This window comes from Lissotriton vulgaris, chromosome 2_1 (genome assembly GCF_964263255.1).
Source record: "Lissotriton vulgaris chromosome 2_1, aLisVul1.2, whole genome shotgun sequence".
NCBI lineage: Eukaryota > Metazoa > Chordata > Amphibia > Caudata > Salamandridae > Lissotriton > Lissotriton vulgaris.
In genome coordinates, this window is record NC_141687.1 from 1,579,653,594 (window position 1) to 1,579,797,772 (window position 144,179).

Below are 144,179 nucleotides of genomic sequence, written 5' to 3' on the forward strand. Positions count from 1 at the left end.
ACCACGGCATTGTGGTGATAGACTTGCCCATGCTCTGTGAAACTGCACTTAGCATCACGCAACGATAACTTGGATGCTCCAGTGGCACTGGTCACTGCCTCACCATTCTTTGTTTATATGTCAGATGCACAATTGTTTAAACATCGCACAACAGGACACTGCTTACTTTCACAAAGCGCTGCCCACATTTTAGTAGATCTGAACCTGATTTTCAAGGTATTGAGGGGCATTCGGATGGCTGCTGTCCTGCATCTATTAGGGGAAAATCTTAAAATACAAAAAAACAAAATGAAAGCAGACAACTCATCTGAATAACCTACTAACACCTGTCTTGTGACAAGTTGAGATCCCTTATAAAACCATTCATTTGATTTGTTGTGATAACATGGCACATCTGCTTATATTCAATTGATGATATTCCTTCCTAAAATGTAAAGATAAGGGCTGTTAGGAACCTCCAAAGTGGATGCCTAGTTCATATTTCCTGGTATTCCTTTTTATGTACAGTTAAATTGATGATGGGGATCTGGTTGTTATCCATATAACTAGTGCTTTTAGTAGTGAGCGAATGAGGGCTGCACAGTATAAATGACGGAAACACCAAGTCCACTTGCAACACTATGGGGCTTATTTACAAGCACAGTGCGCTGTCGGAAGGTTTTTTATGATGTTCCAGCGGTGCACTGGACGTACCTATGTGTACCAGGCCACGTAAAGCTGCCCTGCATGTCTTTTCATGGCCTCGTAGATATGATGTGAGGCAAAGCAGTGAAATACACAGCCTATGGCTGAAAGAAGCTGAAAAGTAAATGAGAGAATATTAGCATAAAACACGTTTTTGGAACTACCTATCCACTTTTATTATCCTGCAGAGAGATTACATTCTTTCTGACAAAGGAAAATGTGGGCAACTTCCTTCTCATCTTAACTTCTATAGCAAAATTAGGAAAACATATTTTAATTACCTCTACATTGTAGTGATACAATGCAACACAGATAGTTCACATGATTGTAAAAGTCCAACAGTTGCTGTAATTGCAGTAAAAGCGCATTTTCATCAAAAGGTGCGCCCGTGACATCAATGAAAATGTATCCTATATACAAGTTTGTGGCAGCCACAAACTTGTGGTTCCCTGGGGACAGCGCATTCAGGCAAAAAAGTGATCTGCTGCTTTAAAGCAGCTCTGTGATTTCACAATGCAGGCGGCAGCCCACTTGCATATTAAAGGGAAATGTCTGGGGGTCCATAGGACCCCTTTTACACCCTGCAGACGACTGCTAACAGGGGGCACTCCCCCATGCGAATGAGAGACCGGCCCCTGCAGATAGCGCTGAGGCTTTATGTGCGCCAGTGCTATTGGTATTATCGAAGGGGACATACGAGCCTCTGCAGCCCCGTCTGTAAGGCCAAAAGAAATGCCGATTGTGCCACAGGGCACTCTCTGTAATACGGCCCCTTGAGTTTTCATTTTTTATTAATGTTTGAGTGCTGTATAGATACTTGACACATAAAGTCTAAGTTAAGCTTTACTACTTTTTTTTTAGCAAGCTCCTCAAGGTAAAGCACAGGTCAATTTATTGACTTTTTGTGGTTCACCTTACTAGGGATTGTGACTGTTGTCTAGCACAGAGTTCCATCAGGATTGAGGTGATCTATTCAGATTTCTTCAAGCCCTGCATGAGATGTGCTGCAGCATGTTGGATTCCCTTAAGGGGTACCAGTGTAGAATACGGGAGGCCATGTAGCAGAGCATTACAATCCTCCACATGAAAATTGTTGAAACTTGCAGAGGGTCTGCCTTTTTTAGGATTGGAGGGCAACAAGGAAGGTTAGGGTCCTGTTTCTGACCGGCTTGGACCACTCAAATAAACCAAACGAAACAGATAGCCAGTCAGGTTTTACTTTTTTCTCATTTGATCCCACCCAGCCTGTAAGTACTGAGAGATCAATGTTTTTTTTTTTTATCTTCTTGTACTTTTTTGTTTCTTTTTTTGTATGTCGTCAAAAGAACGGTTATCAAACAATAAAGAATGCATTCAGAAAACAATGTGCGCAATATATACAAGTGTTCAATATGTACACCATCAATACTGAATTTCAAAAACACCAAAAATACATTACAACAAATAAATTAATACAATGCCTAAAAACAATTTTATAAATAGGCACCAGTCCTTCAAATTATATAACAGAAGACAGGCAGACAACAAAGTTCATAGATACTGCCTGCCTGCCTTGCTGAGCCAGTGATTAGATATTTTTATGGTTGCACTTCTAGGGGCAGGAAGCGTGGTATTGTTTATATCCCTAGTTGCATCCTTCTTCTTTATCCCTGGCTCGGGGTCAACGCGTTTCGAACCACAAAGAGGACACGGACTGGATAGAGCCGTAACTGTAAACAATCATAATGGAGTTTGGTGTAAGTATTGGTAGCAATCACATTATGATGGACTCAGAGACTCTAAAACCGGTATGTATAAATACCTGGATGTAGCATTCATGGTCAATTTAGATGGGGGCAGCAGCCTCACTGAGGACACATTTTCTGCAGAGAAACAGGTATGCCAATGAGTGTGAGCCTGTGACTACAATGAGCACTATGGCATTACAAGCGTACATGGCTGGATGAACAGCCGTCCTACCTGACTGGATGGGAGCGGGAGCCTCACAAGAGAAGAAATTTCTGCAGAGAAACGGATGTAAATGAGTGAGGGTCTGTCTCTACAGGCCATAACGAGTAAGTACACACGCCCCAGAGTGCGCGACCCTTATGGCCTGTTCGCGCTTGCTCGCGCTAGATTCTGAATCCTAATGCTCCCCCTTGCATTCTTTAAACAGCCGCAATCGAACGAATTAGATCGTAAGAATACCCGGACCGAACGGCCCAATCTTCAAAACGCTCCGCCTGAAGATCAGGTAGGATGTTTACGGATCAGTACCGTTCTGTTCTAACAGTACAGCACTCGCTGCAGAGACAGACCCTCACTCATTTACATCTGTTTCTCTGCAGACATTTCTTCTCTTGTGAGGCTCCCGCACCCATCCCAACAAACTATGAGTGTTCTATCCAGTCAGTTAGGACGGCTGTTCATCCAGCCCTGTTCGCTTGTAATGTCATAGTGCTCATTGTATTCACAGGCTCACACTCATTGACATACCTGTTTCTCTGCAGAAAATGTGTCCTCAGTGAGGCTGCTATCCCCATCAAAATTGACCATGAATGCTACATCCAGGTATTTATACATACCGGTTTTAGAGTCTCCGAGTCCATAATAATGTGATTGCTTTCAATACTTACACCAAACTCCATTATGATTGTTTACAGTTACAGCTCTATCCAGTCCGTGTCCTGAGGAGAACCCCCAATCTCTTTGTGGTTCAAAACGCTTTGACTCCGAGCCAGGGATAAAGAAGAAGGGTGCAACTAGGGATATAAACAATACCACGCTTCCTGTCCCTAGAAGTGCAACCATAAAAATATCTAATCACTGGCTCAGCAAGGCAGGCAGGCAGTATCTATGAACTTTGTTGTCCGCCTGTCTTCTGTTATATAATCTGAAGGACTGGTGCCTATTTCTAAAATTGTTTTTAGGCATTGAATTCATTTATTTGTTGTAATGTATTTTTGGTGTTTTTGAAATTCAGTATTGATGGTGTACATATTGATTACTTGTATATATTGCACACATTGTTTTCTGAATGCATTCTTTATTGTTTGATAACCGTTCTTTTGATGACATACAAAAAAAGAAACAAAAAAGTACAAGAAGATAAAAAAACATAAATAAAGCATTGATTGCTCAGTACTTACAGGCTGGGTGGGATCAAATGAGAAAAAAGTAAAACCTGACTGGCTATCTGTTTCGTTTGGTATTTTTTAGGATTGGTACATTTGCTCTTCTTTTTCTGGCAATGGAGTATGGTGTTCACTATTCTTTGAGTTTTCTGGTATGGATATGTCTGGGGCAGTGGTGAGATGCACGTGTCTTGCTGGGAAGCTCTATGTGGGCTTGGCTTCTATTGGTAGTTGTAGTTGATCACTATTGGGCTTGTGGTGTATCAGTTGATTCCCTGTTTTCCCTTTGAAGCATCCCATTTTGGGTGGCTCCCAGCTTCACTGCTATGGGAAGATGTTCTGCTTTCTTCCTTGGGTTTCAGACACACACAATCCCTTATTTGGCCTTGATTTTTCTTAGGTTGCCCTGGTCCCTCATTCATTTTGCTGCTTCTTTGATGAAAGTTGAGATTTGCTTCAGGTACCAAGTGGGTCTAGCTTTTTATGTGGTTTTCTTTGCTCCTACCTGGTCTCAAGTGGTTGTGCTCCCCTCAGTCAAAGTTGGACTTGGGATTTGAAGTTGCTGGCCCTGTGTTCCTTGTTCCCTCATTCTGATCCCTTGCCCAAGCTTTGCATTTATATCTGGGTAGTGTTCCTTCTCTTCCAGTTGGTTTGCAGCTTTTAATGAACACGTGTTAACAGGCCATTTTAAAATGAAGACTGGTGATGTACTGTTCTTTTTGCATTATTTTGTGACTATTTGTGTTCCCCATATACTCCCTGTTGCGGTTGTCTTGGGTAATATACTTGCACATCTGGTGCCGCATTATGCAAAATTCCAAAGTGGCACAACAGGAGTGTGAGCCCAGTTTGTATTTCCACTGGGCAGTTTGGAATTACAGAAGGGGCGTAGAAGCTTGTGCGGCTCATTCTGTAATACTGATAGTGCTAATGTATATGTAGCACCAGCGCTATCTTATAAGATGTCCCTCATTTGCATGGTGGTGTGGCCAGATGCAATTGAAGAAATCATTTTGCCTCTAAGCAGAGGCCATATTATGAAGCAGAGCAAAGAGGCAAACATGTCTGTAGTAGGTGCGTTGACAGTGTGCCACAAAAAGGAGGTACATTGTTAGTTCACCACATTAGGGCATCCTTCTTGAGGGGAGATAGTGGGGTCACATGGACCCCCTGTAGTACCCCTTGCAGGTAAGTGCACTCTTTATATTGTAGGCAAGTTCCCTTCTGCACAGAGAAACGCGAAGTTGCTTGAAAGCAGCCACTCTGTTATTTATCTATATGTGCTACCCCCACAGCAGCATGAATTTACAACTATTCTTGGGGCAGTGCAGTCATTATAACAGAGTGCACTATTCCGGTCTGCACCAGGCACTCCTTTTGAAAGTTGCAGAATGGCACAAACATGGACAGTGTGCCCTATGTATAATATGGGCCTCGGACACTTTCTGTGTCTGAGTTGTGTGGTTCATGGCCTGCATTGCTCCCTATAAACCTATGAATGAGTGTCTCTCATCCTTCGATTGGGCAATTGTATCTATTGTATGTTGGTTCTTGCCAGTCTTTTGCCTTACTGAAATTGCACTTTTATTCCGTCGCTGACCTGAATGGTTTTTTGTTTTTTTTGCATTTTAAATAGGGCTACCGTGGCCTGAGGTCATCAAAGTGCTTAGCAAGTGAAAAAGACATTCACATTTTTAGGTATGGGATATCAATTGAATTGCCCAGAATCACTGGAGGTTTAGCCATGGCTGGGATTTGAATCTGGTTCTCAGGCGCCTACATTGGCAACTCTAGTCTTTTGGCCCCATGTCCTTCCTTAATAGATGTTTCCTTGTGCCTTCTCTCTCATTTCTGTTTGTTTAGGGGTGTTTTGGGTCAATTTAGGGTGGCTTTCAACTTTAAGAGATGGTGCAACAGAATGGCTATGGTTTCCCTTGATTGAAGCATTGTACCTATTCCAGGCAGGTTATTGTGCCAACCTTGAACTGGGAGTTATGTCCTGTGTCCTTCTTAAGTGGCACTGACTTTCTGACTCAGCTTATTGTTGCTGTAGGCTGTGACTTCATCTGTTGGTCCACCCAATTGTTCATCTGACCCTACATTTTGGGCAGTGGCGGCCCTTGTTGAGTTCTTTGGTCCTGGGTGCTTATGGAACCTTGAAGTATGAGTTGTAGATTATGGCTCCTTTGGTTGATACACCTTTTATTTGTGGGTATTATGTGGATTTAGGTTGTGGCCCTCCATTTGTTTCTCTCTATGGTCACAGTGCTGCCTGACCTATGCATACTTTTTGCTCTGTTGCATACCTTCTTGTTGTAGCTTTGTACTCTTTCTCTCCTTACCTTTCTTTAATATGGGGTCTGATCCAGTGTTCTTCCCTGGGCTTTGGTTTGGCAAAAGCAAGGTATTTTTGAATGGATTTTTTGTTCCATCACTCTTTGTTCCCTTGTGATTCTCTGCTGACTTGCAATGTTTTCTGGGGACCCAGCACATGGCTACCCTTAGCTCTGAACTGATGTGGGTAGGAGTGTTTTGGTGTGTAACATATGTGGCTGTCCTCATCTGGTCTTGTCTACTTCCATGACTTACTCTCTTTTTCCTGCTCTTGGAGAGTTTTTTTTCCAATAGTTCTACTTGATTTCTTTTAAGGAGCTGGATCTCTGTGTATTTGAGTCTCAACACTTGTTCTGGTTTCACATTTGGTATGCTTTTTATACTTACCTCATGTTGGCATGCTCATGTTCTCTGCTTTGAGTTTGGCCTAGACGTATTTTGTCATTCAAAAATCTGGCCTACACCGCAAAGTAGGGGTAAAGAAGGTCAGTGTTGATCTTTCTGCCATTTCTTTATGATGCTTTCTGTCTTTCTTTGTCTTGCCTCTAACAGTGCATGATGGGTTTATTTCCTAAGCCCTCCTATTACCTTGTGTGGATAGGCTTCTGCTTAGGACCCCTGCTCATCTGGGTGCACTGCTTTTGTTCCTTTGGTATTTAAATACTTGTGAGTGGGATTTGGCACTTGTAGCTTTGTTTGCCTTTTGATGAAGGTACTTTATACTTTGGGTCTGGCCTGGGACCTTTCACAATATATTCCACGATAGGTGATCACTGCCAGTTGCATGTGTTCTGGAGATAGTAATGATAAGGACAGTCTTTCATTACTTCCATGTAATCTATTAGATTAAAAACATATCATTCCTGTTGAAAGGAATTTAGGTATTAATGGGGCATATGAACCAGTGAAGTTACTAATTATACATGAGCTCAATGTCACGATAGCTATGGCACAGAGCAGATTGGCTTAACTTAATGGCAGTGTTTAAACTATTATGTACTAAAGAACAAAAACAGCACAAGAAAAATACTAAACCCATTTAGGAAAATAGAGAATATTTTAATGAATAAAATAACACTCAAATAGCAAAAATCCAATAAGGAAATCCAAAGATATTTAAGTTTAAATATAAATTCTCACTAAAATTTTTTACGGTCCAACCACATTTGTCAATTCGTGCCTGACTGTTACCAAGATGCAAGTTAAAGCTGATTGCAAGGCCAATTGTAGAAACCAGATTGGGCCCAGTGTGAGCTTGTACCTTCTGACTCAGTCTCTGAAATGGAAGTAGAAAAACCTTCAATGGTACAAAGTAGTTGGCTGTGGCCAAAGAGGGTTCCACGATATAAGATAGCCACTAGACAATGTCTTGGTGAAGCTGCTGTCCTTTGAAAGGAAAGATCTGGGATGGAGAATTGTAAATGTTATGCCCAAGGAAGGTCACTTGCTGGCTGGATACTTCACCTAGTGAAGATTTCTACCTTCAGACAGAGGGCATGATTTAGAGTTTGGTGGAAGAATTTCTCTGGATTTCTCCATCACAACATTGACAAAAATCCTGTCCGCTGTATCACAAGTGCCATAGCATATAATGGACTCATAATTCAGCAACCAAGATATCCATTGGGTTTGTGAGGGAGTAACCCAGTCTGCCAAACTCTAAACCAGTTCCCTAGTCACTTTTTTGGAGCTCAGAATTATCCAGATGGGCAAGGCTGCCGGCTGTAGCTGAGGAGGGCTCTACAAGGCCTGATACTTGGTCTGTGAGGCCTTGCAGAATCAAATTTGCTGCTTTGAAAAAGCTTTGAGAGGGAACAAACTGAACCTTTAGCCCAGTGACGGAGCCCCTTCATTGGATCAGCTGGTTGGTCCTGGTCCAGTTGAGGTCTTTGGAGCCAAAACGTTTCTAAGCCTCATGTTTCAGGATATGGTAGGAGCAGTACACTTTAACACCAGCCAATTTTTCAGGACCGTGTGGACAGCACTTGATGCTCAAGGGTCACTCCACAGAGGTCAGCAGAAGGGTCCAGGTCAGGTCCAGTTGGAACTGGCCTGCTTAGAAGTTACAGAAAAAGCCTCTGACAGCTTGTCGTATCACCGTAGCTTGAACTGGTGGTCAGCCTTATGACCCTTGGAGTCCACGTCTTTAGCCTGGTTATAGAAGGAGGGCATATCCTGTCTTCTAGGCACTTCTGGAATCATAGACAGCAGGTCCAGTCTTCGTTTGCTTTGCACAGGTCCGAAAGTGTTCTGAAGAGGGTACTAGGGATTTCACATTCCTGCCTGGCACCAGCCTGTGGGTGGGGGAAATTGTTAGCCACTCTCTAACCTATGGGGTAAAAGTTCCCATGGATAACCCTACACACTTTTTCAGCATTGCCTGTGTGCCCTACAACAAACAAACACACAGTACCCCTCTCAGCCTAAAACCAACTTGGTAGAACCTTTCTTCCACAGAGCAGCTCTTCTATGTGTCCCCTCCCCACCCCCGAGACAGAAATTGTTGTGGAAATCAGCAATGCCTTCTCAGTGGTCACTCTAAGCTAATGTTGGGTGAAGCTTCTCTCTCATTGGGGTCACTTCGTGTCTCACTGGGGGAACATAGGAAAGGCCTGTCCAGGTGTCAGATAACATTTGCCTGAAATATGGTATGACCCTTTGAAGTTAATCAAGTCCTGGGCATAGCGTACCACTAGCTACCCTGTCAAGGGAAAAGCATCACCTCCCAACACCCCACATCCCAGGCCCTTTGTCCCTGATCTGGGAGCATGTTGATACCACATCAAGGGGACAACTCAGCTGCCAGGTGACAGTTGTTGCTCATACAAAAAATGGACCTCTAGGTGCTTTAGGCAGGAAAGAGGTAGCTTTCTAAAAGTACCTTTTCCAAAATATTTAACTGAAATCTGACTTCACAACTGAATGAGGCTTGCAATGCATATTTCAAAAAGTCCATGAATAATATTTTTATCTTATTCCTAGCCTGAAATAACATTATTAAATGTGATCTTGTTTCCCAATGCTTTCCTATGGAATAAGAACCCTGCTAGAGTCAACATAGCTTTGGAGGCCTTTTACTGTGAGGACATGTTTAACTTTAAAGTTTTACATGTCCTACACTTAAATATCATGCACCCTGCCTCATGGGCAATAAGTCATCCTTAAAGTTGATTTGTTATTAATTAAAAGTAAGATTTAGGCCTTTTAAAAGGGGTTATTTTGACAGTTTAATTTGGAGTTTTAAAACTGCACAGTCAGACCACAAATGATAGGCCTGCAATCATGTTTACACTGTTGCTGTTGGAGATGACACAAAGCGTGCTGCAGTCCACTTGTGATATTTAACTTATGGCTTCTGTGTACACTTCTGCACCATATACGACAGGTGTGTGGGTAAGTTAAATGTGCCATTTAGGACTATGCCAATTTCATCATGCTGAGAAGGCGAGGACAGACACTTTACCACTGGTTAACATGGGTAAAAAACACAGGTTTTTACAGCCAGCAAAAAGGTCAAAGCAAAAAGATTTGGAGTACACTATGTAAATGATGGTCTTTTTTCATACCAGTCTTTAAGACCATCTTGCCCTCCCTCTGGATTCTGGATAGAGGTGGGCATTTATAATCACTACTGGATGGTGAGGAGTTTAAACATTTTTCTTTTAGGTAGTCAGTTGGGTGCCTGTCTTTTAGTAGTAGACACATCTAGTGATGTAAGTGCTGAGATGGGGAGTAAGAATTGGAGCAATGAGATTACCAGTAAGTATCAAAGCATTATGAAACGTAGTGTCATTCTATAATAAGATATCATTTAGTGGCCAATGTGTTTATTCATACTAAAAAACAAACGTTTTGACAGGATCTCTATGAGTATTTCTTAGTGGAGCTGGGCTGAAGACTAGATGGTGTGCAGTGCTTTTGATTTGAAGCAGTAGGACATACCTAAACTAAGCACTCCCAAAAGGAGGCAAATCTACCACTGCACCTTTAAATTGCACACGTACAAAAAGGACTCAGCACTTTCAAAGGAGCATATCATCAAGGAGAGGCAATAAAATTATTGCAGCTTTAGCGTCTGTTTTTGGGTGAAAAGCGGCGATAATTTTATCACCTTATCAGAAAAGACATGCTATTGCGTGTTATGCTGATTTTATGCCAGTTACATCAACGCCCAGCTTTGCATCGCTAATGAGATGCAAAGTGGGTGTAACACACAGAAATTACTAGGAAAATATCACTGAGCGACATTACTCCTATTATCAATCTGCACACTAACATGTGCAGCGATGATAAAAGGAGCGCTAACCGCGGTCATCGCAGGTTTCTATATGCCTGCTTTTCTTTTGACTAAACATGTTAGTCCATGTGTGGTGGATTATAGAGCCAGCCCTATCAACAAGGTATCGCCTGTCACTGTGCATTTATCGCTGAATTTCCAGCGATAAACGTACCTTTTTGTAACTATTGCTGGTTAATATATCGCATCTGAGATAAGGGTTGCTGATAGCACGCTATCCCGACGATTAAAAACAGCGGTACCCGGCGATAATTATCCTTGCGCTAAACGCGCTTGGCGATAATTATCACCGGCTGTTGCTGATATGCCCCAAGATGAGGCAAGAAAACAGATTCAGGTGCATTTAAAATTAAAAGTGTGCATTTATTAACTCAACACTTTTAGAAGGAAGGCAACATATATCAGTTAATGCAAACATCGGCACAAAAACAAAATAACATATGGTATATATACATGGAGCAGAGAAGCATATAGCTTACATACATGAAGTAAGTCAAAAGAATAAATCACTGATCATTCACTCAACAATCTTGCCAACTCTTCTGAAGAAGCCCTTGACAGCCAGGCAGAAGTATCGATCGGGACCCTCAAAATTTTCTGCGGCAACACGTCTTTCCCACAGCGAGCTCATGTCTGAACGCAAACTTTTTCCGCCTTTTAATACCTTTTATGAAACCTGAGTTGAAGTTTCTAGAAATCTCGCCCACTTTCTTCTGTTATAAAAACCGAGCTGACCGTACTAGTCTGTGTCGGGATCAAGACAGAAGCTGGCCTGGTCCCTATATTTTGACTCTGAGACAGAATTGTACATTGTGTACATTTCCCTGGCAACAACAATCTCTGCCCTGAAAGGTACAAAGTGTGCATTCCACACAACACGTTCCAGCTTACTCTGCACGGTGACGGGCAAAAACAAGTGAAGAGCGAAAACACATCCTCCCCACCCTGCAACTGCATGAGAGCACAGGAGATAGAGTCAGTTACTTAAGATGGAGTCGGCACAGAAAGCTGAGTCAGTTACACAAGATGGAGTCAATGATCAATATATTGTTCTTAATAACATCACATTGTGTTGGTTGGTGCACAGTGGGAATTTGACATTTTTAGAAGACAAGGGATACGTTAATTCAACCCTTAGTGTCAAAGACAATGTCTGAGGAGGTTATGCAATTTAGCTTCACCATAAACTGTAATACAGTTTACTAATCCTATTGTGACGAGAAAGTTCTACTTGAGAGAAGACATTCACTCAAGCAGGAGCAGCAGAACTACCCTTGGATCAACCTGATTGGTACCCACAGTATCTCTTGCAGAGATAAATTACTGGAGTGATGTTTCCGTCAAGTGGAAGCTAGTTGTTGGCCATGTCTGAAGAATGTTCTATGGTATAGGACTAGAAAGCTCACTGCTAAAATAAAATAAAATTGAAAGTAAAGAACATTCTTCACCCTTCAGCAAGTCAAGATGCAAAAGCAAAAGAGAGGTGAGATTCTTAGATCTACACAATATATACTGTCAGTTCTTTTGTGATCACTGAATGAGTGTTGGATTGAAATGATTACAGAAGGTATGTCTTGGATCATGATAATGGTTTCCACTGGCATTTCTTTCAGAGATTAACTTCTGGAGCAATGTTTTACGAAGCAGGTAGCTATTCAAAAGTGAAGACACTTACATTCCAGTGTGATGAAATGTATATCTTCTCTGACTTCACTGATCGTTGCTCAGGCAAGACAAAATTGAAGGTTACAAAAATACTATAGGCTATTTCTTTAAGCATTCAAGCATTTTCATTTTCATCTTGTTTTTTTGACATCATTGTCACTGAAAAAGATAGCCTCATTTACAAGGTTTTTTTCACAGAGCACGACTGCAAGGAATCTTACTGCGCTGCATTATGTATAAATAAAAGGGCTGCAAAGCTCCATATCTGTAAGATAAAGTGCATTCCCGCCCTTTTACCCTGCGCTAGCACACAATGGGCTGCCATGCGCCAATGCAGGCACCCTTGCACCATAGTGCAAGGGTGCCTGCATTATGGGGCTGATTGATTTTGTGCACAAAATCAATCAGTTCAGGCAATTGCTCTTCCCTAATGCCACCCATTGGGTGGCTATAAATTCTGAGGCAGTCCCAAGTCTAAGATTTCTTGCAAATCGGGGACTTCTTCAGATTCCATGGCATTTGCATGGGAATACCCACAGCAACACCAATGGAATGCCCCATTTAAGCAGTGTTATGCGTGAAAGGGGCACATATTTACAAGGCCATAAAAACCCATGTAAAGTGGCTTTACTTGACCTTCTAAACCTGCGGTGGCACATTGTGCCAAGGAACATCAAAAAAGTGATGTTCCGGTGACGCAAAAGTGTGCAAGGGGCCTCATAAATAGGGACCACAGTACTTTCCAAGTGCCAGTGTAACTGGTGCCATCATTCAGCAACCCGATGCAGTAAACCATCGTGGAGCAACTGCTCTGGATTTTTTGAGCTTTTTTGCTGATTTCAATCTGACACCTCTTGTCCGGACCCGGCATTGCATTTATTTGTACACTGTGGAGATGGAGAAGCCAAGCACAATATTTAAGGATTCAAAGGTTTCAGAATGAAGCAGGCAAGACAGTTCCACAGGTACATGAATGAGGTAAAAGTGCCCCGCTGGTCACAGAACAAATATCCTTATCAAGGGTAAATAACCACACAATGAGGAAGCCTAGATCAGTGTTGTCCTATGTATGTAGCTCTTTTCCACTTTGTCAGTGTTTCAAAACACAATACATTTACAAACAGTGACTATAAATTCAGGTAATATACACAGATAATAGTTTCATGAAAATGTGATATGAACACTGCCTTCCCAGACTTACATTGGTCACTGTTGGACAAGGTCCTTTCTGCAGAGTCACACCAGATTTTTGCCTACCTTTTCTGCAACCATTTTTGTTAGCTTGTAGGACTTTGCACTTTACTGTTGCGAAACAGTGGTAAAGTGCTTGAGCTCTCCCTTGAAAATATGCTAAAATTGATATACACCTGATTTGTTTATTTCATTTTCTTAAACATCCCTCGAAAAGGTACTACATTTTCCCCGGGCCTGTACATTCCCAGCTATTAGTAGGCTGCAACATTCATTGTGCCACTGACTAAGGTAGATTTGTAAAACATTCCTCAGGCCTGCCACTGCAACATGTAGTGCTGCTTTAAACTGTCATTTCGATCTGCAAAATAAACCTTGTGCCAGGCCTAAATCTTTCTTTTTAATACTTGCAAGTCGTTCATAAAGTAGGCCTTAAAGGCCTAGAGGGCAGGGGTGCATGATATGTATTATATTGGAAATTTTTGTTATTTATCCTGACTGCGAAAAACTCCTAAAGACATTTTCATCTCACCTATGGACTAATACTGGGTTACCTTATTACACTTAATAAATTATAGCTTTAGTTTGGGAACAGATGGAGAAATACTTGTTCCACTCATTTGAATTATAATTTAAAATCCTCTTTTATGTTAAAGTTGCATTTTACGATGCTTTTCCGAAAATTACACATTTAGAAAGTTTGCATTTTTCTGCCTAAACCAAATGTGCCTTTCTGCCAGCATCCAAGGCACATGATTATGAATGGCTTTCCTGTGGTTTATTGTGTATTTCTTCCAGACAGGGGGACAAAACATGCCTAGATGTGAAGGGAGATGGTCTTCCTGGCAGAATTGCTGAGGAGGGGTAGTGCCATGCCCATTTTACACTTCAAAGGACAATGCCTTCAGCACAGACAAAGGAACCTGACACCAGGACTGACCTTGCCTTTGTCACCCTTGACAGTTTGGAGCCAAACTCAGGAGAAGGTCATGAACTACCAAAAGCCCGTTTGGTTTTTCCCCCCTCACAAAGGCTAGCAATAGGTATAAATGTGGCACCTAACCTTCAGAACTTCTCATCAGAACACTCCTGTACCTGTGGATGATTTAGAAGAAGGACTGTCTGATGTCTGAAGAAGGGTGACTGGACTTGCTTGTCTTGAACCTAGGATCCCCAGATATGACTCCAGGGGTCAGTTGGCTGACCCCTTATAGCAGCAGGGGCACAGTAAACTTCCAGAGGCCTTCTCTACAATTGCCCACCTGAGCAGCACCAAATGGACCTACCTGAGACCTGCTGTTCGCCTCTGAATTGGAGTGAGTTCTGATTCCCAAGTGATGCTCCCCAGGTCCTGGGACTAAGGTGTCATCAGAATTCGTACTCTTCCTGCCTCAAAACCAAAAAAAAAGTGAAAACCCAGAAGTTTGGGGTTCTTCACGATTGCAAGTGTGCCTCTCCCAACAGCACAGTGACCATCTCGCTCGTCAATGTGAACTTCCGACGGCGACCTGCTTTTTGTGCCGGACAGAGACAATCGATGTGAACAGACAATGCCAACAACAACTGCTCCCTTCACTGACATCGGCCTCATCTTGTCCGCACCAATACCCTGTATCTGACCTGCGCTCTAGCATGGTTGGCCTGAACTTGTGACTTTGACCCAGTCCAGCGCAACCAGATAACTGTGAGCTGCGCTTTGAACCTCTAGGTGCTATTTTTACCTAAAACTTTAAAAATTCATAATTCCAGTTATACTGATTGGATTTTTGTCATTTTGATTATTAAAATATATTCAATGTTTTCAATGCTTTTTTTTTGTTTGTTGTGTTTTAACTTTATTATTGTTTGAGTGCTGCTTAAATACTATACAAGTTGCCTCTAAATTAAGCTGACCTGCTTCATGCCAACCTATCAGAGGGTAAGAGCCGGTTTATATAGTAACTTTTGTGGTTCACCCTGAAAAGGGTAGTGTTCATTATTTTTAGTGGGACTTCCACATCTCAACTAATAGCCCATTTTCTTACAGTCACTACTGTCTACGGCATGGCTTTAAAAAGGTAAAAATCAGATTTTTTCTGGTGAAACTGCTAGGACCCACTGTTAGCCTAAAATAACAAGTCTATCTCAAGACCATGTTGATTAAATAGTTTGGCAGTATTTGACCTTCCTTGTTTAATAGCGTAAGTATTATTGGCACTTGTGTACTAGGTTTGAGTCAGCGTCTCTTTTCCCCCTTCGCTCTCGTCAGTCAGCAACAGTCATCAATTCATCTGACGGGAAATGACATACTGACCTACCAGACAATCATAATATGTATGGATCACCTAACTGCATTAGCCCAGTTCAATGTTCATGCCTTAGAGTAGTCTTAATTGAAATAAAAAGTTGTATTAAAATGCCGAACTCTTTATTAGCTTTGACACATTTATCACAGCAGCTGTCTTATACAATTAAAAGTCAGATTTAATGATGTCTGTGTCTAAACGCACATATTTGTTGAAGGTTTAGTTTCTTGTGGATTGGTTTTCACACATTCACCCCAGCAGCTGCCATATGCATTCAAAATTTGCATTTAATTGTGCATGTCACTAAGCACACCCATTAGATAAATATTAAATGTATTATGTACATTAATAATTTCACATGTTGTATTTCAAGATGTATTCTTTATGCTTAACTTGTAGCAGATAGGATCTGTGCAGACAGATATTGACCTACTGGCCTTAGGGGTATTTTGTTTTTCCTTGCTGATTCTATAACAGGGTGGAATGCCTGGATCCAGCCTTGAATGCACTTAACCCATGCATTTGAAGAATTATATTGCAATAGCTGTGTTTAGTTAATCTAATTTTTACTAATGAGTTAGGAGATTTACCCGCGACCCTCTGGAGAAGTCAGGCTCCCTTGCTCCCCTCACTTGGAGGGTCCAATGCACTGAATGCAGCTCTGATTTGAAAACTGTACAGGAGACTGAATTATTGCTAAACTTACTAGGGTGCACATATTAGCGAACGAAAACATTCCAGTCTCTTTGGTAGCCCATAAATCTTCTGCTCATTTAAATAAAAATATGTTTTAGTTACACAAGTTAATTAAACCACGTAAGCACCTGCCCAACGAGTTTAGCTATCTTAACAGTCCATAACGTTTACAACTACATTTTTATTTTATTATATCCGACAAATTGTGACAAGGTCTTCATGGAAAAGGTATCAAGAAATGCTAAAGTTTGTAATAAATGAGTGGGTGTTGATCACATTTCACCCTGAACGTTACAGCGTGTGGCCTACAAACTGAAACACTTTTCATCCACCAGTGATTTTAAACGAATTGCATAAAGTGAATTGCTATACATGTGTCAGAGAACTATTAGAAAGAGATTGCAAGGATTATGGGTGTGACTTAGATTTTGACGGATGGGATACTCTGTCACAAACATTACATATCACAAGTGCCAATGGGAAAATGTACTTTAATAAGGCAGATGGAATGTCCCTATGGATCTCATTTAGAGTTAGGTGGACAAGGTACTCTATTGCAAAAGCAACAGAGTATCTTGTCAGCCAAACTCTTGGTCGACCACCTCATTTAGAAAAGGGCGGGCCTGCCCCCGTTTGTTCCTGTGATTGAAAACATCTTCTGATGTGCTAGGGGCTGTTGGAGGAAGGCCACCACACTGCCCGTCCAATTTAGGTGGCTGGTGTAATAATTGTTTTTCCTGTCTGTCACTACATAAAAATCTCAGGGTGTGGAGGTCATTAGCTTTTTGCTTTTCTGAAACAAACTTCTACATTGGGAGTTTGTTTCAGAAAAACAAAATCGTTTAAAATGTTTGGCGTATGCACAGCTGTCAAAACTGGCAGTAGCTGTCAACTGAACTTTTTGTATATTGAAAGGAACTACTGTGAATGTGGTTCCTTTCAATGTTTAGAGATGACTGCCGGGCCATCTGTAAATGTGATGGGTGGTAGGCTATCAGGATGACTGAAGTAATGTCCTCAACCAGCCTCATTGATGGAGTATCATCTGTCAAATGATAAATCGCACCCTAAGCTTCTGCATCTGATTAAGATTTGAATTGAAGGTTAACAGCAAAGAACTATTATGTTACTCAGCACCTTTAATTTGATATATGTACAGTTGAACAATAAGCTGCAGACTTTATAGTGCGGTAATTTCAGATGGTAAACCAAACTGATACTCTGCATGAGGCCTATGCAAATTAGTTCAGGAAAACTCAAATTGTCTAAATTTCGGTGAAATTAAGCCTATATCACCCAAGATTTTCAGGGGCTCCAGCGATGTTGGTTGGGGCAAGCCATTGACATATACGCATTGTTTCAAACCCCCTTGAAGGTGAGAGCTGTAGGGATGCATAGACACACACACTGTATTCCAGGTTTTGTGGGAAAAGGCAGGCCTCTGTGGACGAGTGTGAACTTTTTTATGAGTGGGGTCAGATCCACATAAGGCAAACAAATTTAAAGAGAAAAGGTGACTTTCTTTGGATTCATCAACTTTTCCTTATTTCAACAAAGCAAAAGGGGCTACCTTCGGAGACTATTTAATAAAACACCATCAAGGGAATGTGATGTTCCCTTTCCTGCCCTGTTGTTGCCTGATCTCCTACAGAAGGGCAAATAGAAAATCACCAAACAGTTGCACTGCTCTATGGTGGCCTGCCCTTTCTTCAAACCATCAGTCCAAAGCTGATTTCTGAGGGGCGGTCATCTAAATTCAAGGTATGCAGAATCGCGGGACATGTTAAAATGAGCAACAACAAAAAATTCTCCTAATACATAGTGAATTTGGCCTCCGACAAAACTCCAGCATTATTAACTGTTTTTTCCGGATTTCACTAACTGCTGTATTTATTTCGGTCTAATTTGGAAAGAATACAGTTTGACCAAGTCAGTATATGTGTGAAGAATCTAGGTTGCCAGAATTTCTGTTATTTTCCAGTACCTTCGCACATATATCCATGTAGGACGAGTTAAACCCCTGGATGGAGTTATCACTATTTGGACCAGGATATCACATACAGAATTCTACGTGCAATTAAGAGATCCATGGAGTTTTAAACAGCCAATTACCACATTCTCCCAGGTAGTGATAAATTGTGAGGAAGCTGGTGCGGGCCTGAGGAGGGGAGTTAGGATGGTAGGCAAGGAAAGAGGAGAAAGTTGCCAGAATTTCTGGCTAGTAAAGTCTGGCCCTGTGCCAGGTGTAGAAAACTGGACCTGGCACAATTAAATTCCACCTGGGAATTCCACTCTTCTGCACTCAGTGCCAGAAATTTGAGACAAGTTGACATACGAATTTGTCTTTCTGCTTAATTGTACCAAAACAAACAAATATTTAAATCTGCGATAGGATAAACTGGAAATGGATAACTTTATTACAACTTTGAAGGTGATCTGCAGACAAGACTCTGGGTTATGTGACCCCTGTCACATTGATGGGTATCAGTCCTTCGCTGTTCCGGGTTATGCTATGTGCCGACAGAGTCTTTCAGGTCCTTCAGGTAGCCTAATGACCTTAATCTCCCTTATTTGTTTTTTCCATTGAATACAATTTTAGATAATTTATGGCGATTGAACTGAGATCATAGTTTAATCTGCAACTGATGAGTGTTAATAGCAACCATTTTAGGTACATGTTCGCACTCAGTGGGGTGCCTGACATTCTAGATGAAACCTTCTAAACAAGATGGTCGGTTTATACCCTATTTACAAGTTTTATGATCATGGATGATTTTAAGACCACACTGGGCACTTTCTTATTGTATCGGTCAATTTAGCACTGAATCTTTTTCCAGGATAAATTGTCCCTAATTGAGTACTTTAGAAAATAACAGATGCTCAGGGTAGTTGTTTGCTGGATTTAGTAAGCACTTATGGTATGTTTAGTATCTTGTGAGTGGCTGCATGGTACGACATACTTATAAAGGGAAATTCACCCCTTGCAATATTGATTATATGATGGTACCAGGGGACCTTCGAGAGACTGTAGAGGCCTGTGAAGTGATTGAGTGACATGAAAGGGGCTATGTATCTGTAGCATTAGTCTTTTGTTCACCTTTGATATTAAAATGACTTAGTATGGATGAATCTAGAAATAATGAGAGGAGGCTGTGCTTGGCCATGTTTGAACCAGAATCAACAACCAAACATTTTAGAGAGGGTCCAAGGGATATTTAATTTAAAGACCCCTACCAGATTATTATCCCCAGCTACTTACATATGTATAACACAAAAAGAGGGGGGTCTACCAGCTCTGTCTAATATGGGCCTGTTATTAGACAGATATTTGTTGACTGTCCTTTTTTTGAACTGTTCTATGTTTTTAATTAGGAGGTGTGGTTCGTCCGTAGAATAAAGTTAGAAATAGGAGGATACTCCATCCTATTTTAAAGTAACTATTTTTTCTGTTGCACGGTTTCTCACTTTACCATCAAAGATCAGCCATCATTGTTGGTCTGTTTGTATGGGTGGACCAAATCCTTGACCAGCAACTAATGGTGCGGCGCTTGAAGTCCCAATGATTAGGGGACTAGCCTGATTTGCACCGGGGTTTGGCCATATGATAGGACTGATCATTGAGTCAATTTGATGGTAACCCTTTGCTAATTGTTTTGGATTTGTCAACCATGTATGAATGATCTGTACCGTGTTGGTCTTTCCTATACATATAGTGTTCACCTTGTTTCTAAATAAGCTGTCTTGATGTGACTTATCCACCCCGAGATTCTGTTAACTCGGATTGACAGCGCAGCCACATAACTAAGCTGGTAGACCCCGCTGTTTTTTGTGTTATACATATGTTTGAACCAGCCCATAATGAGATTGTTAGTCTATTTATGCCTAGATAAGAAACACCTCTGTAAAATAAGTTGGATGCCTGGTTCAAATGTAAATTATGGAACAATAGAATGGAATTATTGGTTGCTGTTAAAAACTCTTCAATGGCAATGGAGTAGAAGCCATCAAGACAACATGACAATCAGTTCTAGGCAGGCTATTTAAGCGGGAAAAAATCAAGCAAGGACGAAAGCATAAGACAAGCCATTCAATATGTGTTTGGACTGAGATGGTAGGCTTTTCTGAAGTAAAGCAGCTGAGGAGAAGCTGGAACATGTAATGGATGCACTCTCTTGCACCAGCCATGCCGTGAGGGGAACGGCTTTTCCAACCTGCCTTCATTCCCACAAGCCGTGAGGGAAACGGCCCGAGATCCACCTGCTCTGCTCGAGAGCGGAACAGCCAAGCAGCCAAGCAGGAACATCAAGCCCTAGCAGGTTTTTCCGGATGCCTGCAGTGGGTGTCATCACAGGGAACCAGGAGACACGGTTAAGTTTGGAGCGGACCTCCCGCAGCACGGGACACGCCCAGGCAAAGCCCGGGCCAAGGGTGGGCCCATCTGTGCCCGTCAGAGGCCAGAGAAGGCCGGGGTGGGCCACCCCCTAAATCCCTGAAGGAGACCAGGACTTAACCTGTACATTTTTAACAAGCTCAGTGACTTAATGCCTAATGCCTATTTCCACCTGGAGATCTAATTGAGCTATAAGCAATCATGGGTAGGCGAGTTGGGGTGGGAAAGCCGAATGTTGGCCCTGTGCAGCCAGCCTCTTCCATACAACAGACGTCAGTATGCTACAGAGAGCCATTGGCGTAGTCACAAATGAGACTGAGTTAACGGAAAGGCGGCTATCACTTACACCTAGTCTTGCTGCACCTTTAAGCCCCCTTGATGTAACAGATTCCCCCCTCTCTATGGACAAGGAACTTGCCTCAAGTGACGCAGGACCTTCTGCAGAAAGCAGGATGGACGTTATACATCCAGGAGAGGCCCGCCCAAAAACAGGGAAAGCAAAAGCTATTAGATCAAGAGGGCCCCCCCCCCAAAAAAAGCTCCAGCTCCCGTCTCTCACAAGGGCTAATGGCAATAGTCCCATAATGAATGGAGGTCTAGAACAGCCAGAATGGGTCATGGACATGGTTGTAGATTTGCAGGTTCAAGTAAGTACCATTTTCAGGGATGAACTGAAAAACCTTTGGGACCTGGTTTATAATCTCGCAAAACTATTTGAACACTGCGTTGACAGGGTTGAGGTGATTTTGAAAGAAAAGCTACTAGCCATCACATTAACACACTCAAGTTCCGACCCCCAAGCGCAGAAGCCAATACCGTCCTTCCCAATAAAACAATGCAATCTAATCAGGAGAAGGAGGGAAGGCAACATTGTAGCCCCAAAGAGGCAAAGAAAGGCAATGCCATTCAGGGAGAAGAACCTAGAAAAGGAGCACTGAAAGAAAAGACCACTGCTGGAGGGGTGGTATCGCCCTCAGAAAATCCCTCTACTGGTACAAGGGGCAGACCTATAAGTAGGCAAGAGGGGGGACCCCACCAGGTAGGGACAGCCCTCCCATGTATCAATCTACCCCCAGGCTCAATCCCTTACATTGTTATTTTAGCTGGAGTCCCAGAATTAAAGAAAGGCACTAGGGAAACCTCTTTCGAGCTGAAAAATAAATGTTTTCATTAACTAATCACCAACAAGCAGTTCTCGAATAGAGACATAAAGGAAATTATCATGACCCGCAGGGTGGGATGGGTAGGCTGGAGACCCAAAGATATTTCTGGTGACTGCGTCATCATCAATTTTTGGAATAGGGGGATTGTTAATTATCTCTTAGTCCATCACTTTGCTATACCTGGGAGTTCTTTCAACTTATTGCCTGTAGGCTATTTCTACCCCTGGTACCAACACCAACATAAGTATTAGAGGAGCTTGCCACCCAAAGTGGGCAATGAATCAGAACACTCAACCCCCTACACCCCTGCAGGCACAAACAAATCCATTATTCTTTGGCATCCCAGTGAACAATAGGTACAGCCCCCTCGAGGCAGTTGACTGACTAATGATAGTGGCAGCCCCCATACAAGACAAAGCTCAACCCTGTATGTGTACTATTAAGACAAATTGGATTGTCCATAGGAGTTACCTTTTGACACCCCGCAAGGCCATAATGCAACCTATAGAGACTGGGAAAAGCAACCCACCCAAGGATAAACTGAACCAGGTTGATGAAGGCACACTGAATAAAGATAATTCCCTTGTAGGCACAGACCTAAATAAAATAGTTTTAAGTGATGGTAAATCCTCTTTTGCAAATAGAAACATACTTAAACCAAACCCTAACCCAAATCCTCTACCGCAAGAAGAACTTGTCTTAGACAGAATAACCTCCCATCCGCTATAGAGGCAGCTACAGGGCATACCTCAAGTTTGAAAATACTTTCCTGGAACATAGCAGGTATAAAATCTAAATTGAAGAACCCAGAATGGGGACTCTTCATCAAACAGCATGAAATCTGCATGTTCCAGGAAACATGGTCCAGAAATGACTTGAAAAGGCAGGCGTTTGCCGCTTTTAACATTCCAGCGACACATGCGGGGAGAGGCAGGCCCTCAGGTGGACTGACAACATGGGTTGCTGTCCATTTAGGTTGTAAGGCCAAACACATAGAGAGCTCCTCTCGTGATATCCCTCGTGTACTTATAACAACTCAGTCAAATCAAAGCAACATGCTCATAAATCTTTACTCTCACCGACCTCCCAGGGCCAGGAGTCCACTACCATGGAACAACTCAATACCTTCCTTCCAACCCTTCCACTGTACTGGTGTAAAATTATTGGTGGTGACTTTAATAGCCAATTTGAGCCGCTTGTCAGTCTGTCTGGGGCTCAATTTGAGGAGGAGGACCAATATTGGTCAGTTCCTGAAACCTAATATCCCGCCAGTAAGGGCCTGGACCTCATTAGTACTTCAGATCCAAGCTCTAACCCTGAACTTTTCTTTAAGAGCATGTAATGGACACACTCGATCAGAAAGCCAGAGAAACCACATATATAATAGACCAGGTCGTACCTCAATAATCGATTATATGATGCTAGACATGCAGTCCTGGCATAAAGTGGGGGATGGGAGCACACTGCTTCACCTCCCAGCACAGTTCGCCCCTTTGCATCCTGGTAAATGCAGTTCAATTTACATGCTTACTTGAAGTTTTGCAGAGTGTTTCACCGAAGTTGGTGCAGGTTAGTGCTGTTAATCTCTAGACACATGTTTCTGGATTTCATCCTTTATCAGTAGAGATAAAATGAAATTCATCTGGGGTTTGCTGAGAAAGCTGCCACATTCCTCTCAGGTCTCCGTACCTCTCCCTGGCTCACAGGTGCATCTCCAAGAGCTCGTCAGCTCAGAGGCTCAAGGGGGCCTTTTTAAACAGCAGGGGGATGGGAGCACACTGCTTCACCTCCCAGCACAGTTCTCCCCTTTGCATCCTGGTAAATGCAGTTCAATGTACATGCTTACTTGAAGTTTTGCAGAGTGTTTCACGAAAGTTGGTGCAGGTTAGTGCTGTTAATCTCTAAACACATGTGTTTCTGGATTTTATCCTTCCTCAGTAGAGATAAAACGAAATTCATCTGGGGTTTGCTGAGAAAGCTGCCACATTCCTCTCAGGTCTCTCTACCTCTCCCTGGCGCACAGGTGTATCTCCAAGAGCTCGTCAGCTCAGAGGCTCCAGGGAGCCTTTTTTAACAGATGGGGGATGGGAGCACACTGCTTCACCTCCCAGCACAGTTCACCCCTTTGCATCCTGGTAAATGCAGTGCAATGTACATGCTTACTTGAAGTTGTGCAGAGTGTTTCACCAAAGTTGTTGCAGGTTAGTGCCGTTAATCTCTAGGCACAGGTGTTTCTGGATTTTATCCTTCATCAGTAGAGATAAAACGAAATTCATCTGGGGTTTGCTGAGAAAGCTGCCACATTCCTCTCAGGTCTCTGTACCTCTCGCTGGCGCACAGGTGCATCTCCAAGAGCTCGTCAGCTCAGAGGCTCAAGGGAGCTCCCTTGAGCCAGCAAGCTGACAATCTTTGGAGATGCACCTGTGTGCCTGTGAGTGGTACTGTGACCTGAGAGGAACTTGGCAGCATTTCCAGCAAACCCAGATGATTTTTCTTTGCCCTCTAAAACTGCAGCTCTCTACTGATGAAGGTCTCAACCCAGAAACACGTGTCTAGAGATGTACAGCAATTTCTGCACCAACTTTGGTGACAAATTCCAGCTAACTTTGAAGTAAGTTTGAACTGTGTACTGCATTAACCAGGATGCAAAGGGGCAAACTGTGCTGGGACTGTGAGGCAGTGTGATCTCAACCCCCATCCTGGCAAAAGGTGCTAGACTTTAAAATCACCCCGCGTCACGACAGTGATCATAAATCTCTTATTTTAGAAATAGTATCACCATGCACTATTACGATCCAGGTTGATCACCACTTACCAGTGCAAAGCCTGACACAGACCAATAGTGGGAGAAGAGTTTGTTGGGCCGAGTTTTCCCAATCACAAGGTAAAATGGCCAAACTCTACCATCAAGTAGTCCCTTATCTTTTAATCACTTCCCAAATGATAGAGGAACACGGAACTCTAAACTCTCTACTCAAGGTCTCACAAAATCACCATGATCTGGTTGGCATTTTGGCCACTTTTTTTACCAAAATAAAACCAAGAGAGCGCCTAAAATGCCCAAACACAAATTGTTGAACGCCAACTGTCGAGCTGCTAAAACACAACTAATAACTGCCATTAAAAGTAGCGATAATGCTAAAATCAAGAAAGCTAGAGCCGCATATAAAAGTGTTACAACTAAAGTTAAACAACACTGGGAAGCCCAAAAATGGGAAGACCTCAGAGCTGCATTAAGCACTCATGATCTGAGGTCCTTCTGGAACATTTTAAATAATGATCACAAGGGTGGCAAAGCGGCTATTGAACCAAACATCGATGAAACTGTTTAGAGGGCACACTTTGAAACTCTCTATAGAAGAGACAAGGGAGGGGAAGAAAGAAAGGCTAGGCTCCCGAGGTATCCAGGCTCAAATCAGGAACCCGCCCCTACAATTTCGATAAGAGAAACCTCTGATGCACTAGGGAAGATCCTACCTGCAAAAGCAGCAGGTCTGGAATGGTTCCCCCGTGATCTCTACCAATCAGAACCCACCATCTGGGCACCGTGCCTGACTATACTGTTAAACACTGTACTACAAGGCATGGAAATTCCCACCAGCTGGGCGGGAGTCAAAATAATACCAATTTTTTAAAAAGGGCTCCCTGCTCTTACCCGTTAATTACTGCCCGATCAGCCTTATTGGCGTTGGGCAGAAAATCTTTGCCCGAGTCCTATTGGGGCCACTACAAAGCTGGATGGAGGATCATAATATTCTAACCCCTCTCCAAGTTGGGTATCGGACCAGGACATCTACGGTAGGTGCGTCAGGCTCTTTCCAGAGGGCAGCCAGTATGATTCGGAGCACTGCCGATAAACACAGACATTACTTCCTCCCTGCTGTACCCCAGAGATTCATCATGACCTAGAACATACACAGTCAATGAAGTTCTTAATTCGTGCCCAAAAATTTCCGTCCAATATTCAGAGATCATCTTTTTAATTAGGTCTAATTTAGGGCACTCAGCAAACATATGTGTAAGATTCGCTGGGGGACGAGCACATCTTGGACAATCATCATCAGGCAGTAAGCCCCATGTGAATAATTTTGAAGGTGTATAATAGAGATCGTATATCATTCTATAATACTGAGCTTTGAGGTTAGACGCTAAAAACAGTTTGGAGGACAATATCAATGAGGTGTCAACATCTATATTTGGGTTATCTAATTTTGTTGCCCATCCTCTCTCAACATGCTCCAGATAGTCACTAAGGTTTTTCATCAGTATTTCATATATAGTCCCTATCCTAGTGGTCCGCCTATCAATTTCAAAGAAAGGAATACTTTCTAATTTAATTCTTGGTGAGCAGTGCCGAATACTAGTATAAACTTGGATATATTTTAGGTAATCAGTAGGGGGATCGAGAATTTTTGCTGTAAGCCCTCAAATGTCGCTGTAAGTCCATGGCCAAAGAAATTACTCAGAATGACAATCCCTGAGTTCTCCCATTTTCTAGAGGTGCTATCATTGAGATATGCTGGTAAAATCGAACTATGCCAGAGAGGAGTGTATTTAGTGTATTTTGGTATTGCTAGGTATTTTGATGTATGTTTCCAGATCTTCCATGCATCAATAATGACTTTAAATTTGTTTTTTTTTAATACGACAGTTCTACCTGCCTTAATAGCAAACCTCTGGCTTTGTACCCTAATATCAATTCATAGATCGAGGGTATATACTGATCTGCTACGGGAACAATATTAGGTTTGGTATTAAACAAGGGGGCCATTTGCTGAAGAAGAGTTGCCCATAAATGTAGAGTCAAATTTGGTATGGCTAGCCCTCCCCTGTCATGTGGTAATGTCAGAAATGGCAACGGTCTCCTGATTGTCCCATAATTCCATATGAATTTAGACATACAAAAGTCTAAAACTTTAATATTATTGTCCTCAATCATTAGCGGAATCGCTCTAAATAAATATAGTATTTTTGGAAAAACATTCATTTTGAGATAATTCCCCTTACCTAATATTGACAAATGAAGGTTATTTACTCTAATGAGGTCCTTTTTAATTTTCTTAACCAGCGGATCATAATTAAGTTGGTTGATTTCCTTAACATTAGGAGATATAGACACCCCTAGATATGTAGCCTGGTTGACTCTATAAGAGCTCTCAAATGAGGTATTTCCTGTGCATAGCACCATTGTTTTATCCCTATTCAGGGAATACCCTGAGTAAGAGCCAAAGGTCTGGGGGATTTGCTCTATCTCCTGAATTGCCTCAGTGGGGTTAGGTGTTAATACCACCACGTCATCGGCGTAGGCTAGAATTTTAGTGTTAAATATACCAACTTTCACCGGTTCTATTAAGGTGGAGGTAAGTAGTTTTGATATTAGTGGGTTAATGTAAAGGGAGAATAAGATTGGGGAGCACGGGCACCCCTGTCTCGTGCCCCTTTGGATATTAATAAACTCTGACTCGATACCGCCGATGGTGAGTTTGGCCTTAGGCTCTGCATAAAAGGCTTTGATAGATTTATTAAGACCCTCTCCGAAGTTGTTTAGTTCCAAAACTCCCCACAGGAACTGCCAAGACACTCGGTCAAAGTCCTTCTCGGCGTCGAGCAGGATCATTGACATCCGGCCCCCCGTTGCTCCCATGATGTCAAAAAGGGAAATGGCTCTCCGGGTATGATCTGTTGTACCATTGCCGGGAATGAAGCCATGCTGCCACGTGGAGACCAGATGCTCAATAACCCTGCTGAGCCGGTTAGCGAGAATCTTGGCATAAAGTTTCGAATCAGAGTTTATAAGCGATATAGGACGGTATGAAGTTGGCAGCTCAGGAGACTTTCCTTTTTTGGAAACATGGCTATACTTGTGCATTTCCAGGATTCAGGTGGAATGCCACCGTATTGCACTCCAAGAAACAAATCTAATAAATAGGGCATAATCGGCTTCCCAAGTATTTTATAGAGGTCCAACGGGATTTTATCTGGACCTGCGGCTTTTCCATTAGCTAGCTCTAAAAGTGCCATTTCAAGCTCGGTAATTGAGATTTCCTTTTCAAGATCTTCCCTAGTTAAATCATCAATCGTCCTAGTTAACTCCGAGTGTAAAAGCCAGTTACTTCGAAAGTTTTTTATATCTGCTACCATCTGTTAATCTTCATTTTGATAGAGTGTTTGGTAGTAACTTTGGAAGGCCCCTGCAATGTCAACAGATGAAGTATATTTCTGCTCCTCAAAGTCAATAGTTTGTATAGCATTATGAGATTGTTTGTGGCGTGTTCAGAAGGGCAAGTTGTTTTCCCACATTTTCCCCATTCTCATAGATGTTTCTTTGATTTGCCTGGAAAGTTTTGGCTGCTTTTTGTGTTCGGCCATTATTGATCTCTGTCTTGAGGACTAAAATTTTTTGCAAAGTACTCTGACTTTCTTCCCCACGATGTATCTGAGTGGCGTGCTGCGCCTTTAAGCTTGCTAATTCCAAATTAAGTTGTAGATTTATGCTGTCCTGGTTCGTTTTACGTTTAGCCACGTAGGCGATAGTCTCTCCTCTTAGCAGTCCCAGACCACAAATCTAGAGGTGCTGTACTGATTATAATCAAAAAATTCCTGTGCCCAAAGTGTTATGTGAGTTATATTCTCCCTGTTCACCAGAAGCTTTCGATCGAATGACCACTGATAGTAAGGTCTCTTATACTTGGTGATATCAAGAGTAAGGGTAAGCGCATTGTGGTCTGATAGTGTTTTAGGGGACTAGCCATCATCGAATTTGCAGCATTTTCTGTAGATGCCATTTTATAATCGATCCTGACATACTTATTGTGGGGAAAAGAAAAATATGTATATCCAGGATCATCTACGTTAGATCAACTATTTAGGCTGCAGTTAATACACTGGAAAACAGTTACCATCGAGAGAGGCAGCCTTATTTTTGTAGATATAAAATCTGCCTTCGACCTCGTGCCGAGGGATAAACTTTAGCGGTACAAAAGGGGGTGGTGATGGACGGAGCATTAGAATCAATCAAACACTCACACCCAGTCAAAAGATCAGGGTTTAATCCATCACCGTTCTATAGCCCACTCTGCCACCCCAGTTCAGACATGGCTATATGCAAATCAGTCTGACCCTGTGCCTCATGGGAACAGTCCAGGCCGAACTGCCAAGCCATGTCTTCCATGGACCGGAAACAATCTTCCGAGGACAGGTTTCTGGCATTCCAGCCGTCTTCAGCCCGGCTTGCTTGAATCCAGTGGAAAAGTGAGCAAGGGACTCACGTCTGAGTATACCCTGCCACACTTATGGCGGCAAAAAAGCGGTACAAAAGGGGGTGGTGATGGACGGAGCATTTGAATCAATCAAACACTCACACCCAGTCAAAAGATCAGGGTTTAATCCATCACCGTTCTTTAGCCCACTCTGCCACCCCAGTTCAGACATGGCTATATGCAATCAGTCTGACCCTGTGCCTCATGGGAACAGTCCAGCCCGAACTGCCAAGCCAAAGTGAGCAAGGGATTCACGTCTGAGTATACCCTGCCACACTTATGGCAGCCAAAAGCGGTACAGTCAAAAGATCAGGGTTTAATCCATCACCGTTCTTTAGCCCACTCTGCCACCCCAGTTCAGACATGGCCTTATTTTTGTAGATTTAAAATCTGCCTTCATCCTCGTCCCGAGGGATAAACTTTAGGCAATCTTAAGAGACATGGGGGTACCAGAATACCTGTGCTATCAGATAGAATTTCTCCATGAGGGCAAATATGCCTGTATTAGATATGGAAAGAATGGAGAACTCTCAGCCCATTTGCCCATGGAAAGAGGGGTTTGACACTCTTTTTTTCCCTTTACATCAATAGATTACCTGAGCAAAGGGAAGATTATCGATGCCCCCAGGTTAGTGCAGTGAAAGATGCCGCCCCTGATTTTTGCGGACGACACGCATCTCCTCGCAAAATCCCTGACGGGAATACAGAGGACTCTTGACAACTTTAGCGATTTCTGCAAGAATCGGGGCCTGGAAATTAACCTGCAAAAAACAAAGTATATGGCCTTTAACGTAGGCATATCTACCCGCCCTCAACCCCTGCCTGGACGGCAGACCCCTTGAGAGAGTTTTTTTAATTATGTAGGTCTGACTTTGACCGAGAAAATGGAATGGGGTGCCCAATCAATAAAGCAGGGCTGAAATTTACCCACACAACGGGAGTATTCTAAAACTATAAAGGGACTGCTAAAAATAACCACTTAGCCCAGTTCTAGAAATTTAGAAGGTCCAGGCCAGGTCTGCCGCCCTCTATGGAGCAGAACTCTGGGGCCACTGTGCAGTGAATCCGCTAACCCGAATAGAGAACACTTTCATCAGACAGCTTTTGAGCCTCCCCATCAGTACTCCATTAACACCCCTCCATCTAGATCTTGGCGTTAGGCCGATATCGGAAGAGGTGGCCCTAAGGCCCCTCCTCTATTGGCGTCACCTCTGGAGTACCCCTGAGCTAGATGTATATAGGGATGAACTAATTGATGTCATGGGCATGCGAGGCTCAGGGAGGATAACCTGGTTGACCAACATTAGGAGTATCTTTGGGAACCTGGGGAGGGGCGACCTATAGAACAATGCAGAGGCTACATCTCTCTATATCTCTATCATTAGCTAGAAAGACCCTGATGGAGAGCTACAGAGCGGACAAGCTCAACGAACTTGAACGTAGAACTACCACTGGCTGTCTAACAGTGGAATTCGTGGCTATAAAAAATAGGTATAAACTTGAACCAGTGCTGGATGATATTCAGCCCTTACTCTCTGAAAAACTTTATGTCCAGTTAAGGCATGGCGACCTCCCGCTACGCACCTTTACCCAAAATAAGAATTTGCAATGGAATAGGTCTCACATTTACGTGAGTTTAAGCTTTTGGCATTGTAACTGACAATGTATTTTATTTATGTTTTAAAAATGAAAACAAAAATAAAAGGCATTATCATTTGCAATGTCAATAGCTCAAATTGTCATAAATGCGAGATCTATGGCATTGATAGGAGGCTTCCTAAAACTGCTATAGGAAACAACATGGGGAAAACTTGTTTTGGGACCCCAGCCCTTTTTCTCAGCCTTTGCGTGACTGATCACCAGAAACTTTCGAGGACGGAGCTGTAGTTGATGAACTCCTTTTTGGAAAGTTTATTGAACGTTTGTGAAACTGTGCCACAGTTATTAGCAAAACAAAAAACAATCTTCTAAATTACATATGCTGATGCGTTGAAATGGCATATGAAAAAAATCGGATGGCCAGTTCAAGATTCGTAAAAGTCACGATATTGAGAGTATGTCTAAAAGGGGTTTCACAAAGAAAGTTGACTTTCAGGGAACGCGATAGAGGAATAATGTTAAGCTCATTGTTGGATGCATCAGTGAATGATTTGGAGTCCAATTTGGAACTGACCTATGAGTACAAAGCAAGCCGTAAGAACCAGAGTGCATCCCTGTAAGGTATGGAATGGGAAAGAATAGAGTGAATTCAATCTAAAATTTACTTCTGGAATTGAGTCCAGAAGTTTGGGCAAGGAAATTATAAGTGCATTGTAACAATGCTCAGCTGTCATCAAGAACCAGACTTCTTTGTCTCACTTTATGCTGCCCCCATGCATATCCTATTTTTTCCCCACATACTTTAGGTTACATGGGTAAGAAAGTGCATAGATGAGGTATTATGCACTACACTTTGGCAAACGAACTTTGGGGCATATTATCAAGGGGGTTTATCTCCGCTTTTTTGGCTTTAAAAGCCAAGAAAGCGGAGATAAAATTATCTCCCTATTACCAAGCTGTCGCTAACACCAGTTAGCGACAGCTAATAGGAGATAGCGACCATCTTGGGCCCCGCTTTGCATGTCAGTGATATTTATCACTAATGACATGCAAAGTGGGCGTGCCAAGATGTTAGCGACTGGAAACAGTCGCTAACATCGCTATCTCCTATTACCAACTTTTGGAGATATTTGCGCTAAGAGCGAATATCTCCAAAAGCTAACACCTGCCCTGAGCAGTTCTTAGCCATGTTATCCAATGGGAGGTGGATAACATGGCTAAGAGCATTTGCTCGATAATGCATGAATATCGCTGACTTTTCAGCGATATTCATGCATTGCGGCCGTTTTTTATCGCATTTGCGATAAACCTTGCTAATAGCAAGGTTTATCTGCGATAAAAATCGCCGATGTGCGGCGATAATTTTTGTCTCTAAACAAGTTAGAGACAAAAATTATCGCTAGTTGTTGGTAATATGCCCCTTTGTTTCACAGCGTATCTATGAATAAAATCCTCGCTGTTGATTGTGTATTGATGTATAGTGCAATTACCACATCTGAAACAGCATTTGATTGGTGGGTGAACCATTACAAACGCTTTGTATAACTACCACTCCTTTGGATCTGAATGCACCAATAAGAACATTTTTAATGTTCTGGTATTTCTACACAAACATTGATTCGCTCATTGCTTTATATTCTGTGCTTAAAATATGTTGGTTGTCCAAAATGAGCTTGTTAAATCCCACATTCTTGAAGGTAAAGATAGCAACGCTCACTAATGCTACCGTCAAGAGATTAGCCAAGTTGGGGACACAAGATGTCCCCATGGAGGCATCCTTTCCCCAGTTATAAATAAAGCAGTTTTGATATCGAAAACATCATTTTGTAAATAAGTCTGGCTAAATTTCTGGGGATGTTGGTTGATAACCGAAGGGACCTAGGATGTTTGTTAAAAAGTGACTCAACACAAGTCGGTCCTCCCTCTTTTGAACGTTGGTGTATGGAACTTTGATATCAAAAGTCGCAGAGACATTGGTAGAATTGGTGCTTGGATCTTGCATAACGTTGCCCACATATATAGTGTCCTGTGTGTTACCTTTTGTTTCCAAATAATTTGATAAAAAAGGAACTCAACAAACCATGTGAGCATTTCTATTGAGAAGCCACAGCTAGACCCTGTAATGTATCTTTGATTACATATAGATAGATGATGATGTACAATTGCTACAATTAAGGGAGTGTTGCTCCTTGGAGCTACTCCTCGTACCCTTTATGGACTTTTAATTTCTCCAGTGACTTGTGTTCTACAGCAGTTGTCTAGTTTCCTGTGATGTTAGCCTGGCTACTTCACCTCATGTACCAAGGAAACTCTGTCCACTCCTGGGGTATGAACCTGCAAGTCATTCCTATCAGGTGTTTATGTCTTAGTTTAATGGAACCAAGCCAATAATAACTACACCATCCAGAATGCACCAGTTTGTCAGATGAAAGCCCAGTACTGGAAACCTGTCCCAGATTATATGAAGTGATTGGGGCTCCCTGTGAAGTGATGTTTAATCATAAACTTAATGATATATATTTCCCTCAAAGACCATTATACTTTCTCATTAGACAATGTTCATATACGTTTCAATAAAAATCAAGGAAGCTAAATATCTGGAAAGGTCCTGAGGAAGGTGATCCTTACATCTCTTAACCACGAAACACGCGTCGACCTAGTGCTGAGTCTCGTGCTCTGCATTGAGATTCCGGTGTTGGCAGCGGCTCTCTCTTGTCATAGATAACTCAACGGTGTACAGATATTGTATGAGTGTAGCTGGTGTGAGATTGGATGAGTTGGTATGATTGAAGTATGATTGTATGTATCAAATTTTATCCAGGAGAGTTTGGTTGTATGTATTTTTCTTAAAATTGGTTCTATATCATGTTTGATTTTTAATAATCACTGCTCAAAAATAAATGTATTTGTAATTTTACAAGTCAAGAATGATATTTTTTCCAGAAAAATATAAGAAAAATAATAATTTGTAAAAAATAAGCCTTTTGATAAAATAAAGTAATGAGATAAAAAAATAAAAGAAATGCTTTGATAAAATAAAAAAGGAATGAGATGATTTGAGCTTATCACCGTTGTATCCTTGATGTTTATTGAAACGTATATGAACAATGTCCAACGAGAAAGTATAATGGTCTGTGAGGGAAATACATATCATTGTATTCATTTCAATCCCCTCTTTTCCCTGACCTAGAATATTTGTAGAGGGGGTCCCTTAATTCTTGCCTAATCATAAACTCATGCCTTATGTAATATGATATTTATTTATTTATTTTATCTTATTTATTTATTTGAAAGGATTTATATAGAGCTGGCTAGACCCGGAGGTATCAAAGCGCTTTACATGAGTATCAGACCATATTTGCAGGTTACATCGTTACAAAGGTTACACAGTTATTAGAGCATGGGGACATAGTTACATGTAAGGTCGAGACAAACAAAAAGGACATATACGTAAGGGAAAAAGGAGACAAGGGGAGAGATTCAGGAGAGGGGGTAGGAGCAGGGGAAGTAGACAGAGCATGAAGGAGGGAAAGAGGAGGGGATGGTGAAAGACACAGCATGGAAAGAGAAAGGGGAGGGTAACGGGGACACAAACCTGTAGAGGAGTCAAAGCTGCGTCCAAAGTCCAGTAAGCTGTGATCCCAGGGAAAGTGGTACAATTTCCCCATCTCTGTTGCGAGAGGCTCCCTATACGCAGTGGACTCTCTCAAAGGGTCCTCTGAGACTCCAAGGCATGCATACTGGATCCTTCCCCAAATAGAGGAGAGGGAGTGCTTTGGCAAGGGGTGCCATACCATACCGTATCTGTGAATGGCTCCCTTGGTGCTGTAGACTCTCTCCGCGGATTCGCTGAGGCTCCAGAGTATAAATATTGGATCTTTCCCTAAAAAGGGGAGAAGGAGTGCTCAGTCAAAGGGCATAAAGGGACAGGGAGTTAGGCGGTGTAGCATGCAATAGGAGAAATTCAGGGGAGAGGGGATAGGAGCAAAATAAGTAGACAATGAAAGAAAGAGTACTAAATGGGAACAAACAGCATCAGACTGTTTTCTCTCTGTGGCCGTGAACTTGCCCCATCTCTAAAAGCCTAGCACAGGCCATTCCAGAGGCTTTGCCATCCAGTATAAGAAGCACATCGTTAGTAATTTTAATTATTTTTTTACAATTCACAGAAGTTTATAGTACGCTGCACATCAGCAATCCAGATGCTTTCATATTAAGCTCTTGGGTGCAGAGGATAACGCTCAGAACTAACAGTGTTTAACCCAGTCATCATCCAGGGAAGATAGATTCAGAATCATGAGGCTGAGGGAGAAGATCATAAACCCAATGAAGGCCAACTTGTGGACTGCAAGGTTCACTGTAGAGGACAAGTATGTCATGTATGCCATCTTGGGGTCAGGCAAGAGAAATTCTGCCTCTAATTGTTCCATTTGGCCAGATCGCCAGTCACAGTATTGCAAAACTCCCTCAATACTATGGGTGGGCGGAATTTGCTGAGTTGCTCTATGCAAAATTCCGCGAAATGGCAAGAAATCTCCACGAGCAGACGGAATTTTGCGTGCTCGCAGAGATTTCTTGTTGCGCCCGTTATGCAGTGTCTCACTCTCAACAAGACACACAGATGCATGCTCACATGGACACACACATCCATGAGAAAACAAACACACTGTTGAGGATGTTGCTTGTTGAAAGGAAATGAACAAACAGGTTAATGCAATTGACTGACATTACGTGTGTGACCGAGAACAGTGTCTCAGGCATTTTGGTACACTACTAGCTTACACAATACTAGTCAACCAAATTAAAATTTCTGTGTGTTTTGTTCCTTCGTGCTTAGTTATAAAAGCATGTTTCTTGAGATGCATGCATTAAACTTTCACATTTCGAAAACTCTAAAATACAGACATTAAAAAGGACAGATTTGCACACTAGCTGCACATTCTTCTTTATTGGTTGTTTACTGTGTTCATGAAATTTCTGGAAAGTACTGTGAAAGCGCAAGCTAAATATAATGTTTAACACAAAGGCCACCTTGTTCCTCAGAGATGGTGTAGGCTGAATACAGATAACCTTCGGGAGCTACAGGCACATTTTAGGAGTAAAGGAACAGACAAAAGTTGTGCGCTCGACATTTGCCAAGCGTATCTTTCAATGACGCTCTGAGTCCAGCTTTCCATGCCCACTGCTGAATCGTTGTGTTTACGATGTGATACTTGTCATATATCACAATGCAGGCCTTTAGGACACAAAGGAGACGTCACACAACTGTTAGATCTACCGAAGGGCGACACAAGCTCTGAGGAGCCTCGCTCACCCCCTGGAGGAACAAGTTTATTAGTACAGTGGTCATCAGAAGTTGTGCTCCCGTTTCAATGGACACTTCCAGAATAGCCAGAAGAGTTCCTGCCACCGGCACCGCTCAGACCATGCGTGAGCGGGTCCACTTCCTCTGTGATCGTGCCCCTGGTGCACTGCCCTAACCGTCGACTGTTCCCTGGCTGGGAGCCTCCTATCTTCGCCCCAGTCCCAGAATCTATCCACGTCACCTGCCGGATTCCTCTGTAAGTGCTTCCTGGTGCCCCCGAATTCCGTTCTGCCGCGGATTACGGAGGTTTCGACATTTCCACGTTCCGCACGGAATGCGGAAATGCCGAAATTTCGCAAGTTCTTGGAGCGGAATGTAATTTGCCGCCCACCCCTACTCAATACCCCAGTAACATCTACGTGATATAGGGTTGGAGTCTCAGCCCCTCATCTAGGTAGTATGGGAGGCTTTTTATGAGGAGTGAGCTAAAAAGACGGCCATCATAGCGTCAGGCAAACTGTTATTGATCCTGTTATTTAGTGGTGTGGGTTGCTTTCACTGTCTGTTCTTCACAATGTGATCTCCAGATGCCCCACTGGTTCTTTTGTTAGTGTCAGACCTATGTAACACGTTATCCTTTCAAAGGGATGCCACTTTGGGCCCCATCGCCGCCATTTTGGGGTCAGGCGGGGCGGGAATGGATCCACCCCCGTCCAGAAGGTGCCCCGTGTGTCCCCCAATGCATCCCCCCAGCCAGTGTGGGGTCCCAAAGACTGTGTCTCATGGCAGGGGACGTTATGTTGAATACTTTCGGCAAGCGCTGGAAATCCCAAAGGCAGCAGAATATTGGCAGAGCCCAGCGCGGCAACGTGAGCTCTCTTTAAACTTCCCCGGCCTTACGTTGTGGTGAGAGGTGTGTGTGGGTGGATCCAGTGCCATGCATCTGATGCACTAGAAACCGCTTTAGCTGGTGTGGTAGGGGTGAGACAGTGCAGATGGGCCACCACTGTGAGTGGCACCAGTAACTCTCTTCCACTTCCCTGGCCTGGCGCTGCGGTGAAAGGTGTTTATTTTTATTTTGGTATCCCGCTGATGTGGCAGGGGTGAGAAAGTGCAAGTGAACCCAGCGTTGGGCAGAGCAGCCAGAAGGGCTTTACCTGAGCTGGCTCCCCTCGACGGGCACACGGGTCTCTCCTGATGTTCCGTTCCGAAACAGTTTTTCCAATTGTGCCCTTGCAGGCTCAGGAATGCAGTATTAAACAAAGCTTACCCCGCGCTGAGTGCTGCCATGTCAGTTGTTACAGGTGTGTTTTGGAAAGAGAAGATCGGTATGTGCAACTGGTTTATCTGTTGGTAAACTGTCTGTGGCTTCTGTTTATGCGTGTATTGTCTTGTTGGCATTTGTAAGCAGATGGGGTAAATTTAGCAGGACTTCCGAGGACTGGTTTGACTTTGTTTCACTCTCTGTACATGAGACAGGGCAGGTGGAGCTGAACTCAGCTGACTCTTTGTCGGCTTTATCCCCTTGTGCCATATCCCCACATGTGAGTGTGCCCAGCCCTATCGTGCACAGCTTGGATGCCCGTGAAACTTGCCCGCATGCACAATAGTTATGTCCATCCTTGTTTATGCACAGAGGACCTAAGGTGACGAAGCTTCAATCTAGTGCCACGAAAAAGTCTCAGATTCAAGGGGTTCAACTCGTTATTACACAAACGCTTTACTCTTGTTTACTTGTTTCACCAGCTGACGTCCACGCTTCGGTAACTTTGCTCTTTTATCAAGAGACCTAACCAATTCCACGAGTTTAAAAATCACTGTGCTACTGTGATTCCATTCCACTTCCAATGATCCCCCAGTGGTTGCTTCTCCAATAATGTACTTCAGCGAAACTGTTCCATCTTCCTCTCATCGCCTGCAGTCTCACCGCCCCCACAACAAACACCAAATGTTCTTTCAGCCCAGGTCTCTGTCCTGGTCAATCTGATTTAGGCCTGGCCCTGCCCTTAAGCATAAACTGCTTTTTGGTAATGTACAAAGCATTGTAATTATTCAAAATAGCAGTAAATGGGAAGGTACTCTCCGGTACTAAATACCTGCAATTTAATTTGAAGTGAAGTACCTACACTCATCGGCGCTGCTTCAATACATTTAATGGGCGAGCACTGGCATTGTTTAGGAGCGGACGCCACACTGTTTTGTACCAGATGCGCAACAAGAGACAAATTTCAGGGGGAGGCTAAGAAAAAGTTCGAGGAGGGGCTAATTCTTCCAGCAATAGGCAGAGTGGAGATTCAGGGGCTTTAGCAGGGGTGAAAAAACAACAAAGCCTCATTAACAAGAAAATGGTATTTTAAAGACCTGTGAAGTACTCCGGTACGGCTGTGTGTATGCCCAGTAAACTGTCTCAGCCCGGGCTGCCCCACACGACGGGGCTGAAAATCTTTGAGCCCAATAGGCGCTGTACGCCTGTTCTGTACCTATTAGTATCCAACACCGGAGATGTGTCCCACACTACCAATGTCTACATATATTTACTAGTGACCATTCCAACTTTACCAGTAATTCTCTGTGTCATATAGCAGAGACCTGTCTCATCACCAGCACATTTAAGGAGCTAGTACTGGAGACCTGTTCAGCATAACCTGTACCTATCATACTAGAATCTCCCAGTGGAGATTCCCGGTACCTGCTGGTTTCTTGATTCTATCTCCAAGTGTCATCTGATGAGGCCATTGCTTCCTAGTCACCAGCACTTGTGACGGGTCAGTACCAGTACCAGTGGGACCAGTACTGGGGATCTATCTTTACCAGTACCTGGGCATGTATTTGATATCCAGTGGCACACATCCCTGTCGCTGAATCCTCATTCCTGACCCAAACATTCTTCCCTAGGGTGGGAGTGCTGATGTCACAGGTGCTAGGCCAGCGGCAGAGCGTGTGTAACTGGTACCACCTGTTTTTACTCCAGCGTGAGTCTGGAAAAGCCACGCCCCCTTGTCCTTGTTACGGTTTTCGGTGAGATGCTCGCCCATCCTCTCATTGGTCTGTGACCAGGTGAGGCACACGGGGGAGGTAAGTTGGTGTAGGCACTACTGTTAAGGCAGACTTGGTCTATAGCAACTGAGGGACCCTGCAGCATTTGCAAGACCCCAAAGAAGCTAATCCCAGCGTCCTGGTAGGTAATGTGCAGATTTTTAACCTGTTGAAGCTGTGTACGTTTGATAATTGATTGATAACTTTCTAGAGCTTTGGTTTGGTACTCCCCTGTCCTCCCCAAGACTGGTGTTCGATAGAAACACACATTGCATTATTGAATGTGTCCCAACCAGTCTGTTTGGCTTCTGCCACCGATCCTTTCGAGTCTCTGTTGTGTCCTTCCCTGCCCGTCCCTCTCCCATCTTGTTACTGTGACAGAAACCAAACTCTAGTGGCTTGAGGCCTTCACCACTAAAGGAAAACGCAGCTCCCCGAGGAGCCCACAGTGCCCACGATGCACAGGTTTCAGAGGTGAAGATGACAGCACTGCACAGGGACGCAAAGTACCCTACCGTTGTAATTTGTTAAACGAATAAGACATGATGCATTAGTGCAGTGGTGCAGTCGGGGCACCATGGCCCTGAAGGCATCAAGGGCAGTGCTCCGGGCGCCCCTTGTTTGGTAGCAAAAGCCATAATTTGAGTGTTAGGGTCCCTCGCAACCCTCAGTACGGTGCTACTGCACCTGCTGCATTTCCACCACTGATAACTACTCCATCTATCATTTGCAATGCAATAGGACACGCATTTACGCAAGACCTATTGCATTGGAAACAGGACGGCTGGCGGGCAAAAAGACACAAACAGGAGTGTGTGGGGGGAGTGGGGGGCCAAGTACTCACAGTCTGCAGGAAAGGAGGGGGGAGACACAGGAAGAAAATCGTGTTGAAAGTAAAGGGGCCAGTAGCCATGGAAGGATTCAAATGACGAAATGGTCGCCATAACAAGGGACTTACAAGCCTAAAACCAATCTGAAGGCAGCATTTGGGACCTAAGCCAATCAAAAAGGAGAGTGGGTGGAGCTTCCACAAAGCTTCCACGCTATACTGAATACTGCATGCCTTGCAAAGCGAGCAGCGCATATGCTGCAACACTAAGCTCAACCTAAAAAGGGGGTATTCTTCTAGAATTTATTGACCAATCAACTGTGTTCGACTTTGGTGACAGATCTAAACTGTGGCAGGTATTAATATTGATGGGAGTGAAAGTTGGGTTGATGATTTTTCTTCATAAATTTCATCATTCTTTATGTTCATCAGTGTGCTATGGCAGAAAGGGATAATGCTCCAGACTTGGGGAAGATTTTAGTTAAGCATGTTAACACCAATTGTTGGAATTTCTGGAGACGAATGAGTCAGCTCTTTTGGCAGTGGTCAAGGATCTCAAAATTACATTGTAGCAAGGTGGTACCGCAGCTGTGATCCTGTTAGATCTCAGTGCCGCTTTCAGTACAGTATCTCACGAAATCTTGCTTGAAAGACTACATAATTCAGGGGTGCCTCAGCTGGCCTGGAAATAGCTTGCATTCAGACTACTTATCTCCTATGTGTGGAGTAGTTCAAGAATCCTCTTTGAATGCCACATTGTTAGATGTTTATGTTCATCCACTAGCATATATTGTTCAATCTTTTGGTCTACACTTGACATTTCATGCATATGACCCACAGTTGGTCATCTCTTTGGGCCCCAGAACAGCATTCAAAAGTATGTCTTACAGCTTTACTTAAGTGGACGACTAAATGGTATTTAAAACTCAATGGCCATAAAAATGGTTGTCGAAATAATGTAAATTGATCCAAATTGATTTCCAGAAACCACAGGACCTCAGTCCCAACCCAAAACCTTTGCTAAAAGTTTAGGAACTTGGTTGGTTAACAAGTTGTCATTTGAGAAGCAGGTGAAAAAATGAGCTGCAGACTACTTTAGCACTTGGAGAACTATAATAATGAAAGTTCTGGAAATATTAACAAAATCTACCTAGAGGACTGGTATCCGGGCCTAAGTAGCATCCTTCCTTGATTACAGAAACATACTATATTTGGGCATTTCTCAATCCGTACTGGACAGATTGCAGATTGTTTAAAATGCTGCAGCGCCTCCTATTGAGGTTGCCTAAATATTAGTCTGTCTATACATCTTTGTTTAGACCTTATTGTCCACCCGTTAAACAAAACGATCAATTTTAAAGCCTTTAACAAAAGAGGTCCTTGTCTGTTGTGCCATTTTGTAGAACCTTATCGCCCAATAAGATCTTTGAGATCCTCAACCTCTCATTAGGCAGTGATTCCCAGAGTCCTCAAGAGGAGAAATGGTGGTCGGTAATTTAAGATTACGAAATCTCAATTTTTAATTTGTCTTCTCTTTATCGAATTGGCTCTGAGATTCCTGATAGGGATGGACTAGAAATTTTGGACAACTCCATTTCTGGCATTTCGAGATAATTCAGATTAATTTGGTTTTGAAAGTAAACATCAAAACTGTTGGAATGTACACGTGCTAAGCACTACTATTCTTCTAAAACACTGCAATGTGCCCATTTATATTAGGAGGTTACTTCAGCATTGCAAGATTAAGAAAGTCTCCCTTTGTAAAAACAACTTCGAAGGGGAACCTCCATTTTTGTAGGCAAGACCACTTGAAGGCTGACAACATCCATGCATACTTAATATTCATGTATTAAGTGACTCGACCTACATAAACTTGGTGCGCACATAGGGGTTGCCCAAAAATAACATTTGTCCAAAAAGGTGCTGGGTCAGATCTCCCTAATCTATAGGCAAGAAGAAAATAGATTTTTGGCTATTTTTTCAGCAGATATATTACATGCTACATGCATTATTTTCCCACTTTTTCAACGTACAGACAATAAACTAGTGGCCCCCGCAGCCCCCATGGTGACAAAGGCCCCCACACTCCAGGGGGCTCCCGCAGCACAGTGCCCTAGCCTGAGAGCACCTGACGGAGTCGGAGGGGCTCCTCTCCATGTAGCTTGCAGCCCCCCCCCTCAAGTTTCGTTACGCTAGTGCAAAAACTATGGGGCAGATTTACAAGCCCCTGCGCCACTTTTGCGTCATTTTTCCCATGGTAAAAATGACGAAAAAGTGGCTCAAGAGGCTTGTAAATCTGAACCTATGACTCCAGACTGTGCTTTTGGAGTTCATAGCTTAGATTTGCAAGCTTTTGGTCGCTATATGTTAAAGAAAAAAATATTTTTGTGTAAAAGCACCCCTGGATTTTTTTAAATTAAATTCATGAAGCTTTGCACGCACTGAATTACATGAAAACACCTTACGTTTTGCTTATAGCTATGAGATAGGTGTTGACATTTTCCAGTTCACCTTTCCGTTGGTGAGCAGCTTCAGACTGAGAACATGAAACTATGAAAGCCCCTATAAGGGAACTTAAAAACCTTTTTCTATGTAAGCACTTTCACTTCTCTGAAAAATACGGCTGACATTTGCTAATGCTTTCCTCCGGATTTGAGTTACTTTTGTAATGCAAATCCAGCACAAAATGTTAAGCTGGAATTTACTATACAACACAAATCAGGATATGCATTGGAGGATTTCCCAAAGTGATGCAAAGGAACGCTATGTGCTGCTTTATGTTACTTTACATCACTGCAATTCCATAGGTGGTGAAAGGGCGGGATTTTACTTCTAGATTCTGCTTACCTTTCTCCAGAATCCCGGACACTGGTCGACTAGACCTTTTTATCTGTCATAGAGTGAAGTAGGAAATCTATTTAAACAATAATTAGACAATTTCAACCAATTCCCCTTCTTCCCCCAAAGAACCACTGACTAGGAACTAAGTTCAAAAATTTATTACAAAGCCAAAAACAACTGGATGTACAAACATCTCAGCAAAAGATTCAAAAGATAAACAAGCACTAATACAAACATAATCCTACGGAAAAATCTGAGACGACTCAGAAATAATACCAGAATCAATTCAAGAATCATCAGGCTAACAAGAATTGCTATAACCTGAGTTTTAGTAATCATTTATAAAAGGAATAAATCCAGGTTAGGCTGTCCCTACACTATCCTAAATGACATCCCTACTCAACAATATCCCATTCCTGATAAAGGTGTCAGCAGTGGTGACTCTTAAAAGAGTTCACTCACTTTCCTTCAATCTCAATCTTCAGGCTACTCAGTCCTAGCTAAGCTCTCTGCCTGACCAACCTCTCTCTCTGACTGCTCAGCCCATCTGCTCTACCTCCACCTTCGGGGTGCTGTCCCTAATACAAAATCCCACAATGCGGACGACACGCCTTCAGGTACGCCCCTCTAGAATGTGTTGGTTTTCAGATTTTTCCATTATAGCACCTCTCCATCCTTGTCCGTTAAAACGTCCTTGGGTCCCAGGCTCTTCTTCGATTCAAGTTGCTTCCTTGAATTCTTCGACTACTCCTTCATGTCTGAGCCTAACTCTCATACACAATGGGCCCTTCTACTCCACTATCTACTTTGTCCTGCACCTGCAAAGGAACGCATGTGAATCGGCTCACAAATTCTAAATGTTGCAATTGACTTTAGCTGAAGCAGTTTTCTCCAAAAACATTTCTACGATTTAATGCTAATCAAGGCATTTCAAATCAGGCCTACACGATTTCCATGAAATGGGCCTCTTGCACGTTTATGTGCACCAACATCCTGACATAAGCAATACATTTACGTTCTTTAACATCAATCTTTAATGCAAAGTACAATTCTCTACCTAAGCCACTCAATCACATTTTAAAGTTACAACTGTGAGTTTAATAAGGCGAATCTAAAGGCACAATGGTGATTTATTAAACACATCTCTTATTAGTGAAATACTCCACAGCAAACAACATCTCTATGTTAAAGCAGCATTATTGATTTTTAAAGCACATTACATTAGCTCTTAGTGTAACTCTAATACCAACTACATTAGTTCTCAACCCTACATTATATTTGAACACAATTATTAAGTCCTCTATATATGTGGGTGCTGACTACTCGTGAATATGATGCACCCCTACAATTTTTAACTCTGTTCTGTGCTCTCTCAGTGGTACTTGGGCATCCCCATGCAGCACACAAATTCCTATCTACAAACTTGTTTCAAATTCTTATCCCTCCATGAGGCAGGCATAATAAGGAGAAAAGTTGTATTTTTTCCTAATTGTCTCTACTTTACTTGTGTGTTGCATTGTGCAGCACACACAGAAAGCAGGAACAGTGTTGAAGAACAGTTCTTTTAATCAGTTTCCTTCTAGTACAAAACGATTCCGTATAGAACGCACACACCTTTGCACTATGGCAGAATGGAGTGTGTGTGTGTTGATGCTGGCAGCCAACACAGGAAGAGAGGAAAGCAGTGACATATTTTAGTATATACGGTGCTCTCTCTTTTGCTCGCAATACAGCACAGTGCTGTGCTTTGTGAATTTTTCATATTTACCCGTTCTTTAATGAAAGAAAAATAATGAAGTGCATTATTTCTATTCAAGATTTATCCTGAACTTTAAATAATTCAAAACTAGTACCACGGATTCTAATTCCATTGTTGTGAAAAACGTAGCCTTAAATTAAAACAAGGTGTTAACTTCTCATGTATTTCTCTGCTTTGGGTTTTCATTATTTCTGTAGCATATGTCTTTCCTTTGTCAATGTTGTATAACATATGGCATTGTTTCACTAATTGCTGCTAAGGATTTAGTTTAACACTAGTTTGAAGTTCTGTGCCTCTGCACTGTTGCTGTGCTGTGTTTCGATAAACAATTTCAAATTATTATGCCTTGCATTGCATTTAGATTTGCAAGATTCACTCTAGTCTAGTCAACAAGATTGTATTTTATTGATAGCATTGTTAATTAAAGTGATCTATTAGCTTCATTTATCAAGTACATTTGTGCCTGTGTTTGGTTGTTCTATATTCTTGACGATCACTAAAAGTCCCGACAAGACAGGAGCGCCCTGTAAATATTTAGTACAGTTTCATGCACAACTGAATATCTAATTATTTGAAATTCTACAGTGAGAACAAGTATTCAATGACATCTGTAAACTATATTAATTAATATTGACCATGTGGGACCGAGCAATCTGATTGATTGGCCACAACTTGTACAGATATGTTGTGGCTGCCGTGTCAGGACTTGGAGACTTGTAAAATACACTGGGTGCACTTTTGAGGGGGTCCTAGATGGATCCCTCTGTTGTAAGAATATTTTAAAATTATGCTGCGTTTTGCATCTCACAGTACCATTAATGGTGCTTTAGCTACGGTATTGCAGTACATTAAAAAAATAGGAAAACTAGAAAAAAATTGGGTTAGAGTCCTGAGAGGTGGTTGGCTGCTACCTGGTGTTGGGTTCTGGGCTTGCGAACAAAGTGCTTTGGGTGGATGCACAGCTGTTTGAGTTTATGGGTTTATCTTTTCTTAGGTTCTCCGCAGGTGGCGTTATTACCCCTAAAAACGCCTTTTAGTAACTGTAGTCAAGTCAAGTCAAGTCAGAAAATGTATATAGCGCGCTACATACCCAGAGGGTCTCAAGGCGCTTGAAGAGGGGTGGGGAATTACTGGTCAAATATCCACGTTTTAAGTTCCTTTCTGAATGCTAGGTGGTTCTGAGTAAGGCGTAGGTGAGTGGGAAGTGAGTTCCAGGTTTTAGCTGCCAGGTAGGAAAAGGATCTACCTCCCATGGTGGTTTTGTTGATGCGAGGTACAGTGGCCAGGGCTTGGTTGGATGATCGTAGCTGGCGTGAGGGGGTGTAGAAGGACAGTCGTGTGTTGATGCATTCTGGTCCGATTTCGTAGAGTGCTTTGTGTGCGTGGGTTAGGAGCCGGAAAGTGATCCTCTTATTGACGGGGAGCCAGTGGAGGTTTTTCAGGTGACCAGAGATGTGTTCTTTGCGCGGGATGTCTAATATGAGCCTGGCTGAAGCGTTCTGGATTCGTTGGAGTTTTTTCTGGAGTTTAGCGGTAGTACTGGCGTAGAGGGTGTTTCCGTAGTCCAGTCGGCTCGTGACCAGAGCGTGGGTGATCGTTTTCCTAGTTTCGGTGGGGATCCAACGGAATGTTTTTTTGAGCATGCGAAGAATGTTGAAGCAGGATGAAGAGACGGCGTTGACTTGTCTATTCATTGAAAGTGAGGAATCCAGGATGACGCCCAGGTTCCGTGCGTGGTCCTTCGGGATGGGTGCTTTTCCAAGGGCTTCTGGCCACCAAGAGTCGTCCCAGGCAGAGGGGGAGGTGCCTAAGATAAGGACTTCTGTTTTATCTGAGTTCAGTTTCAGACGGCTGTGTTTCATCCATTCGGCTACTTCTGTCATTCCTTCGTGTAGGTTAGTTTTGGCGGTTCTAGGGTCATTGGTGAGTGAGAGGATCAGTTGAGTGTCATCCGCGTAGGAGATGATGTTGAGGTTGTGTTGGCGAGCGATGGCCGCGAGGGGGCTCATGTATACGTTGAAGAGGGTGGGACTGAGTGAGGATCCTTGGGGTACGCCGCAGATGACTTCAGTGGCCTCTGAGATGAATGGTGGGAGGCGGACTCTCTGGGTTCTTCCGGTGAGGAATGAGGTGATCCATTCCAATACTTTTCCTTGTATTCCGATGTTTTTGAGGCGCTGTAGAAGGGTGCTATGGCAGACTGTGTCGAAGGCTGCGGAGAGGTCAAGGAGGATGAGGGCGACTGTGTCTCCATTGTCCAGGAGAGTACGGATGTCGTCTGTTGCTGCGATGAGGGCGGTTTCAGTGCTGTGTTTGGCTCGGAAGCCGGATTGTGAGGAGTCGAGGGATTTGTTAGTTTCAAGGAAGGCGGCGAGCTGGTTGTTGACCGCTTTCTTGATGACTTTGGCCGAGAATGGAAGGAGCGAGATGGGGCGGTAGTTTTTGAGTTCGGTGGGGTCAGCTGTGGGTTTCTTCAGGAGGGCGCTGAGTTCGGCATGTTTCCAGCTTTCCGGGAAGGTGGCGGAGTTGAAGGAGCAGTTGATGACATCTCGGAGGTGTGGTGCTATGATGGAGTCAGCTTTGTTGAAGATGTGGTGAGGGTATGGGTCAGTTGGGGATCCTGAGTGGATGGAGTTCATCAGGCGGATGGTGTCCTCAGTGGAGATAGGGTTCCAGTCGTTGAGGGTGTTCAAGGGAGGTGGGGGTCCTGCTAGGGGTTGGGTGGGTTGGTCTTCGGGTTGGTTGTCGAAGCTGTTGTGGATGTCTGCGATTTTGTTGTGGAAGAATGAGGCTAGGGAGTCGCAGAGGGCTTGGGAGGGGGTGATGTCGTTGGAGTTGGCCGTGGGATTGGTGAATTCCTTGACGATATTGAATAGTTCTTTGCTGTTGTGGGCGTTGTTATGTAGTCGGTCCTTGAAAGCGGCTTTCTTGGCTTTTCGGATCAGTTGGTGGTGTAAGCGGGTGGCGTTCTTGAAGGCTTCCTTGGTGCTGGTGGTTGGATCTTTTTTCCAGGCCTTCTCAAGGGAGCGGCAGAGTTTCTTGGATTTCTTAAGATCATCGTTGAACCAGGAGGCCTTCTTGCTGCCGAGTTTGTTTTGTCGTTTTTTCAGTGGTGCTAGGATGTTGGCGCTGTTGGATAGCCATAGGGTGAGGTTGGTGGCGGCTTGGTCGGGATTTGAGGAGTGGGCTGGGGGGTTTAGAAGAAGCGATGAGGAGATCTGGTCGATGGTGATTTTGTTCCAGTTTCTTTGCAGAGTTGATTGGGGGTGGTTGTTGGGTTTGGGCTTGTTGTAGGTGAAGTGAACGCAGCTATGGTCAGTCCAAAGGAGAGCCGTGGTGTGGCTGAAGGAGACATGATTGCTGGAGGTGAAGATAGGGTCGAGTGTGTGACCTGCGATGTGGGTGGGAGAAGTGACCAGTTGTTTAAGTCCGAGGTTGGCGAGGTTGTCCAAAAGGGTGGTGGAGTTGCGGTCGTTGTTCTTTTCAAGGTGAAAGTTGAGGTCTCCCAGAAGGATGTAATCTTTGGAGGGGAGCGCGTGTGGAATGATGAAGTTCGTGATGTCCTCACTAAATTGTGTGCGGGGTCCTGGAGGTCTGTAGAGGAGGGTGCCTCTGAGTGTGGTCTTGGGGTCGATGTGGATCTGGAAGTGAAGGTGTTCAGAGTTGGCAAGATTGACGTCTGAGCTGGTTGAGATGCGGATGGATTTCTTATGGACGATAGTGATACCTCCTCCTGTGTGGCCGGTACGGTCCTTGCGTATGATCTTGTAGTCTTCTGGGATGGCAATGGTGATGTCTGGGGCAGAAGAGGCGTTCATCCATGTTTCTGTTAGGAAGGCGACGTCCGGAGAGATGGTGTCTAGTAGATTCCAGAGGTCAATGGCGTGCCTGTGGACCGATCGGGTGTTGAGAAGGATGCAATGTAGGTGGTTGGTGTCAGATATCTGGTTGGTGTTAGTGGATGAGGAGTTGTTCTTGGTGCCGTCGAACTTGCAGGAGTAGCAGGAAAAGGGTCCATGGGTGTGTCCGGGGGCGGCTTGGACGCAGTTGGGGGAACGGCCGGGGTTAAGGGCTAGGAGGGTGGAGGCATCGTAGGTAATGCGGGAGGGGTGGACAATACGAGAACCAGGGGCTCTGGCGCTGGGCGCGGTCCAGGCGCGGACGGGCGTAGACGGGCTTACCTTTGGCGCACCTTCGGCGAGGACGTAGCGCGTGGACGCTGCGCGTGGGACCATCTGACTTAAATGGATGGTGGAGGGGGCGGAGCGTGGGAGGGTCAGCTGGGAGGCGGGATCAGAGAGGCGGGTCAGGGGAGAGGAAAACACAAAATGGAGGGCAAAAATGAAAGTAAAAGCAGGGCACAGCACAATGCTCGTCAACAGGCAGCCCAAGGCTCTCAACTCCTGCAGAATACCTCTACCAAAGCGCCACTAACAAAAGTACTAACGTTTCACACTACAGCAATGAAGTGCAACTAATAAATACACAGAGCGCCAATCAAAATTTTAAAATCAGGTTTCAGAAAGCGCCAAGCGATAATCAGCTTCAAAGCGCTAATGCAGAAGCTGTGATAAACGCGGTTAGCTTCGCTGACAGTGAGGTACAAAGCGTGAAGCAGGCAATTCAGAGTGCAACAAGTACAAAACAATTAAGTGAAATAACGTTCACACAGCGCAGCGCGAGCAAGAGCTTAAAAGCGCGATTAATCTATCTATGTCAACGATACCAGGCGCGGTCAGGAATGCTCGGGTGCAAGGGCTTCAGCTGCGATGCAGGTGTAGTCAATCAGTGAATGTAGCAGGAGAGCGTGGGGGGAGCGACCGTTCAAGATGGGATCCCGGTGTAAAGAACGTGATTCCAGTGGGTCACTGGGACCATCCCTTTGGGAACACTATTTCTCCTCTTATGACCTCAGAGGATTCCACACAATTTTGTTCATGATTTAACTTGATTTATTTGTGAATTTTTTCAAAAAAGGAGATTCATTTGAACATTTCAAATTCATTTATATAGTTTCATTGTTCATCAATAAGGCATCCTCATTGTAAATTGAATCCAATGCATTTCGGGCTAGCTTCGAGCCCTTCATCATGGAATAACACGTGCAGAGCGGCCGAGCGCGAACACTCTTAGCCCCGCAGCACTCTTTTCTCCTCCGATTACGGACGTCTCAGTGAGACTCGCGCTGCAGTCGCTTCTCTTCTTCCGCTCCCGGGGTCTCACGCCGTTCACTGTCGCTTTTTTGTCGGCGCCGACAACAAAGCGACAGTGAACGGCGCGAGAGGAGAAGAAAAGAGTGCTGCGGGGCTAATAGTGTTCGCGCTCGGCCGCTCTGCAAGTGTTATTCCCTGATGAAGGGCTCGAAGCTAGCCCGAAATGCATTAGATTCAATTTACAATGATGATGCCTTATTGATGAACAATGAAACTATATAAATGAATTCGAAATGTTCAAATGAATCTCCTTTTTTGAAAAAATTCACAAATAAATCAAGTTAAATCATGAACAAAATTGTGTGGAATCCTCTGAGGTCATAAGAGGAGAAAGAGTGTTCCCAAAGGGATGGTCCCAGTGACCCACTGGAATCACGCTCTTATGGGTTCTGGGCTTGGCCACCGGCTAAGCCCTATGGTCAACCCCACATAATGCACAGTGGAAGACTATGCACAGTGGGGTGGGGGTTTGTGCCTTCAGGGGGTTGGCTGCAGGACCTTAAATCAGGCCAATTCCTATTGCCACTTCTATGCCACGCATGGCTGAACAGCATGCGCCGCAGGGGTTGGTTGCAAGACTTGGCCGCAGTCTAGCCTCTGGGGATATCCCAGGATGCCCATGGCCAAAGGCCATGCATGGTGGGATTGAGTGCCCGTGGGGATTTGGCGACGTGGCTAAATCTATCCTTGGTGAGGAAGCCTGGTTTATATCATTTAAAAAAAACAGAAATTCACAGATAAAAACAACAGTTAAAGTGACAATATAATTATTGTTCGACTTGGCCTTCCATGTAAGTCACCCTTAAACTTTTTGTCTTTATCTCTCCTATGTTTGCTGAATTCATTTTTGATGGCCTTTGGACTCTGTGCAATTAATGTGCAGCCCGCTTAAGTAACCCCTTAAAGCATGTCCTCAGCTTGCAAACAGTTTTAAACTGCCAATTCGCCTTGGCAATATAACTTTCTTGACAGGCCTGCTTAAACCCCCCTTGTATTCCACAAAACCCTAAGGTAGGCACAAGGTAGCCAACAGGGCAGGGTGCACTGTTAATAAATGGTTGGACATGTGCTTTTAACTTTTACATGTAGTGGTAGTGAAAAACTACTACATTAGTTTTTCACTACTGTGAGCACTGCCTGCCCCATAGGATAATATTGGGTTTCCTTATAACATTTAATAGGTGCTAACCTTTGATCTTTAACACCTTTTGTGCTCATGACTGCTCCCGGCCTTCATGAGTCACGGTAGTCATGTGCTCATGACAGCCGGGAGCCATCCGAACGTTGCTGCTCCGCCCACGCGCGGTTAATGCACCCCCTGTGCGGGAGAATTAATAAGTGGGCAGAGTTCTGACGGCTTCGGGCCGTCATGAGCACATGCCTATTGTGACGCATGTCAGCCGGGAGCCGTCCTCAGTATGGTAGCGCCACACCTAGCCCTGCCCTGCCCCCTCTCACATTATTTTCAGATACTCTCTACTTTGCTGGCTGGGCTACTCATATAGAGGCGACCCTCTGTTATGCTAGAGGTGCATTGATTTTAGACTAATAATCACTATGTGGTGATAGTCACATGGCTGCGTAAAAGTTCACTAACAACACCTCTGAGGATCACGCGATTTCTTTAAGTTTTGTTTCAGTCACGCGTTCACATTTCACTAAACTCCACACTGTTTCATTCAGCATTGTATACTGGCATGATGACACTGAATGTCGTTTTGTCCTGCTCATGTATAAGCCATTAATTCATAGTTTACTTCATTGTACTGCAGTGACTTACTCTAGTGTATTAACTTGCAGATTCCACTGATGAAGGGCTCCTCTTTATAGCCCGAAATCCATTGGGATTTTTAAACCATTGTTTATGCTGAAGAAAAGCAATTTCAATTGTTACTTCATGAATCACATATGCAACGATCAAGAATAAAAGCAGATTTACAGCGACTTCACTATTTGGAGATTGGTCAATTACAATATGGACTAATTGAAAATTGGACTGAGAACTGTTGTTAATAATATTAGTAGTCATTACATATTTTCAAATATTGTAGGAAAACATTGAGTACACTATTTAGTGACACCTTCGTAGTGCACTGGGCTTGCCCAGATAGAGATCTGGGTAATTTCTTTCTTAGTTTGAATCAGGTACTCCGCAGAGCCCCTTACCTTGAGCACATACAATCAGACAAACAGTTTTAGTTGGAAATTTAGTTGAATTGAGTACTTTAGTTTAAACTAGAATCTTGAGTGCAACCCAGCTGCGTATATTTCACTTTTAGAATGTTGGCACTTTCCTGCACTACAGATCTCTGATCAGGAGAGCGGTCTCTAACTACACTGGATAGCTGCCCTATGGTTGACACACTGATATATTCTCTGTGTTCCGTACTGTATGAAATAGAATTGGCTGTCTTGAAAATGTAGTAAGTAATACACTGTAAAGGTTCATATAACCTTACTCTGTGTCTTTTTCTAGTTAGGTTTTGGTTTTCTTTCACTTGGGACTTGACATTCTCTATATATATTCTTGATTTTCATAGTTCTTTTTTCTTTCTCCTCACATAAAATCCCTTATCACGCGTTTGTTTGATAAATGCTTTGGTTGCAAAGCTGTGCTTTAAGTAAATAAGTCTTTGTTTGGTTGAACTGAAGTACACTACAAGCTCCTGGCTCTTCCTCTTTTTTTGAAAATAATGTCTGTATTGATTGAATCAAGAAAATAACTGTTACAGAGTAAGAGATCAAATCACCACAGAAAACTCTCTGCCACTAATTTATTTTACAAATGAGTTCCATGTGAACTGTAACCTAAACTATTTGATACTCATGTTCACATGCACATTTGGGTCACTCTTGTTTTCATTGAATTGAGCTCATGTACATAAAAGGCCCCCACCATTTGTAACTAGCACCTGAACTCAGCTTGAGTGAGACTAAACCCCCAAGTGGGTCCTGTCCAGTCATGGACATATGAGTGTGGTTTTAAAAGTGCCTAGATAGCCAAAATCCAAACCTTTTGACTACAAACTGCTCTGAGAACTGAGGGAAGACCTTGACCAACCTGCTCGCCCAAGGTGCATCGCTGGTTGGCCTGACTTAGTAGAAGCTGCACTATGTTCTCTCCGTAGCAACAAATCATGTTCAGTGGTCCTTCACCAAAGGTGTATCCTACCTCCTGGAACTCTTTTTTGGCTATAACTTCCTGCCTTGTCCTGCTGAAGATTCTATACTTTGAAAAAAGAGACTAAGTCTGAATGTGAAATCTTCATCATGACTTCATCTAGAGGCTACCCAACAACCACGCCTCCTCCTTGGTCATCACCTGCAGGTTTGCACCACTGAACTTTTCTGTGTCAGAACATTTTCTTCAAAATATCGTACAATTCTGAAGGTAAGTGCTGACCAGTCCCAATCCACTGCTTATATAGCAGTTGCCCATATTTGTCAACTGTGACCTGGCCTTGAAGGACTAAATATCACAGGTTTGTCCTTTCATCTTTTAGGTGCTAGATTTTACTAAATATGTTAAGAATTGGTAACTCAAGTTCTATAGATTGGATTCTTGTCATTTGTTGTCAATTAATTTCTTAAAGTATACTCCATATTGCTAAATTGGTAAGTTATGTTTCTAATGTTGAGTTTTTACTTTATTTCTTTTTGTGTGCTGCATAAATACTTTACAAATTGTGACTGTGTTCGGTGTCAAGCTACTAAGGGATAAGCGCAGGTTACTTTAGTGACTTTTGTTGTTCACTCGTACAGGAATTGTAGCTGTTGCTTGAACAGGGGTCACCCTCCCATTCAGAAAACAACCACATTTCTCACAGTTAGGCATGGTAATAAGATTTTATTTTACTTTGAAAAAAACTCAGAATTGCACTGAAATATACAATGGTTAAAGTGAAAGTCTGGTTAGGTAAGGTAATACGATTTTACTTGATGTTAGAAAACACCTCAGACGTTCACTGGAAACATCACAGGGTAAAGTGAAGTTAAAGCTTTTAGCTTATGGTTAAAGGACCTAAAAGCTCACTGAAAAAATGGAAGATTAAAGTAAAATATAAATTCCATAAAAAGCCCAGTGATTTTCACCACTTATACTTAACTATCCTAACTATAACTTGTGCCTCCATAATGCAATGCTTATTGCCTCACATATTACATCATTTATGACATTTTAAATGACATCCTTGATAACATCACTGATTACATCTCAAATTACATAAGTGGAGACATTATTGATGACATCCTCCTCCTACTGTACTAAATGAAACACTACAGCACTTCACGTATGAAAGTAAGTACTAAATGGTGCAGAACCAAGTAAAGCATAAATTAATCTTAAAACATACTGCCTTAGGTGAATCAAGATCTTCTTACACACAGCCTTCACCCGCTACTAAACATTTTGTGGATAGCTGACCTCATGTGATCAGTCAAACAGGTAGGAGTGGAAAAGCCTCTCCTACACACAGAACTCACTGTGTGATCAACTCTTTATGGAAAGCCCACTGCCCGCAGACTCCTAAGCCCCATTAGATGGTCAAGCACCTATTGCACATAGCCCCAGTCCAATACCAAACCCTCTGCAGATAGCCAACCTCTTATGGGCAATGAACCAGACATGTGTAAGAAAGCATCTGCTACAAACAGTCGGTGTCCTCTGCAGGACCCCACCATGGAGAGCTACTTCTGATGGACAGCTAGATGTCCTAGGTGCTGAAAGTCCTATTTTGCATAGTCAGTACCCTATACCAAAAGCTTTGCAGACAGCCAACCTCATGTGGGTAGTCAATCACACATGGGTGAGCTAGTACCTTCTACATACAGTCTTCAAGCTTATGCACAAGTCCATATGTAGATCCACTTCGTCTAGACACTCAAGCTACCTTAGAAGACAAAGCATCTACTAGATACAATATTTGTCCTGTAGCAAAGCTTCTGAAGATAGCCACCCTCTTGAGGGCAATCAATGAGAAACGAGTTGGCAAGCCTTTGCTGTACACATTTTTTCCCTATGCACAACCGTTATTTAGAGCTCATTCTTGTTACATATTTAAGACCCATTAGATGGCCAAGCATGTTACTAAAGCTTACACTCATTAGCTGTAATGAGTCTATATACAATTAGGTCTAGATGAAACCTGCATCTGGGTGATGTAATCCCTAAATTCATCAGTCATGTCATCATTCATGTAATTTGAGATGTCATTAGTAATGTCATTAATGATGTGATTGAACACGTGTTGTAATATGTGAGGTCATAACTACAGTTATAAATCAGGGTTGGCCTTATTCAGAGTTCTCATATCCATGCTCCATCAGATATAACAAAAAACTAACTTGGCATGGAAACTATCTGCAACAAACGAAAAACAATATGGGACTATAGATCTGAAATCCCAAAAGTAATGTACTCAATATACTCTATATAATCACATTGTATATACATTTTCATATCTGGGACACATCTGGTTACAAAACGTCCTTCTTAAAATCTAGCACACATATAAGGCCTGATTCACAAAGGTAATGTTAGACCAAACGTGCAACTAAGACCAAAAGTCTAATTTTATTACTTCTCGTATTCTCAAACAGACTTACAATAAGTATTGTAAGGCCTGTGGATATTCCACACTCGGGCATAGGTTCCGTACTCGGGGTGAAATGTCCGCACTTGGGTAGAAGCTTCACAGTGGGGGTGGAAGGTCCTCACTTTGAGCAGGGAAAGTGTATTTACATACACTTCCACACATTTAATGCCACCTGCAACCCCTGCACCGCAAACTTCATAAAAGCAGCACACACCCAAGGCTCTGTTTTCTCCAAACACATACTACTCCTGGATGCTCTGCACCTTGCCTTCGGCATGTTGAACATCAAGAAGAAGAAAAACTTCACAGAGGATAAGACCCAGATTTTAGTCAAATTTGTAGTGGAAAACTACAAAAGCTGCATGTTTTTCTCTATATTGCAGCGGTGCAACTCAGAAGGGAGCCCTATGGCAATAGTTGACTAATGCAGTCAGTGTGCTGGGGGATTATGTTTAAACCACTTCCGCCATCAAAATGAAGTGGCACAGTGAGAGGAGAAGGGTGAAGGAGAAGTTTACCAGGATAATGGTGACCAGAGCACTCTCTGGTGGACAAACTGGAACCTATTTCCATTTCACACCACTTGAGAAGGATTTCCTCTCCAATATGCATCACCAGCTGCTGCACGGACTGCCTGTGACTGACAACCTTAGTGTGGTGCCAGGTAATATATGATGGTTAAACAATGAGTTTGTTATAAAAATTTCTTATATAAATTGCGACTGTGACTATGGAAGTCACATCAAGTTAGTGCAAATATTCGTGATGAATCATATGTGTTTCATTTTGTCTATCACACTACGAGTCACAGAATCCTAAGTACTTCGAATTTTAACTTCTTTACAAAGAGTTTTCCATCTCTGCTGGTGATTTCAATTACGTTTTATAACTGTTATGAATGAGTAAACATCATAGTTGCCTTTTTAATGCATTTAAGTAACTATGTTTAATGCTGTGCGTAGTTATTGTTTGCTGTATTTGTCTGTTGACTTCTTCATTTAATTTCTTCACACAGCGAGAGTAGATCCACCCACTGGAGCAGTGCTACCCACACTTGCAGGAAGGTTCTATCACAAACTAGTATGTAAATATTTCCAGACGTGGGAACCACTTACTACATTATTATCAGACAACCAATAGATATTTTTCTTAAACTCCATCATTTGTTTCACACATGTGATCTCCACTAGTATATTTTAATTTTAAATGTGTCAACTAGAATCATGAAGTCAACCCATAGTACAGTGACCTTTGCTTAATGAATAGCTGAATGGTCAGGCATCATTCACAGGAAAGATTGTAGACCCTGGTAAGCTCAACTACATATAACGTTATATAAAGCTCAAAGTCTAATATGTTGGATGACAAGTTAGCAATATGCGGTGTGTGTCAATTTTTTTTTTCACAGAGTATATATAGCACAAACTTGACCTGGTATTGGGTATCAGAACGCTTTACATAGCACCAGTTTTGTTACATGAGGACACATTCATTTTTATTAGCCATGGGGAGATTAAGTGATTTGTCCAGAATCACAGGATGTTCAGAGTCATTGCTGAGACTCGAACCCGGTTCCCCAGATTTGAGGTCGACTGCCCTAGTAGTTAGGCCTACTTCTCTTTTGATGTTGTCACCCATCTTCAAATGATCAGGTTCAGAAGTGTATACTACTTCAAAACATGTTGGCTATTGGAAGTATTGTATGCACTTAATTGCTTATGTTGTCTCATTTAAGGAGTAGTAGAACTAACTGTTAAAAGTGTATTCTAAAGATAAATGCATATAAAATAATACTTGTATTGAAATATGGATATCTTTGCTTCATCACAGCTGCTGTCGTGAGTACCTCTGTCAATCAAAGTACCTCTTTCAGAGATTTGAGCGAACGTCTGGCTGCAACAGCAGCCCCACTAGCAGCTGTTCATTAGGTAAGTGCACCATATGGTGTTGTAAACTGTTATTTCCCAAATAGTTCACAATAAACAATTCATTGTGAACATAAATTTGCAGATATAGTCACTTTGACAAAGCATCTAAAGTTGGTGTGTGATATGTTTCCCACATCATCAGTGATATCAGTGTGTATATTGCGTGCTCACTTATCATTCATTCTAAACATTCATCAAGTGGTCATTATCTTCTGAAGCTGCTGAATCAAGAATCATGCCTTCTGCCACACAATCAAGAAGCTAGGTTCCACAGTTGACATCACAGGGGAACTCAAAACCACACAGATCTGTGGCCAGAGCTCGTGTGTGTGATTTTGCATTTGACATCTTCATTGAACCTCAATGCTACAGTGTGAACTGTCACATGTAGGTTTACACAAACCAGAACTCTGGGGGCCAATTTAGTGGGTTGGCTGGCTAATTCCGCTCCCCTGTTTTTCCTCTACTCCGCGTTCTAAGCGGAGCGCGTAGTCGGGAAATCTCTGCTGGCGGAGCGGAGTTCTCCACCAGTGCCTATCCAATATATATACTAAAAAACCCAAAACAGAATGATGGTTTGGAATTCTTTTTATATTGGGTTAAAAATCTTTGTTGGAAAATGATTATGTAAATAGTAAATTATAATAAATACTGTCCCATGAAAAGGGAGAAAGGAAATACAATCTTCAACCAGAATGGGCAAGGGAACTTGGAGAGGGATGGGCATCATAATAAAAACATGTCAGGGGAACCAGTCTGTATACAAGAGTTAAACAAAATGAAGCCCACAGTCAATGCATTGTCCTAACAGAAGAGTCTAAAAAAAATGTCCATCCCCCAAGTCACATGTACTTTCCCTACAAGTGTACAGATTGAACAAAAAATGTCTGCCTTCAACTTACTGTATTTAATTTCCTGTATGTCACTTCCTATGTATTTTCATTTGCTTCCAGCCTGATCGTGGAGTATCCGCCCGAGTGTGGGACCTCAGCCCACGCAAAGGATCTTTGCCCAAGCAGGGTACCTCCAAACTGAGTTCAGGACCTCCACCTTGAGTTCAGAGATAAATCTCTGCACAAGGGGTGGAGACTAGGGGTGGCATCAAGTTCCGTTCTATCAGAAATTGCGATAGTTTGACATTTTCGCATTCCGCAGAGAGCACGAAAATGCCAACATTTCTGCGATTCGCAAAGTAGCCGAGATTTTTTTCATGTTCACGCTTTGGAAATACATTCTCGCGCGCGCGATCGTCTTACCTGGATCCCCACGTTCGGCGACGAGTTTTCCGATCCGTTCTTGTGCTTCACAAGATGTTGGTAGCCGGTTGTGCTATCTCGCGAGAATTCACGATCACATCATTCGCCTTGCCATCCGACACCGCGAGAGTCTGAGATCACAAACATGTCATTCTCCAATGCAAGACAGAGCATGAGGTCACGAACACGTCAATCTCCACCACGACAGAGAGCGTGAGATCGCGAACACGTCATTTTGGGCGTGCCATCGACATCCGGGGGAAGTGTGGTGTAGCTCACGATCTCGAACACGCAAAATTTTGAATCTGGAGAAGAATATTATCTCTAGCAGCATAAAACCTTCTGTAAATGATGATTTGGATGAAAAAAACTACTCAGATTGACATTTGGCTGTTCTTTTTTTCTGTGAAAGGATTCCTTTTTACAAAAAAATCTTTTGGGGGAAGAGGGAGGAAGTGCAACAGTCTCAAACTTCCTGCTCCTGTCCAGCAGGCTCCTCCCAGTGCTTTGACCATCTCCTTTTCATTCTGCCTTTAGATTTTGTGCCTTAAGGATCACTCTTTGTGTCTGATGCATCATTATTATTGGATTTGAGGACATTTGAATTAGATATTTTACACGTAAGTTTGTGTTGTGTCTGTTTGTTTGGGGGCATTGCAGTTGCTGCAACTACAATTTTGGTGCTTATCATTCTCTTTTTTTTATTTCGTGGGTAGCCAGTAGGCCCAGAGCTAGTCACGGGTAGGTGCATGATGAAGCAACTGTTCTTTTGGTGGATGTTGCATCTATTTCAAACATCATTTAGGGCATGGATGGCATTGGATTGAGTTGGAAAATATATTTTTGGGGGGTATTTATGTTTTTGAGTGTATGTTAAAGAAATGTCTTTGTTGTGTGTGTCTAGTGTGTTGGTGTGCACCCTACAGACCTTGTTTTGCCTTGTGGACTTTCGTTTTTGCATTTTATTGTATTAAAAAGGCAAAGCAGTATGGTTTAGCATGCATCCTTTTCCTTCCCTTTATAGCCCTTTTGTCAGTTCATTGTTTCCAAAGACTCCTGCTTGTTGCTTGTGATATGAGAGTGTCCATGTGGCTGTTGGCCTTCTCTGGTGGGGATTATTATTGTGCTGCTTTTGCCATATAGGCCTGCATGGTATTCCTTTATGGCCTTGGCTTCTTTTGTGGGTCTAGCCATGAGGCTGGTGGCCATTTTGAAGGCAGGCAGTGTGCTTTATGCAATAGGCCTGCATTGTCTGTCTTCTGTTTCTTGTAGTTGGGTGGGCCTGGTCATGTGGCTAGTGGCCATTCTTAAGCCTAGGCCTGCAAGCTTGTGCGGCCTTGTCTGCCAACAGGCCTGCTTTTATCCAGTAGGCTCAGAGCAGGTAGCCACAGGTGCATTAAACAAGTGTTTATGTGTGGTCTGTTGATTTTAAACATCATTTAGGGCATGGGTGGCATTGGATTGAGTTGGAAAATGTGTTTTGGGGGTATTTCTGTTTTAGGGTGTGTGTTAAAGAAATGGCTCTGTTGTGTGTGTCTGGTGTGTTGGTGTGCACCCTACAGACCTGGTTTTACCCTGTGGATTTTTGTTTTTGCATTGTATTGTATTAAAAATCAAAGCAGTGTGGTTTAGCATGCATCCTTTGCCTGGCCTGTACAGGCCATTTGCCACTTCATTGTTTCCCAGGCCTCCAGCTTGTTGCTTGTGATATGTGAGTGTCCATGTGGCTGTTGTCCTTTTCTGGTGGGAGTTATTAGTGTGCTGCTTTTGCCACATAGGCCTGCATGGTATTCCTTTGTGGCCTAGGCTTCTTGTTGCGGGCCTGGCCATGAGGCTGGTGGCCATTTTGAAGGCAGGCAGTGTGCTTTATACAATAGGCCTGCATTGTCTGTCTTCTGTTTCTTGTAGTTGGGTGGGCCTGGCCATGTGGCTGGTGGCCTTTTTGTGTTTAAAGTATTTTATTCAGCATGACACACCAAGACAAATACACACTGTCACGGAGCAACCTGTTTCAGCCAGAGAACCCCAACCTTTGCAAAGAGCTATTAGGCATAGTCCACATATGGTAGTCCAGCATGGCAATGGAAAGAGTGCATTGACCCAGTGTGACACGACATTTCAGTACAAACACCCCCCAAACCCCAACTTCCAACTTCCCCAGCCCAACTCCCCCACCCTCCCCTCCCGTCATCCAGTGCACTGTCTTCATCCATTGCGTACATCGAGGCCACGGCTCACGGGGAAAGAGAGTCTCGTACCAATTCACCGGTCAGGTGCTGCCGGGCTCGTAAGCCGCAGGAGGCGGAGATATCTGGGACAAGTAAGTTCTCTGAACTCCGTGAGCAATAAAGAGTGGAACGGTTGCCAGAGTTCATTAAATTGTGCTATGTCCCCAGCCACCATGAGGGACAATTTTTCCATACCCAGCACATGCTACAATCTATGGAGCCAGCCTGTGATGGTAGGCGGTGTGACAGTGCGCCAGTGTATCAAGATGTTCTGGACCGCGGAACCTAGGGAGATGGCTATTTGCCTACCTCTACTGGACTTGAGGGGATACATTAGGTCATTTGGGAGTCCCAACAGGGTATATGCAGGGAAGCGCGGGAGCTCAATACCAAAATGAGAATCTATTTTGTCCAGCACCTCCTTCCAATAGGTGTCCAAAAGAGGGCAATCCCATAAAATATGCGTAAGTGTGCGCTGTGTCTGCATCCCCGCCAACATGTGTCCTCCTTACTGTGGTCGAATTTGTGGATCCGCCTAGGTGTGTAGTACCAATAGATGGAGACCTTGGTCAGTGTGTCAGTAAGGCCCATGTGATATGCTGAGTGATGCGCCCTATAGGAAATGTGTTCCCACTCCTTGGGGCTCAATGTTCTCCCTAGCTCCCGCTCCCATCTCTCCCTCCCCGGGTTGTAGAAATGTGTTGAAGGTAGTTGCAAAAACCAATACAGATCCGTGATTAATTTCGAATCTGACATACAGGACAACAGCCACCTCTCATACGGTGAGAGGAGTCTATCCGCCGTTTCTCTCACTTATGGCTGAAGAGCCCAATTTCGAGCATGCATATAGCGGTGTCTCTCGGTCTCGGGAAGAGAGAATTCCTGACGGAACTGCGTAAATGGGACGACCCCCTCCGGGCCATACATATGACACAGAGCTCTACACCCCGCCTGCCTCCAATGCGTAAAAGCCCCTTTCTCCTTTCCCGGGGTAAAGTCCGGATTGTCTACTAACGGTGAGAGCGGAGACCGAAACCGGGACCAATGCTTGCAAAATTCCTACAGTTCTGCGATGCTCCAGGTGGCTCGGACGGCAGGTCCCTTGCAAGTGGAAAACAGCCAAATCATGATCTTTCAGGATTACGCACGAGCTATCCAACAACAGCGATCCTCCTTCCTCGACGTCAAGAGGCGCCTCCGGACGAACAACATTCAATACTCCCTGCTATACCCGGCGCGCCTCAAGATCTTACACAAAGGCACTGCCATCTTCTTTGCCACCACTGAAGAAGCGCAAGATTGGACGGACCAACATTGTCCCTCACAATCCAGGGCCGAGATCCAACGCAACCCCAGTCCCAAACCAGCAAAATCTGGAAGACGAGGCTCGAGACGATCACGCCAGGGAACTGCCAGCGGGACTGGGTCCTCCCCCTCGGAATCCCCGGACTTGACACAGATCATACGGGAACGCCGAGAAGCCCTACAGGCTGTGATCGATTTACAGGCATCGCCCATCATGTAGGACATTGATCGGCCCCCGCACATCTTCTCATCGGAAGGAGACAACGATAGTGATGGCACAGTGTCCGGCAGTGGTTCCACCACCCCTCCCCTGGTCACCCCACAAACAGCGGACGCTATCCTAGATGGACAATCGGGTGCATCTTTGAAGTGATTGTATTTCATTACCACCCTTGTGGACATCTGGCTCACACAGCTGTGATTTACCCTTAACATAGCTCTCCTGCTACCAATGTACAATGTTGGCTCACACGCGACATTCACCACTCCTTCAAAGGCCTGATCCGCACACAGCCTCGCAAGTACACATGCTGCCACCCCCGCAGATTCTTGTTATACCCGCCCCCTAGCAGGGTATTCATTTAGATATGTCGCCACCGGTGACATGTCCTATGTATTGGGACCGTTTCCCACCCCCAGTTTCATTCCCGGTTTACTATGATCCCACCCCTTTTAAAGCATGGTGCGTGTCAGCGTACACTCACTACCCTGACATTAGTCCTGACCGGTCACATGGGTGCTTTCCCCCTATAGTCCACATGTTAGGTGATGGCGGCATCACAATCGGACATTAACGTCCTCACACTCAATGTCAGGGGCCTGCACACACAACGGAAACGCTACTCCGTGTACTCTTACATTAAACGTCAGGCTGCCGGGATAGCACTCCTACAGGAAACCCACCTTACCAGCACCAAAGTGGGCAGATTACAGGCAAAATGGCTCGGTACAATTTGCACTACAACTTACTCCGCATTTGCATGGGGTGCCCTGATCTGGGTCAAACCAGGGACCACCTTCCGAGAACTTCGCCGGGTGATCGATAGGGAAGGCAGATACTCTCTACTTGAGGGGCTCCTCGATGGCCAAGCAGTCTTTCTGGGAAGCATTTACGCCCCTAGCGTAGAGCAGGATAAATTCTGGGACCACCTCACAGGAATCTTATCCCAGTTCACCTCTACCCCTTGGCTTCTGGGAGGGGATTACAACTGCAAACTCAACATCACCCTAGACCGCACACACCCCTCACCCCAGCGCTCCCCAGCTCATAAGCAAACGGAGAAGTTCTGCGCTTGGGTCCTGCATTGGGCTCTCACAGATGCATGGCAACACCTTCACCCGCACACTCACTAGTACACCTTCCACTCTGTCCACCATAACTTACAGGTACGCCTAGACATGTTACTCCCCAAAGTCATCTCAACGGATTACATGGGTAGGATCGTTTCGGATCATGACGCCCACATCCTGCGACTCAACTGGCACCCCCCACACCCTTCAGTTCCCACCTGGTGGCTACCCCGGGAGTGTTTGACTGACCAGGTCTTTAAACACGCACACACGCAGACCATACAAGACTTTTTTACCCACAATGCAGGCTCAGCTTCGTCCCTGTTGGTAGAGTGGGATGCATTCAAGGTGGTGGCTCGCGGGAAATTCTTCAAGCAAATCACCGGGGTTCGGCAGACACTAGAGCAGGCGCTCACCAAAACGGAACAACATCTCGCCATGGTCACCAAGCTTGCGCTGACCTCCGCAAATACAATTTTAGGGCATATGCTGCCTGAGCACATAAAGATGAGGATAAAACCGGCACAATGCTCACCTGGTTGGCGCGCCAAGACACCGAGATCCGACCGATCACCGACATCATCGCTCCTGATGGTACCCTGGTATGCTCCCAACCACAAAATCCTCCTAGCGTTCCAACATTATTATGCGGCGGTATATAATGCCCCACACATAATCTCACATTCCTCGGCGGACCATTTTCTTGACCCATTGACATTGCCTACGATCGCAGATGCTACCAAACAGACGCTGGACTCCGCGATAACATCTACGGATGTCACCCACGCGATACGCGCCCTATCCCGTACTAAGGCCCCAGGCCTAGACGGGCTCCCGCTAGAATACTATACAACATTCTCCCCACTACTAGTACCGCAACTAACTTTGATGTTTGCGACAGCCCTCGAACAAGGGAAGCTACCCCATTCTGTCATAATGACCTTTCTAAAACCACTTCGGGATCCACAACTTATATAATCGTATCGTCCCATCACACTTCTGTCGCCGACTGTAAAATCCTAGGGAAAATATTGGCCGATAGATATATTCAAATTATATGCCCCTGGTACACCCGGATCAATGTGGGTTCGTCCCCGGCAGGAACACATCCCAAAACATTTGTTGTATTTTTCACGTACAGGATCAAGTGAAAAATCTGTTCCCACACTCTGCCTGCCTCATCCTAGACCTTGAGAAGGCGTTTGACACCCTCACCTGTTCTCCGTCCTGCGCCGCTTAACATCGGCCCTCTCCTCACGGCGTACACGCAGCTTCTGTACACAGATCTTACCTCACGAGTTCGAATAGGGCAACACATCTCTGCGACCTTCGTGGTGCAAAAGGGTACGAGGCAAGGCTGTCCGCTCTCTCCTCTCCTATTCGCCCTCGCGGTCGAACCCCTAGCCATTAGATTGCGTCAGGAGGGTGTCCACTGGGGCATTCCACTCGCAGGTGTCACTCACAGCGTATCCATGTACGCCGATGACCTCTTGATTTATGTAAGAGACATCTCGGACGACCTTACTCCCATATGGTTGGCACTCACAGACTTCGCAAGCGCTTCCGGGCTCCGAGTCAACTGGGACAAGTCCACAGTATACCCATTTCATCCGGACTTGCCCCTTGCGACATATGGATAGGGACACAGAAAGTGTCCTGAACAGCGGAGGCCCCTCGATACCTCGGGATCCGTCTCTACCACTCCTCGACCGATCTATTTGTGGGGAACCATTGCAGGGCGCTAGCCAGCATCCGATCGGCGGTTGGCTTTTGGTCCAAGCTCCCAGTCGCCCCGATTGGTCGTGTAGCCTTAGCTAAAATGATCATGCTCCCCCGACTCCTGTACCACTTCGTGAACCTACCAGTCATCCAACCCAGAACCTTTTTCCGCGACCTTGATTCTCTCCTGAGTACACTCATATGGGGATCGGGCAGGCACAGAATAGCGCTAAGGACACTGCAACTGACTACCACTCAGGGAGGCCTAGGAGCCCCAGCCTTCAAGTCTTATTTCCTGGTGGCCCAACTCCAGTGGTTATCTTACTGGACGGAGGGGCGATACATGAGCGAAACACATATCCCGATGGGCGAGATCCCCATACCGGAACTCACCCGTCTCCTTCTTCCGGGAACAAAACCACGGCGTACATATCCCCTACAGGTGACGGTGGCTCGCCGATGCATGCTCAGGGTACATCGTATATCACCCGGTACACCCCCATATTCCCCACTGCTTCCGTTGATCGGTTGGCCTAGGCTCGAAACATACTTCCCGACCAACATGCTCACTGCATGGACGACATGTGGGATCACGGAAATGGAATCCCTCTTTGAAGAGGGGCAACTCAAATCTTTCCGACAGCTTGTGAACGAGTACGACCTCCCCTCAGGTCAGTTCCTACTATATCGGCAGCTCCTGGAAAGCTTCCGCCCCATCACAACCTCCAGTACGCATCCGGTTATATACGCAGTCCTACGCATGGGGATGGGCCGACACCTAGTTACCTGGCTATACAAGGCGCTACGAGACATTGCACACACACCCCTGACAGCTTTTCGTGCCACATGGGAGGACGAAATTGGACGTCCACTAGACGTCTCTGAATGGGTCAAGGCCCTCGAAACCCCCAAAAAGACATCTAGAAATGCCTGTTTCAAAAATATACAGTACAACATTCTTCATAGGGCATATTTAACGCCAGCACGCCTACAAAAATTCTACCCCGACTCCCAATTCCTTTGACCCAGATGTCAGTCCCAGGACGCAGACTTCCACCACATTTTCTGGAGCTGCCCTACCCTCCACACTCTATGGCAGACGGTCCATACCACTCTGACAGAACTCACTGGACTTACAACCCTCGCCACATGGGAAGCCAGCGCGCTGGTCATATTCAGGACCCAAAAGCATCTCAAGGCACACAAGCGTTTCATCTAAGCATGGGCAAAATTTACGAATTCGCGTTCCACGAATTCGCGGATTTCCCCGCGAAATCGCCCAAAAAATCCGCGAATTTGCTAATTTTACAGTGAAATCGCAGATTTTTTTTGCGATTTGCCCTTGAGTACTTACTACTGGCTAATCCAGTAAGTGCTCCCATATTGGGTAAATGTATAGTGCTTTTACTACACTGCAACTGCGTAAAGGGCCAGAAGATGTGTCTCCAGTGACCATGTGTGCCTGTAACACAGGCACAGGCACACATGGTCACTGGAGACACATCTTCTGGCCCTTTATGCAGCTACAGTGTAGTAAAAGCACTATGAGGCAGATTTACAAGCCGGTTGCGCCTCTTTTGCGCCGCAGTTGCATCACAAAAGATGCGCCATGGTGCTAGGTATTAACAACGTGACACATCTGAGAGATGTGTTACGTTGTAAAGCCCTGTGCCATCAGGAGGCGTTCCGACACAGGGGAGGGAGTTCCTGCGCAGGAACGCCTCCTAAAAGTGGCTGAGTGAAATCTACAAGATTTCACTCTGTCACTATTAGGCCAATGTTGCGTCAAAACCCTGTGCCTGCTTGAAGCAGGCGCAAGGCTTGAAGCAGCACTGGGGAGATAGGGCCCCTCAGAGCATTGCTGGAGCTGCGTCCAGCAATGCTGAGAGATGCGTCACGTTGTAAAGCCCTGCGCCATCAGGAGGTGTTCCGGTGCAGGGGAGGGCGTTCCTGCGCAGGAACGCCTCCTAAAAGTGGTTGAGTGAAATCTACAATATTTCACTCAGTCACTTTTAGGTCAATGCTGCGTCAAAACCCTGCTCCTGCTTGAAGCAGGCGCAAGGCTTGACGCAGCATTGGAGAGATAGGGCCCCCCAGAGCATTGCTGGAGCTGCGTCGCGCTTGCGTCGCAGCTCCAGCAATGCGCTGCTTTTACGGCACAGATGCAGGATGCATCTGTGCCGTTTTTTCCAAATGGTGCGCCGCATAGTAAATGCGGCGGACCATGGGTGGCGGACCTGCGGTGCACAATAACTGGCGCATCCCTGGGGATGCACCAGTTATTGTAAATCTGTCCCTATACATTTAGCCAACGAGGGAGCACTTACTGATTAGACAGTAGAAAGTACTCCAGTTGATTAGAGGTATTGTACAAAACGGTGGCATCTTCATGGACAAACAGGCAGGGTGGGATTAATTCTACCCCCTGTTAGACTCGTTTTTTGGGCCCTTCTGCCCTCTGTTAGACTCGTTTTTCCCTTGTTTTTTTTCCATTCTGCCCTCTGTTAGACTAGTTTTTCCCTTGTTTTTCTGCCCTTCTGCCCCCTGTTAGACTCGTTTTTTGTGCCCTACTGCCCTCTGTTAGACTCTTTTTTCCTTTATTTTTCTACCCGTCAGCCCTCTGTTAGATTCGTTTTTTGTGCCCTTCTGCCCTCTGTTATTCCCTTGTTTTTCTGCCCTTCTGCCCTCTGTTAGACCCGTTTTTTGTGCCCTTCTGCCCTCTGTCAGACTCGTTTTTGTGCCTTTCTGCCCCTGTTAGGCTCGTTTTTTATGCCCTTCTGCCCTCTGTTAGACTCATTTTTCCCTTGTTTTTCTGCTGTTCTGTCCTCTGTTAGACTGCTTTTTGTGCCTTTCTGCCCTCTGCATCACCACATCATCACTTAACGCTACCCAGCATCACTCAGCACCACCCCAGCATCACTCAGCACCATCTCAGTATCACTCAGCACCACCACAGCACCACTCAGCATCACCACAGCACCACTCAGCACCACCACAGCACCACTCAGCACCACCCCAGCATCAATCTGCGCAACCATTCAACAACAACTGGTTCAAATATGTTCTCTCAATGTTTCAAGCTTTATTACAAATGTCACAAAAAGATGTTAATATTTCACTTCTGTTCCTGGATTTTCGTCACAATAAAATACACTGAACATAATCTTCACAAAAGTTATTTACAATAGTTTAAGCTATTGCCATCATAAATTAAAATCACTTTTATTAAGTTTTAATTATTTAAAAAAATTAAAAGCCATTGTAATTTGTAATATCAATACATCTAAGTCACGTAAATACAAAACATGTTGCATTGCAAATGCTATAGGTGTCTCATTTGCGAAAGTTATAAATATTGGCATTGTAAATGACAAAGCTATTAATTTAGCTATTTTCAAAACCAAGACATAAATAAAAAAAATTGTCAAACTTTCCTAATGCTAGACCTATTGCATTGCAAATACTTGTTTTTATATCTGTCAGTGCTTCCTGTTGAGGTTTAATTTTCGTGACAGGTGCCTCATTGCCTACTTGTAACTATTCTCTGACCCTGCTTCAAGGGTCAGAGCAGGGTCAGAGATAGTTGCAAGTAGGCAACGAGGCGCCAGGAAGCACTTACAGGCTTACAGCAGCAGGTGCCCAAGTTGAAGTTAATTTCTTTGTAACCCTTTTGTAAAAGGTTACAAAAAATTAGCTTCAACTTTTGCACCTGCTGCTGTAACCCTGTAAGTGCTTGGCTGAAAATTCTTCCCCCCTGATTCGCAGATTTTACCGCGATTTCGCGAGATTCGCGGATCGCGAAATTGCGGAAAAACTGCAAATTCCGCAAGCGGAACGAATTTTCAGCCCATGCTTAGTTTCATCTCCCTAGCGCTATTACTGGCAAAGAGGGGCATAGCCATGCACTAGCGATCTCCCGCTGGCCCCCCTTAGCGGCATGGGTGGGAGCAGTATGTAAGTGGGCGGCAGCGGAGGAAGATGCTTTGCGCGAAGAAGAGGTTAAGGGGGTCCGGAAACATCCCATCTTCATGGAATGGGCCATGCTGCTGCATAGCTTTAAACATCTGACACAGGAGAAAGCCCCGGAAACTCCCCCACCCAATTCCGCCACCCCTATCCCCCAGGTGCAGTCATGATCCTAGTCCTTATGCCCCCTCTCTAACAGCACCACGATACAACTAGCCACGTCCATTCTCACCAGACCCGTACCGCCCCTTTCATACGGGCACTCTGCACCTACATGCTTCTTTCCCTAGTTTATACCCCACACGTTTCTTGCTACTGCTGATACACGGACCATACAGACCCGACCCATTTGTCACTGTTCCCCTATTCTAGACTTCCAATGCTGTTTGTACAAATTGCTGTTTATATGTCTCATGATATGGTCTGTATTGTGCAATATCAAAATGCTAATAAAAACAAGTTTAAAAAAATAAAAGTCACAAGTGCCTTCCTCCGGCGATTACGGGACCTATATTAATATATTTTTTTCAACTCTATCACTCATGTGTGGCCTATCGGTGTTCGCTCAATCAAGAAAAACAAAGCAGCTAAAGTCATCCCTTATATAAGCAAATATCATGTGAAGGGATAGATGATCATATTATCTTCTTCATTTTCCTTTTGTAGTAGTCAGGGGCAGGGCAGGGTGAAAGTTAAATTAAATGATCAGTAGCCTTGTAACAGAGTATGGCCAGTGCCACCCGTAATAGAGAAGTAAGATCTTCCCCACCTGCCTGTACTGGTAACAGTAACGCGAGTCTGCGTCATCATGGCTTGAGTCTGTTTTTCTTGGGTCCAAGCTGACTGTGCTGGCATTATGCCGGCTTCCACAAGTTTACGTACTAATTTTACTAAACAAGAGAGAAGAAGAAGACTGGTGTACTGTCTGGGTCAAATGTAGTGAGTCCAAAGTGCTAGTAGAATTCCTGAAATTCCCACTAATGTTAGAGCAGAGGCCGACAAAGTGGGAGGTTAGATAGATACATGCCACAAATGTTATGTACTTTGCTTGCAAGTTGCTAGTGCTACTGTGACACAGCTTTCTGTTGAATTATTTTGTGTTAATCCTAAAAATGTATTGGTTACAGTATTTTTTTCTTTCTTCATATAGATACTCCTTCTAAACTATCAAGTATGGAGTTGGCTATGTTATGTTATGTTATGGGTTTTATAGAGCGCGCAGCTGCTCCAGCAAAGGGGCGTCCCGGCGCTGATCCTAAACAAAACACAACAGACACAGAAAATCGGAATTTTTAAGGAAACAAAAAAGTTTTGATGGCCTTCCTAAATTGGTACAGATCATTAATTTCGGGCCAGGCGACGGAAGCTGGAGGCAATTGTCGCCGAATATCGGCAGCTGGTGGCTCAGGAAGTGGAGGATGACTCTCAGTCAACAACAACAGCTTCATCCTCCTCCACTGCCCCTGGGTCATACAGCCAGCGGAATCCTCCAGCAGTACGGCGCCGTGGTCCAGCAGCCACGACCAGCGAAACCAACAGCTGCCCCCTAAAGTACCTGCAAGGCGCGTGTGCACCGCCTTACCCTGCTAGTGGCCAACCTTGAGCAGGAGGTGGAGAGGCAGAAAGTCCTGCTCAAGGCCCTCTGGAGAGAGCTGCGTGACCACCTGGCCACAGGACAACGCCGGCCAAAGTAGAGACTGTCCCTTTCCCCTTTTTTAAAGACTTTTGGGGGGTGGTAATTGGGCACTGGGGTTTTGGAACTTTTCGGGACATTTCATGGACATTGGTTGGGGTTAGGGAGGGGGTGGGTCGGTCTTGTGGGATAGTTTATTTTTGTTAGGGTCGAAATAAATATTTATTTTCCACTTAAACATAGCATACGCGATTTTACTGTTTTCTGTGGGAGGCAGTGGGGGTTAACTGTACGTTTGTTTTACTGAAACTTAACTGGCAGGTTGATTTAGTGAATTCAATTGTCCTTCTACTTTACTAGTACTACAGTCAGTTTCTCTTCTCCTCCTACTCCATTATTCTTCCTCCCCAAAATGCTTATCTTACCTGTGATTCGTGTTTGAGAATAGGGCTAGGCACAGGGCTGGCTGCATGGCAAATGGCGATTAAGGTTGGCTATGGAATCCTGGACGGATGAAATGGCATTGTTGTGGTGGTAGTAATAGTGGTACACACTGGCAGTAGCAGCATATGAAAAAAAAGGAAATGAGACATTGAGTAGCCTGAGAGGAGCATTAGAACAGTACGATAGTACAGTACACAAGAACAGTGCTATAAATTGTAGCCTAAGCAATGCTAAAGTATTTAATCAAATGTTAACTACTAGTTTCGTGGATTATGGCTACTACAAGAACTAGTACTGAAGGACACAGCAGTGTAAGCTTTCGTCACGTGTAAGAGGATGTTGTTGAATCCACTCAATGGCGGACATGACATTCTGAATTGATTTACAAATACTCATGGGTGTGTGTGTCAAGCAGAATAAGAATATATCCTCAGATTCCTTGACCTGCCTTGAAATTGTTGTCTGTTGCTTTTGACCTTATCCTCCCCAGCAAGCGTGTGGAATTATTGGTGTCATTTAGTCACACCTCAATGAAAACCACACAGCCCGGAGGGAACAGGGTTAGGGTTTGAAAAAAAGATGGGAATGGGGGTTTTTGGGAATGTTTTTTGGAGAGAGAAAAAAAACACAGCATGCATAAACAACAAATGAAGAAAAACAAATCTTTGGATACGAAGATATCCATAAATCTTTTAGGGACATAAAGCACTGCATGCATGAAGTTGTTTGCTAAACGGATGGTTAGGACACTGAAAAGTAATACTTACTACAACTTACTAACGAGTACTAAACAATTAGACAGTATAGGGATGCAGTAATTACGCAATTTTACTTGCCTATCTGCCCTCAGAGAGAATAAACACTTAGTAGTACATTACATTAGATTTAAAAATAGCAAACAAACTTATCAAATAGCTGTAGAGATGAATTTGAAGTAAAGAGCAAAGGCACAGAGTCACACTCATAGAAGTTCACAACAATAACATTATTTAAAAGGTAAGGACAAGTGAAGTGGATACTGTAACTGTATGTTGTAGTTGTCCTTGTCAAATTAGGAAGTTGCATGCATCCAGCCATTCCTCTTATTCGCGGTACTCCTCCATTCCATCGGGCGCTCCGTCGATCAATCTTGGTGACAACACTGTCCACTGCGGATGCGGAATTGCGGATTGCTATGGTAATCCTGAGTTAATGTTTTTCCTATCGCACAGGGTAGGTGCCGGCCTGTATTCGTCGATGGAAAAGCAGAAAGGGATATTAAAACACCCCAGAGGAAAAATATAAGGTACGGTGTGTAGTGCAAAAATAACACTTTGACTTTCAGAGGGGACAGTATTACATTCATGCATCATTTCTAAAGTCCCTACTCTGAGTCTCTGTTTCCAGGATAATAATAAGCACACAGCAGGCCAGGGCCATGCAGACGGTCAAGGCAGGCACCACTGAGTGAACCAACCTCCATGTAGCATACCTCTTTGACACAGACAGACAAAGAGGATCTAATTTTATACAGCAAGCAACATAACGCAATTTTACATGAACCGCCGTCTGGACTCTGGCATAACACTACACTGGCTCGACCACTCCATACCATGACTAGACAGACATGTAGTTCTGCTGTGGTTGTTGTTGACTTGTTTATCTGTTTGCTACTCACGAAATGGCCATAGTTCTTCCGTAAATCGACGATGATGATCCATCTATCCCAGTGAGTGACTGTAAAGATAATATGTAACTTTGGTCATCATGACTCATCATCAATCATCATGGTGTTGGCAAACTCAATGTTGTTCATGCAGTCACAGTCTACACACAGTGAGGCCAAGGACATTTTCCATATTAAAAAATCATGCAACGTAGTGGCCCCTGGAGTAGAAGTACAATTTGCATTAAACAAAGTAAACTCGAGTTACATTTAGTGTGTAAAAGATTAAATAATAATAGAACACATAGGATTCATTTCATGCACAACAAACAAACAGCATTTGCTTTTATCAGAGCCAGACAGCCAGTGCTGTCCACTGCATGCCATCTCATTCATTACTTGTTCCACTTTTTGTCAGCATCTTATTCTTAAGTGAAGGGCCACAGGGCAGCCTCTTGTGTCACTTTCAGAAGTAACAGTCAGCATAGTCAGTCATTCCAGTCCCACTTCTTTTGAGGGGACTCGTCTACAAAACAACAGTTTCTTGATTCTGTGTAATCCGGCCATCTGCCTTGAGGGAAATGGATAGGGGGAGTCTGGAGGAGGAGGATAGAGGAGCATGACTGAGTTGTGAACTTGTGAACTTCAGGCATGCAGACAGCGGCACCTTCAATATGGAAATAAGACAAATACAGTGCTGCTGATGGATTTGTTGTGATTAGAGTTTTGTTGTTCTAAAAGTTGCAAAACAAAGAAAGACACACAGAAATAAAAGTGAATAAGGACGAAAAATAAATAAATAAGTATTTCAAGCCTAGGTGTCAGGGAAGTAGAGCTCATCCTCAAACTCTGTGAATTGAAATAGGAGTAGGTCAGCTAACAGAGAAGAACTTCTGTCAGCTAAGTCAGTGTCCTCTTCTTCCTGCGTGGATTCACATATTTTGTAATCTGGTGGTATGAAGTGCTGATTCATCTTGATCATTGTTAACCTCTCCACATTTCTGGGCGAGAGGCGGGTCCTTTTTGAAGTTACAATGGCACCAGCAGCACTGAAACCACGTTCAGAAGACACGCTTGCGAGAGGGCAAGCCAAATTATTTATAGCCAGCTTGGTGATCAGTGGCCATTGAGACCTTTCCCCATACCAATACACCAATGGGTTCTGATCAAAGAAGACCTCTGTTGGGTCATCCAGATAGGCCTGCACCATCCACTCAAGGTCCTCCAGGGGTGCTCCACTTTGTGTACCATCTGTTGCCTTTGCATCAACACTGGAATGAGCAAACGCTTGATGAGTTATCCAATCCACTTCCGACAATATTCTGGCTGGGCCTGGTGCAGGTGATGATGATACGGTTGCTGGTGTCAGTAACGGCTCTGAGGAAAAGTGACTGCCTTTGGCCACAGAAGTGTACCTTGACCCCAGATGGCCTGCTGCTTCAGTAGTACTTGTGGAGGTTCCTTCAATTTCCTGCTGCTCTTTTTCTAACCGAGTGGCTGATAGAGCTAGCCAAACATTTGCTTCAGAAAAAGGAATGAATGCATTGCTGGCCAGTGTGCCTTTTTGTACCGTGGATCCAGAATAGTGGCACAAATGTAATGTTATTCTGAATGTATTGCTTTAAGCCTTGCATTGTCAACTTGGCGGCTTAATAAACTCTCCGCCAACCGATATGCATCTTGTTTTTCAGCATCAACTCGAAACGTTGAAGACACCGCCTTCAGTTGTACCTCTAGCATGCGCCACAATGGGATAGCTTTGCCCAAAGTACAGTCCTCCCTGCTGACTTCACGCATAAAGACCTCAAAAGGACGAAGCATGTCTGTGAGGCTTTTAACTAGGTCCCATTCTTCCTCCTCTAGCCTCATGTCCTTCATAGAAGCACTCCGTGTGTGAAAGACATACTCATTGATTACCAAGTACTGCTCAAACAGACGCTCAAGCAAGTAGAAGGTTGAGTTCCAACGTGTTGCCACTTCCTGGATGAGTCCTCTGACTGGCACTCTACCGTCAGGTTGAGTGATCCTCAGCTGCTTCCCGGCCTTAAAAGAATGGCTGAAATGTGTGCAGATTCTTTGACAGGGGGTCAGTAACTTGCTGACTATGTTTTCTTTTATCAAGAAATTTTGAACAATAATGTTAATGCTGTGCGCCAAACAAGGCACTCTGAAATAGCCACCATCAGCCATGGCCTTAACTATGTTACTGCCAATATTTATGGAAACATAACCAATAATGCGCCTTCTTGGCTGCAGCCATTGAAAGACCTTACTGTTAAACTCCTCCAGAATGTTTACTGCAGTATGAGATTTCTCCATGGCAAACATGGCTACTGTTGCATATTTCCGAGTAGCTTGAAAAATTATGACTCTGTCAACACCTGCAGTTATCTTCTCTCTAACCCCAGCAAAAGATACCCAGTGTGCAGTGATGCACATGTAATCAACGGCTTGGCAACTGGTCCACATGTCTGTTGTCAGGTAGATAGTGTGAACAGCAGTCTTCTGCAAAGCTGCCCCAATCACACTCATCTTGATGTAGTGCTGGAACAGCAACTCTGGCAAAATAGGACCGGCTAGGAACCTTCCATTTAGGGCAGACTGTTGCCACAAATTCGAGAATACCCACCCCTTCAATGAAAGAAAAAGGGAGAAGGTACAACTCTAACATTTTAGCTAGCATTGCATTATACAGACGTGCCATTGGGTGGTTGCGTTCAAATGGCGCCTCGGACCAAAACATGCTTTTAATGGTGGTCAGGACCGTTTTCATATGTGATGATGATCCAGACTTCTTCAACCCAGTTAGGCTCATTGATGTACTTATTTGCATTGGTGTCTCTACCAAACTCTTACTGTGCCTCCTAGATGTTGCTGGGTTAGAGGGTGTGGGTGCTACCACTGCAGTGCCGCTGCTAGGGGTACTGTGTGTACCAGAAAAAATGTCTCTCACTTCTTCACCTCCCCCCTGCACGATCAGCTCCTCGTCATCAGATGCAATATCGATGGCTACTTTTGGATTTGTACTTTTGGCTTTCCAGATGTTACTTAGGTGCGCCTCCCACTGGATGCTGTGGTGTTTTTGGAGATGACCTCTCTGGCCTCCGGTACCATAGTTGGTACCAAGCTTAACCCGACTAACTACTTGTATACAAATCGAACAAATAACTTGTGTTTTTGCCTTTTTGCTAATACTAAAGAAGTCCCAAACTTGGGAGTTGAGATTTCTGGTGGTGGTGGAGGTGCCACTTTCAATGCCAGATGAAGTGGAGAATGTGACTCTGATGTGCACTTACAGCACCACTACTTGAGGTAATGGAGGTCGAGCTAGATGGAGGTCCCTGCCAGCCCTTCTGAAGAGAAAATATGGAAACTGTAGGTTGTGTTGGTGTAGTAGTTACCTGTGTTGGTGGTGGTACCTGTGCCACACCGCCCACATCCCGCGCAGCATTTCAGGATAGGGTAAAAATGTCTGTGAGCTGCATACCCGCTGGGACTGGAGTGACCACTGTGATGAATGGGTCGTCATCGTCAGACTCTTCATCAGCAGCAGAATACACCACTTCTACTTCTTCGTCAGACTCATCATCACCCATAACTGAAAGCCTTGCGGGAACCTTCCTTTTACCTAGCTTTGTCGGCTCATGGCATGCCTCCCTCTCAGACTGAATTGGTGGGTGCCAATCAAGATGTAGATCATCAGAAGGAGGGGGGCAAGACCACTGACTCATTGTCAGGGAAATTGCTCTCCCACCCTCGCAGCTTCACCATTAAGTGAGGTGCCCCTGCCCCTGCACTCTTGAGTATTGGTGATCGAGGCCCTCCTCCACCCGCAGGTTTCCCTGCGCCTCATCCCTGGTGGTCCAGTGGACCTCTGTCTCCTTTCTTTCTTTCTGCTCCTTGACTCATTTTTCTCCCCTTTCTATCTTTCACCTTTCTGCACCTCTGCTCTTTTGCGCCTTATTTCTGCCCATTTTCCCTTTCTCTCCCTCTGCTCCTTCACTCGTTTTCACTCGTTTTTCTCCCCTTTCTATCTTTCACCTTTCTGCACCTCTGCTCTTTTGTGCCTTATTTCTGCCCATTTTCCCTTTCTCTCCCTCTGCTGCTTCACTCATTTTCACTTGTTTTTCTACCCTTTCTATCTTTCACCTTTCTGCTCTTTTCTGCATCTCTGCTCTTTTCTGCTTTATTTCTGCTTATTTTCCCTTTTTTCTTTATCCCTTCTTTCCTCCCTTTACCTTTCCCCGCTGCTGCTGCCCCCGCGGCCCCTCCCCCCCCCCAGCGCGACCGGCCCAATCTAGCTCCACTCCCCGCTGCTGCCTCCCAGCTGTCCAGGCCTCCCCGACCCCTACTTAATGGCGGCCACTGCACGGCCACGCAGCGGCCGCAGGCTGTGGGCGCGCCGCTGGTGCACCGAAGGCGCGTCAAAGGCAAGCACGTCTGCGCCCGTCTGCGACCCGTCCGCGACCAGCACCAGGAACCCTGGACCTCCGCCCGCCAACGCTACGACCCAGCAGCACTCCACGCACTCAACCCAGGCTGCAACAACTGCAAGCTAGCATCACCAGCCGACACCCATGGACCCTTCAGCTGTCACCGCTGCCGGCACACCTGCAGCACCGCCAAGAACACGGATCCAGCACAACCCGTCCACAAGAACACAACCGAACCGAAGACCCTGCAATGCATCCTCCTCAACGTCCGATCCCTCCACAAACACGCCACAGAAATCTGGGACCTCCTCGACAGCACCACCCCAGATGTAGCATTCTTCACCGAAACCTGGACCAACACCACCTCAGGACCGGACATCGCCATCGCCATCCCCCAAGGATACAAGATCTCCAGGAAGGACCGCCCCATCCACCCAGGAGGAGGAATTGCCATCGTCCACAAATCCAGCCTCCGCCTGAGCACACTCCCTGACGAGTCCACAAAACTGATGGAACACCTTCACTTCAAGATACTGGCCAGCCCCACCGCCACCCTCCGAGGAACCCTCATCTACCGACCCCCTGGACCACGCGGACCCTTCGCCAACTCCATCACGGACATTATCTCCCCGCAGGCCATTGCATCCACCAACTACACCCTGCTGGGAGACCTCAAATTCCACCTCGACAATCAACTGGACCCCAACACCACATGCCTCCTGGACAACCTCCACAACATTGGACTCCGCCAGATCGTGATCGAGCCCACGCACTCAGCAGGACACACCCTCGACCCTCTCTTCACTACAGGAGACTCCATCACCTTCAGCCACACCACCGAACTCCCATGGACTGACCATTGTTGCGTCCACTTCACTTTCAGAACACCCACCATCCACAGACACCAGCACCTGCTTCCACAAAGAAACTGGACCAAAATCACTGATGACCAGCTCACCACCTAACTCAACAACTCCACCCCAACCATCGCAGAAAACGACGACCCCAAAACCGCAGCCCGAACCCTGCATAGATGGATCTCGGACAGCACCAACACAATAGCCCCCCTCAAGAAAAACAACAATACCCGTGCCAAGAAAGCCAGATGGTTTACCACCGAACTTCGAGAGTCCAGGCGCACATGCTGCCGCCTCAAAAAGACCTGGAGAAACACCAAATCCACAGAAGCCCACAACAACTTCAGAGCCACCACCAACACCCACCATCAACTCATCAGAGAAACTAGGAAAAAAGCGATTGAAGACAGAATCTCCACCCACGCACACAACAGCAAGGAACTCTTCAGCATCATCAAGGAGTTCGCCCAACCCACCAGCGAGTCTACCAACATCCCTCCCTCACAAGACCTCAGCGACAAACTCAGCATCTTTTTCCACCACAAAATCAAGAGCATCTACGACAAATTCGACGAAGACAACCAACACACTGAACCCTCACCAACCACCCCCGACACCCGGAAACCAGCGATTGATGACTGGACAGCCCTCACCACCGAAGACACACTGAAGACAATGAAGTCAATCCACTCAGGGGCCCCCACGGACCCCTGCCCCCACCACATCTTCAACAGAGCCGCCAACACCATCGCACCCATGCTCTGCCACACCATCAACCGCTCCCTGGCGACCGCCTCGTTCCCCGACGACTGGAAACACGCCGAGGTCAACCCCCTCCTGAAGAAACCCTCAGCGGACCCCTCCGACCTCAAAAACTACAGACCCATCTCCCTGCTCCCGTTCCCAGCGAAAGTCATTGAGAAAGCCATCACCAGCCAACTCGCCACATTCATTGAAGAACACAACATCCTTGACTCCTCCCAATCCGGTTTCAGAAAAAAACACAGTACGGAAACCGCCCTCCTCGCCGCAACAGACGACATCCGCACCTTACAGGACAAAGGAGAAACAGTAGCCCTCATCCTCCTCGACCTATCAGCGGCGTTCGACACAGTCTCCCACCGCACCCTAATACACAGACTCTACGATGCAGGAATCCAGGAAAAGGCCCTCAACTGGATCTGCTCCTTCCTCTCCAGCAGGACGCAGCGGGTCAGACTCCCCTCTTTCCTCTCGGACCCCACACCTACCACCTGCGGAGTCCCCCAGGGCTCCTCCCTCAGCCCAACGCTCTTTAACGTCTACATGGCTCCACTTGCCCCCATCGTCAGAACCTACGGACTCAACATCGTGTCATACGCAGAAAACACCAAGCTCATCCTCTCCCTATCCAACGAGCCCAACACCGCCAGACGCAACTTTCGAGAAGGCATGGAAGCTGTCGCCAAATGGATGAAAAACAGCTGCCTACAACTAAACACCAACAAAACAGAAGTACTAATCATGGGCCCAAACCCCGACGCCTGGAGCGACACCTGGTGGCCCACCGCCCTCGGAAACCCGCCAACCCCCACAGACCACACACGCAACCTGGGAATCATCCTGGACTCCGAGCTCAAAATGGACTGCCAGATCAACTCTGTCTCATCTTCCTGCTTCCACACCCTCCGCCTCCTTCGTAAGACTTTCAAATTGATCCCCCTCGAACACCAAAAGACAGCATTCACGCCCTGGTCACCAGCAGACTCGACTACGGAAACGCACTCTACGCCGGAATAAACAAAAACCTCATCCGCAAGCTACAGAACATCCAGAACGCTGCTGCAAGACTGGTCCTCAACCTGCCAAAACACTGCCACATCTCCCAGCACATGCGCACACTCCACTGGCTCCCCGTTGAGGCGAGAATCACCTTTAAGATGCTCACCCACGCACACAAGGCCCTCCACGGCATCGGACCAGCATACCTGAACAGCCGACTCAAATTCCACGCACCCCAAAGGACCCTACGATGAGCCCTTCTTTCCTAAGCCGTGGTCCCTCGCACCAGAAAGACCAGATCGGGAGGCCGCTCCTTCTCCTTCCTCGCGGCCAAAGCATGGAACGCCCTTCCGCTCCACCTCAGAAAGACAACATCGCTCCCCATCTTCGCAAGTAACCTCAAAACCTGGATCTTCGACAGACCCCCTCCTTGATGGAATGGAACCTGCACTCCCCCTCCCCCCCACCCCTAGCGCCTTGAGACCCTTACGGGTGAGTAGTCACGCATTAACAAACTCCTGATTGATTGATTGATTGAAGAAGAAGTTGTCCTAGCCCTCTTTTTCCTTTCTGGGGATCTGGAAGACAATGGATCATCAGGAGTGGCTTGCTCGGCTGATACCTCCGCATGAATCTCGATTTCCTGATGTGCCACTACTTCTGGAGGAACAAGTATTGTGGGCAGTTGTGCCTCTCCTTGTGCCTCCCCTTGTGCCTCTCCTTGCGCCTCTCCTTGTGCCTCTCCTTGCGCCTCTTCCTACGCCTCTCCCGGTTTCACCTGTGGTTGCCATTGCGGCTGTGGTTGAACACCTGTCAGATGAGTTACACCCTGCGTTGATTGGATGCTACTTTGCGTTGAGTCAACGCCAACATCACTGGTCGATGGTGAAAGAGCAATTAAAGTGGCTGCCTCTGCGGCACTCATGGGCTGGGGCCTAACTTGGCGTGGTGGCACCGAGACCAATGAATCAGAGGTGCCGGTCCCAGCTTGGTCCCCGGCGGACAGCACTGCTGCAGGCGTAGTTTTTTTACCCCAAAAAAGTGTCGGTCGACATACCAGTCTCCTTGGTAAGTGGCGCCACTTGCTTCTTCTGCTCCTTCTTACTTGCAGTGGCACTTGCAACTTTCTTGGTAGCGGACTTACGGCCACCTTTCTTTGGGCCCATCTTCTTTAGATGTCAGAACAGCAGGACGCAGTTGCACGAGTTGCAGAGTTGTCTGTGGCCACATCTGACGTCATGTGACGTTGTGCACACACTGCAGCAGGACTTCTTCCTGGCACTGCAACAAGTGATGAGGATGAGGATGATTCCTGGTTCTCAGTCTTTGTGTACCTAAAAGCAAAGAAGCCAGAGGAACATCAGTTAAATAAATGTTGCATATGTCGTGCTTCAATTAATACTATTGCAACCAGGTATTTATTATCATTAACACAACACACCCAAAAACGGAAAGACCCAAAATAAAAATTGCAAATCTAATCAAAAATAGATGTTTAAATTACTACAAGAGAGACCACACAGATAGTTGTTTCATACTTCCATTCATAACCCTAGGCCTACTGGCCCGCAAGCTTGCCGGCCTATGGCAAAAACTGCCTGGCCTCAATATGCCCCACCCCCCACCCACATGGCCAGGCCCTGGACCAGGCATCAAAATGGCCCCCACCCACATGGCCAGGCCCTGGACCAGGCCCCAACAACACCCAAAAAATCGGAATACACACAAAAATCACCCCAATCCAATGCCATCCATGCCCTGAATGATGTTTAAATTCAAGAGACCCCAAAGAAAGACTTGGTCCATGCACCACTGAGTACCCCTGGGCATAATTGATCAAAGCAAGGCAGACTGGGTGCAGGCCTATGGCACAAAGCACACTGCCTGGTTTCAAAATGGCCCCTAGACCCCCACCTACATGGCCAGACTCTGGACCAGGCATCAACATGGCCCCCATCCACTTGGCCAGTCCCTGGACCAGACCCCAACAACACCCAAACAGATCGAAATACACACAAAAATCACCCCAATCCAATGCCATCCATGCCCTAAATGATGTTTAAATTCAAGAGACCCCAAAGAAAGACTTGGTCCATGCACCACTGAGTACCCCTGGGCATAATTGATCAAAGCAAGGCAGACTGGGTGCAGGCCTATGGCACAAAGCACACTGCCTGGCTTCAAAATGGCCCCTAGACCCCTACCTACATGGCCAGGCTCTGGACCAGGCATCAAAATGGCCGCAACGCACATGGCCAGGCCCTGGACCAGGCCCCAACAACACCCAAAAAAATCAAAATACACACAAAAATCACACCAATCCAATGCCATCCATGCCCTAAATGATGTTTACATTCAACAAAACTCACAGAAACAGTTGTATCGTGCATCCATGACTAACCCTGGGCCTACTGGATACTGTGGCTACCCACAATATATTTTTTTTAAAGTTGTGAAAAAGTTTATGAATTGTAGTTGCAGCAACTGCAATGCCCCAAACAAACAACACCAACTTACTTGTAAAATCTCAAATCCAAAAGTGATCCAAACAAAAAGTCCTCAAATACAAATATCCAGCAGCACCCACAAAGAGTAATCCTTCCAGCTCCAGATCCAAATGAAAAGTGACCAGGACATGGACAAAGCACTGGGAGGAGCCTGCGGGACAGGAACAGGAAGTTGGAGACTCTGGGGCACTTCCCTCCTCCCACCCCCCCAAAAATGGACTCCTTGCGCAAAAAAGTTCAGCCAAATGTCAACCTGAGGAGTTATTCTGATCCAAATCATCATTTTCTGAAGGTTTATGCTGCCAGCGATAGATTTCTTGTGCAGAATTGCAATTTTTTTGCGACTTCAGGAAAGCGAGCTGTTCAAATCTCCCGCCGGATATCAGCTGCACGTCGCATCTACGTCTTCGCTATTGTTTACTCTAGCGATGCGTGATCACGGGCCCTTATGACGTATTCGTATTCTCAAAGTCTCGCAGTGCAAGATGGCGGGACTCTATCACATACTCCCGGTCGAAAAGTCTTGTGTGATCACGCAGCCAGATGCAAAATGGCGCAGTCACGCAAACCGGGAGAAAACAACTCGGCAAACTCAGAATCACGTTTAGTGAACACCGCGCGCACAAGATTGTATTTTTGAAGCACGACCAAGCAAAAAAAAAAACGCCAACTCGCAAATGTCGAATTGTTTGGCAATTTCGCACGATTCGCGGACCGCAAAAGTGCCAAAAATTCGCAAATTCCTCGAGCTGAACAAATTTTCAGCCCATGCTTAATGTTAATCATTTTAGGACACCTTAAAAAGCACTCGCCCTCCAAAAACTGCGCTGACAAACCAAGCACAGCGTTAATTCAGATGTCCCGTTCCCAGCTAAATAAATATAATCTAACCTTAATACAGGAAGACGTACCAAATTTCGGTAGGAGCATTCCAACATTCAAAAAGTCAAGGCAACTTTCTATTATTGACTATACCATCATTTCAAAGGATCTTTTATCCTCTCTCCTCGATTATAAAGTGATCCTCAGTATAGAAAGTGACCATAATCCACAAAAAATGTCAATGGTATCATCGGTTTATCATTTGCCTGAGTCAAGATCTATGGTAACCGGGTCAATGGCTTACAACCTGAAAAGATTAGTGTGGGACTCGAGAAATGAGAGGGAAATATGGGCATTTATAGAACCTGCAATTGCTACAGTGCTAACCGAGAAAGGATAGTCAATTGTAGAAATCTGGCCCTGTTTTTGTGCTTCCTTTTTGGATCACTTTCCTTCTTCAACGACATCAAGAGGGTCCACTACGAAGCCTAAAAGTTCAGGATTGTATACAACTAGACTACCCCAGCAAACAAGGGAACTTAATAAAGCAACAAGGGCATCATCAGAAAATCGAATTGTGCCCTAAAATCTTCAGAATTGTGCAATTTAAAATGGCTGAGAAGAACATACAAAAATGAAATATGGAAAGCCAAGCATACAAATTATAAAGGAATATGGACTAAGTTGCACTATGCCTGCAAAACGAAAAATCTGAAATTATTCTGGGGTCTAATAAATAATCTTGAAGATGGTAGTAAAAGAGGGAACAGTGCTAATATTCCTGAACCATGCTGGGCATCCTTTATCTTCAACTTATGTGGGGACTCTTCAGACACAGCATTGAGAAATAACATCTACCATCACATGTCCAGTCCGTTGATCGGTAGAAATAGCTGAATGAATAGAAATGATCAACATCATATTGAGGCCAAATCACTAGTTATGGAGACATGGCAAGGAGATCGAGTTAAAATGGCTCTAAGCAGGATTAGATCAAATGGTGCGCCCGGCCCCAAAAGGATCCTGAATACCATTATCAAGGCACAGATAGGTCTTTGGTCAAAAATCCTGACGCTGTTGTGTAATGACGTTAGAAAATCTAAAAAGTTTCCTGAATCATGGCAGGGAAATATTATCCAGCCAATCTATAAAAGTAGCCTCAAGACAATTCGGCTAAATATAGGCTGATTGCCCTAACAGATGTGGAGGCAAAAATCTTCCCAAGCTGTCTGCTTAATGACTTTGAAGAATGGGCGGCCGAAGAAAAATTTATACCAATATTTCAAACTGGTTTTCGAAGGGGCGAGTCAACGTCTACGAACTTGACCTTAATGACTTTATTGGTCAAAAGAGCAAGGTAGAAAAAGCAAAAGTTAGATATTTGTTTTGTCGATTTTAACCCCTTCGCTGCGGCGGCTATTCCGCCGCAGCGCTAAGGGGATGGGGCACCCGTGCGGCGGCTCCATCACGGCTCGCGGGCGAGCTGTGCTTGTGACGGAACGGTTCCGTCACGAACCCGCCCGCCCATTAAAGCGTCAGCGCAGGTGCAAAATCAGCGCAGCGCAGGCGCGGCGAGCGGGCCGTGATGGAACCGTTCCGTCACAAGCATAGCTCACCCGTGGCTTGTGACGGAGAGGTTCCGTCACAAACATGGGAGGGGTTAGGGCTGCTTCTAATTCCATCCCTCCTAATTTACTTTGTGCAAAGTTATATGCATTGGATATCCCAAGCCAACTGCCTGACATGATGATATTGCTATATACCCAAATGTGAGTCCAGGTTGAAGTCGGGGACGGTAGTCATATAACTCATCGATTTGAGACTCATAGTGGTCTTAAAGAAGGTTGTGTTTTGGCACCATGTCTTTTGAGATCTTGTCATGGCCGATTTACCGTCACATTCTTATAATTTGCCTAGCTTTGCAGGACAAAATATAAAATGTATGTAGTTGATACCATACTGCTAAGTAACACTGCTATAGGACTACGAAGACTAATAGACTCATATATCAGCTAATGGTTTATTGATGAACACCCAAAAAAAAAAGAATGACGATCAGTTGCACAAAATCAGAGACAACAGTATGGAATATTAATAGGCTAAATATTACAATGGTAAAATGTTATCAATATTTGGGTATTACATTTGATGACAGATTGTCTTTTAAACAGCATTTTCTTAACTTAAAAAGGAAAGCTGCAGCTTTGTCATTCACTTTTAGAAAATTGAGAGACACGTTGGCATGTCTGAACCACAAGTATTTACTCAAGGTAATGAAAGAAAGCTGATCCTCTCCCTGGCCTACAGTTCAGTGATTTTTCAAGGCAAAGACTCGAGAATTCTATATAACCTCCGAAATAAAAGTCTTTATTAAATCTGTGTTCAGGGTTCCAAGGAATATCGGGCACACTAATGTTAGATTGGAATTTTGTTTGAAAAGACAAACTTTAAAAAGACAATCAGCATTTTTTAAATCTTTATATTCTTTCTTGAGGCACTTTACGTTATTCAGAATTTTAGTTACTGTTACTGCACAATAAACATGGCATTCTGAAAAGTGTGAAAAGATTGACATATTGCGTCATATGTCCAGGTAAGTCTGTATGGCATGCTTGTTGCGTCAGCATGTGGCCTCATTGTAATGCATCAAAGTTCAGTGGCGTCTCCGGGTAGTTGCCCCAGACCTCCTCTCTACCTCCTCCTCCTGATTTTGCCGTGCGGCGGTTGAGGGCCTGCTGCTGCGGCGGGGTGCCACGACTGGTGGTAGGGACTGGCTGCTGTGGCTTGATGTTGCCTCACTGTTGTCGTCTGCCCCCCTGCCTGGCCATGGCCACTGGCCTGCATGCCCTGCATGGCTATTGATATGTTCTCCAGGGCTGTAGCGACGTCCTGGCAGCACTGCACCATTTGACCTGCAAGGCCAGGGATCGTCGCGAGAGCTGGGAGGTGGCGTTACCAATAATGTGATTAGACATCGTGTACGCTGGCAGGCGGGTCAACAGTTGTCGGTGTCTGCGGCGATTGACATCCCGCTGCCTAGACATTGCCTGAGTGTTGGCCTCCACAGCTGCTGTCATTTGTGCCGCGTTACGTGCTGTCTTGTCCAGTTGGAGGTGGATGGCGGCTAGGTGTCGGGCCTGGGTCTGGTGCACACTCAGCATCCTGCGCTCAATATAGAGCCCACCTGCTCAAACAATTCTGCCCCTGCCAGTGCGGGATGTGTTGGTGCGCGGCTCCCTGACCAGACCGCTCGAATGGCTCCTCACAGCCGCAGGGCGGCGGGTTTGTTGGCGACCTGCTGCTGGTGTTGCAGGCCCCACTGGTGGCTGTGTGCTGCGTGGTGCTACAGCAGCGCCTGTTGTCACGGGGGTGGCACGGGCCACTGGGGTGGGTGGTGGGATGACCGCTGTTGTGCTGCCCTGATGGTCCGGGCTGTGGAGTATGGTGTGTATTCCCCTCCGTGTCCTCCGTGTTATCCTCAATCACCAGGGCCTCGCTGTCAGTGCTGAGGACATCAGCGCCACCTGTGATGTAAAGTGGACGTTGATTAGTGGCATGTTCCGTTCACAGTTAACTTGCTACATGCATGCAGTCTACCATTCCCTGTCTCGCTGCAGGATTGACTGTCACTGGACATGTGAGGCTCTATGGTACAGGATGGTAATTGTGGGCAGACTACATGTCCCACAATGTAATTGCGCTATGGAGCTGTACCTTGGCTGCATGATTGGGGTTTGTGATGGGATGCACTGGAGTCGTGGACAATATAAGGGGACAGGGGGTTGCAGTCGCATGGCACTTACCTGGTGTGTCTTGGGTGGGTCGGGAGGAGTCAAGCCGGGTCACACCCACGCAGGCTTGTGGGTTGATGCTCTCCTCCACCTGGTCCTCTAGTGGGGTGTTCGGTGGGACGGTGGGATCCCCTCCACCTGTCGCCAATTGCTCCCCCAGCCTCTCTGCAATCTTTTCTTTTGCCCGCCCTCTCAAGTCATACCAGCGCTTTTTCAGCTCGTCCACCAAGCGCTGGGTCACCCCCACGACGTTCACTTTGGCGCGGATGCGCAGCCATATGCGTCTTTTGTCCGCCTCTGACACCCTTCGGGAGTCTTTGCCAAATAGGCGGTTGTGATCCCTGGACACTCCTTCAATTAGGTGTTCGAGCTCCTGCTCCGAAAACTTTATTTTGCGCTTCCTCCTACTGGTGGAAGCTCCTGCTGCATCCTGTGCCATGCCTGCCACTGTGGTGTCTCCTGCTGTAGTCCTGTGGGAATGCTCTGCAACTGCTGCCTGTACTTCAGCCTCTCACTGCTGAATGAGGGTGGGACCTGCCTACTTCCTGGTTTTGATGTCATCACTGTGCTCAGGATGCGACTTCCCGTTTTTGCGATATCGGTAATTGCAAAATCGCAATTTCTACAGGGGTACCGGCGGATTCTGCGTTTTTTTACCGATTTCTGCCTTCTCGCAATCGGCGATTGCGGCCGCTAGCGAATCACATTTTTTAATCGCGAAACTTCATAAATGCCATTCTGCGATTTCTAAATAGCGATTCGCATTTTCTCGCAATTTAAAAATCGCAGAATTGGACATTGATGAATCTGGCTGTAAGTGTCATATATCTTCCCGTGTTTAGCAAAGTTTATTTCTAAGTTGGGTTTTGTGTGGATATCTGTACTGGAGCTTATGAGAATTCAAATTGTTACTTTTATTTTTCAAAAAGCCAAGTGTTTCTACCTCGTTTCCTCTAGCTTAGTTCTTTTACAGCGGTGACTAAAATGGATTCAGGGGTATATTTATGAAAGAATCATGCAGAGCAGCAAGCCACCTGGCCGTGCTGCATGATAGGGAAGCATCAGGAACTGGCAGTACTTAACATTATAGGACGCATTATTGTCATTTTGCAGCAATGGCGCACAATGCACTGGCTAAAGCCCATGAAGGCACCCTTTAACCATGGTGCAAGGGTGCCTGCGTTGAAAACAGGATTGATTTTCTGCAAGAAGGGAGACCCTCCTGCATAAATACAATCCCCTGAGGCACTTTCTTCTTTCTATGTGATGCAGAATGCAGCACACATAGAAAGAGGAAAAACCGAGGAGAAATACAGATATTTCCCCTCGTTATACCTCTCTTGGGGATGTGTACATGTTGATGCATTCCCTGGTCTACCACGAATGGTAAATCTGGGAAAGCTCCAAAATCCATGAGTGATTTATTGGAACACCCACGCTCCACCCATGGAACGCCTCCCTAGGGCGGAGTAACGCAACACAGTGATTTGTGCTATGTTGTGTTGCTCTAGATTTATGAAGTCACGCAAGGTGGCCTTGTGTGGCTTGATAAGTTTAATTTAAGCCCTGTTTGACTCTTGCACCCCATAGTGTGAGGCAAGGGTTACGCAACTCTTTAGTTTGTGAATACCAATGTTTTGGGTTAGTGAAGGGTATCCTACCATCTGCATGGTTTTATATTGTCATTTATATATCTTTGCAACCAGTTTGACATTCCTAGTTGAAATGTTAAAATTGCACTTAGATCTGGAGCTATTGTGCTTTTTGCCGTCCTGTTCATAGGCTATGATAGTACTATGTTGGTGAGGTTACTTGCCAGGTACTTGCTGGAAATGCACCTGGATGATTATACACCTGGTTCTTTGAAATATTTATTGTGTCATTGTAGATGAGAACTGTGAATCATCCAGCTCTTTCTCTTTTTATATCCATTGTACAATCAGTATAATTATCTTCTTCATTTATTCTTTTCCTTCCGTCATGCACATTTGCTCTTTAGTTTGATTACATGTAGAATTGTCCCACTCTGAGTGCATAACTGGAGAGCTCTTCAAAAAGACCCAGCCAACCCCCAATCACATGAGTTTTAATCTCAAACTGTGAAGGCCTCCTCGTCAGCTTTAATTGAAATTTGTGGCATTAGAAAAAATATAACAAGTTGGTTCTGGCTCTATTGCTATAGCATTGCAAATGAATGTGTTACAAGTATATTTTATAAACAAAGAAAGTCTGCTCTATTTAATAATACTGTTTTTATGTATTGAAACTAATCAAACTATTAAAGTGGAACATTTTATCTGAGTACAATATTCTAAAAATGGACTAACCATGTGCCGATACTAAACTATTGGCATTATCTATCTGTTCAGGCAAAGCAAACATAAAGTGATGGACAGCAGTGTGGCCCAAGGTAAATATTAATTGCTTAGTTGGCTACAAGCAATCCTCAAAACATCTTTTTATCTGAAACGGCCGGATTCTCGGACCAGAGAGGATCAGCTCCTCAGAGCACCTCCAACCCAGCCGGAACGTAATCCCCTCCCTCCTTAGAACGTATTTATAATGGATATATATATATATATATATATATATATATATATATATATATATATATATATATATGTCTTGTACCTAAGGATGGGGAATTAGCAATATACATGCATAGGTTTTCTACAATATCCCACTCATACCAGTTAGTCTCGCGGCAACTTAGGCCCAGACTAATCTACACTAGGGCAGTTCTGATTAGTTACCATTACACACTGACCACAGTCAGTGCTCGCTCGGCAAATCGCAATCCTGCGTGCCTACACACTAGTGTTCCCCCCTAGTGTTCTCTCCCTCACAGCCCGGTCCACAATCCGGCGGACCTATTCACTAGTGTCCTCCCTAGTGTTCTCTCACTCACAGCCCGATCTGCAATCCGGCGGACCTATGCACCAGTTTCCCACCTGGTGTTCTCATTAACGCCGCTTACCAACGACGATCACTTTCCTATGAGTACCTTTGGAAGGAATCTCTCATTGGCTACTCGGGATATGATACTACAATATTAGAAATTACCACAACTTACCAAATTAGGGAATGTGCAATCTATTCTTCACATCGAGGGGTCCCTCTCTCCCTCATTGCTCAGTCACCTCTTACCTGACCGGGAATTACATCCGTTCATGAAAACATTGCCTGACTAGAAGAACAGGTTACTCTGATTGAACAAGAATACGAGGCACATGTTGGTTCACTAAGAACTGGGGTATTTTATTACAATGATCATAAAAACACAATACCACACTATAACATATATCCAGCAAAGAAAAGTGAAAGGTTAGAATGTGCACACTATAGAATATGGGCAGACGTCACCTTATGGACGCGAAGTCATCTAGGTTCCCTTCTCGTCTGTGCCTTGGCTCGTCTTAGAATCACACCTCAGCAGTCACGAGTACACGTCTGCACCGCTATGCTCTGTCTTCTCTGCTTCCCTCCAAGTCACTGGAACCTTCCTTTTATTAGCTGCTGTCTCTCTCTCTCTCTGGCCGTTCTGCACTACTCCTCTCTCCTTTCCAATCTTTCTAAGAGAGTATCAGCTTTGTGATCTTTCTCGGACTTCAAAATGGCGACTGTCTGCCTGGAAATAATTATTGGCATTGATACTAACGGCTAGCTGCCGCCTACAGACTGACTGACTCACTGACTCATGCTTTCGCTAATATGGAAGCTTGTCCTTTCATGGAAAGTTACGGCCAGTAACCTGCCGTCCACCAAATTCTTGTACCTCCCCGTACCAAGGACACGTTCCCAGCCGGCCGGCCTGATGTTGTGTCTTCGGAGTGGAGAAAAATACAGTCTTTCGATAAGGGCCAGCCTGAGCCGGTTCTCTCCAAGCGAACAACACTTCGAAACTAAAACATTACACTTGACCTAGAAGCCTCTCAAGCTGCCGGGGCAGAAAGCAAGATGGAGTCTCTCCCGTTTGAGGCCTACAAGGCCCAAAATAAGCATAACTCCATAGAAGGTATACTAACACTCTTGCAAAGGGACGGATTATCACTAACACTAATGAATCTATCCCCTAATATAAGTTTTATAAGCCCTGATCTAAGGAAAAGGGTACGAAAGTACATTATTGTGCCTTATGAATAGGCCCTATCTATAGTTCTAATCCTTGCACTAGAATGTTAATAGACTAGAGTCACTTCCAATCATCTTCCCTCAAAGGAGGGCCGAAAAAGTCGGTAAGAACACTTCACCTTTGACTTTAGTCTATTAATCATTCGTTATACGGAACTGACATCTGTGGAAGAATAATAGGAAACAAAACTAACTGATCTATTCCTCGTGCCGAATCTATAGTATCATGGGCCTCCAGAAATATTAGCCGGAATATAGGGCCAAGAGGTGTTGCCAAAAGAAAATAACCAACCAGAAGGTAACAACATTGTACGGTAATGGCTAGGGGCAACTACTATACTTTTACAAGTCATATTATTTTTAACAGAAGCACATGATTTTGGGGGTCTTCGTGAGCACAACGTTCGTTCATGAGTCGAAAAAGAGGTAGCTGCTTTGAGCTTCAGTTTTACACATTCAGGTAATTGCATTAGGATCACAAGTCAAGAAAAAAACACAGGTCACCCTGCGTGATATTATAAGTAGTGATCTGGGAATGAATTGGGGGTATGGAATCTGAAAGAATAGTACATAAGGGACAGTACTCATGAGCTGCAAAATCGCCAAGAATTACATTGGGTCGGGCATTTGATATATTAAAAATATGCTTCAGAGTCTCCATCGAGGCAGGGACAGCAACCAAACAGGTCGCTAGAATATCAGTTACTGAACGCATAGGTGTCAAGCAAAAATGCGGAGAATTGGTAACTCGTTTAGCCAAAGTTGTCCAAAAGTTTGATGATGAATCCCACGCAGCGAAGGAACGCGGTACTCGGGTTCTCGAATCAACCAGAGTCTGTGGATTCCCTCCTCTCTCAACGTAGCAGACCAAAAGGAGTCCAACGCCGGCACATCCTGCAGCAGCAGTCGAGAGAATGATCTGAAAGAAAATCAAACACAGGCATTATTCATTCTCGTAAATAACATTTGTCAGCCGGGACAGCTTCCCAGCTATCTTTCCCTGGTCTCATAACTAGAATGGTGTTATCATGACCGGTTGCAATGATTTCAGCTTGTTCAGGGGGATTTTTAGGCGATTGCACCCATATTCTCGCTCCAGGGTTATCTGAAGAACCAAAGCCTTTCTGGCCTCGCACAGTTAGCAACGTTGGGGCAGTGCCTTTCTGAATCTCACCACTGAAAACAGGCATGATTAGCAATTGGGCAACTCGGTCAGTCTTTTGAATTGATAAATCAACCTCACTGCTGTTCAGCAGGAGAACCTTAATCTCTCCCTGATAATCACTGTCAATCACTCCTCCAAGTACTTGAACGCCTTTTAAGGCCAGGCCCGATCTAGGGGCAATCAGTACAAAATTTCCAGTTGGTATACAGACACCAACACCTGTTTCGATAATGATTCGATCTTTACTCTTAATCACAGTGTCATTCATGGCATGCAGGTCCAAGTCTGCGGAACCTGGGGTTGCTCTGCATGGAGCCAGGGCTCCGGGGGAAATTTCCCAGTACATAACAGTATTGCCAATGGTGTTGGGTTTCGCATCAACATTTGGGGGAAAAAAACACATTAAAGGAGATTCAGCATTCAGAAAGGGACGATTGTTCAGAATTAATAATGCTTGAAACAAATAATCTCTCCAATTCTTATATTTGTTGTCAGTCAATTTTCGCAATTGTTCTTTAAGTAAACCATTCATTCTTTCAATAAGGCCTAACGCCTGTGGATAATATGGAATATGAAACACCCATTCAATATTGTTTTCCGCACAGAATTCCTGTACCAATCTTCCACGAAAGTGAGATGCATTGTCAGATTGAATTTGAAATGGAACGCCATAATATAATATGATTAATTCCAATGTTTTAATGGTATTCACTTGAGTAGCTTGTTTACAAGGAAAGGCCACTAACAGGCCACTGTAGGTGTCGACAATTGTACAAACATATTGGCAATTTTTGCTCATAGGGAGTGGACCAATATAATCAATCTGCCAAATTTGAGCGGGCAATTTTTCTCGATGTAAATGGCCTTTAACAATTTGTGGTACTTTTCATTGTCTAGAATGTTGACAGATGGGACAATGCAAAATGGTATCTTTAATGTAATTTAAAGAAATATAAATTCCTCGATCGGCGGCCCACCTGCTAGTGGCTCTCTCTCCAAAATGTCCTGCTTTCTGGTGGGCCCATTTCGCCAATCCCGCCAAATCAGAATCCTGCATGTCCACCACTGCCTCAGCAATTCTAGATTTTTCATCTGCAATGTTATGAAAGAATTTGTCAAGGGAGTCTATTGGTGTATGAGCATCCACATGAAAGATTGTCACAGTACTCTGTGGGAGCATTTCCCAAATCTCTCGCCATAATTCTTTTCCCCACAGTTCTTTTGAATGCACTTCCCAATTATGAGAGTGCCAAGTTGGTAACCAGACCGCCAGTCCATTATCAGTGGACCAGGAATCAGTAAAAATATGACATGTGCCAGGCAATTCCTGTTTCAAAAGTTGGTAAACTGCATATAATTCAGCAAATTGACTACTTTTACCCTCACCGGTTGTACTCAACAATTTCTGTGTGATCGGGTTATAGGACACTGCCTGCCAATGCCGTTTCTTTCCAATGAACTTCGCTGAACCATCCGTAAACCACACATGTTTTCTGTCCTCCACGGACAAATCATCAAATGGCTTACCCCATTTAACAGGAGATTCCTGTACTACAGGTACGGAGCAATCACCTCCAGTCTCAATCGATGGCACCTGCGCCACTTGCTCATGTAATGCTGCCACACCTTTCGGACCCACACGTGCCCTGTCTTGAATGTACCATTTCCACTTAATCACACTCGCTTCTTGAGCATGTCCAATTCGATGAGTTTTCGGCGAACTCAAAACCCACTGCATGATAGGAATTTCAGGTCTCAAAATTACACCATGAGCCAAAGTCAATTGCTCGGTATCCACCAGAGCCCAATAACATGCAAGCAACTGTTTCTCAAAAGGTGTATAACGCTCACCAGCCTCAGGTAACTTTTTGGTCCAAAAACCTAATGGCACTTTTTGTCTGCCCTGTTTCTGCCACAGACTCCAATTTGCATAAAGACCTTGCACGGACACATTTAAATCCACATCACCCTCGCACACAGGCCACAGATCCAAAGCATACTAAATTGCTTCTTTTGCCAAATTAAACGCATTCTGCTGTGGTTCACCCCATTCAAACACATTCTTTTTGTGAGTGACTCGATATAAAGGAGCCAGTATCTGACTCAAATGTGGAATATGCTGACGCCAAAAGCCGAACAAGCCAATGAAGCTCTGGGCTTCCTTCCGATTTCTCAGGACTGCAAAATCCAAAACTTTTTGTTTAACCTGCGGGATCACCTCTCTGTGACCTTCATGCCAATTGATACCTAAAAACTTTACATTTTGGGATGGACCTTGTAGCTTATCGGGATTTATTTCCCAACCTTTTTCACGCAAGCATTCAAGAATTTTATCTAATTGGGTCTGAACTTGATCTTGTCATTCACCTTGAATCAAAATATCATCAATATAATGACATACCTGAATTTGCGGGTGTACAGTCACTTCAGACAAATGTTCCGCCACCAGCCGGTGACAGATCGTAGGACTGTGTACATAGCCTTGGGGAAGACTTCTAAACGTCATTTGACGTCCATTCCATGTAAAACTAAATTGTTCCTGACACTCGGGGGCAACCGGAATTTAAAAGAAAGCATTAGCAATATCAATAGACGCATACCAAGTACCTGGATGCTTTTGGATTCTTTCAATTAAGGTAATAATGTCTGGTACTGCAACAGTCAAAGGGGGTGTATGTTTGTTCAACTCGCGATAATCAACAGTCATGCGCCAAGAATTATCACTTTTGCGCACGGGCCAAACGGGATTATTCCAAGCAGACGTAACTGGAGTTATAACTCCTGCGTCAACCAAATCCTGGATAGTGGCACTAATTTCTTCATGGCCACCTGGAATACGATATTGCTTCTGAGAAACAACTTTCGTAGCCTGAGGGATTTTTATGGGGGGCATTTGTAAACGACCAACCCGTACGGGTCTGGACGAAATATAATGTTTAGTTCCAAATTGATAACAGCGGTCATCTAAATGTAAAGTCATGCCTTTTAGAATATCAATTCCAATTATGTACTCCAAGAGCGGTACAACTAGTACAGAATATTCTTTTCGGGGAATTCTACCTATTCTCATTTCAAGTGTAGTTTGCACTGCGGGAGTTTCCTTTCCACCTAAACCAGTAATTGTGAAAAATTGGCCTTTAAATTTCTTTGATTTAGCGTGAATAAGAGTGGCCTCCGCTCCTGTATCTACCAATGCTCGGGCCCTTTGGATATTTTGATGTTTCCAAAAAATGTCAATATCTACATAGGGTCTATTATCTTTGTGAGCCCACCTGCGTACTGGAGCTTGACCTATTTCCTAGTCATTTTTACTGCGTTCTGTCAACCAGGACAAATCAGGGTAAATGCTCTCATGTTTCTTGGGTATCAAAACATCCTGTTCATATCCATCTCCATTACTAAATGGATTCTTGTCATCTGCATAGTACTGTGAAATACGATCGGAAAGCCTGTGTCGATCCTCCCTTCTCCTCAACTCAGGGGACTGATCCCTTTCATCTTTGTATCTGTTATAGACACGATCATCTCTCCCCCTTTCTCTCTCCCCCTCTCGCCCCCTCTCCTTCTCACGACGAGGGGACACATCACGCTCATATCGCCGTTCACCACGACGATCAGAATCAACACGACGCTTGTCGTCACCACTGTCATCAGAACAACCACGATCACAATCATTCTTATGCACACGACGGGCACCCTCCTTACGATTCAATCCACGCTTGCGAAACATGTCCCATAAGCGATTATTAGGCTCACCATCAATGTCCTCCTTTTTCACACCGTCATTCAACAGCGCAAGAAACATATCACGTCTAGAGAATTTATAGTCTCCAGCAGTACGACCCTCCGGTCTGGACTGTCTTTCAGGTTTAAACCAGTCACCCAACTCACCAAGCTGATGAACAGATTCAAGCACCATAGATAAAGCATTGCCAGTTTGATTGATCAACAAAGTCATCATAACCTGCTTGTAAGGAACAGGGGAAGAACGGATAATGCGATTCCGCACAGAAGATGTCAACAAACCATCCAAAAACCTGTCAGCAGTACTGAGAAAAATCGCAGTTTTCATCACCTCCTCTTTCAATCGCTGCGCCGCATCGCGCAAAGTGTACCACGGCTTGTCATTGACAGGCCAGTCAGATTCAGTAGGGTATTTATGGTTACAGCCATCAGTCGCCAACTGGAGCAGACTAATCTGGCCAGCACCATTGAAATTTCGAAAATGATCTTGTACAGTAGAATCGGAACTCAAAGAGCAAAATTTTAAGGCATCTCCAGCATCTAACATGATACCCGCAGCGCCCAGTTCATAAAGGCGCACCATCCAAGTAAGTAAGGCCTCACCAGGCCGTTGTCAAAATCGTTGCAAAATGTCACTAACTTCCTGTTGAGTAAAGTCTTCCAAACTATCCAGAGCAATACCATTAGGATTGCCAGGAGCTTGTTGTAATTTGCGTCGAAAAACCGGGTGTGCAGAAACCTCCGGACGAGCATCCGAAGAAACCTGATCCATAGATTTAGAAGAACAATCAGGACGGGACACGTCATCAGAATGGGAAGAGCGACCACGGCCGGTAGAATCATCATTTTTATCACAAGAAGCAGATTTACAATCACGTCCGGAGCGAGAAGACTCGCGCCTGTCAGATTCCTCAGCCGAGGAACCGGAATCATTTGAGTCCCAGATATTACCATCCCACTCGTCGAGGTTCCAATCCAGTCCAGCTTTCGCCACAACTAGACGCACTTTCCGTTTACAAACACGACTGCGACGGTGTCTATACTTATATTTCGCAATACGAACAGCAGCCCTTTCATGGAAAGTTATGGCCAGTAACCTGACGCCCACCAAGTTCTTGTACCTCCCCGTACCAAGGACACGTTCCCAGCCGTCCGGCCTGATGTTGTGTCTTCGGAGTGGAGAAAAATACAGTCTTTCGATAAGGGCCAGCCTGAGCCGGTTCTCTCCAAGCGAACAACACTTCGAAACTAAAACATTACACTTGACCTAGAAGCCTCTCAAGCTGCCGGGGCAGAAAGCAAGATGGAGTCTCTCCCGTTTGAGGCCTACATGGCCCAAAATAAGCATAACTCCGTAGAAGGGATATTAACACTCTTGCAAAGGGACGGATTATCACTAACACTAATGAATATATCCCCTAATATAAGTTTTATAAGCCCTGATCTAAGGAAAAGGGTACGAAAGTGCATTATTGTGCCTTTTGAATAGGCCCTGTCTATAGTTCTAATCCTTGCACTAGAATGTTAATAGACTAGAGTCACTTCCAATCATCTTCCCTCAAAGGAGGGCCGAAAAAGTCGGTCAGAACATTATCTCAATGCAAAACCCTTATGGCTTTGACTATGTACAAGCATGAGTCCATAGGACTCATATAGTGCAACACCACTGCTCCTATTGGAGCAGGACCAAAAGGTATTTCAATGATGTGGATCACGTTCTGTTATGTTAAACTGAGGAAAATAAACATTGACTAGATTGCAACAAAGCATATTAATCTGTAGTGGAGATTAATTGAAGTTTAACAAAAATCATGTTTTTTTCTCAACGTAGGACCATATTTGCAATAAGTAGGGCCGTACTTTGTTGCAATAGCTCTTCATGCCACACAGGCTGCATCTCACTAATGATGGGACACAAAAATAGTCTAGAGATGTATGTGTTTCAAACGAATGGGGCAGGGCCAGCGGTGTGGGCTGGACTTTTCCTTTTCCGAATTGCATTTGATTGGTTCCTGCCTGTTGTGTCACTATGAGGAAAACATGTGTTACTGCTGAGAGAAAACACCAGTGGCTAAAAGTAATGCACTTGTCAGACCTGTCAGTCTTAGAGTGGTCTTTCCTCAAATCTTTGCCTTTGCGTCTCCTATTTTTGCTGATCTTGTTTTGTTCAGTGGTAAAGTGCTTGTGCTCTCTCTCCTAAATATGGTAAAATTGGCTTATATCTAATTGGCATATTTAATGTACTTGTAAGTCCTTTGTAAAGTGGTACCCATGTACCCAGGCCCCATAAATTAAGTGCTACTAGTGGGCCTGCTGCACAAATTGTGCCACCCACTTAAGTAATCCATGTCTTAGGACCGTCATTGCAGCATGTGTGCACAGTTTTAAACTGATATGTTGACCCGGTAAAATAAACCTTTTGCTAGGAATAAACCTTCCTTTTTAATACATGTGTCACCCATAGGGTAAACCCTACACAGCCCAGAGGGCAGGATGCAGTGAATTTAAAAAAACAAGACTTGTACTTTTACTTTTACATGTCCTGTTTGTGAAAAATTCTTACATTCATTTTTCAGTACTGCAATGCCCTCCTCTTCCATTGGCTAACATTTGATTTCCCTATTACATTTAATAAGTCAAAACTTTCAATTTGGAGTATGTAGACAGGTCTACAAAATTGTAATTGAGATCCTTCTTTAATGGTTAATTCAGATTTTAGGCCACAATTCAGAAAATGTCACTTTTAGAAAGTTGCTATTTTCTTGTCCCAACCTTTTGATAACTACCATCAGATAACTATGGGTGGCTGGCAGTTGTTCATTGAGTATTGCTCCTTGACAGTGAAACAAAGGGAGAATATGTGTTGGCAGGATGGGCAACTCAGTCTTAATGAGGGGGCTGAGCTGTCACCTACCATACACAAACATCAGACAGGTATGTCTGAAATCACTCACAACATGTTTGTCACTAGACTTGTATGTCCCCAGACACACTGTTATGCTTTGTTATGTTCATTTTAAAGCACACTAATCAGCTGAGAGGGTATGAAAGTGCTTGGGGCAGTGTGTAGGTGAGTGGTCCCAAAGGTGCTTATACAAAGAGCCAGGTCTTCAGCTTCATGGGCTTGTTCCAATTCTTGGGTGTGATGAAGCAGAATGAAAACCTCCAGATTGTGCTTTTCACATAGACCTGTGAAAGACTCAGAAGAAGGACTGCTGTACTGCCTTACTGCAAGAAGGACTGGCAGCCTGCTGCACTGCTGAGCTGCCCTGCTGCACTCCTGCCCGAGTGAAAATAACTGGACCTGGATCTTGACTCGAGCCCAGGACTACCAGATTGACTCCAAGGACTAGTTGGGTGGCCTCCTGATCAGAGACTAAGGGGCAGAACAGGCTCCAACAACTTTGAACTCAGCACCTGGACCCTGCCAGCTGTGAGTCCTGCCCTCTCAAGTGGTGCCATCCCAGTCCTGGATCCTTGAAAGTCAGCCTGAAGGTACTCCACCAGACAGTGCCTAATTTGTGAAAAAATTAAGACCTAGGGTCCAAAGTATTTCTTGGGAGTTCACTACAGAAGGCATTACCCCAGCGCCTCCCAAATACCAGTGACTGCAGTAGAGATGTATATTAAATCGCCACTGAGGACTTCTGCTAAAACTATAGGCACACAGTGCAAGCAGTGAGGGACGACTTCAAGTCTGGTGTAAGGGGTGAAATGCTCAGCTTCAGCCTGAATCAACAGAAAAGACAACATCAGCTCTTGAGTGCGCTATATGGAAAACCTGGGAATATTGAGGAGCAACCTATTGTTACTGTCTTGGTTGGATTAGATATTGAAAAAATACAACATAAACTTGAATTAGCAAGGGCAGCTATCAGGTATCAGTGAAATCTCAACAATGAGAGCCACAGAGAAATATCTTGTATGGAGGTGGGAATTTCTTGAGTACAGTGAGAGGGTGGGACATTTACTGGTGGTACGTACAAGGCAGAACATGGCCCGAGGAGAGATCTCGGAAATTAGACTGTAAAGGTGATCTTGTTACTGATTCAGCTGGGGTTTGTGAGGTGTTTCGGGTATTTTATAGGAGGAACAAGATGAAGAGATTTTATGGAATTAAATTGATCCCATTCTGGTAGATAAGATTTCCCCCAAAGATCATATTTTTTTTACATGCTTTCTTAACTGTAGAACAAATGTATGAGGCCCCTAAGGCTCTTCTCTCAGGTTAATCAGAGTGAACCAGTAGTATTCCGTTAGAATTCATTAAAGTGTTGTTTACTCTCCTCGGGTCAGATCTAATTGACACACTCTTTCAAGTGCAGAAGGGGCAACAGCTACCAGAGGGATGGTCAACTACCAATATAATTGTATTTCTTAAAAAAGGAAAGTCCTTAATGGACCTTGGGTCTTATAGACCAATTGTGCTTATTAATAACGACACCTAAATATTTTCTAGAGTTCTAGTTCTAGCCTTCCCTTGAACCAGGTTATAAGGAAGGAGATCTCTCCCAGGCAGCACATCTTCATTCCGGGAAGGGAGACCATAGATAATATCAGGAGAGTTATAACATTGTTTGACGCAGTTGCTATCTCTGGAGACCCTATGGAGGTAGTCCTGCTGGATGCAGAGAAAGCATTTGCTAGGGAAACCTAAGTTTATTTATGGACAGAGATGAAATAGTTTGGAGCTGGTAAGGGCTTCATAGAGGAATTACTGGCAGTCTACAGCACTCCTACAGCCAGGCTCCAGTTGATGGGGTGCAGTCAGATCAGATGCAGATTGGAAGAGTTACAAAGCTCCCCTTTGTTATTTGCCAGTTATATTGATCCCCTGATTCAAAAAATGGAAGCCAATAATACAATTAAGTCTATGTATTTTCAGGGATGGAATGCAACATTTTTTGGTTACAGAGATGACCTAGTATTTGCACCCCCTGATCCAAGCTTGACCTTAAGTGAATGTCACAGGGCCAGCGGGGAAACCGCGGGGCAAATGGGTGACTGGTAGGACGTCAGTAACATCAAATTGCATACCTTTTCTTCTTGGCAGGAGGATTGGCTGCAGGGATCCCAACGGAAACTGGTGGATATCGGTACGGGCGCTTTTAACTGGAACCAGCTAACGGAAGACCCCAACTCTGATGGCATTGTTGAATGGCGGCCAATAAGGAGACACGGAAGTGAGAACTGGGTGTGCATGGACACTGGAGATCGAGACGAGTGGAGAGAGGACGGAGACCCGATGAGCCGAGGTCGTGAGAAAGATCCAAGATGCCAGGAAAAGCCATCCATCCTGGGAGGAGAGGAGGAACGCCGAGAGTGGAAGGAGAAGCCAGGAGGCCACCCGCTTCACCAAGCCACGTTTCAGGAGGAGCGTGGCTGACAACGGTATGGGAGCGGTTTAGTGGCTGGGTCGGGAGGCGGGAGAAGACCGAGGGTTAATAAAATCGACGCTCACCAAGATTAGGACGGCTTTATTTCTTTTATTTTGGTTTCCCCACTTTGTCTCTAATCCTCGTTTTATGTTCAAACTGGCAGACCGCCGGAGAACAGCCTACCGTAAAATAAAACCTTCCTTACCTCGAAGTAGTCTATTGCGCCCTAACATTTGTGAAAGTCTCCAGCTATTCTTTAAATCAGCATAAAACACAAGTAGTGGTTAACAGACAGGTGCAGCTATCTGACACACGAATAGTTGATGCAGCTGTATATTTGTGAGTGAATATTGTAGCAGAGGTGGATCAAATTGTGGAAAACAATCCTAACCCATTTATTCAGAAAGTGAAGACTTTGGTACATTGTAAGTACACTGAGGTACATCTAGAAAGGGAGGCATCGTAGGAGTATGCATTTTTTATCATGTGTTTTATATATTTATATGTATTCATGACTGTAGTAAGATGATAGAGCTATACCATCCATTTACCTTTATCGTACAGCTAATCAATCATTTATATCTTATACTGCCTAACGGTTGTTGCAGCGCATCTATTCTATACCAGAATAACAGCTGTTCAATAAATTCTTATTGAAAACACCCAGGCTTTTTTTCTGTGTATTTCTCTGAGATAGACTAAGTAAGCACGAGTGACTGAGCGAAAAGTAGTACATTGTTTCCACGGTCTTGATGGATCAGGGTTGTCATGTTCAATGGTTACCAGGAACTATTCTCTCCTTAGTAAGAGGAGATTCTAGTGGCACTCTGAGCTAGTTGGTACAAAAAGAGCCAGCATATCCGGTATTGGTGATCAGAGTTTGTCGGACACCAATACTACAGTGTCTGTTGTCTAAATGCTCGGATCCTGTATATTTCTTATATGAACTACACAATAGCGCAGGTATGCTGCAAATGATCACACAGGCCCTTTTCCCAAGGACTTTAAATGCAAAATGTATAGATTGGTAATGATCATTACCTATGATCAGTGATGAAGACACAGGGTTGGATAAACTGATTTTAAATCTGTTAGCAGTTTGTGACTGATCATCTTGCATTCTAAAAATGAAAGAACACTTTTATTTCTTCATCTGGTATACATGGTAGATTGGAGATGTGAGCATGTTGGTGGCTGGGCTTAGGATCTTTAAGACGTGCAGTCTCATAATTAGTTACGATGAGTACCTCCTAAAAGATATACAAGACTTTGCCAACAAAAAAATACTAATTTAAAGACTGACCGGTAGCATACCTTTACTTTTTCCCCTAATTCTACATACAGGCATGGCCAACAATGTTTGGGAGATTTACCGATTTACCTCACACAGTGGATCACCGACTGCGCAGACGCCCTTGCTCCACTGAAGAACCCTCCATACAATCCCGACAGCAAGAAAGTCGCATGGTTCACCAATGATCTCAAAGACTCCAAGAAATCCTGCTGTGTCCTCGAGAAAGCCTGGCACCACAACCAGTCATCGGAAAACATGATTGCCCTCAAGAATGCCACCCGCAAACACCACCAGTTGATCCGCATCACCAAAAGGACAGCATTCTGAGAACGACTGGACAACAACACCCAAAACAGCAAGGAACTCTTCAGCATCGTGAGAGAGCTCTCCAACCCCAACGCCAGCAACAATGACATTACGCCATCCCAATACTTCTGCAACTCTCTCGCCCCTTTTTTCCACCGCAAGATCGTCGACATACATGGCAGCTTTGGCGCCCATAACTCATACCCTGCCACCGAACCTATGCCCCCCACCACCACCCTATGCACCTGGACCCAGGTCAGCCCGGAAGACACGACCCACACGATGAACACCATCCACTCGGGCTCCCCAGCCGACCCCTGCCCACACCACATATTCAAGAAAGCCGACTCAATAATCGCACCCAAACTCCGGGACATCATCAACAACTCCTTTGTTTCCACCACCTTCCCGGAGAGCTGGAAGCATGCAGAGATCAGCGCCCTCCTGAAGAAGCCCAACGCAGACCCTACAGACCTCAAGAACTTCCGACCCATCTCGCTCCTCCCCTTCCCTGCAAAAGTCATCGAGAAAACCGTCAGCAAACAGCTGACAGCCATCCTCGAGACGAACGGCTCCCTCGACCCATCACATTCCTTATTCTGAGTGAACCACAGCACTGAGACCGCCTTCATCGCAGCCACCGATGACATCAGGACCCTGCTTGACAAAGGAGAAACCGCCGCCCTCATCCTCCTCGACCTTTCGGCTGCTTTCGACACGGTCTGCCACCGCACCCTGACAACCCGCCTCCACCACGCCGGGATCCAAGGAAAGGCCCTGGAAAGGATCACCTCCTTCCCCTCCAACAGAACCCAAAGAGTCCGTCTCCCGCCCTTCCGCGCAGAAGCCACCAAGATCATCTGCGGCGTACCTCATGGCTCCTCGCTCAGCCCCACCATCTTCAATGTCTACATGAGCCCCCTCGCAGCCATCGCACGCGAGCACAACCTCAACATCATCTCCTATGCCGAATTTACCCAACTGATCCTCTCCCTCACCAACGTCCCCGCCTCCGCCAGAGCCAGCTTCCAGGATGTCATGAAAACATCGCGGACTGGATGAAGCTCAGTCGTCCAAAACTGAACTCAGACAAGACGGAAGTCCTCATCCTCGGATCATCCATCTCCACCTGGGATGACTCCTCGTGGCCCCCCGCCCTGGGCCTCCCACCCAAGCCCACGGACCAAGCACGCAACCTGGGCTTCATCCTTGACTCCTCCCTCACGATGGCGAGACAAGTCAATGCTGTTACTTCCTCCTGCTTCAACACCCTCCGCATGCTCCGCAAGATCTTCCGCTGGATACCCACGGGAACCAGGAAAACGGTCACCCAGGCCCTTGTCATCAGCCGTCTGGACTACGGGAATGCCCACTACACTGGGACCACTGCCAAACTACAGAAAAGACTCCAGCACATCCAGAACGCATCAGCACACCTCGTCCTGGACATTCCCCACACAGCCACATCTCCGCCCACCTGAGGGACCTGCACTGGCTCCCAGTCAGCAAGAGGATCACGTTCAGACTCCTCACCCACGCAAACAAGGCTCTCCATGACTCAGGCCCCGAATACCTCAAATACCGCCTCATGTTCCACACGCCAACCCACCAGCTCCGCTCCACCAGCCTCGCCCTCGCCACTGTCCCACGGATCCGCAGAACCACCACCGGAGGAAGATCCTTCACCTACCTGGCGGCAAAGACTTGGAACACCCTCCCCACCCACCTGCGACTTACCAAGGGCCATCTCTCCTTCAGGAAGCACCTCAAGACCTGGCTTTTCAAGCAGTAGTGACCCCCCTCCCCAGCGCCTTGAGACCCTAGCGGGTGAGTAGCACGCTCTATAAATGCTTTTGATTGATTGATTGTTGCACTTGTGAATTGCGTGCTATAGAGAAGACATTTTCAGGCTGCATTTACTTACAACCTAAATATACCATGGGCATGTATGCACCTCTCATATGCACATAACAGGGGTAGGAACGTTGACTAGTGTGGTTAAAGAAGGATGTAAGTCTACAGGGCATGTAAGAGAATTGGTCCACAAAATAGATTAGTCAGGCAAGGCATTCCTTTCCGACAACTAATCTCAAAGATTACTAAGTAGTGCCCCACTCCATTTGCTTCTTCATAAGGACAGTACAGTGCTCTGTGCCCACTCAGAAAATTAGGACACCCGCATCAAGCAATTTACCGGTCACAAACGGGCCAATTCTGGCCCATTTGTTACTGGTTAAATGCCTTTTCCGATGCATCAAAGGGAATGCACTTGCAAAATTGGTAATCACAATTTATTGCAATTACCTAATTTGGGAATGCAGGTAGAGAATTGCAAAATCCTACAGGCCCATAGGAATGAATGGAGTGACATTAGCTAGTAGCAATTTGTGAATCCCTAGTAGGTAATGTGTAGGAATTGCAATTTATTTTGCGATTCCTACATGTATAGGAAATTGTGTTTCCTAAATAGCGATTCCTTAAAAACCGCTATTTAGAAATCGCAATTCCTTATGTTGATGCATGTACCCCATAGTCTTTCACAAGTGCTGCCCACTTTCAAAGAGTTTTGTAAATGGTATAACATGCTTAAAAAAATGACAAAAATCTCTAAAAGCAAACTACTTTTAATTGGAAAGACACAAATCACTAACAATTAAATGTATTTGGTGATTGAACTGACATAACAATGAATGTTGATACTGCTAAGCCAGCGTGACACACTCTTTACGAGTTGAGATTTGGGATTATTGGAGGCTAGGGGGCATATTATCAAGGGGGTTTATCTCCGCTTTTTTGGCTTTAAAAGCCAAGAAAGCGGAGATAAAATTATCTCCCTATTACCAAGCTGTCGCTAACACCAGTTAGCGACAGCTAGTAGGAGATAGCGACCATCTTGGGCCCCACTTTGCATGTCAGTGATATTTATCACTAATGAGATGCAAAGTGGGCGTGCCAAGATGTTAGAGACTGAAAACAGTCGCTAACATCGCTATCTCCTATTACCAACTTTTGGAGATATTCGCGCTAAGCGGGAATATCTCCAAAAGCTAACACCTGCCCTGAGCAGTTCTTAGCCATGTTATCCAATGGGAGGTGGATAACATGGCTAAGAGCATTTGCTCGATAATGCATGAATATCGCTGACTTTTCAGCGATATTCATGCATTTCGGCCGTTTTTTATCGCATTTGCGATAAACCTTGTTAATAGCAAGGTTTATCTGCGATAAAAATCGCCGATGTGCGGCGATAATTTTTGTCTCTAAACAAGTTAGAGACAAAAATTATCGCTAGTTGTTGGTAATATGCCCCTAGGTTTTTCATAACTGTTTCATAGAAGTAATTTGAAATTGCTCCTTTCATTACCACAATCTACCCAAAGTCTCTCCCTAGTTATAGAGCTTACTCTATGGAGATTAGAATTTCATGCAGAAGTTTACCCACTGATTTATTAAGCATGGCTATAGCGAAACCTGTGTGACTCCTATTACAGAGATCTATGAAACACCTATGTTGGACCTTATTAGGAGATACCCTTTCCCCTTTCCAGAGAACAACATAATGGACAAACACAGAAATCAACCTGGACAGGCCCAGGTCCACCCAACCTCATCCTTCCTCTGTCATTCCCCACAATGGAAGGATAGCTCTGGACATTTTTATAGTCAGTTTCCACAGTAACCCTCTTCCTTTCCGCTGCCAAGAACACATCATCGGGGGAGGACACAATGCTTCCACAGGAACATTTTAAGCTACCCTGCCATCCAGAGAAAAAGCCCCCACTCCCTGATCCCAACACCACTCTTGTTAATACTTTCCATCTTCTCTGAGCAGTCGGAAAATATCAATAGATGTATCCCTAGAATGGGGAAAACCTCACACAAAAGGATCCAGTGTTCCCAGGTCAATTGTGTAAATCACGATTCCTGAGACAAAACTCCATATCCAGATTGTGCCATAGGGATGCCAGCTGCAATCGAAGTTTCTGATGAAGAGCATCCCCACACCAAATTACAGTAACCTTGTCGTTGGCTTTTGTAGCGAATAGGTGGCTAAGCTGCCCTGGAATTTCGAAATAGAAGAATTATGTATTTCTTAGGGTATGACACATAATTGGCACTGCTGGATGGCATTTCTCGCGTGAACCAACAAAAGGTTTGGATAATCTGCAGTAAGGCCAAGCCTTATAAACTAAGAAACAACAACCAATTGCCAATACTGCAATTTACTCATATCATAAATGAACCATGAAGAACAGACTCAAACTGATTCTTCAAATAAATTATTCATTTGAATTAATCAGTTTATTTCAAATAAGGAATCACAACATATTATTTGGACAACAACTTTTTCTTCATTATCAAAAAATGGCATTAAGTCCACAGGAGAGAGAAAGGAAAAGAATCCTACCTAAAAACGTTTGCACTCGCTTATAACTAACATTCTGTCAAACATTCACTCATAAATCCTCATTCATACTCATATGTACAATTCTTTCAGACATCATGAAAGGAGTTGGGAAGGAAAAAAGGGGGAAAAAAATAAAAATTTGACAATAACTCTATTCAACATAACTAGTGTTAGTCAAATGGTACACTTGGAGCGTACTTTCCATTTACTTGAATGTAGAGGGTCCATCAACATATGCATAACATACCGACATGACCGGCTGCAGATTTAGCGAGAGCTGTTGTCTTGATAAAAACGAACCATGCAGAAACATGACTATGTCTCCTGTTTACTTTTTAGATCTAAATCACAATCAACCACTCAAATAAAGAAGTGACTACAAGAAAGTGATATTCAAGGTATGTAAGTCCATTGACGGCTCGATGCCCCATTATGCACCAAACAATAGATGTAGACTCTACAAACAATGCATATGTTTTGCATTGCAGGTACTCACTGGATCAAGCTTTGAGCTAATTGAACAACTGAAGCCCCCCACGGGGAAACAGCATACGCAATTCAAAAGTAAGGACTAAGGCTGTTTTGTGACACACAAAACTGGCACACACCACAAATGTGTTTGCCTAGATAGGTTCTTATGGTTCCTATTTTTATGATTATTTTCTAGCGAATGAATGCCACTATTGAGGATAACAGAAAAACATGCGAAATTTGAGGTAAGAGGGCCAATGCACCCATTCTGGAGTGTGAGCAGATACCAATTTGTTCTTACAACACAGTAAGACAAGGTCTTTATTATGATTTCCAGAACCATTCTGAGGTTCTGAAGAGAGTTCCTCTTCCAAGGAACTCGAAACGCGTCGACCACCACCGTGTTAGGGCAATCGGTTAATTGCTTTAAAAACCATTTGAATATTTGTGTATGTTTAGATGGCCTATGGTATAAATTTGTGACTGTTTCTTTGAAAGTACGCTCCAAGTGTACCATTTGACTAACACTAGTTATGTTGAATAGAGTTACTGTAAATTTTTGATTTTTTCCCCCCTTTTTTCCTTCCCAACTCCTTTCACGATGCCTGAAAGAATTGTACATTCTTGTATGAATGAGGATTTATGAGTTAATGTTTGACAGAATATTAGTTATAAGCGAGTGCAAACGTTTTTAGGTAGGATTCTTTTCCTTTCTCTCTCCTGTGGACTTAATGCCATTTTTTGATAATGAAGAAAAAGTTGTTGTCCAAATATTGTGTTGTGATTCCTTATTTGAAATAAACAGATTAATTCAAATGAATAATTTATTTGAAGAATCAGTTTGAGTCTGTTCTTCATGGTTCATTTATGATATGAGTAAATTGCAGTATTGGCAATTGGTTGTTGTTTCTTAGGATAGCATTCCTCTGCAGACTCCTCAATAGTTTTCTGGCATTTTACTCAAACTGTCGACTATAACATTACTCTGGGTTTACAGAAAGTTTGGTACATTCACCAAACGTTTGCTTCCTCTACCTCTAAATCTAAAAGTGTCTGAAGTCAAGTGGGTGTGCAACTCATGTGAGTGTGGGATTGGGCTTTGGGCTTTGCTGTGCTTGGGGTGGAAACTGTGGTGGTTGGTGCTGGGCTCAGCTTCCCCCCAGATTCCTATTGAGACTCTTGGTTGAGCGTTGGTTGAAGGGTTTATTTTGGGTCTGTGTGGTAACATTGTGATGTGAGGATGTATTAACAGGGAGGGCGTGGAGGGGCTGAGATGTGTGGAGAGGCATGTGTTGTTCTATTTTGTTTAACCAGTGGTAAACACAATAGAACAACCAGTGCCTGGGATAAAGTGTTTTATTACAGTTTGCTTTGTAGCAGCAACAGATGGGTGACAGTGGGTGGTTGGGCGGACATAGATGGGTGAGAGGGTGGGAGTGGGAGTGGAGGGTCAGGGTGCTTGGTATGAAGAATCAGGGCTGTCTGGTTCAAACTAGTAACATGAAATGTTTGAGGGCTTATCTCCTACCTTAAGTGATACTGGAGACAGACATACATTGCCAGCAGGGCTTACAGATGGCTCTGCAGCAGGAGGCACACCTCATGGAGAGTGTTGTATAGAAGGTGCAGTGGAAATGGAGGGGGGCAATTGTACTCTGCCACATTCTCTAATTGTCCCCAAGGAGTTATGATGTGGGTTACCTCTCAGATCCACTTTCATGCTCAGGAATTTAAAGCTGATGTGGAAGGGAAGTATCTCTTATTAAATGGCCAGTTAGATGGAAGAGAGGTGTGCCTGTTGAACGCATACACCCCTGACATGGATGATGGCACATTCTACCTTGAGGTGGAGTGACAGCTGCTCCCATTTGTTTGGGACCCCCTTGTGTGGGCTTTGCACTTTAATTGTGTACTAGATGGGCGATGGGACAGGCTTATCCTATGACCCCACACAAAGCCGAATTTTGGTTCAAGCTACCCACCGGGAGGTCAGGGAATTCACATATTATGCAGTCGCAAGTGTAACATATAGTCGCCTTGATTGGTTTCTGGTGTTAGAGGGCAGCCCCACTGAGGTATTGGATGTCAAATTCCTGGGCAGATTCCTCTTAAACCATGCACATCTGCACTTCAAATGGAATTTGGCTGGAGTTAGACCTAGAATGCCTTTGTGGGGGTTATGCCCATAGACATTGTGACACCCGCAGATCTGTGAGTAGCTTAGAGCAGTGATAGCTGGTTACCTTGACACTAATTGGTTGACAACAATAGAAAGAGGAGTGGAGTGGGAGACTCTGAAAGTACTGACACGTGGGGAATCCATTTCCTAAATCATTGGCACTAGACTCCGGGTGGAAGAAGAACTAACTGTGGAGGAGAGTGAGCTGGTGAGTCTCCATCAGGATGCCCATGTCTTAGGAAAGAAACAGGAGGCACTCCTGACAGCCCAGAGAAAGGTGGAGGAAACCTGGACTGTTTGCTCCGGTGAGAAAATTACCAACTGTTGCATAGGGCAGGAAACAAATCATGGTGCCACCTGGTGTGGCTCCTTAAAAGGGAGTGCCCGCTCCTGATGCTCCTCTTGCTGAGACACTGGGATGGCACTGTTGCTGGGACATGGGTCAGCATTAATTTCGTCTTATGGGATCACCTAGCGACTACTCATGGTGAGGTCAGACATTTCTTGAATGCATTGGTGCTTCTGTGTCTTATGGAGAAGCAGGAGTGGGGGCTAAAGGGTGATATCACTGTGGAGAAGCTGGGGAAAGCAGTTCGGGCGATGGCATGCAGCAAGGCACCAAGACTGGAAGGACTGTTGGTGGAATATTATCAGGCATGTTGTGGGTTACTGCTTCCATTCTTATTGGAGACTCTCCGGGAAGCAAGGAGCCATGAGGTACTGCTGCACTCTTTTCGGGAGGCCCAGATTGTTATGCTCCCTAAACCATAGCTCCTATAGGCCCTTCTGTATGCTGGGGGGGTCAACATTAAAATCCTTGTTAAAAGACTTGCAACTTGATTATTAAAACATTAAACTATTAAAACAAAAATAAAAGGTGCATTTTGCATACAACAGTAGGGAAAATGTTGGATAGCGGAGGGGTAAAAATGAGTATTCCCAGCCAGTGAGTTGAACAGAAGGGAAAGTATTGGATAGTGGAGGGGTAAAAATTTACTATTCCCCCTCCAGTGAATGAAACAGTAGGGAAAGTGTTGAATAGCACGTGGGTAAAAATTATTATTCCCACTCCAGTGAGTGCAACAGTACGGAAAGTGTTGGATAGCCGAGGAGTAAAAATTACTATTCCCACTCCAGTGAATGAAACAGTAGGGAAAGTGCTGGATAGCGGAGGGTTAAAAATTACTATTCCCACTCCAGTGAATGCAAATGTAGGGAAAGTATTGAATAGCAGAAAAACAAAAATTACTAATAACATTTCAATAATAAAAAATATATCTATATTCTTAAAAATAAATCAAAAATATTTAATAAATATACCTTTAAACATATTAAACAAATACAAATAGCACATAATATAATGTTAATTACATATGATAAAAACCTAAAAATATATTTTAAAAAATTATAAATACATTCATAAACAATATTTATTTGAGAAAAACAAATATTCACAAACAAAATATTTAAAACATATATGTATTTCTTTTATTTCCTACCATTAAACACCACACCAATAAAAAAGATATCACAATTTTTATTACATTTATTTCCTTTATTAACATAATTAATATTAACTTTAAAATATTTTATTAAAAAAGATAATAAACATTTATTAATTCCACATTCTTTAAAACTATATTATCGACATCACACACCTAAAATGTATTATACAATTACAAATAATAATTACTAATTAATTAATTTAAATTAATTACCAAATAATTAATAATTATTTAATAAAAAAATTATTACTTTCCTCCCTTCTCACCATTTACACATTTAAACATCACAACACACATCTAAAATTAATTACACAATTACCATAATTAATTACTAATTAGGTAATTTAAATTAATTACCAACTAATTATCAAGCTATTATAAATAAATTAATTTACACAATGTACACTTTAATATCACATCAATACAAAAATTATTAACTACTAAAGTTTTAACACATATAATAAAAATACAAACAATTCTTATAAAAAAACATCACACACTTAAAATATATACTAAAATACATAACATTAATACAAAATCGATATTTTTAACAACTATATTTTTACAAACGATAATTGACACTTCAATATTTTTAAAATCGATATTACTTATCTAAATTCGATATTCTTGACCTTGATATTTTTTCTGTTGATATTTCTGACCCACAATATTTTTACTTCGATATTTATGCAAATTGAAATTTTTACATCGATATTTTGTCTCTGCACCATCAACTCAATATGGGTATGATACTCAAGAGCCTAGAGGCATATCTTCACTTCTGGATCCACCTGCCCCAGGCAGTAATGGGCAGGGTGGCTTTCTGTAGGATTGTATTGATACCACTATGCCTATATAACGTACAGAATGCCATGTGTAGTAGTCTGAGATCCATGTTTGCCAGTTGAACAGTTTGTTGCTGTCACTAGTTTGGGCTCATAAGAGGAGCAGGATGAAGTTAGACATACTGAAGTTGGACAGAAATTTGGGGGGACTTTGGCTTCTGGTCTGGCAGTTGTAGTACTTTGCGGGATTGCTACATTATGCAGCACAGTGGTGAATATATGGCCAGAAAATGGAAAAAGTGCTTCTGGGGGAGAGGGAAGCTGATGTGGACCTCCAACATCATCTCATGCAAGGGGCAAGGTCCCCGAGGGATTGTCCTTTTATCATCCGGCAGGTGACTGTGGCCTGGGACTGCTACAGCATTCTGATATATACAAACACTGATGATTATGACTCAGTGGTTCGAGGGTGTGCTGCACCATGGCTCCTGGCCTCTACCCGAATGGTTATTTCCTCACCATGGGTGAGGCACAGGATATGTTACAGCTGTGGTGGGACCAGTTTTTTCAATCTGCAAAGGTGTCCCGTACAGCCTTCAAGAATTGGATTGATTTTCCGGGGGAGCCAGCAGAGTCCCAGACATTGTGACAAGGCCTGGGCCTAAAACTCCGCTCTGCTCACGTAGTTTGCGGAATTAGACAACTCCGTGGAGAATGTAGGGTTACTGATAAACTGCGCACTCAGCAAAGGAACTGAGTTTTTTTTCTGTTGGTACACTCGTAATGTAATTTTGCACATGCGGGTGGTGTGACGAGACTTGCCAGGTGCTCGCAAGGGCCCATGAGATCTTCTAGCCACGACAAGCTCCAGTGAGACTTTGCAGTCACCAGCCCTGCTTTAGGCTATGCCAATGAATTCTTGTGCTTCTTCTGTGTTGTAGGCAAATGCGATTGATCGTGATAAACCGCTGCTGCAACCTGAAGAAGATTCTCTCCTCGAGAAGCAGCTAAATCTCCCAAAAAAAAGTTGGAGTTAAAAAACTTTTGAAATGGGCCGCTTGTGTTGGTATTCAACAGAATAAAGTGCCTCAGAGACTCATACTTTCTGTTCTTGTCCAGCAAGCTCCTCCCAGTGCTTTTTCCACCTCCTGGTCACTTCTTATTTGGATTTGGAGCTGGAAGGATCAATCTGTTTGCCTACTTGATATATACCACTGGATTTGAGGACTTATGGGCCCATTACGATGATGGACGGAAGCCCATCCTCGCTGGTGGAGTTGGCGAAAAACGTTCCTTTTCCTGCTCCAGGTGCGACCATTGCGACCACCAAATTACAATGGTCTAACAGAGGCCATTTTCTATCCGCTGCGGTCTGTCAGGCTCTGCATGCTTGTTTGCGTACGCAAGGCTGGCTGACGGAGCAAGTTCGGCGTGCCAAACACATTCCATCTGCCAACCAGATTACGATGCTGCAAAAAGCCCTTCCCATTGCCGCATAAAAACCACCAGGTTGCGAATGGAGGAAACACAACAACAGAGAGGAATAGCCAATACAGTACCCATCTAAACCACCTGAGCCGCCATGGATCCTGCCCTGCAGGCCTTCCTGCAGATCTACCTGATGCACCTCCAGCATTCAAGACAACACCAGGTTCAACAGCAGAGGTAGGTACCAATCATCTCCACAAATGCAACCTCTGAACAACTACAACTCCCAGCAAGTGTTGTGGCACCACAATGAATATGACAACCTGCCAAAAGCAAAGTGTGGGGTACACCCAATCCCCATGAGTGACCCACGGTGCCCCTGAACACAAATGGGGACAATGCCGAGCCCAGAAGTTGCAGAGTCCTCACACCGCAATATCATAAAATGTACACCTCCGAAGGCTCTCATTGGCTGATGGTCCATTCGCATAGTGTGTGCCACACCGCGGCGGCCTGGAAGCTATGACTGCAATCATGCAACATTCAATTGGGGACAATGCCTGTCATCGCTGAAGATGCCAGCTAACTAGCATGCAAGCACATTCTGCATTAGCATTGTCACCTTGCGAATTGCATCACACATCACAACTCATTTGCCTAAATGATTGTTGCACCCCATGTGTATTGTTGTGTGGCACGAGTCACCCATGCATATGAAGTAACCAAACAGACACCATACTAGTATGGGAAAACTGGCCCAGGGCACATGCGTCTGGACCCGTTTGTTGGCAGGGTCATTTGTCCATTGATGCCTGTGCTAGGTGGCTGTGGGGTGGGGGGTAAGCCAACCCTCTCGGAGTGGGTGGTACATCAGTACAACTAGAACAGTGCCCAGCTGGTCGTTACACTGTGAAGGTATGAGAGAGTGTGACCTTTGAGTCAAGTCTTCACACGCATAGTGTGTCCAAGAAAAGGAGAGTCAAATTACATACATAGTCATGTCTCGTGGCCAGTATGGACGGAAATAAGGGAAGGAGTCAAAACGGACAAAGGTCACTCGCACTGTACCAATGTAGTGTAATGAAACATCCAACCTGTAAACATCGCTTGAATATACCTAGATATCTGACTGGCGTCTCTTGGTCAGGGGTCGACTCGTGAAGGGCCAGTGACATAAGCAGACAATCAGAGGTGCCCATTGTCTGCAAATCAGACATACTTGTAATTCCTAGCACGCACAACACACCTACTGGTGTGACGTACAGTGTGCCTAGCTTACATTGCCTGTAAATGTTCATACACACGTCACAGTAGTACACATGTGGAACAAACAAATATAGCTCTGACCGACATCACCGGTCAGTGGCAGCCATATGGGCATGTATACACAATCCATGTGCATTTGTGCCTCATTCAGGTGAACATTGCAATGTCTGTTACACCAAATTTCTCACACACTCACGCAGGATGGACCCTATTATGTCCACATGTCTCTATCCACCGTACTGTATATCCATGTTGCGTTGTCCAGACGACACTCACTGCTCCATCCTGTAATGCTGTTGCGTATTGTGGGACTGAAGCTTGCTCTTGTGCAGTGACAGCAGCTACATGCAACTCAGCACTAATGCTGAGAAACACAAGTGATGTGCCATCTAACCAAAGGGCAGCTCATCCTTGATGTAGCAGAGTACTATATGCCATACAGATCGACTTCTTTGGATGTTGTAGTGTCAGTATGTCGAGTGAGTGACGAAAAAGAACATCTGAATGCAGGTCACTTACGCATTTCACTTGACCATGAGTCCTGTCAATGTTGTGGTTGTGTGAGTCCCTGGGTAAGCTGTTCACCACATCTCATCTATAACTCAACCCATTCTTCTGTACCCTGACATACGTAGGAGAAGACCACCCATCCTTCGCACTGTCCCCGACCTGACGACGATGGAGGGCATCAAAATTATCCTGAAATTCAGTTTCGATCACCACACACTACAGAACCTATGTGCCCATTTGGATACCACCCATTTTAGCCCAAAATAATATATCCAGCTGCTTTGTCTGCTACAGTGAAGGTTATTGCTGCACTGCATTTCTTCGCTACTGGGTATTTCCTGTAAATTGGCTTGTTGATGAGTGGGCTGTGTCAATGACTGTGATGTATGTGTGAATAGCTAGGACGTTTGACAGTGGAGAGCACTTTTGTTGTGTTAGCAATGGTATCCACGTAGTAAGAAAGGTAGGTGGTGCAGTAGGGTGAATCCTCCTGAGTATGCGGATAAAATGCAGATTATACCATGGCGCCTCCCCCTGTACACAGAAGTTGCGACTCCCTTATGCACAAAGTAAACAAAGTCAATTCTTTTCTCTTCATTTCTACAATTTTAAATTTGTATTAATTCTTTTTCATTTTTGTTTCGTCCATCCTTAACATTTGTTATTGCTTCATAACAATGTGTGTGAAGAACAAAGGTTTATCTATGCCCAATGCATTTCGGGCGGACTGCCCTTCTTCAGGGGATATATAACTTAAAAAAAGTGGGAAATTGGATTCAGTACAAAGACAATAAAAGGTATGTAGTCTCTCATTCATGGCTGAACTGAGAAGTATTCTGTCTGGGCATGTCTATCACCATTGTTGAAGTGGTAAATGGTGTGTTGAACGTGCACTCTATTTTCAAAGAGGTAAACGAAGGTGCACTTGGTGATGTTAATATCGTGGAAAGAGTGCTCAAAATTACACGTTCTACATGGTGTTGGTCATACAGATTTTATATCTCTGCTGGTGCAAACTGTGGAAAAGAGTTGAAGACCGTTCATTTAAATAGTGAACTGGTAGGATCAATGCAGCGTTAGTTATGAAGTCGAAAACTTAGTAGATGTGTCATTGATTGCCAAACTTTCACCGAATACGGTGAAGAACCGTAGTGCACAGATGGGTAATCCAATTAAAAGAGGCAAAGAACTAAAAAAATTGAAAAACATAAGGCTTACACGTGAAGCCTTATGCTCTTAAAGCAGCGTGAAGTGTTAAAACTGTGAATAGTCAAATGCATACAATTACTGGCGTATAAAGGTCTGTAATGCAGGATGATGAGAAAAAGTGCTACCATTCAAACTTACCTGTGTTCCAAAAAAGTTGTGTGCGCGTAGCAGAATCATGCGGTGTAAACATGAGCGACTGCTGCGGCGTGTCAGATTGTGGATACGCGTTCTGGTACCGGAAGTAAAAACGTGTCAAAAACTACTAGAATGATAAAAGTAGAAAAAAGACTTGTAGTCCAAATCTCGTAGTCTTCCAGAAATGGGAACATATCTGAAACTGTTTTGGGTGGTGGAAGTAAATGCCCTTAGACCATATTGAGAGAACATATTAATGCCATTAACAAGCATATTTACAATAAACTGCAAGGTGTCCAAATTGCAACTTTTGCATAGTTCTTATGTGCGACTGTCACCAAAGTTGTCAAATTTATACATTAATTAAGGTGGTACAAGGGTAAACCAATCCGACCCTCTGTCCATGTTGATGATGTTGGCCTGTGTTAACTGTTATGCATCCTGTAGAGTGTTTTCTAGTGCAGTGTTTTTCCTATGCTGCATCATATCTCAAATCACTGTCTTCTCCTTGTGGCGTTCCTGGTTCCTCCACTCCGACAATGGATTGTCACGTTCACTTCTCATGATACATTGCAACATGAGTTAACATGGTACTTACCATGGTAAATATTCCTCTTGTCACAAAGGCATACAGTGGGATTTGTGTTTATTTGTAAATGAGTGAAAGGTGAGCGTTGAAGTTGAAAGTAATGGTACATGAATGGTTTGGGTAGAACACACAATGGTGGGATTCCATAGTCCAACAGTACACTCCCATCCTTGTGGCAATGTGGGATCGAATTTACAACAAACTCAATTTTTGGGGTTGGCTCAGAGAACTGGCAGAGCACAGTGCTTTGCCATGTGATGCTCCCTGGGACTTTTTTGGATGCCCCCTATACCGTTTGGTCTGGGGGGAACCTGCTGCATGAAGGGAGGTGTCTGAGGATTTGCCATGATGTGACTCACCCCTCCCTGTGGCCACTGCTGAGGTGTTGTGACTGTCATCCAGCTGGTCATGCAAGGGTGGCCAGCTGTTTGTGCGGCATGCATGTCCCACTGGACACCCAAAAGCTGGCCCATGTACTCCACATGTTGTCCCAAGTGATTGTCCATGGAGCTCTGCAGCCGGCGGAGTTCACACAGTTCATCAAGGGCCTGGCCCATTTGTCAAGGCTTTGCTGTTATGCACCAGGGACAGTTTGCACAGTGACCTGGGTCTCTGTCTCATTGTTCTCCTGTGATTGTCCCCCAGTTGTCCTGCCACCTGCCCTGCTGCCACGGACCTGTGGTGGTGTCTGACGCTGCCACCACACACTGTCCCCAGCATCCCGAGGCTGCCTGGTGGTGCTGACTGCAACTGGTAAAGGGACAGTGTTAGAGGTAGCGGTAGTGATGGTGGAGGTTGCTGCCACACAGGTCCGTCCTGCAGGGGTCAGGGTTGTTGTTGCAGCTGTTGTGGGAGTCGTGGTAGCTGGTGAAGTCCGGAGGTTTTGCTTTACAGTGACATGTGACTTCTTCAATGACACTGTGATTCATGTAAACTCTCAATGGTATTTTCTGTGTGTGCACTGGGTGCAACTTTTGCAGCTTGACAGAGTTGGCACACATATGCAGGATGTGCTGGTCAGATGGCTCCCTGCTTTTTGGGAGGAGAGACAGAGGGCCTTGTTGGGTTGTGGTCTTGCTGTCAGGTCTCGACAACCCCCTCACCAGTAAGATGGCTACCTACCTGTTAGGTGAAGCAGAGGGAGGAAATGCTAGCCTTATGAGACATTCATGTACACAGTGTGCATTCTACATGAATTTAAGTTTTTGTCTGGCAATTGTGGCTCACTTGTTGTGAACAACCGTAGATTACAGTGGGATGTGAGCGTTTTGTATGTACTTACCAGCCTCCACTTCCCCGTCAACTCCTGTGAGACTCTTGTGATGCAGTATGGCAAGCACCTTCTTCTCCCATTAGGTGAAGGTTAGTGGTGGTATGGGAGGGCTGCCACCAGTTATTTGGGCCACCTCGTGGTTCCTCCGGTGCTGATGCTTGACTTGGGCCTTGAGGTCGACCCACCACCTTTTGATGTCACACAGTGTGCATAGGGTGTTCCCTACAGCATTGGCTTTGTTGTAGATCCTTGTCCACATCTGGGTTTGTGCCAAGTGTGGTGTGTTGGATCAGGCCCCTATACAAATGTTTTTTGAACGTATGCACATTTTCTGTTTGGCCATGGTGCAAAGGTAAGACAAGTGCAGGGGGTGGTGGAGTTATGTGAAGTGTGTCAGGTGTGTGGGTGGGAAGTGGTATTTTGTGGAGTTGGGTGTATGTGATGTTGTGCTGTTTGCGTAAATGGTGTCCTGTCTTTCTGTGTCAGCATCTGGTGTGCAAAGGATGCTGGTCCAGAAAGGTGTTGGTTATATACTGTTGTATATGGGTGTGTCCAAAGGAGTGATGTCCTCCAGGTGTTTCTGCCATGCTGAGCATGGCTTACATTGCCAATGGACATTTGGGGTGTATCATTGTGGCGTGTGTGATATGATTGAGGGCAGAGTCAAGTGTAGGCACACTTTGAGGAATGCTTTCAGTTTGTGACTACAGTCATTTATTTGGCTCCATGTGCGGGCAAGGAAATCAGTACTAAATGCTCAGTCCTCCAGCTCCGCAGATTCATCATAATTGTCCATGCATTCATTCCAGAGAAGGAGCAGCCTTTTTAGTCCCTTGAACTGCTTTACCGGTCCGGCACGGTCAGATTTGTATCTTTTCCGAGCATGGCGGATGGTCATTTGTGTGTTCTGTCCTCCGTGGTAGGACTTTCCGTGCATTGCATCATGATTTGTCCCATGGAGATGACGAGGGTCATGTGGGTGGATTTTTACCACAGGCATGGCGTACGGATGCCTTTCCCATCCGGCATTATAATGGGCTCATTTGTTTTTTGTGATATCAAAAGTACGTGCAAAATCTGTAATATAAGGGTGTTGTTTGTTTGATAGAGGGCATGTACCAGGATTTAAATTTTACATTTATTTGATTAAAATAATACTATGATTGGTGGCCTGCAATTTTAGTAGGGGCCTAGTTATTTTTTTATATGCAATTTCTCTTCATTTATGAAGGGAAAATGTCACAGAGTTCAGTATATTATCTCTATCTTTTTAATAAATTTGCAATATTCGTTTAATTCACTATGTGGCCTAGTCTACCAATGAGTCTTCCAATCAGGAGTCCCCGTATTAGTCATGAGTGCATGAAACAACTGTTTCTGTGGTGTAGGTTGAAATGAAACATTATGTACCACTCCTTGCCTCCTAAATTCCAAAGGGTTTCTCATGGAAGTCCCTTAGCATATCAGCAATTATATCTTTTAATTTTTCATAATTTTTTCACAAACTGTTTTTTATTTCTTTTAATTGTTCTTTTCTTTCAAATAATGTATTCATATGTGTTTATAAAAAAAATCATTTTTCACGTTTCCCTAACCTCCCTGAACCCTATGTCTGGCATAGGCACAACAACATTAATTACCTAAGGATTATTCCATTGCCATCTGCACCTCCCTCAGCACCACATCCCAACATGATGCACATAAAGGAAACAGTCTCATATGTCTGTTGTTGCTCTTCCTTATCCTTGCTGAGTGAGCATGAAAGTTTATATGGATGTGGTTTTATGAATTGATACACTGTATTGTTGTTAAGTATTTATAACTTAAGTAACCTCACTAAATGATATTGCTGATATGTTTATACTACTAATTCACCTGCAACAATGCCACGTTTCACTGATGTTCTTCTTGCGTGTTTGCTTTCAGGTGCACAAGAGAACAGACATTACCCACAGTACTGCCAGACAGTAGTCTGTCCACAACAGGATTTGTAACCACACAAGATGGACATCTCTTGTGAAGCTAAGTGCCAATGCCAAATGACATCTTCAAGAAGGCCAAAAAGAAAGCAGCTAACAGGAAAGTGACCAGTGATAATAAGCAGCTTACCACCACTGGAATGTCTTCCCAGATAGTGTTTTGGGCAAAAACGTGTGCCTGTTCTTTGGCCTCTGGGGTGCAAGCTGGAAGCTGCATCACGGCCCTACCACAACCTAGGCCTAAGCCCATGTCTGGCACAGAGGCAGCCAATCTAATCACGGTAAGGCCGACGAGCAGTGACGTTCAATTGGAGTTATATCTTTTGGAAAGTAGCAAACAATCATTGCCGGAAGCTCAGTGAAGTGGACAACAACAGCCATAGCAAGCAATAGTAGTTCCTCCCAAAGTAGGAGCACTTCAGGATATGGTGCTTTATGCTTAGGAAGTAGAAGAAGACCCTTTTCAGAAAATCCATTGTCTTTCAGATCTCCAGCAAGAAAAAGGAAGGGTACTGCACCATCTTCTTCTGCAAGCTCTCCTTCTGATGATCAAGACTTCACTTGGAGGCCGCCTAAGTCTGAGATAAGTCAGGAAAGTCTAGTGCAAAGGAAGAATTCAGAAAGACTTGGATTTATAGATAAAGAGGAGGAGGAAGATGACGACCTGGTCATCAGCTATAACCCAGTGGAGACAAATGTTACCCCATCTCAATCTGGGTTGAGATGCACACAGTTACCACCACCACTACCGCAATCTTTCATATTTGCAAGACCCTGGCTGCAACCTGCATCGCCAACCACATGTGTAGAAGTAGGCACTGCAGAGAAGCAAACATCAAACACCCATCTACTTCCATTTCTTGTGACATTGACAGTGGCACGTGTCAGAAAGTTGACCTACCCAGTTTTGGACTGCTTTGCTGCTAACGATAAGGAGCTGAACATTGCCATATGCTCCATTTGCAAAGCAAGTGTTAGTCGGGGTAAGCTTTGTACAAACTATGGTACTGGAGCCCACCAACACATTTGCAAAAGCACCACGAAATCCTTTGGGAGACAAGCCTTAGCCAGAAAATCGCACGTAGTGCTGTTGAAGGTGGGGAGAGCAGGGAATATGATATAATAAAGATGGTAGGTGAAGAAGAGGGTGGCATGTTCACAATGCAAATCACCCTGTCCCCAGCAGTGCAGTAGTATTGCCCACATCAGCAACATCGCAACGACACAATTCAGGTGGAAACACCTAAGCAAGAGCATACAGTGACTGCCCCTCTAAGACACACATTGAGCCTACCACCTTCTGCTCTCAAGAAGTCACCTGCATCAGTGGCACCAGAAAAGAAAAAAATCCAGGCTACTATTCATGCCATGTTTAGGCAAGAGAGGCAGTTGATGGTTGCCCCAATGGACTGCATTTAAACACTGCCGAATCCACTTGGAGAATACTAGCAGGCACTACGAAAACCAGAGGGCTCTGGGACAATCAATCAGTGCAAAAACATGCCCATTGGGGCGGACTGAATAAAATCTTTTATTAAAGTGTATGTGCACATCGGCAATGTTTCTTTCTGCTTTGGCTCGTGAACAAGGATTAATATCTGAAACGCATAGAGCTGTGGAACTGATAGATGGCACGGAGTTGGTGCTGACTGCAAGTACTCACCTGCAGAGATGTATCCTCGGTATGGGTTTCTCCACAGGAGGCAAACTCTTTTTTGGATGGATAATTAGCAGCCTTGCCCGGTCGCGAGGAAGCCCTGCCACTGAAAAAGCGGACTATGGTGCTCTGAAGGCTGGGCGCCGTTAAGACTGAGGTGCTCAACAGTGAGTAATTATATGGGCAACACCACCAGCCCGTATTGTTTTATCTACCCACTGGGGGTTTAATGGACTGCATTTAAACACTACCGAATCCACTTGTAGAATACTAGCAGGCACTACGAAACCCAGAGGGCTCTGGGACAACAAATCAGTGCAAAAACACACCCATTGGGGCGGACGGAATAAAATCTTTTATAAAAGTGTCTGTTCACATCGGCAATGTTTCTTTCTGCTTTGGATCGTGAACAAGGATTAATATCTGAAACGAGTAGAGTTGTGGAACTGATAGAAGGCACGGGGTTGGTGCTGACTGCAAGTACTCACCTGCAGAGATGTATCCTCAGTATGGGCTTCTCCATAGGAGCCAAACTCTTTTTTTAGATGGATAATTAGCAGCCTTGCCAGGTCCCAGGGAAGCCCTGCCACTGGTAAAGCGGACTATGGCGCTCAAAAGGCTGGGCGCTGTTAAGACTGAGGTGCTCAACAGTGAGTAATTATATGGGCAACACCACCAGCCCGTATTGTATTATCTACCCACGGTGGGTTTAATGGATTGCATTTAAATACTGCTGAATCCACTTAGAGATTACTAGCAGGCTCTACGAAAACCCGAGGGCTCTGGGGCAATCAATCATGGCAAAAACACTACATTGGGGCGGACTGAATAAAATCTTTTATAAAAGTGTCTGTGCACATCAGCAATGTTTCTTTCTGCTTTGGCTCGTGAACAAGGATTAATATCTGAAACGCGTAGAGCTGTGGAACTGATAGAAGGCACGGAGTTGGTGCAGCCTTCGACCAGGTTGATCGTAAGAAGCTCTGCCACAAGCTGGATAGATGGGGCATACCAGCACCCCTTTTAGATCAGCTCATTAAACTGCATACTAATACGTGGGTAAGAATTAAATTAGGAGCTGGGACCCACCTTTCTACCAAAATAACCACAACAAATGACCTAAAGCAAGGATGCGTTTTGGCCCCTCTGTTATTCAGTCTTTTCCTGGCGGACCTACCTGATAAGCTCAACTGCTGCTCCTCCCACGCTCCAAAATTAGGTGGCATAACACTAATAAATCTGCTATACACCGATGATCTGGTCTTGATCAGCCAGACACCCATTGGACTACAGCGCCTTCTAGATGCGACTCACAAGTTTTCGCAACAGAATGGCCTAAATGTAAACTTTCAAAGAACCAAAACCATGGCAGTAAACCATCACAAGAAGGCAAAACCTAGTTGGTATCTGGCTGGTAATCATCGAGACAAGTAACAATCTACAAATACCTGGGTTTGTTGTTAGACCCTAACAACTCATTTAAGCCGCAGCTGGAATCCTTGCGAAGGAAGGGAGTCATGACCTATCTAGCGCTGAAACCTCTGAAGAAGCTGCTTTCGGACTTAACTCTCAACCCCTTTCTAAAAGTCCTCCGAGCCAAATTGAAACCTACGGAAGTGAATCTATGACCGGTAGAGACGCCGCAACTCTTGACAGCATAATGGCATCCTCCTATAGAGCAATTTTCCATCTTCCCAATTACACTTCACCAGCTCAAATTAGGCTGGAATTTGGCCTTCAAAAACAGTCAGTAGACAGGATGGGAGCCTTTATAAAAAGCTGGCACAAAATTAGAGCTGCAGAATTGGGGTCCTTAAATAGTCATCTCTGGGTAGAGTTGCACCAAACCGCAAAATTGCCAGCTTACATGTATCTCAGAGAATCTATTAAAACTTTAGGCTTCATAGATGCCTGGAACATCTCAATCAGCCACTTGGAGTTTAAAAAAATAGTAAGAAAGACAACAAGGTTAATATCATCAATAGAGGACAAGAAAGCATTGTCCAAACGTGCTCACGGTTGGGCTGTGCTTAATAACTATGAAGTCCTCAAACTCCAACCAACCTTATGGCACCTACATAGACTGCCACCAAGGAAAAGTTCTTAAGACTTCGGCTGGGAGTTGGCCTGATTACCCATTTCTACCACGTTGAGAAAGAAAGGGAGGCGAACAGTCTTGTCGTCTGTGCACCTGCGGCACGGAGAATCATATCCATATTATATGTATTTGCAACTTAAAGGACACACGGATCTCCTTGTTGAAACCATTCTTTAATCGGCACGGCGTCAGGTCTTGCAGACAGGCGGTGATGCTATGCTTTAATCCAACTTTAGTACAGCTCAACTGCTGTCTTGTAAAAATTTTCGAACTAACAGAAAAAAGGATGAAAAATGCATCCTCAGTTGTCATTGACTAGATCCGCTCAACGGCCCTGGCTCTTCAAGATCTTGCCTAGTAAAGGTATCTCATGGCTTCCTAAATTGGTACTGCAAATTGCAAGCAGGGCCATCAGACAGCTGTCTCATGCCGCGCAGATGCTTCTCATCATTCAAAGTGATATATTTTATCAAACTGACTTTTCAGTGACTGAGTATTAATTGCACAATTGATTTTTTTTAAATCTACTTATTTTAGTCTTGTAAACTCCTTATTTATTGTAACCTTGATTTTATTGTTATGTGCTATATGCAAGGTTTTAATTAATCAAGCATAATAAATTTACTTACTTACTTACTGCAAAGTGAGGTCCTACTTGACTAACTTCCCTCACCTGTTCTTTTATACTTTGATCTAGAGTTCTCCTAGGCTTGGACTTCTCTGCATTGGGCCTGAAGGGGTCACAGTGGATTCTTTGAATATCTTTAATCAGCTCTTCTTCCGAAAACTCTACGTGTACACCTTGTTTAATCAATCGTGCCACAAAATACTTTATATCTTCTCCTTCAGATCTTTCCGGGACTCTTAACACACGAAGATTGTGCTGGATGGGTGATGGGAGAAGTACATGGGGACTGCCTGGGGGAATACTAGAGTGGATGGGTACTACCTGGGTAATTAGAGGAGTGAATCAAATGTATGTAGCTGGTTAGAGGTCTGCATGGATAGTGTGCAGAGTATTGTAGCAGTGCTTCTGTTAGTGTCTGGGCCATTGCATGAGTGTGTGACTAGTAACTGGATGATTACAGTGCTGCAAAGAGAGTGCATGGTGAATTTAAAAGTGCTTAGGTATTGGCAGACTTATTGCATAAGTAGCTAGTGCTGGATGGGTGATTGGAAAATTGCATGGGGACTGACAGGGGGGTTCCTAGACTGCATGGGTACTACCTCTGTAATTAGAGGAGAGAATCAATATGAGGAAAAGTGTTCTCCTGATCAGCATCATTTCTACCGAGACTCCATTGCTTTTTCATTGCCATCTCATGTCAAACACTTCCACACGACCCACCTGGTCGTTTCTGCTGATGTCTGAGGAAAATCTAACTAACACGACAACAGCCATCTGGCAGCCTGCATTTCTGCCCAGGAACTGTTGCACACCCAACCCCCCCCCCTTGTTCTTGTAGTTCAACAGAAAGCCAGGAGACACTAACACCTTGTGTAAATGATTTGTTTTCCATCAACTGCTCCCAGCCTGGTAAAAATCCTTGACACCGTGATTCGGTTATCTGGACAATGGTCTGACTGCTGGGCCTTTATCAGAGTGATTAAACAATGACCTGAAAGACCAGGCTTTGATCAAGGTGATTAAACAATGACCTGAAAGACTGTGCCTTGATCAAGCCGAGTGAACAATGATTTGTGTACCAAGCCTTGACCAGGTCACTATCTACAAACGTCATCTGGATCTGGTTATCAACTGCAAAAACTGCCCTGATTGAACAATGAACTAACAGCCAAAAGACTGAGATAAAAAAGTATAAAAGGCTCGTAAGCTGTGGAGTAAAGCAGCAGCCTTCTCTGTCTTGTTTTTGACGAGCTTGGGACTCTGTTCTATGGCCCGGGCTATTTGAATAAATCTGGGTTCCTCCTGCAGACAAAGGCTCCTATGTCTCCTTTTACTACGTATGAAGGGTATGGAAGACTTGAGCGGTTCCCCCGCCGCCAAGAGCCAGTCTGTGGGTTAATCCGGTTTTTCAAATAGTATGTAGCTGGTTAGAGGTCTGCATGGATAGTGCACTGAGTATTGAAGCAGTGCTTGTAATAGTGGCTGGGCCATTGCATGAGTACAAGACTATTAACTGGAATGATTACAGTGCTGCAAAGAGAGTTCATGGTGAATTTATAACTGCTTAGGTATTGGTGGACTGATTGCATAAGTAGATAGTGCTGGATGAGTGATTGGGGAAGTGCATGGGACTGACAGAGGGATTCCTACAGTACATGGGTACTATCTGAGTAATTTGAGGAGTGAATCAACAGTATGTAGTTGGTTAGAGGTCTGCATGGATAGTGCACACAGTATTGTAGCTTTGCTTGTGTTAGTACCTAGGCCATTGCATAAGTAGATGACTAGTAACTGGAATTATTACAGTCCTGCAAAGAGAGTAAATATTGAATTTATAAGTACTTCGGTATTGATGGAGTGATTGGATAAGTAGATAGTGCTCAATGGGTGATTGGAGAAGTGCATGGGGACTGACAGAGGAATCAGAGACTGCATAGGTACTACCTGGGTAATTAGAGGAGTAAATCAGTAGTAGTTAACTGGTTAGAGTTCTGCATGGATAGTGCACAGAGTATTTCAGCTATGCGTGTGTTAGTACTAAGGCTATTGTATAAGTACATGACTAGTAACTGGAATGATTACAGTGTTGCAAAGAGAGTTCATGGTGAATTTATAAGTGCCTAGGTATTGACGGACTGATTGCATAGGTAGATAGTGCTGGATGGGTGATTGAAGAAGTGCATAGGGACTGACAGGGGGATTGCTAGACTGCATTGGTACTACCTTGGTAATTAGAGGAGTGAATCAATAGTATGTAGCTGGTGATTGGAAAAGTGCATGGGGACTGACAGGGGGATTCCTAGACTGCATGGGTACTACCTGTGTAATTAGATGAGTGAATCAATAGTATGTAGCTGGTTAGAGGTCTGCATGGATAGTGCACGGAGTATTGTAGCAATGCTTGTGTTGGTGTCTGGGCCATTGCATGAGTACGTGATTAGTAACTGGATGATTACAGTGCTGCAAAGAGAGTGCATGGTGATTTTATAAGTGCTTCGGTATTGGCAGAGTGATTTGATAAGTAGATAGTGCTCAATGGGTGATTGGAGAAGTGCCTGGGGACTGACAGGGGGATTCGTAATCTGCATAGGTACTACCAGGGTAATTAGAGGAGTGAATCAGTAGTATATAGCTGGTTAGAGGTCTGCATGGATAGTGCACTGAGTATTGTAGTAATGCTTGTGTCAGTACCAAGGCCATTGCAAACGTACATGACTAGTAACTGGAATTATTACAGTGCTGCAAAGAGAGTACACAGTGAATTTATAAGTGCTTTGGTATTGGCAGAGTGATTGCATAAGTAGATAGTGTTGGATGGGTGATTGGAGAAGTGCATGGGACTGACAGGATATTCCTAGACTGTATGGGTAGTACCTAGGTAATTAGAGAAGTGAATCAGTAGTATATAGCTTTTTAGAGGTCTACATGGATAGTGCACAGAGTATGGGAGCTGTGCTTGTGTTAATACCTAGTCTATTGGATAAGTACGTGAACAGTAACTGGAATATTTACAGTTCTGCAAACAGAGTGCATGGTGAATTTATAAGTGCTTAAATATTGGCGGACCGATTGGATAAGTAGATAGTGCTGGATGGGTGATTCCAGAAATGCATGAGACTGACTTGGGGATTACTGCTGGGTAGCAGCTGGGTAATTAGTGGAGTGAAACAATAGTATGTAGCTGGTTAGAGGTCTGCATGGATAGTACACAGAGTATTGTAGCTATGCTTGTGTTAGTTCCGAGCCCATTGCATAAGTACATGACTAGAAACTGGAATGATTACAGTGCTGTAAAGAGAGTGCATGGTGAATTTATAGGTGCTTAGGTATTGGCGGAGTAATTGCATAAGCAGATGGTGCTGGATGGGTGATTGTAGAAGTGAATAGGGACTGACAAGGGGATTTTCTAGACTGCATGGGTAATACCAGGGTAATTAGAGGAGTCAATCAATAGGATGTAGCTGGTGAGAGGACTGCATGGTTATTGCATAGAGTATTGTAGCAGTGCTTGTGTTAGTGACTTGGCCATTGCATGAGTACTTGACTAGTAACTGGATGATTGCAGTTCTGCAAAGAGAGTGCATTGTGAATTTATAAGTGCTTAGGTATTGGCGGATTGATTACATAAGTACATAGTGCTGGATGGCTCATTGTAAGAGTGCATGGGCAGTGACAGGGAGATAACTGGACTGCATAGGTACTTCCTGGGTAATTGGAGAAGTGAATCAGTAGTATGTAGGTGGTTAGAGATCTTCGTGGATAGTGCAGAGAGAATTTGTAGCAGTGAATATGTTAGTGCCTGTATCATTCCATGAGTACATGTGTAGTGACTTGATTTTGTACAGTGCTGCAAAGAGACTGGATGGTGAATTTATAAGTGTTTGAGTATTGGCGGACTGATTGGATGAGTGTATGGTGCTGGATGGGTGAGTGGACAAGTGTATGTGTACTGACAGGGCGATGGCTGCACTGCAAGGATAGTGCTTATGGGATTGAAGTAGTGCATGAATATCCGCTGCTACTTTACCATTTTATAAGGAATTTAATGTTACACCTAGCCAAAAACAAAGCAGGAACCATTCACATTTCTCTGCTATAAGTCCCACCATATTCCTGAAAAACATACATGGATATCTCTCTACCACAACACTATCTACACCTTATAAATTCAAAGAACAAACTTCAATTTTAAACCATTCACTAAAAATGATATTGCACATTTCAACTGTACCTCTCTAGAGACTTATAAAAACTAGTCTCATCACTAATATCTTATCTCAACATATGCACTTCCAATTTGAAAGCAATAGCTAAAATTATGCAGTACACTACACATGTACATATCCACAAACAGAAATATACTACAATGATCAGCAATCCCAATGCACATAATACTATACAGAATCTATATTAAACAACATTTAAATACATTCCAAAAAACTGCAATAAATATTTCTACACTTCCGAACATCTCAAACTTCAAATTTCAGGATTTGTATTTTATCTTTAAAAACATAGGCACCACATAGTACTCATCACAAATTTATAACTCACCATTCAAATTGATTTGTAGATTATGAAGTATCAGAAACTTAGAACAGATTTCCTCATGCACACAATCAATATATTGCACTGCTCTTATCGAAACCATTAATGGCAAAGTTTCCCTCTCTTTCTCCACACATATAGATGTAAATGACAAATCACATTGCTTCCCAGATTATTTCAAATTCTAAAAAACATTTTTATTGGTTACACATATCAACCCTTGCCAACTGACTTCTAACTAAACCCAAAATGGTGCTGACATTTTCTGGAGTCGTGCCCGCAGCTTTCACCGTAAGCAATGGCACCGCAAATCCATACAGGAGTTCAGAAATGTAATACAAATAATTTTGCCACTTTTTTTTATAATACACTACTTCTAAAGATAGCACTGACTTGGGAAGCCTCACTACAATAACATATTACGTTAATATTTATAACAAATTCACATTTAAATGCCACAGTTAACTTTCAAACCTACTACTATTCTCTTTAATGCCTGTTTCCATACAACAGTACATGGAACACTCGAATGAACTCACAGGTCACAAGTTCAGCACACAATGTTACAAATACAAACAGCAAGTGTGTTTGACTTTCCAAAATATGAGCTTCTCCTATCTAATGTACCTTTAAAACATTTTTTTACCAACCAATAAGAAATATGCTTTTTAAACACAGAAACATGAACCCTATTTTTGACTATATAATGTTCTAAAACAGCCAATCATTTCTCTTATTTTTTCAAAAACTGCATCTTGTCCACCATTTTAGATACCTCTCATTATACCAACTGCCTCCTTCAGCTACAGACATCTTTTCAGTACATCCAGACTTCCCTTCAAGCGGCTTAGAGTGTGGATTGTGGGACACAGCTATGCTTTCTGGTGCAGAAGGTATGCTGAACACAGAGGTATTGACAAAGATCTAGCTTTGCAAAATGTGGACTTTAAATGAATTGGACAAAGAGGATTAAAGTGGCACCAATTGATGCCTTTGGGTTAAACCTTTTTACATCTCCACCCCCCTGACCTCATGATTGTCCACTGTGGAGGCAATGACCTAGGTGCATTGACTGGGGTATGGCTCCAAATGTTAATGAAGGACACCTTTGTATAATTGATGTTGCTTTTGTCGCAAGCTGTCATTGTATACACTAACATATGCCAAAGACAGAAATGGCAGTGGTCCAAAAGACAGAAATGGCAGTGGTCCAATCAATTATGTCCACAGATTGAGAAATCTAGAACAAATGTCAATAAAGCTGTTTCTGCTTATCTCAGAGACCAGAGGATGGGCTCCATATACAACACAGACTGCATTTTGATATGGATGGCATCTACAGGAGTGATGGTGAACATTTCACAAATGATGAAAACAGGGTCCTTATCAGCAACCTAAGGCTCTGTATCAGAATTTACATGTAGCTACAAAAATTTCCCAATAAATACAAGGGCTCTTTTCAGAGCCTCCTAATAACCCAACATAATATTTTGTTTTTGAAAAAATATGTATATTTTTTCTTGCTTGGTGTAGCGCACCCACCGCGACTTCCAGAGCCGCGTACACATCTCGTTCATATGGGGGCCCGCCGCTGAGAGCCACGCACCCATTGCGTTCATACGGGGGCCACGCTGAGAGCCACGCACCCATCGCGTTCACACAGGGGTAATGCTAGGGTCACGACTCCATAAAAAAAGTCCACTTTCACTAATTTACATTTGCCTCGGTGACCACATTCCCCAAAGCATGCCCACATGTACATTTTTTAATACAATAAATGGGAGGAGGGCCATTTGGCTTCCCTCTCAGGCCACTTTTGGCCCCAGGGACCCATCCCCCGGGGCCTGTCCTTTTTGTTGGGGACCATGGGAAAGCCCCAATACCCCCACAGTCTTGCCGGCTCCCCGTCTCCTACGGGAGCCGGCATTTCTTTTCCACACGGAGAGCTGCTTATATGCAGCTCCCCAGGTGGAAAAGCATTTCTGCTTTGGATTTTGAAAGAGAGAGCAGGTTTCCCTGCTCCCGCTTCCAAAATCCAAAGCAGAGTTTGTTATGGTAGGGTGGGAACTGTGCTCCCGCCCTACCATAGAAAACAGCAAGGTTCCAGGGGTGGACACCCCATGACACTACAATGGGTGGTGGCGGTCCCCAGGGCCCTCAAGAGCTCCACAAGGGGGGCTGTGCTGCCCCCTCCCAAAATATCTAAAGCCCCGGGGAGGTGGTGATCCCCGGTGCACGGGAGTCCATAACAGACCCCCAAATTTAAATATTAAGTGCCTTGGGAGGTGGTGGTTCCCAGGGCAGTGTGGGGGATATGAGCTTCCCTCCACACCCATTTTTATTTATCGCCCCGGGGGTGGTGGTTCCCGGGGTTTGGGGGTCCCGCAAGGCCTCTCACTAATTTCAATTTGTGCCCCAGAGAGGTGGCCATCCCCGGGGCTGCAAGGGCCCCGTGGGCCGCTGCAGATTATTTTTCGATTGCCCTCAGGACCTGACCCACCAGGGGGCTTTTTTAAATGAAATGTCTCTTTTTTTAATTTCTCGGCAGAATCCATGACCCCAGCGCGAATTCAGCAGTTTCTTCTTTTTTTTAAATGTGCTTTTTTTTGCCCAAGGGGCCTTGTGGGACTCCCTAAACAGGCCAAGGGCGGTAGGATGTTTCTACCCTGCCCCCTTTTCTTCATTTTCATCTTTAATTTGATCTTATTACTTCTGACTGGGTTATTGAGTCAGAAAATGGCTGCCAACACATTCTGGTTTCGGAGTGTTGGCATCCAATTAAAATGAAGCACCTGGTCGGGAGGGGTTGCAAACCCACCGCGGCCGTAGATATTGAAACCTTTATTTTTTTAATTTCTCAGCAACTACTGAACAGATTTACACTTTATTTTTTTAAAAGGGCTACATTTCTACCAAATTTGGTGTAATTCCATTCAGCAGTTCGGGTTGTAGCCTGTCTCAAAGTTTCCTATGGAAATAAACACCAGAAAAATGAGTTTTGGGACCCCCTTTTTTCTCAGCCCCGGCTGGACGAATCCCACCCAAACTTTCAGGATAGGAGCTGACCTGGATAGACTTTTGTTTTGAAGAATTTCACGAAGATTCGTAAACAACGCCAATGTTATTACCAAATCAAAAAATGCTTTTCTATGGAAATTAGGTTCTAACTATAACTACCTACTGGTGACTGCCAGTAGGTAATATATATATATGGGGCAATGCAGATACACACAATACTTCGCATGTATGAGTCAAGACCCCGAGCGGTCTTGCGCTCCTTCATTTCTCCATTCATGCGAGCCCGCCCTTCAGGTGCATGCTGAACCATGGCCAGAGCCCTGGGCAAATTCTGCACACCATTCAACGCTACAGTTTTGAATAACATTACATTTGGATTTTGTGAAAAGACAAAGTAGTAAAGTTACTCAAAATTGTAAGAGTAAAGTTACAGGGTATGAGTTATCTTTCTGAATAGCCTCATGACATTTTTGCTTGTTTGTTGAAACTAAGGTCTTCATGATTGCCACCCTGAAGAGTAAGCTGAGATCAAGCTGTGCAGCTAACTGTTTCTGACCAACACTATTATGTCTTTCTCCTAGACATAAAAGCAGTTTTGTTTCGGAGCTGCGCACGGAACATAAAAATTACAGATTCATGCTCTCTCTTTGACCAGCCTTACCCCTCACTTGGGTGCATATTCTCAAGGTTTTATTGCCGAGTTATCGGCACTTTAGCTCAGCAAAAGTGGCAAAATAATTATCACCCCATTCTCAACCTGGTGAAAACTGCTGAAATCACCAGTTTTCCAGTGATAGCTTCTGCAAAAAACATTGCCACAGATGAGAGCGACAAATAACACTAATGATATGCAGAGTAGGCGATCCTGTGCAAAAACACATGAAAACACCACTTCGCGATATTCTCAATGACCAGCCAGATCTGCAATGCAATACAAAAACAGGCAATAAGGCTTGTTAGCAGTAGGGATTTAACACCTGCATTTTACAGGTGTTAAGCAGGATGACAACCTGCAGTGTGAAAGGGAGCCAAGCCCAGAGCCACATCTGAAGACCAACACATGTCATGGAGGCACTGATCATGCAGCTCGGAGACCCAAGAGGGCCACACGACCCACCACCACCACTTCCAGGACCGCCCCACCCCCAGGACCCCCCCGGACTACCACAGAGGCAGCGCAGAAAAAGACAGCAGACCTTCCTAAAATGCACCAGCCTCAGAGACTCGACGCCAAAGGATGTCATTTCCCACTACAGGCTCAAAAGGACAACCATCCTCCGCATCCTAACCCACATTGCCCACAGGCTGACGGTACCAACACAGTGGACAACCAACATCACTCCGCAGACAAAGCTGCTGGCTGTGCTGCACTTGTTGGCCTCTGGTACCTTCCAACCAACAGCTGCCAGAGTCGGAGGAGTCTCACAGCCAGCCCTATCAAACTCCCTCACACATGTCTTGGATGCATGTCCACAAAAGCAAAGGCGGGCTCCTGTATCCGCACCACCTGCCATTCCCATTTCATAGTGCTCCTGCGCAACCAACCCTAGCTGTTGCCTGACGCCTCTGTTCTCAAGATCCAAGATTGTGGTTTCTGAAATGGGTGTGTGGCAGTCATGAAGTACAGTAGTAGGTGATGGATTAAACTCATATCTGTTGACTGGGGGTGACTGGGGGTGAGTTTTTGATTTGCTCAAACGCTCCGTCCATCATCCTCTTTTGTATCGCTTTGTTCGCCCAAAGTTGGCAGGGTATGCTCAGATGTGAGTCCCTTGCTCACTTGGCCACTGGATTCAAGATAGCCTGGCTGATGAGGATTATGAATCCGACACCGGTCCCAGGATGCTTGTTTCCGGTCCAGGGAACACATAGCTTGGCAGTTCGTGCTGGACTGTTACCATGAGGCACAGGGTCAGACTGATTTGCATATGGCCATGTCTGAACTGGGGTGGCTGAGTGAGCTAAAGAATGGTGATGGATTAAACCCAGATCAGTTGACTGGGGGTGAGTGTTTGATTTGCTCAAACGCTCCGTCTATCATCCCATTTTGTATCGACTATGTAACCCTAAGCTTATGTAAGGCCCCAGTTTTCTGTACTCCTTAGACTACCTCATTCAGTTGCTAAGGCTTCTGTGTGATGTAGTCTCCCTCATCTGAGGTTTAATAAAAATGTATTTTATATTACAGCTTCTGTGCCAATTTTTTCTTTGGTGGTTTAAAAGGACCAAGTATCAGTGAGACCCGCTGAGAAGATTTTCTATGTTCAACACTATTTTTGTTAGTGTTAGGAATCTGGGCACTTTACCACTGCTAATCAGTGTTAAAGTGCATGTGCACGGAATTTAAAACATGTTAACAATAGCTTATCCACAATTGCAATATTTAATTTACTAACAAGTCCCTAGTAGAGTGCAAAACAACTGCCCAGGGCCTCTAAATTAAATTCTACTAGTGAGCTTGCAGCACTGATTGTGCCAACCACTTTAGTAGCCCTTTGAACAGGTCTCAGGCCTGCCACTGCAGAGCCTGTGTGCGCAGATTTCAACTGACATGTCGACCTGGCAGGTTAACCCACTTGCCAGGCCCAAGCCTTCTTTTTTAATACACATAGGTCACCCCTAAGGTAGGCCCTGGACAGCACATGGGCAGGGTGCAGTGTTTTTAAAAAGCAGGACACATACTTTTACGTTTTACATGTCCTGGTAGTGAAATACTCTGAAATTCGTTGTTCACTACTGCAAGGCCTATCTCTCCTAAAAGATAACATTGAGTTTGCCTTACTGCATTTTATAAGTATCATTTTTAATTGATAAGAGATGGGAGCCTCTGGAATCACAATTTAAAAACATGATTTATGGTAACGTTTGATTTTAAGTTGCAATTCTGAAAAAGCCGCTTTAAGAAAGTTTCAGGGCTGTGGGGAAGGGGCAGTTTTATGCCTTTGAGTGGGCGGGCTGGGATTGGGGTATTTTTTGCTGCAGGGGCCTGCTTTTAGAGCTCATGGATGGTAGTCTGGATAGTTTAAAGGGCTTGGGCTTGGTGGATTGCAGGGCTTGGATATTGGGTGTTAGGGCGCAGTGCAGGGGGTTGAGGTGTGTACTTTACCACGCATATACTTTTAGCAATCATGCCTTTACAATGAAATTTATAGTAAAGACATGCGTAGTGATGGCATGCATGGTAAAGACGTGGTCATTGTTCATACCGCATTAATTAGGCATGGGTGATTTAGGCATGCATGGTTGTCTCATATAAACCTTTGGGGTGGGTGACAACTTGCTTTGCACATTCGCTCTAGAAAGCCACACACAAAGGGAACTTGTGTGACTGATGGGCCATCCACATCCTGATGGGCCATCCTGGGCATGATAGAAGGAAGGAGCTGACACTTACACCTCAAAGTACTGTGTCTTCTCCAAATACAAAAGGCTTCATCCCCCTCTGTAGTGAGTTTGGAGCCAGCGCTGGAAAGGCAGAAACTTTTGTAATTCAAAGGCATCTTTTTGAAGTGTTCCCCATTTCAAAGGCCCAACTGGGTATAAGTACTGTACCTCTGACTTCACCAACTCAAAACACGTCTGGAGCGGAGTACATTTGACCAGGAAGATGGACCACTGTGCTGCTGGAGAGATTGCCACTCAGTTGGACTGTTTTGTTGTGCTGGCGTGCTGCTAGATTCCCTCTTGCTTGAGAGTGGGAAAAACAGGACATGCATCTCTACATCCCAGAGCCTCCGTATCTCCAAGGGTTTGGTGGCTTGCCACCTGTTTTGAAGTCTCAGGGATATCAAATATTTTCCTTCAACCTAAAAACAGTAGCTGGACTTTACTTGCTGAAAGACTTGCTCTGGCAAGTGGTGCCAACCCAGTCCTGGGCCTTTGGAAGTGAGGACAAAGTACTGCCTCTGACAGAACCCACGCATCAATACTGTTGCGCCAATACTGTTGCGCCACTGATGAGGGGACCAGATTAATGCATCGTACTTGGAACCCCCTCCTGAATGCCCCTTCAGAATAGATGCATTGCCAATACTGTGTAGAGAATATCGACGCATCATCTCTACAGGGCATTGCATTTGGAAAGTGCTGTACCTCAGAACCGGTGTATCGCTCACAGAACTGACACATCAACATAGTTGCATGGGAATTAGCGACACATCGCTTGGCTGCATCCTGCATCTCGTTGTTGCAACCAGAACCAAGTTCCTTTTGCTCAGCCGACCCTGCGTGGATCCTCTATCCTACCCGTACTCCATCATGGTTGGCCTGAATTCTTGACTTTGTCGCAGTCTAGTGCGACCAATTATCTCTTTGGGCGCATGCTGCTTCTAAGCACTATTTTTGCATTTAATCTTTAAAAATTCACATGTCGACTTCTTCTGATTGGATTTTTGTTGTTTAGGCATTGTTTTCTTTAGCAAAATGACTGTCTATTCTTCTAAATTCATATGGAGTCTTTTGTTTTTTTTTTCCCTGTATTACTCTTTGATGTGTTGATGGTGTTGCACAAATACTTTATACATTGCCTCTTAAGTTAATTCTGACTGCTCTGTGCCAAGCTACTAGATGGTTAGCACAGGAAAAGTTTGGGTGTACTATGACTTAACCTGACTAGGATTGTGTTTCATACTCGGACAGGGTGCATACCTCTGCCAGTCATAAACCTAATTTCTAACAAATAGCTAGGGGTGGGCGGAAATCATGGATTTTCACTCATTGGAATTCCACAGTGATACCTAAAAATCTGCAATATTCCGCTAAATCCCACAATTGGGTGGAGTTCGGCACGTCACTTAAAATCAGTGCAAATGGCACTGTGCAGCGCGCCAGAGAGTGCTGCTTCTTTCTGCTACTCAAGTTCATTTCTACTCGAGCCTCAGCTTTCTCAGAGTAAACAGTAGCGACCTGCTACAACAGCCAGCTCAGGAACTCTTGTTGGGAGGTGTTATAGTGCTCATAAATCACGCTAGGGGTGCACATTCTTGCTGGTCCTTGCCAAATTAACATTGGAGAGCCATATTTTAGAAAAAACTCTGACATGCGGAGGTGAACAGAGCACAAACTTGGCAAAGCACCTCAAACTCCTCATGAATGTTTTGCCCACCACTACAAATGGCCATAGTTTTGTTTTGATGCTTCAAGAGATAAAGACCAATCCATGGATTTCCTCTTTTACTTTGTTTCTGAGGTAAACTATTTCTTTTAATTGATGGAGGCATACATTGGGGAGTATGTATATTATCATGAAGATTGTGCTAATAGCTTATGCTTTTGTTAAACACCTCATCATTGAAATGATCTCCTCTCTGTCACTTTTTATTGTTGATGTACTCTTATGGCAGGCCCAATCCTTCCTTTGAGATATTAAGTCATCCCCTAAGTAACCCTTATAGCCCAATGAGAAAGTGTGCAAGATAATTAATGAAAGGACATGTAAAACTGTAATGTAAAACATATTCTTAAAGTAACAAGGCCCAAAAACTATTTTCACTGTAGCACAACTTGCTGTTCCATAGAACACTTTGGGCACTTAAATTAAAATATAATAATGTGGTCTCCATTGAGAAACCAACGAAAAGGTTAATTCTTGGACTTTTAAAAATATTTATTACAAATCCAATTAATTTGGAAAGTCGGATTTCCACTAAATATTTTTAAAAAATTGTACTTTTAAATCACAGTTTGACTGCCTGAATAGTTCCTTAATGAGATGTCAACTTGCTCCCAGAGGTGAGACAGAGGCCTCGAGGTGGGGGAGATGTCCTGTTGCCTGGAGAGACTGACCATATGGGGAATGCTCTGGAACTGTATCTGTAAAGAGGCGTAGTCACTAACTCACATCTGCACATCTGCATATAGCAGCGGATAATGGAGTCATCGATGGAGTCTGTGGGGCCAGCTAGTGTGAGAAAAATCCCAGGACGTCTAGTGTACACTGTGAACAATCGGGATAGGTCAGTAATCAAGCAGGAAAAATCAAACATATAACTATATCTATACAAAATATGTATCTTTAATAAGTATTTGTTTAAAAACAACATATAGTGTGTGACCACGGGGTCAACCCATATAATAGAAGTAAAAAATGATTCAATTACAAACAGTTCAATTAATCAAAACAACATAAAATTCATAAACAGTACATAAAATTCATATATGGAGATGCATGTAATACATCAAATATTAAAAAGAGAACATAGGTACTCGACGCGCGTTTCGGCAGTGAACCGCCTTCTTCAGGAGACATAGGATAAATCCTGAAAATACATATATGAAAGAAAAATATCTATTAAAATACATTCCGTATATCAACATATCAAAACATGACATTCCTTACTATCACACTAACCCTCCTTCTCGATTTGTCCAAACAGTGGCAATGAATAGCAGAAAGATCTCTGTCGATTGTACAGTACCTGACTAACTATAGCGATACATATATTGATCCTTCATAACTGGTTTCAACCTTTGTCAGAAAAACACATAGCTGATAGCCTATTTTTGTGATTTACTGCTATACATTGGCTAGATTTCAAATGTTACATTATATCATACCGCCCCCTTGATAGAGGTTGTGAATGTGAAGTGGGTTGAATCATCTTATATTATTACTAACAAAATGCAGACATAAAAATATGTTTATAGTACATAAAGAATTACTTACAAACATTGGATGCTCTATCCATACAATAACAGTGATGGAAGGTGATAACTCCTATAATTTGGATTATTTTCAGAGAGACGAAGGTTCTGATAATATAAGAGAAAAACATAATTTAGATAAAAAAAGAACCTGAGGAGAGGTTGTTCAGAGATGTGACTGAATGGCTTAAGATTACTGCGCAAGACATGTGGATAGTCCTATAATAATAATAATAATAAAGGGCGGGGTATATCGGGGACAAGGTGAAAGGAAATATTTGAAATGCAAGAACCTTTAATTGCTAACATAATAGGTTGTTAACTATCATTATAGAGTTTTCAGGGTATACAGGTACATGATCCCCACAATAGTGGCATCGTAACCAATACTTAAGTTGATGGAATAGGCGATATACGTAGCGCAGATCCGATCTATAAAGCAGGCGATGGTCCCCGTAATGACAAAGAGCAGAAACCAGTGTGAAAAACCTATGTTGTAGGCATTACTATAAGAGCTTAATAATTCCTATAGCCTGCATAGATATTGAGTACTTTCTCTGTTAATTGATTTTGCGTGACATCGCAGACTCCTAAGCGTCTCATTTACCCCGCGTTTAAATTACCTTGGATATTTATAAAGTGTACCGGAATAGTGATCCGATGAGTCTTGCTCGCTACTAGGAGGCTCGGGGAGGGAAAAGTAAAAAGGTAGTTTCTGTGGATAGACACATAAAGGTGCGTCAGTCTAAGTTTAAATCACAATCTGTATTGAGGTACATTTGTTAGAAGAATATTTCAAGCGCATGGTATGTCTAGATTCTTACCTATGGTGATTAAACAACGTGTGGACAGCAGAAAGGTGCTGTTCCAATTCTCGTGTTTTATGGATCTGATTTCCCCATATAAAGTTAATCACCCGTCTCTGTAACAAGAGACACAGTTGTGGATCAATAAAGTTTGCATATTAGTCTATGATTAAGCTAGGATAATGATAGCTGCGAGTACCCAGGATTCTTACCTTAGATATAAAAACACTACGCGAGCAGCAGGGTGGTGCTGTTCCAACGCTTGTATTATATTGATCCGACCTCCACATAGAAAATGAATCAGCCGTCTCTATGAAAAGAGTAACGGTTGGAAGTCAATAGCGTTAACTATTTAGTTCGTTTGTATATTGGTCCATAATGAAGTTAGGATAGTGATGGTTGCGAGTATCCAGGATTCTTACCTTAAATTTAAAAACAGTACGCGAGCAGCAGGTTGGTGCTGTTCCAACGCTCGTTTTCTATGAATCCGGCCTCCACACGGAAAATAAGTCAGCCGTTTCTATAAAAAGAGTAACGGTTGGAAGTCAATAACGTTGACTACTTAGTCCGTACTCCAGCTGAGTGGCGGAGATTGTGTAAAGTGCCCTGCTCGCCGGATTTCTTACCTTAGAGAAGTAGGCGACGGGCGGACAGCAGGATGGTGCTGCTCCGACGCTCGTGTTGCGGGGACCCGGCCTCCACGAAAAATGCAGATAGCTGCCGGATAATGAAGGTCCCATTTAAACAAAGATTTTGGCGCGAAAATTCGAGCGTTATTGTTGACCTTCATAGGTATAAACGAAGGACTACTTTGAGAGTTAGTTATACCTAACACGTCCCAATCCAAAATGGCGCCCGAACATTCTCGGGTTTGTATGGTTATTTTAGATTTTCAGTTCTTTATTCAAGGTAGTAATGTGTCCATTATTAAATCGATGAGAAATTAATATTAACCCTGGTATTTTAAAGTACTATAGTACGTTATTAAGAATATTCTTTATATCTTTTAGAATTGTTCATCTTTAAGGAAGATAGCAATATACTAAATGCATATACATGTGATTGGAACATGTACCTACTTAATATAAATTGGGGGAATTCTACATGGGAGACATAATATTAAGATATATGGATCTTAACTTGACCTAGTGAGGGAGAATTCTCGACTCGGGCTCGTTTAAAAAAAGAGGTTTTATCATATACCTATTTAATAGTTGAAGGGGCATGTCTTCTGACCTATGGATGGTATATAAAGTATAAAGAGCTAGATCTTATATACTCATTAATGTTCTGAGATTACCAAACCTCAAAGTGTTCACAGTTCGAAAAGTCATCGCACATGATCGATGAGTGCAGGACATATAGGTAATAAAGAAATCCATTACCGATGGAGGTATAGATTTCCCAATGAGTGTAATTAAATCGTATTTACATGGCAATAGTTCTAAAAACATCCCATTAATAATAGAAATTCTTGAGGTGACTTAAACTAGGTTACTTACAGATACTAAAGGATGGCGTTCTCCCAGGGGATCTCGGCATTAAGGCCCCTCTTAAACGTTCCCAGGGAGAAAATCCAGAACACCTCTCTTTTCTTTCTCACTAGATCACCACCTTTGTTATTTGGGAGTCTAATTTTCTCTAAAATGCGCCATTTAAACTCATCTGGAGCATGGTGGTTTTCATTGAAATGTTTCACTAAGGGGGCTAGTTGTTTGTTTGTGCGGATAGCCGACCTGTGTTCAGTGAGTCTGGTTTGGACCGACCTAGAGGTTTCGCCCACATAGCCAAGTTGGCATGGGCACAAAATAAAATAGATGCAGTTCATAGTCTTACAGTTCCACATGTCTTGAGCAGAAGTCCGACAACCATTATGTTCAAAAAACTCACCTTCAATGATGTTACTGCAGGATTTACAGGATGAGCATTTGACAGTGCCTCTAACTGGGAAATTATTACTAATTGATCTCTGTAGAAATTCTGATTGAGTATTCGTAGATGTAAAGCGAGAATGTACTATGAGATCCTTAAGGTTTTTGTTTCTCCTATGGGCAAAGATAGGCTTCTCTAGTTTAATACTGGTGGGATTGGAGTTGAGGATATGCCAATTTGAATTGACAATGTGTCTGACTGTCTTGTCAAGAGTGGAATGTTTTGTAATACATACCAGTTGGTCATTGGCTGTGGGTGTCTTAGTTTTTAGAAGGTGGTCACGGTCGTAGAATCTCGCACGTTTATATGAGTCTCGTATCAATCTGTGAGGATATCCCCTGTTGAGAAATTTCTGTCTCATTTTTTGTGCTTGAGTGTCAAAATCCGATAGATTGGAGCAGTTCCTCCTAACTCGGAGAAATTGGGAGAAGGGGATACTCTCCTTTTGGCACCGCGGATGAAAACTTTTGTAATGTAATAAGGTGTTTCTCGCTGTCGATTTTATAAACAAATCAACAATCAATTTGTTGTTCTGATTTTTAATGATAACATCTAGAAATTCGACCTGTGTGTCACTATGTTGGGCAGTGAACTTAAGATTCACATCTGTCAGATTGATCCACTCAAGAAATTCGCGAAGCGAATCTATCCCATTGGTCCAGATAAAAAAGATGTCGTCTATATATCTGGACCAATGGGAAATAGATTCATAGAAAGGGGCAACCTCGTTGTAAATGAATCTAGCTTCAAAAGCTGCCATATAAATATTGGCAATCGAGGGAGCTACAGATGCCCCCATACTGACGCCTTTAACTTGGCGAAATAAAGAGCTTCCAAACTCTACAATGTTCTCTGAGAGGACAATCTGTAACAAGTCGAGTAGGAAGTCTTTGGGGCACACGATGTTGTGGGTGTCAATGAACCAACTGGTTGCTGATATTGCTTGCTGCTGCGGGATGTTGCTGTACAGTGCCTCTATGTCCATCGTCACCAACAGATTATTGTTGGGATCGAATGGTAGATTTTCTATTTTTGAAATCATTGCGCCTGTATCTCTGATATAAGAGGTGATTTTAGGGACATGAGGCTGTAAGTATGAATCAATAAATTTAGACAGAGGTTCTGTATTGGTTCCTATCGTGGACACAATGGGTCTATAGGGAGGGTCTATTTGGTCTTTGTGAATCTTTGGCATGCCATAAATGCATGCAGTTTTGTGTTGATGGTTATTAAGATAATCAAATTCTTTTTGATTGATCTCTCCCGAGGATAGTGCTGATAGTGTTAGATTATGTATCTTCTTAGAGATTGTACTAAGCGGATTTGTTCTTATTTTGGAATAAGTGGCGGTATCTGACAGCAAATTCATCATTTTTTGTTCATATTGTACACTGTCTAATAGGACTATGCCGCCTCCTTTATCACAGCTCTTGATTACTAGCTTGTTGTCTTTTCTTAGGTTTCGAAGAGCTTCTGATTCCTCTCTACTTAGATTATATATGGGCTTCGGTATAAATCTAAGAGATCTCTCTAGTTGTTGAAGAACAACCAGTTCAAAACTAGCAACCTCTGGTCCTAGTTGATCTAGGGAAGGACTGAAAGTGGAAGGTAATGCTACCTGGTTAGTTGTCTGGGTTATATCATTAGTATCAAGACTGGAGGCTGCAAAAAACGTTTTCAATCTGATTTTTCGAAAAAAAGAAATAATGTCTTTTTGTAGTTCAAATATGTTTACTTGTGCATGAGGGACATATGATAGACCTTTCGAGAGTAGCGTCTCAGTATGAATGTCTAGATGTTTAGAGGACAGATTAAAGATGGGGATCACATCCCCTGACCCCAATATTGGCGATTGCGCGTTTCGCGGATGAATTGGGGTTCCTGTGGTTGATGTTGGTATTGTTGGTGTTGCTGCTGGTGATGATGGGCCTGCTGGAAATTGCCCCTGGATTGATTCTGGAAATGGACTCTGGGTCTGCCCCGTCGTGGGCCCCGATTGGCTAAAAAAGGCTGTTTTGCACGTGGTCCATTATGTTGATTATAGTTTTCTGCCTCATAATAATTGCTGTTTCCCTCATTCTCTGAGTCAGAGGAGTCTGTGAAATTATTGACTCTCTGAGGAGTAGGTCTAGTTTCATCATTGTAATGATTTTGTTTGTAGAAGTCCTGCCTCAGGTATGGGTAGGTACCCTCTAATGTATTGAAACGTTTGTCCTTTGTTAATTTGTCATTTTTGCGTTTATTAAGGTATGCACTA